The sequence below is a fragment of the Taudactylus pleione genome, unplaced genomic scaffold, assembly GCF_031769625.1.
Source record: "Taudactylus pleione unplaced genomic scaffold, aTauple2 ptg000064l, whole genome shotgun sequence".
In the NCBI taxonomy this organism is placed as follows: Eukaryota; Metazoa; Chordata; class Amphibia; order Anura; family Myobatrachidae; genus Taudactylus; species Taudactylus pleione.
Genome location: NW_028284466.1, coordinates 4667501 through 4782530, shown reverse-complemented (window position 1 = coordinate 4782530; position 115030 = coordinate 4667501). Strand labels below are relative to the sequence as shown.

Sequence of the window (115030 nt, the reverse complement as noted above, 5' to 3'; positions counted from 1 at the left end):
GACCCTGATTTGCAATGAGTCTTAGACTCACAGGTCCAATTTAGCTGGCGTAGAGCCAGAAGTTTGAAGGACATGTGTGTTCGAAGCCACTTCTCACTGGAGTCCAAAAAAAAGCCTGTTATAACGGGTTCATTTGCCTGTGGACAATGCAAGGCCTGTCCCAACATGATCAGCAACAAGACGGACATAACAGACAGATTTGGAAGGAAACATCTGTTCCAACATTACATTAACTGCAATACAACTGCTGTGATTTACTATCTAGAATGTCCATGTGACAAGAGATATGGTATGACGACTAGACCTCTGAAACAACGTATTCTTGTGCATATTGGAAGTATCAGGAATGCTAACGAGGACTTGCGGAAGTTGAAAAAGATTACATCCGTGGCGAGACACTTTCTCTTTTGTCATCATGGCTCTTGGAGAGATCTACGAGCCTTTGGCCTTGACAAAGTGTCAACAGGCCCTAGACAAGGTGATCTTACTAAAGAACTTTTAAAGAAAGAATGCGAGTGGACTTTCCGACTGGATTCGGTTAGTCCACGAGGCATGAACGAGATGATTAATTACAGTCCTTTTTTGAATGTTTAATAACATCTTTAATTTGGGGTCTCTTCTCTATCAGGTATGGCCTGTCTCTTTGATCGACTATACCACAAATTACTGGAATGGATAGGATTGTTTACTCTTATACATTTATTTTGGTGGTCAGTAGTGGACTACTATTAGATAAACCTTTATTAGTGTCCTTCTGCTTACAGTCTAAATGGGGACACCAATTTATTTGGATATCCTCATTGATGTCCTTTATGTCTACTTGACTAGTACAATTATTGTTATGTTTATACTAGTATGTATAGAGAGATGACATCACTATTCTGGAGTGAGAGTATTATCATGAATTTCTGACATCCATTCTCTTGTCTCTTTGACACACGGTATAGTTTTTCTATTTCTGATTTTTCATATATATTTATCATGTTGTCTTATGTTCTCATAAAAGATGTCTCAGAATATTGACCAGTGTTTGTTTACTTGTAATATATTGATGGATTATAGTTGAATTTATCCTCTATAGTACTACTGTGTGCTACCATGTCTTTTGTTTTCATAAAAGATTTTTCAGAGTATTGACCAGTGTTCTCTTTTTATATGGTATATTTTTTAGATCATAGTTTAACTTATCCTTTGTAGCATTACTGTGTGTTATCATGTCTGTTTAGTGGTAACTATATCATGTGATTGCACTTATAATAATTACCCTCTTCAAGAGTTATGGTACCCATATTTACAGTGGCATATCACGTCTTTGATAATTGCTAAAAGGATCATATGTGTCACGTTTATAAATTCTAACATCGATTGAACCTATAGAAATATCGATTGTACACTACAACTTAAAATATGGTGATCGGCAATATCGATATGCGACCTATGCGTGAGACATAGGTCTCTATTTTTTTATTATTTTTCATGAATGTATGTTTTGGCGATGGTGTGTTCCTCGGACTTGCGTCCGTGGCTCACGCCATTGTCAACCTGTCTTTAAACTATCATTTTCTTTTATATCATATTGGCTGATTATTATCTTATTTGCTCAGCTGGGAGCATTACTGGTCTCTGTCCATCTTATAACTCTCTGTGTGGCCTTGTAGGAATACTAATAGCACCTGTCACGATGCGAAACATGCTTACTGATAATGTGCATATGCCTATTGAGATATCTCCTACTATTCAGCTCTACAGTGACGTGTTTCTGGCATACACGTTACTATGGGAACGCCTTTTGTCTCCGCCCACCATAGTCCTCATTGGTCCTCTAGCAATGTCAGTTTTCTAACACTACCAATTACATGAGGGCCGGTACTATTTATGTCCGGCCTGTAGACAGCATGGAGACAGCGTCCTTGATAAAGCCCGCCTCCGGCGAAACGCACGTCGGCCTGTCAGCTGGGGGATCCCGGTGCGCACTGGGGATCCCTTTACCTAACATCCGTCTGAGAGCATACTCTATACAGGTACAACCCTTTACTCTCTTTCTCTGCTCTCATTAGATGCCTGTGCGGTGGGTCTCTGCGCTGCATGTAGCAACAGAGATACTACCTATACGGTGGCACTAAAAGCAGAGGCAGTCTGCACTGTTTCTTTGTATGCCTGGTGACAGTGAAACTCATTCCACATCCTCTGATTTCATCGATGTGGAACAGCAGTATCTGACCCTTAAGCGCATACGCTCTGCATTCCAATCTATAAATACACTGTAAGCTCTCATATATTTAATAGAGGGACGCCTCTATATATACTATACAGTAATCATTGACGATACGGGGTTAATTATTGATTGCGGTATACAGCTTTTTAATTATGTTATTGTTGATTAGTACATGTCATTTGTGTTATGTCATGTTATATTTTCGCCGTACTTTATGAGGGATATATCCCTTGATTTAGAGGATTAAGATACGTGCTGCGACATTTAGATTAAGAGCCAACTTTAGTAATAGTTCACTTTATAATTAAACTATTACATATACATGTTTTGTATTTACATGCAGGACTGTAATACATTATATTATTTGGGATCATCAACCGCTTCCATTGATTGTAGGAGGAGTACCTCCAATCCAATGATTTCCTAAAAGTCTCGGTGACCTCTCAATAGTTTAATTGATAAATTGGCCATTTATAAAGACCACTATCTGTCTCATTGTGCAACACAACTCTGAGATATTTATGTTTTGTTACTGTCTTCATTGTTCTGTCATTTGTTTAATGTCATTTGTGTGACTCTTGCCCAGAACACCCAGTACAGGTTTTAATTATACTAATAAAGTTGAAACTTTTTAAGATTTCTCCTATATAGCTTTCTTCATGATTTAATTTTGTGATTTTCTTTGAGTTTGGGGTGTGCCTCAGTTATTGGGGTCCTATTTTTCAGTTTTTTCTTACAATATTGCTATTACCCCAGGGAGCACCCCCTGACTGTCCCTTATCCATATCAAATCATACATTATATATCCAACCTGGAACTTTTTACACTTCTGTGCGACTGCTCTTTTCTCTTCCGCCCTTTGTCTCCCCCATTTTTCCTTTTCTTTTCTTTTCCAAAGATCAAAATTAAACAGAAAAAATGTGGCACAAATCAAAGTAGCACAGACCAAAATTGCATAGATCAAAAATGCGCAGCTCCCATATGGCAATAAAACGATGTCTGTTCTAGGGTGTTTAAAAGAAATGACAATGCATATCTAAACAATAACACAGAATACAAGAGAAATCCACCTATGAATGGTTTAAAGGAAACAAAATTAAGAATTTGGAGTGACACTTATTCGAGAGCTGCAACTATTATTGGTGTATCAGATGATACTATTTGGCTACACTAATTCATTTCAAGAGACTGAAACATTACAGTCAATAACAGTGTACTTCTAAATTTTTTACTATTCTGTTTGGTGCAATACCTTATCTATTTTACATGTCTGGTGTGTAAACATTATTTTTTTTCATCAAACATATGTTGATTACTACACTGCCGGGAGTATTTACTCTGTTTATTTTATTATAAGTACATATATTTATTTGCATAGTATATGTTTTTCAATATATATATAGTTTTGTCGTGTGCCCTGTGACTTTGTGCCCCGTGACGAAGGTGCTGTTGCGCACCGAAACGGCCGTCGGGCCATCTCCGCACCACCATGGCTTCATCATACCAGTTTTTGTAATGTATTACCATTTCTAATGCACTACATGCACTTTCAAATATGTGACCCAAGGTACTTATAGAAGCCATTGTATATGCCTAATACAATTTTATCTACTTTCATATTATACATTGCGTGCTGGTTTTTCCTTTTTTGGATACACTGTTATATTACATACCATTACCAGGCACCTTTCTTTAAAATCACTCATATATAAAGTGTGCTATCCTTGTATTTTTTCTATATATATATATATATATATATATATATATATATACACACACACACACACACACACCGAGACGAATCACCCTGTTGCGATGAGACAATGCACGGCACTGCAGCTTGGTCAAAAGTTTATCCTTTTGACCAAACTGCTATATAGCAGCACCACCTGTGTGTTTTGTTCTTCCACGTTGATTGTATTGAAAATTGGCACCCCACTCTTCAGGTAGGCAACTGCTTGATTTATGTGTGTTTAATACCACCCACCTAGCGCCAGGATTATATTTTTTTATTCTGGCAGTAACCAAGCCTGATTGGGTATAATCTAATTGAACCCAATTATCAATTCAGTTTGGTTCATTGTTTGACTGAGGAACTAAGGGGGGGGAGGGGATTACTATTTCACATAGGATCAGTTTGTGTTGGAAAACATTTTTTTTTCAATACATTAAATGATCATTTAAAAACAATCGTCTATTTACTCAATTGTTTCAGACCTTCAAACAGAATAGAATATAAAACAGACTGAAGAGGGAACTCAATTAGCCGCAGTGAATTACCACGCACTAATTAATCACCCAGGGCTATCTAATTTCGCCCCAAAGTGCGGTCACAACATGCATTTTTTTTATGGGGTGGGACCTCAGCAGGATCCGGGAATAAAAAATCCCAGATAATTTGTCTGTTTTAGGGAAGCCGCCAGCGAAAACATAAAGGTCAGTGAACTTATCACAGATTCTGTGTGTTTTCGCCCAAAAACATAATTTTTCATGGAAAGAACTGTCCAATTGAATTGCCCGAAGCTTAAATGTGGAAAAAAGTAAATTTTTTTCACTCATGAAAAATTATCGGGGCTAATTGAATCCCCCCTTTGTGTGACAACTATGCAAAAATATCTGGAAGTTGACAAAAACAATTTTACATCCACCCCGTTTAAATAGCATGTTAACAAAAAAAAAAAAAAAAAAAATCATGCATCTAATCAATTTTCTTTACTGTCCTCCTACTAATATCCTTTACAAAATCTCCCTGGTGGGAAAACAAGATTGGCATCTACTCACACTGTCAGCTGGAACGCATTTGTGTATCAGTAAATCAAACTCTGGGTAAAACAGATCAGTAAGTGGCAGTACACAATCCCTGGCAAGTTCTACTAACATTTTTCAGATTGTTTATAATTGTTCTGTATTCTCTTGGTTATATAGCGCACACTAAAAACAATACATGCTCTGTGCATCGGCATAGGGTTTAAAAGAAACTGGATAAGATTTGTGATTTATTAGAAAGGAATTAAGTGTCCTAAGGGAACTTCGTTGATATTTTTCAAATATTTGTGTGTATATGTAATTATGTATAGGTCGAAAGATATAGATGTAATGTGTATAAACAGTAACAGTCAAAAGTTTGGTCACCGTTATCCGTACAAGGGTTTTTCTTTATTTTTACTATCCACATTTTAGGGTAATAGTAAAGTAATCAAAACGGAAACCACATAAATGGATTTATGCAGTGACTAAAAAGACTATCATATATTTTAGGTTGTTCATAAAAGCGTGTTATGGTCAATGTCCCGGCGCTAAGAATACCGGCGCCAGAATCCCTACACCTGTCAGAATCCAACCACCAGCAGCCTGAAGGTAAGTAGTGGGGTTAGGGTTAGGTACTAGAAGGGGAGGAGGACTTTAGGTTTAGACACTAGGGGGGAGGTTAGGTTTAGGCCCCGGGTAAGGGTAAGAGAAGGGTTAGGATACCTCCCGACAGGTGTCTGTATCCTAACCCTGTCAGGATGCTGGCGTCTGGATTTTGACCGCTGGGATCCCGTACCCAACCCATAATGGCCAACTTTGCATTAAAAAGAACTTTACACACTCTTGGTATTCCCTCAACTCCTTGCCTGTACGACATTATGGACACTTGGTGGCATCATATAAAATATGACTTTTGATAATAACCAACTTCATTGTGTAGCCCCCTGGGATGCTTTCCAAGGTCATCCTGAACATTCTGTATTGTATTGTATTTGGTTCAGGTGACTGTGGTGCTAAGGCATCTGAAGCAGCACTTCTATCACTCTTTTCTTTGTGAAATATTGTTCTTACACAACCTGGAGATGTGTTTTGGGACATTATCCTAATGGGAAATAAATGACGACTAAACAAAGCAGAAACCATATAGGATAGCGTGTCAATGTAGAATGCGTTGGTAGCCATGCTGGTTAAGTCTGCCTCACCAGCAGATCACCCCCACACCATCACATCTTATACTCCAATAGGAACCATATATCATGTGCTCGCCATCTCTGTGTCTCACAAAGATATGGTACTAAAATCTGGGTTCATTAACCACTTGCCTGGTGTGGTCATATCAGATACGACTATACTGGGCTTTCCCTGACATGGCGGCATCTGATGCAACCAATCAGAAATGCCCACTGGACGGCTCGATGAAGATAATCTTCCAGCAGCCTCCAATCCCAGAGTGATCTCCAGGCCTCCCTGCACCCTTAGCTCCACCCCCAGTGTGTCCTGATCTTTGCTGGCCACAGTGATCAAGTAGCCTGACTGCACCTCCACCCGGTGATTACAGAACAACCGCAGCTTCTTTCTCGCTGTGTCCTAATCACTTGGACAGCAGTCATTGGGCAGCCCAACGACAACCACCTCCTGCCAGCTACAGTGTAACTGAGTTTTCCCCCCACTGTGTCCTGATCACTGTGGCCAGCAGTGATCGGGCATCCCAGGACGACCCCTCCTGCTGGTTTCACTGCAGCTAAGTCTGCACTAGAAGCACATCAGCTGCCACTCTGCCCCCACTGTATCCTGAACATTGCTGGCCACAGTGATTTGGCAGTGAGGTGTCATCCACACAGCAACCCCCCAGGCATTACCGCAGAAGTGATGGGAAATCCTCAGGAACGCCCACTCACTGCTGCTTGCTACTCTTTCAGGTCTGTGAAGTCCAGCAAGTAGTAGTTTTACAGTTAAAAAAAAGAAATGCACACTACACAAACAATGTCGTGGCAATGGCAACTCCCACCCCTCGCGGCTAATTAGATTGACCCCTTAATGTCCACTGTCTGTTTCTTGGTCTCAACCAAGTCTCGCTTAATTTCTGTCCTGTATTAGTGGTTTAATGCAGCAAGTCTCCCACAAAGACCTGAGTAAGTTTCCTTTAAAAAGCTGAGGTCTAGATTTGAATAAGCTGCTTCCCTATACAATGCCTCCTTTACTTCTGCTCTTGACTCTGTTGCTCCAGCAATCACTACTCACCCTCGCTGATCCACACCTCAACCCTGGCGCTCCAAATGCACCAGATACCTTGAAAAAGTGTTCACGAACTGCCGAGCGACAATGGAGAAAATCACATGCTAAGACAGACTTCCTCCATTTCAAATGTATGCTCTTATCCTACATTGCTGCCCTTTCCCTCTAAACAGTCATATTTCAAGAATCTCCCAGTCCTCAAACCCCCAGCATCTCTTCACCACTTTCAACTCCCTCCTCTGCCCACCCTCTCCTCTCATCCTCACTCTCTGCCCTTGGCTTTGCCACCTAATCTAAAATAGACTCCATATGTCGGGACATCGTAACCCACCACACCATCAGCACTCCACCCACTCCTTTCCCTGACCACCCCTCCCCATCCATCTTAACAACTCTGACATCTTTCTCCCCTGTATTTGGAATGGAAGTCATGGTCCTCATCCGGTCCTCTTCCACCTCTCCCATTGACCCTATGCTCTCCTGCCTCCTCTGCTTCCTGACTGTATCCATCTTGCTTGTCTCCTCAATCTCCTTATCTGGCACTTTCCCTTCTGCATTCAACCATGCCCCTTTCTCCCCCCATTCTTAAAAAACCTAACATCCTAAAACTCTATCCAACTACCAAACCCATCTCTCCTCCTTTTTGCCTCCAAACTCCTTGAACGACAACTCCCTTACCTCCTTTATTTCCTCCCACTCCCTGCTTGACCTACAGTCAGGTGCATAAATATTGGGACATTGACAGAATTTTCATATTTTGGCCTCTATTCCCCACCACAATGGCTTTGAAATGAAACAAACAAGATGTGATTTAACTGCAGACTTTCAGATTTAATTTGAGGGTAATTACATCCAAATCAGGTGAACGGTGTAGGAATTACAATGGTTTCTATATGTGCCTCCCACTTTTTAAGGGGCCAAAAGTAATGGGACAAACTAAACAATCCTAAACCTAACTTTCACTTTTTAATACTTTGTTGCAAATCCTTTGCAGGCAATTACAGCCTGAAGTCTGGAACGCATAGACATCACCAGATGCTGGGTTTCATCCCTGGTGATGCTCTGCCAGGCCTCTACTGCAAATGTCTTCAGTTCCTGCTTGTTCTTGGGGCATTTTCCCTTCAGTTTTGTCTTCATCAAGTGAAATGCATGCTCAATCAGATTCACGTCAGGGGATTGACTTGGCCATTGCATAACATTCCACTTTTTAGCCTTAAAAAACTCTTTGGTTGCTTTTGCAGTATGCTTCGGGTCATTGTCCATCTGCACTGTGAAGCGCCGTCCAATGAGTTCTGAAGCATTTGACTGAATATGAGCATATAATATTGCCCGAAACACTTCAGAATTCATTCTGCTGCTTTTGTCAGCAGTCACATCATCAATAAATACAAGGGAACCAGTTCCATTGGCAGCTATACATGCCCACATCATGACACTACCACCACCATGCTTCACTGATGAGGTGGTATGTTTTGGATCATGAGCAGTTCCTTTCCTTCTCCATACTCTTCTCTTCCCATCACTCTGGTACAAGTTGATCTTTGTCTCATCTGTCCATAGGATGTTGTTCCAGAACTGTAATGGCTTTTGTAGATGTTGTTTGGCAAACTCTAATCTGGTCTTCCTGTTTTTGTGGCTCACCAATGGTTTACATCTTGTGGTGAACCCTCTATATTCACTCTTGTGAAGTCTTCTCTTGATTGTTGACTTTGACACACATACATCTACTTCCTGGAGAGTGTTCTTGATTTGGCCAACTGTTGTGAAGGGGTTTTTCTTCACCAGGGAAATAATTCTTCTGTCAACCACCACAGTTGTTTTCCGTGGTCTTCCGGGTCTTTTGGTGTTGCTGAGCTCTCCGGTGCGTTCTTTCTTTTTAAGAATGTTCCAAACAGTTGATTTGGCCACACCTAATGTTTTTGCTACTCTCTGATGGGTTTGTTTTGATTTTTCAGCCTAATGATGGCTTGCTTCACTGATAGTGACAGCTCTTTGGATCTCATATTGAGAGTCGACAGCAACTGATTCTAAATGCAAATGTCACACCTAGAATCAACTCCAGACCTTTTACCTGCTTAATTGATAAGGAAATAACGAGTCAATAGCCCACACCTGTCCATGAAATAGCTTTTGAGTTGATAGTCCCATTACTTTTGGCCCCTTAAAAAGTGGGAGGCACATATAGAAACCGTTGTAATTCCTACACCGTTCACCTGATTTGGATGTAATTACCCTCAAATTAAATCTGAAAGTCTGCAGTTAAAGCACATCTTGTTTGTTTCATTTCAAAGCCATTGTGGTGGTGAATAGAGGCCAAAATATGAAAATTCTGTCAATGTCCCAATATTTATGCACCTGGGTGTATTTTGAGTCTGCCTTCCATTCTCTCCACCCCACCGTTTCTTATATTTACACCTGCAATGCACTTATATTTATGCTAATAGTGTATACCGTTTCTTATATTTATACTAATCTTGTATACCGTTTCTTATATTTATACTAATAGTGTATACCGTTTCTTATATTTACACCTGCAATGCACTTATATTTATACTAATAGTGTATACCGTTTCTTATATTTACACCTGCAATGCACTTATATTTATGCTAATAGTGTATACCGTTTCTTATATTTATACTAATAGTGTATACCGTTTCTTATATTTATACTAATAGTGTATACCGTTTCTTATATTTATACTAATAGTGTATACCGTTTCTTATATTTACACCTGCAATGCACTTATATTTATGCTAATAGTGTATACCGTTTCTTATAATTATACTAATAGTGTATACCGTTTCTTATATTTATACTAATAGTGTATACCGTTTCTTATATTTACACCTGCAATGCACTTATATTTATACTAATAGTGTATACCGTTTCTTATATTTATACTAATAGTGTATACCGTTTCTTATATTTACACCTGCAATGCACTTATATTTATACTAATAGTGTATACCGTTTCTTATATTTATACTAATCTTGTATACCGTTTCTTATATTTATACTAATAGTGTATACCGTTTCTTATATTTACACCTGCAATGCACTTATATTTATACTAATAGTGTATACCGTTTCTTATATTTACACCTGCAATGCACTTATATTTATGCTAATAGTGTATACCGTTTCTTATATTTATACTAATAGTGTATACCGTTTCTTATATTTATACTAATAGTGTATACCGTTTCTTATATTTATACTAATAGTGTATACCGTTTCTTATATTTATACTAATAGTGTATACCGTTTCTTATATTTACACCTGCAATGCACTTATATTTATGCTAATAGTGTATACCGTTTCTTATAATTATACTAATAGTGTATACCGTTTCTTATATTTATACTAATAGTGTATACCGTTTCTTATATTTACACCTGCAATGCACTTATATTTATACTAATAGTGTATACCGTTTCTTATATTTATACTAATAGTGTATACCGTTTCTTATATTTATACTAATAGTGTATACCGTTTCTTATATTTATACTAATAGTGTATACCGTTTCTTATATTTATACTAATACAGGTTGAGTCTCCCATATCCAAAATGCTTGCGACCAAGGGTATTTTGGATATCGGAATATTCTGTATTTTGGAATAATTGCATAAGATATTTATATTTCTTAGGAATAGGGCCTAAATCTAAACAGAATGCATTTATGATTCATGTACAGCTTATACACACAGCCTGAAGGTAATTTTAGACAATATTTTCAATAATTTTGTAGCTCAAACAAAGTTTGTGTAAATACATGAAATTAATTTATCTGTCTTATACACCTTATACACACAGCCTATAGGTCATTTTATACTTTATTTTTAATAATTTTGTGCCTTAAACAAAGTTTGTGTACATTAAACCATCAAAAATCAAAGGTTTCACTATCTCAGTCATGCTAAAAATATTCTGTATTTCGGAATATTCCGTATTTGGATATGGGAGACTCAACCTGTAGTGTATACCGTTTCTTATATTTACACCTGCAATGCACTTATATTTATACTAATAGTGTATACCGTTTCTTATATTTACACCTGCAATGCACTTATATTTATACTAATAGTGTATATCGTTTCTTATATTTACACCTGCAATGCACTTATATTTATACTAAGTGTATACCGTTTGTTTGAATCAAGGCGCCCTAGAGTATCAGCATTGTTTTCACGGCACCCCAAAGCCAAAAGTTTATTATGGAGTCATTCAGATAGAAATGTAGTAAAGTGAAGTAAATTGTGCTTACCTATCATTCCTAGGCTCAGTTATGTGGTGGGGGACAGGATTGCGCTTCTGTTGTCCACATATTTACATTGCATTGACCATAAAGAATTTGATTTGGTGGTGGACCAACAACCCGAGGCACCCCTGCAAGTGTCTCAAGGCACCCCAGGGTGCCGCGGCACACAGTTTGAGAACCACTTGCCTAACTCGTAACCGCAATACTTACAATCGGAATGCCAGCGTTGAGGATGCTGGCGCCAGGCTTTTGACTGGTGTCTGGATTACGGCGCCGGCATCCCGACAGCCGGGATATCAACTACATCTCTGTATACCATTTCCTACACTTATACTTGTAGTTCACTGTTATATATACTAATAGTGTATTCTGGTTCCTATATTTACACACCTGCATTCACCTCTTAGTCATACTAATAGTGTATTCAGAGGGGAAAGATTGTGTAGTGCCCAAAAGCAGACTGAACTCTGAGGGCATTCCAAAGCCCCTCTGCTCACTACATTATGTGACTGGTTGCCATGGTAGTCACATGACACTGCATATTGTTCTGAACTTGCTAATAGTAGCCTAAAGAAACCAGCCAAGGAAAATGCTTATTATAAAATTTCTTATATCTTGCTACAATGATTTATGTAAAGAAAAGAAAAATTCAATTCATGGGATTTTTAGTGCAAAAAAGTTTATCACCGCTTTCGATGTTGTGTGGTTTGCAAACCACAACATGATGAGGGGTTTTTTTTGTGACTGGTCAGCAAAACAAACTTAAAGCAAGGAGACAGAGGAAACCGTTGAATAGACCTTTAATAACTAATTTGTCTTTGTTAAACTAAGGATATCAGCAAATTGCGGGGTCGCTAGCAAGGCAGGGGGGGGAGGAGGGAGAGATGGTAACTACAGGCACATTTTAAGCGTCTATTGCGCAACAGCGCAGATGCCATATTTTCTCCATGACAGCCACTTGCCAGATGTATTTTTTCATGTGGGTGGTAGAGGGTTCTTCCTCAAAGGTAAGTCTTATACTTAAGCTTTTGGGGAGGGGGAAATAGCGCAGAGGGAGAATCCACTGGTCTTTTATAATAGGAGCTTCTGCCACAGAGTTGAGGATATTGTGAACCATGTCTTAGTGCGGAGCAATCACAGGACAGGATCACCAAACATGGAGCAGGCTACCCGTGGACACAATTTTGCCAACATCTTGGATTGTTCTGTGAGTACATCCTTATCAGTCTGTTCCATCCATAATAGACTTTGTAAAAAGTTTAATTAATTTTATTTGAGATTAAGCTTTTTGCTCTTTATTTACTCATTTCAACCCAGGCCTCATTTTTGGAGGAGGTCTTATGTATCCTTCCCATTGAAGTTTGTAGTTCATGGTATAAGTTGGCATATCATGCGGATAATTGAAGCAAAGCAGTTCAAAAGTGGAAAGAGCACTAGGAGCTTGAGCCTGAAGAAAAGAGGTTGAGGTGCCCCCTCTATATCCACCCATATAGAATGTAAGATCTTATGAGCAGGGCCTTAATCCCACTGTGGTCTCTACATAATGATGTAATCTGTACATTATAACTATGTGAACTTGAAAAGCTGGTAACTTTTCTGTAACTCTTGTGTGATCACCCATGTACTATGCAAGTTTGTATGTTCCATCTGCTATGTAAGGTGCTATAGAGAGCATTGAGCTTGTTTAGCAAAGTCCACTGGCTACCTGAATCTTCCGGAGACTTTTAGTAGATATTACGCGGGTATGGAAGTTGAGGGTGGCAAGGCTTCACAATTGCATACAGATTCCATAGTATGACGGTAAACTTGACCTTTGGTGGCAGGCCTGTGAGATATGCTTAGTCGCCAAAGATGGGTTCTATTTACTCACAAGGCAGCTCCTGTTTATAGCTGACTTTGTATTGTTAGTCTGTGACTATTGAGAAGGTGTTTAGTCTTAGGAGTTTGGGCTCAGTGTGTACCTCTTTTGGGAGTACAGCCCCCTAGTCTGTTTGTTAGACTTAATTTCCTGCTCGGGCATTCCAGTGTTGAGGGTTGCTCTTTTTGAGGTTTTGCTTCAAAAGTCTTTGAACTCTTAAATATAATCCAAATTGTATAAATGTGCTAGTGTTTGAAGCATTTAAAGCTCTTATTATTTTTCCCCGAGTCTTAAGTGTATGTATGTACCTGCTCTGATTTTCTTTTGTGAATCTGTGTTTTGTAGTGGTACAGTACAATAAACTATTGAGTTATATTTAAAGAGTCCCTGCTACATTTTAGATAATGCTTATATTTGTTTTACACTGTGCCAAGGGTACATAATATGCACTCTTTCCCATTATATAATATGCAGACTCGGTAGCATAGCGGCTGAGAGTAGGACAAGAGAGTTCCTGTATTTGCATATATTTTATCCCTATACTTTCTCCCAGGCACAAGTACAGATGTGTCCTCTTAAATCTTTACCGATCGCCCTACAAACGTGCGAACGCATCATGCCATGCCGCGCGCTGAGTTCGTACCATGCAATTCTATAGAGTTGTGGTGTGTTATAAATTGATGGTGCGATATAAATTCATACTAATATGAGGTGATTCTTGCGATAGATGTACTACAAGTTGAGCAAATCTTTGCATTATAAATGTATACATATCTCCACCTACTGGCAGAAATAGGATCTGTTACATAGATTCATAGGGCAAAATTTACTAAGCGGCAGGTTCTAAACCCTGGATTTACTAAGGCCAAAACCGCCGTCACAACACATTTTAGAATAGGGCTAAAATTACTGGTCAGCATTTGTTTTTAAATTTAGAAACTGCCACAAAACCGCCGGGGTTTAGAACCTGCCACTTAATAAATTTTGCCCATAGTTACATCTTGCTGATCTGTAAAGTTCCCTGTTACTTGTCATTCCTTCAACTATAAAACAGATGTAGCTGAGACATGTGATGCCACAGCAGCTGGAGGTTTTAAAACACCTCCTATGGGCTCATGTATGTTGAGGGGTGCAATATTGCACTGCAGAGTTAGGAGGGGATTGTGCTAAGTATTATATCTGTACAGTAGTTGTGAGCTGCATACAAAATCAGGCAGTATATTCTGTGCATTACATTTGTACCCCGTGCCTCACAGCAGGATGGACTTGCCCCTTATACGGAATGAGGCCCTTAATGTAAAGCTTATGGTTAGTGGTGTATACATGGAACACAGTAAGATGTCCTCTTCTGTACCTCTTACAGGCTATACTGTTGCCTCCTGCAATGTATATCATACATGTAAAGAGCCTGTATAATAAGGATTCTTAGCACTAAGGGACACAGACATGAATAATCGTTACTGTACTTTATTCCATATAAGCATCTGTTACAAGCATGCAAGTAAATGTTGCAATCATGTTGTATAACTTTGTATCAATGTGTATAATCATTCATAAGGTTTGAGTTCAAAATGGAATATATTGCTCAGTCTTAATTAGCTGTTTGTGAATAACAGTATTAATAGCCTTCAATATCTCCATCATGCAGTTATGTATTACATAGTACTTTGTTACCATTATTTTTTATTTTTTTTTAGATCTAGTATTTAAAATGAAGCTTGAACAGACGTTAGCATGCATAAGGACTGGATATGTATGTATAGGTAATAGGGGACTAGAGCAGTACGTGCGTACAGATACCATTTCTTATAGATAGTATAATAGGTCACATGCATATGTTATAGCTGTTGACTATGACTTATGTAATCGGCGTATAGGCGCTTGCGCTGAGCCGCGTTACACCTTCTTGGCACAGTCAGGACAGTAAATCTGCTCATTATGGCGGACAAAGCGCTTGTTAGCCAGGGACAGGGAGCACTTCTTGCAAGTGAAACAGTACTCGTGCCAGGAATGCCCTTCATAGTTCACCACGTTGGATCCCTTTCCAAACCCTGTAGAAAGAAGAGAATAAGGTGGGTACAATTCATTTCTAACAACCATTGAACTAGTTCTTATAGACAGTGCAGGGACCCTGGCACCAGATAAATACAGGTTTTCTTCTAGTGTGGCTTCCGTCTTGTATAGACCGATGTATAGGTATATGGGGTTTGTGACTCATAAAAACACAGAACAGGCACATAAGTAATATGTGTGCTGGGGTCTGTGGCTGGTCGTGCCCTGATATGGTCATGATGTGTTATCTGCTGCACTATATTAGATAGATGGAGGGGAAAACGTATACGGAACATCTTGAGCAATCCTAGATAATAGATCCTGTAACCGTATCCAACAAAATGAATGCACTAATGAGGGACATCATTTCATAGTGTGAAAGTTTAGTCCCTCAACTTCTGGAACCTCAGGCTATTCTATGTACTGGATGGAGATAGCAATACGGTTTAAAGGAAGTTTTCTAGACATAGTACAAGCTACTAAGCATTTTCAAAATACACTTACACGCATGAGTAACAATGAAGCATGAGATAGATATATACAACACAAACCCCATGAGCCCAAAACATAGAATGTTTTGATGATATTGAGTTCTCCTCATTGTAACTGTTACCGCATACAGGAAAACGGAAGGTGCTGATATTGTAACTTATTTTGGCCATAAATCTACGGGCCCGATTCCCCGTTCTGCCGATCGTATCGGCAGCCATCGATGATTGATGATCTGTTGACAGATCGGGGAAATTCAATATGTTAAAATTCCCTATCTCCAACCATCTTCGGGTCGGCATTGGGGAATCCGATTATTGCGTCGGCAAAACGGGGAATTGGGGCAATCCATCTCAGATGTATGGGTCTCATTAGCTGGCAAGCAATTGTTCAATTTAAGAAAAATCTGTCCTAGCACATTATTGACCTTTAAATTAAAAAAAATAAAAAAAAATTGAGGACTGTGCTTGTTACATGGATAACAATTGTTAACTTAATTCATATTAAGGATATTTTCATATTTGGCAACATTGGCTCCGTAACTATCGGAGCTCTGCGATGTGTCACTCATTTCTACTTGCGGCCCATGGAGGTTCTGTTATGTGCGCAGGACATATGTCGCAAAGCATCGCCTCATGTGGAAATGAATCACTAATTATTTTAACTTAAGTGGTTCACTATCCATGCACATAAAAAAATAATGTAAAATCCCAAATTGTTGGACAATCAGTGACTATACGGACATTGCATTAAATAAGCTGTACCTGTTATTGGGTTGTTACAGCCAGAGCACTTCTTTGCTACAAAAGTTTTGTAGCAATCCACACAGTAATAATGATCCTCCACAGCAGTGAAGCGCTGGCCAGATAGCTTCTTCTGGCATGTTTCACACACAAAGCAGTCCCCGTGCCAGGGCTGATCTTGGTAAGTTATTCCTCCAGAAGTTATGGGCTATAAAACAACCATATTGTTAACACACTGATGGAAATGTCTCAGCAAGAGACGATGAAGCTCCTGTCCTCTTATTGTGGAGGCCCATGGACTGAGACACTATTTACTACACCAGGAGCAAGCTTTTGCATGAAAGCTGCACCACCACCACCTGCTAAAAAATGTTTTACCAACTTGTGCCTCCCTTTAGCTCAATCCCTGGGGCTACTCCATGCACCTTGCAGCCATGGACCAAAACAGGAGGACTTAGGGCGGAATTCAATTGTTTGAGCCCCCCTTTGCGCCCAAAGAAGCTATTCAATTGTTGTGCCTGTCGGGTACGATCAGCTGCCGGCTCTGGGATTCCGTTCGCACCCCCCGGGTGGGTGCGAGCTGAAATGTGCGAAAAGTGGCCCGTTTGGGCGCCCAAATGCCACTTTACTCAATCGCGCCCATCATTTTGGTTGGGTGTAGCTGCTTTACGCGGCTAAACCCGACATCTTTGGGCACGATCATCGGCATCAATTGAATAGTACCCCGCGATATCCTGTCACTTTAGACGGGAGATCTGGCGCACTAAAAAAATTGAATACCGCCCTTTAATAGGAGGACCTTATCACATATTGCAATCAAACTCCAACATCAGGCCCAGCACTTGTTCATATCATATTGCTAGTATTATCATTCTGAATAACTCATCAGAGATGAGGCGCAGGAGCTTCATGGCAAAGGCAGTGAATACTTATGTACATGTGATTTCTTAGGCTGGGTACACACGTAAAGATTTTCTGTCCACCCATGCAACTAGTTGATTGGTTGGAATGAAAATCTGGTGAGGTATGAAAGCAAATGACAATCAGCAATTTGCTCCCAAACGCCGGAAAATGTACAAAAACTGTTGTTTGAACAAATTGTTTAGATCAAACATTTAACAAACTTGTCTGAACGACCATTTTCATCTGTTTTCTGGCATTTAGGAGCAAATTGCTGATTGTCATTTACTCCCATACGTTACCAGATTTTCATTCCAACCACTCAACTAGTTGGATGGTTGGCCAGAAAATCTTTACGTGTGTATGCAGCATTAGTGGGTTTATTTTATTAAATTTGCAAAAATCTCAAAAAAACTTTATACATTGTCATTATGGGGTATTGTGTGTAGAATTTTGAGGACAAAAATTAATTTATTCCATTTTGGAATTAGGCTGTAACATAACAAAATGTGGAAAAAGTGAAGCGTTGTGAATACTTTCCGGATGCACTGTATATGTGTGTGTGTACACTGTATGTATGTATGTATGTATGTATGTATATATATATATATATATATATATATATACACACACACTATATATATATATATGTGTGTGTGTGTGTGTGTGTGTGTGTGTGTGTATATAATTATATTATTTTTTCTACAAATTGTGTTTTCCTACTCTCCCCTGTTCGGACATTGACCATGTTTGGATACCAGAATAAATACTTACATTCTTGCATTTTACACAGTGTTTAGCAAATTTCTGCTCATGGCAGTTGACACAAAAGACATCCGTTCCCTTTGGAAAGAAACTTCCCGTCCCTATAGATTGCTTGCAGTTGCTGCATGTAAAGCATTCCTCATGCCAGGCACTACCCTTATATTCAACGTTCTGTCCACCTGCAACAAGGAAGAAGAATCAGAATTTAAAAGTAAAACTACTAAATTGGACTAGATAGAGGTATTTGGGCCCAACAGTCCAATTTGCTCTGTTGTCACTGGCCCGTGTTTGTGTGGTCTGAAGATAACGGCACACACAAGCTGGGGAATCCGTTCCGCTGCATTTACCAACATGTCCGATCATCTGCTTATTGGGATGTTGGACCACACATAGCTATTGGCCGATATTGCAATGGACACTGCCCTTGTGGTTGGCAATAATTGTTCATTGTGCATAATTATCTACAGGGGTAACATGATCAACCTACATCAATACAGCATTTATCTACTTCAATAGCGATTGCACATTTTGTGTTGTTTGTAAAGGGAATACAAAGTAGATTTGGAGAAATGACTCAGGATGAGATGGCATAAATACGTATAACCAGCCATATTGTCACCGTGACATTCTGCGATGTACTGTCTGTGTCACATAAAGGACAAGTGCACCGAGCTCCCTATACTGCAAAGTGGATATAAAGACTACACACTTATTGAAATTGCAGGTTTGGGATATAAAACCTGACAGTAAGATAAATCATAACAGACTTGATAGGGTAATGTAGGTTTTTTTTTTTATTTCACTGACTGCCTGAGCTTGCACAACTCTGAGCTAATACTTTTGAGGAATCACCTTTTGCTGTTATTAAGGGACTGAGGGCTATACTGTATTTACAAGCGGCGGCTTACATCTCAGCGGTTTGGAGATGAAAATTTAAAGCGGCATTCGCATTCAGTGTAAAGCACACCAGGCTTTATTATGAATGTTAATGCTGCTTTAAATTTTCATCTCCAACCCATTGAGAAGCAGCAACTTCGTAAATATAGCCCAGATTGTTTTTGCATAATTCTCAATCAACTTTGTCTTTTTTTTTTTTTTTTTACATGTAACAGAGAAATAAAATTACAAGGTTCATCAAATTGTTAGTGGATCACCTGTACACAGTCTATTAGGCTATTCCACAGGTTTTCAATGGGATTGAGGTCTGGGCTTTGACTGGGATATTCAAAGACTGATCTTCCTTCTCTGAAGCCATCTCTTGGATGACTGGGATATCTGCTTTGGATCGTTATCGCATTGGTGATTCCCCTTCAGCTTTCTGATAGAGGACAACAACCTTCATACCATAGTCTCTTGTATTGGTGCAATTTATTATGTTCTCTAGCCTTACCAGAGCACTTCTCCCAGCTGAAGTCAGAGACCCCCAAAACATGATGCTGCAACCACCAAGCGTTGTGGTCATTGCGCCAAACAAATATTTTAGAATTCAGAGCAAAAATTCAGACTTGGTTCTCATCAGACCAAAGGACCTTTTCCCACATGGTTTGTGGTGATGAAAAGTTTTTTGTTTTGCGAAATTTAGATGGTCTCTTGGCTATTCTTTATTAAATAAATGGCTTCTATCTTGCCACCCTGCTCCATAGCCCATACATGCAGAGTACAGGAGACTTGTCACATGCAGTAAGTGATCAGTCCCTGTCAGAAACTCCTGCAACTCCCTTAATGTTAACGTAAGCCTTACAGCTGAGTTTTCTCCTGGTCTTGTCATCGACTCAGAAGGCCGTCCTGATCTTGGCTCACATTTTCTCCACTTAGTGATGAAGTGGCCTATGCTACTTGTAGACCCCTCTCCTGATTGGTACCTTCCAGCAATGAGATTCCATTGATGTTTTCAAAGCTCCTGACTGACCATGGCTATCCCAATAGGATGCAACCAAGAGAGCTTCAAGGACACTCTACAGAAGCTTCTGATCCTTATTCAGGGTTAATAATGATCACACTGTTGGCAGTTGTATACTAATTCCCTTTGAACATTTTGAATGTGATTAGTTAAATTCTAATCTTGTTAGTCTCATTATAAAAGGGTGCACACATTTATGTAACCAGGGCATTGTATATTTTGTATTTCTTTTACCTAAAAATAGTCTGTTTTTCACTTGCATTTTATTGGCTGCAAGGTCCCATTAAAAGGTGGAGAAAAGATCTAACATGATTTATCTTGATTTTAGACTTCACAACACAAAACACTGCAATCATTACACACATAATTAGCAGAGCGCTAATGTCTTGCCTGGCTACTATTAATTGTAATGCTGGCTTATTTAGCACTCTAATAGATTAAGCCAGAGGTTCTCAAACTCAGTCCTCATGACCCCACACAGGTCACATTTTCAAGGTCGCCCAGCAGGTGCACAGGTGTATTCATTACTTATTGACATATAGTTAGTGCCACCTGTGGAGCTTTTAAAATATCACTTGTGATTCTGTGAGGAGAGCTGGAAAACATGCACTGTTTGGAGTCCTGAGGACTGAGTTTGAGAACCAGTCGATTAAGCCATTTAGACCACAGGTTCTCAAACTCGGTCCTCAGGACCCCAAACAGTGCATGTTTTCCATGTCTCCTCACAGAATCACAAGTGAAATAATTAGCTCCACCTGTGGATCTTTTAAAATGTGTCAGTGAGTAATGAATACACATGTGCACCTGCTGGGTGACCTAGAAAAAGTGACCTGTGTGGGGTCCTGAGGACCGAGTTTGAGAACCACTGATTTAGACCATTGGTAAGCAAGCTGTGGTAGTCTAGCTGCTGTGGAACTATACATGCCAGCATGCCCTACCACAGTTTTAGCATGCTCTAAAAACAAAACTGTAGCAGGGCATGCTGAAGTGTGTAGTGCCACAGCTAATGCCTACACCTGATTTAGACTATGCTGCACAGGGCACGTGAGGTCAATGTGCAAAGATAAAGTGTTCCTGGTGGGAAGTCATATTGTTTTACCTGGCTGGATCAGCTTGTGGCATCCATTGCAACGCAGGGAATCCTCTCTGGTTGTACACCTGGAGCACAGGATTTTATTGTCCTTGGCAACAAATTGTTCATTGGCCAGAGGATGATAACATTTGGCACAGCGGAAGCAGCTATCGTGCCAGTAACGACTCTTATAATGCAGTTCCTAAACATTGACAGAAGTCACTTATTACGTGGAAATGTGGAAATGTGCATAGACGCAAACAGCACAGTAGACATGCAGTGGTGCTACATATTTCCTCATCAAGTGGGACAAGGTTACTTATACCCCTATCAGACATACCGAGAATCCCGCCTGCCTCAGCCAAATTCCCGGGTTGCTGCGTATGTCTGAACGACCAGGGAATTTCTCGGGACTTAAGTCCCAGGAAATTACCCTGCTTATGTCTGAATGGTGCTACCTGGAAAATGTACTATTCCCAGGCTGCACCAAGCAGCTTTTACATTGAGTTGGCAAAGCTGAGCATCCTATAGGACGCTTAGTGCTGCTGCTTTGAGTTGGCAGCGCAGACGTTCAGCCCTGCTGCCACTCACCACCACCCGCGCCGGTGGCTGTGTCGCTGTAGATCGCATCACAGAGGACCCCAGCCAGACGTTGGGAACACCCGCCAGCGCTGGAGACCACAGACAGGTCTCTGCCCGCACTCCCGCTGGACCACCAGGGCAGTACATTAACGGAAGGGGTTCTATACCTTCCCCATTGGGGGGGGGGGAGGGGCGCATGGCAAATAGGGGATAAAACAAATAATTTATTAATAAAGTAAAAAAAAAAAAATGGCTGGATTGGGATTGGCCGGCTGCATTTTGATGACCTCATCAGATGCAGCCAGAGAGGGGGATAGGCTAGGAGGGACAGACGGCAGAGGAGAGGCAGGTAGGTAATCTAAAAAACCCTGCTCTTGTCTGAAAGGGGTCTACCTGGGAATTTCCCGGGTAGACGCTGTAGTGTGAAAGGGGGGTCTCGACCAAATGCCCGGGATTTTGCACAGGATAAATTCCCAGGTCTGAGCAGGGAATTTCCCGGGTCGTTTGTCTGAAAGGGGTATAATAGATTAATATATTTATGTTTCAGCAAAAGTCATTATTCTGATTGCTAAAAGAAAATCAACCATGGCTCTTGTTTCTTTTGTCACGTTAACATTACTACAGTTAATTGTAATAATGTGGTATGGTCTGACATGAATGATTACATTTCACTGTAAAGCTAATCAACACTTAAAAATAATGAATCCAGTGACTTTTTAGGGTGTTACCACTGGATGGCAGTATTGCACATCACATGGACAAATAAATGTGTACCTAGAACTCAAAAGCTCTGCCTTACTGCTCTGTGGACTGGTCCTGCCTTCTGTGCAGCATGGTGTCATATCATATGTAAGTTTTTAAAAGATACTGTCAACTGCCAGGGTTGCTTTTCTTGAAAGATAATTTTAACAGGTTGAATTAAATAGAAAGTGTGTGTAGGATAATTTGTGAAGGTGTGAAAAGATTAGCCTGTAATTCTCTGTTATTTACACTTTGCTACATTACTATATAGTCACAAGACACATACCACAAAAGGGAAAATCTGACAGATAATTGTTGGTTACAAAATCGTTACATGTGTATGCACCTTTAGTGCTTTAAACATACAAAACATCCTCCAAAGTCAGTGCCTGTTGATTGGGTGATGTAGACCACTTAGTCAGAACCAGAGGTGACACAGGCAATCCGTAGGTTACAGTGTTACCCCTATAACAGACAGGCCACAGTAGGGAAATACCTGGCTAAATGTGATTGGTATATGTGCCCCTAAGAAGCCCATAACACAGAGGTTCTCAAACTCTGCCATTACAGTCCACATTTTAAGCATATCTATGCTTGAGCACAGATGACTTAATTAGTACCTCAGTCAATTTGAGTTAACCATCCAGACTCAAGCTTGGATATCCTTAAAACCTGGACTGTAATAGCGGAGCTTGGGAACCTCTGCCATAACAGAGAGCCTGTGTAGCAACAGGCCTGCTTCCAATCCTGCTACTCCACATTAGAGGAAGTAAAGCATTTATTGCTGCAGCCAGAACAAGCCCATACTCATCAGTATTCTCTTCTACCAGAGTAGGCGTCAGATATAAGTGAGTTTATTTCTGGTTAGTCTCCGGGTGACTGGCAATGTAACTGTACATTATCTGTATGCTCCTATGCCCGCCTCCTTCTCTCACCTTGGAATCCACCCCAATGGGCTTCCTGCACTCGGCACAGGTGTTGGCACAGATTTTCTCAAAGCATTTTACACAGCAGTTGTGTCCGTCCTTCTCCACATACTTCTTCCCTTGGAGAGGGGCTCTACAGTAATGGCAGTCAAAGCGCTCGGACATTGTGCCCGTGGTATAGTGGCGTGGACCTGTAAAGATAATTGAAGTAGGGGGGATTAGCAAGTATAAACATTGGATGCTGGGAAATCATTCCAATCTGCCAGACAGTCAATTGTATAGAAACCTGTGGCTGTATCAGAATACGGTGATTTGTCAGTTAACTCTGTAAAAAAATGCATCACATGCTACCATGGATCGTTAGTGGCAGAGTTATTTTGGAAGCTTTGGTGCGTTCACAATTACTATCGAACTTGTATCTACAACTTCTTTTCTGATTTATGGGTGTGTTTGATTTTAGTGTGTGGTTCCAGCTTTTTCAGTATACTTTGTATAGATCCAGCTTTTACCCACACCCGTACCGAAGGTAGGTATGCAACATCCTATTTTATAATTAAGTTTAAAGATCAGGACTATTGTCTGTCCCTCGTGAGCACTTGGATAAATCAGGAACTAGAGGCAGTAAAACGGTCTGTTGTCTGTAAATGTGATGTGGATTAATAGATTGCACTAGTTCCAAAATCAGCTATTTTAGTCCAGCATCCAGTTCCTTACAGCAATGGGATTAATCCTTCACTATAAAGCTAAACAGATACAATGATGGAATGTGCATTGGGTCAGTAAGAGGGATGAGCATGTGGGCTGCTCCGTCTGTTATGAAGTGTTTATCAACAGATATTCATCTGCTATGTACTTCTATTGGGAAGGAGCATTCTCATGCACTAAGGCAAGGCAAAACTTAGCCATTTGTGTCCAGGACAAACTACACAAAACACAATCTCATTTGCTTTTTACCTTAAAAAGGCTTCCTGCCATTTAAGACATATTTGCTAATAAACTAAAGGAGCAAATGATTTCCACAATCCCACTTTCAAATCTGTTGCTGTAAAACACAATATTCAGCCTTCAGGGATGTGGGAAATATAATCTGTCATCTATATACAATGCCATAACTAGGGTGGTGCAACATGTGCCATGGCACCGCAGGGCACTGCTGTTCAGAGGTGCCTGTGTTTATAATCAGTCTCACCAGCGCTGTAACTAGCACTCCTGGTGCAGGCCACGCCCCCTCCGTGTGATGCCATGCTGAGGGGGCGGGGCCAGAATTGCTGGTGATTACAGCAAAGCCCAGAGCATCAGCAGTGTGCACGTCTGAAGCGTACTAAGGATGCACCAGGCGGCAGTGCTGCAGAGATTTTGGCTGCCGGTCCCCATTCCAGGCACCCTGCTATCCAGATGCAGAGGCCGTGGTTGAGCGATGGTGTCGCCCCCAGAGCTCTTTGCGGCCGCACCGCCGCACACCCCTAGTTAAGGCCCTGATTCTCACTTGGAGCTTCCTCTTCTTAGAGGCGGCCAGGAGATGCCGTGGATATGAATCTCCTCTCTGATACACCCTCCCCATGCATCTTCTGTCACATCCTCCTTTATTTAATGCACATAGGACTGGAACCCATCACCTCTTACATGGCAGTCAGACACCTTACACATTGAGATATCTGCTCCTGCGAGGAAGCCTGCAAACAAATAACTTCATGTGTAAGGTGTCTGACTGCCATGTATGAGGTGATAGATGCAAGTCCAGAGTATGACAGTATTGAGAAATGTTTGTATTAAATAAAGGAGTTTGTAACTGAAAGTGCACATATGCCTACAGGAGCCTTCCTCCTTGTCAGTGTATAAAGGTGTTCTATATATATGTGAGATGTGGCAAGGGGCATCATAGCATGTGCTTTTTCTCCAACAGGACAGGGGGGCTTCTGGGAGGAGAGGGGGGGGGTTGTCCTGTCTGTTACATGTATAGTGGGTAACATCATTTCTGATAGCCCTGAACACGGCCACCGATTCCCGGCAAAGGTGTTACCAGCAAACCTCCAGTACATTTACCGGTGAGTTCAGCTGCCATACAGGGTACATACCCGGACCTCCCTGCCGCTAATAGTTGCTGCATATACACTACAGCACTCTTTCTATACCTCAGTCGGTGACCTACACTACCAGCTCCAGCTTCACCAGTGCTCTGCTACATCTACAGTTGGTGAGTTATACTGCATAATTATTGTGTATCATCACTACAGCCATTGGATGCACACTGTATTGGGAGTGACACTGGGATAACATTGGTACAAAGGGATCGCTACCCAATCACCATCATACGGGACAAATCAGATGTGTCACATCCCTTCCCCATGAAGGCACGCACCTTTTTCGGATGAGTGCCTTAAATTCCACTTTGAAAAATGAAGGGGGGTGGGGGGGGTGGGACCAATGCTCTTTCTGTCCCAGGGCACCAAAAAGTCTAGTTACGGCTTTGCCTATATACATAGGGTCTGGATCCCTTATCTCCTGCAACCAATGATACTAGTGTGCATCTAATGTACTGTAACACAATGCTCTCACAATTAAACCATGGAATCACACTGAAGGGACCTATCCACTAGCAGATAAATTTGAACGATGAACGATTTATCGTTCAGTCGTTCAATTTATCTGCTAATGGATAGGCTCTGAACGATGAAAATGCGCACTCCCGCGGCCGACAAATTTTGTCTTTTATCTCTCCAACATGTTGGTCAATTATCGCTGACAGCTATTAGAAATATCTGTCGCGGTGAACGATGAACGATATTTTTAATGAAAATGAATAGAAACATTAAAAAAAATCCACCCGCTGAATGATGTCATGCAATATCGTTCGTCGTTTGCAAAAATCTGTCATGTACATGATAGATATCTGTCACCGCAGCCCCAGGAATTTTCAAGGGATAATCTTTTGTTTTTCATCTTTTGAAAAAGATCTGCTAATGGATCGGCCCCTTTAGTTGATGCAATAAAAATGATTTGCCACAAAACAAAATAAATATCAATGTACACTACTTTTTACTTTACTCTGTAATATACATGCACAAAGTGCTATGTTAAATGGTGAAACACAAATGTGATGTACTGTAAGTAATATAACATAATACATACCGCAAGCTACACACACTGGTCATTATATGATGAATAAGAATGTATATCATGGTAAGGTGCCTGTACAGAGCAGATGCAGGATGCCTGCTGAACATTTTTTAAAGCAGCTGACAACTGTGCATAGAAAGTCTCTCAGCGCTAATATCCATACAATAGCCAATAACAGGCTGTAACCTAACACCATAGGAAAGTTAGTTGGCCTTGTTCCTCAAGTGTTCAAAATAACTGCCTGTCACCGACTACTAAATAAAGTGAGGGGAAGCGCCATGAAATGCTGGCAGCTCCATTACAGAAGGGGTTAAAAGATAAAAGGCTAGAAACAGAGCGCTACTGTGACCTTTATTAATGTCACCAGCAGCCAAACTGCACATCACAGTCCTGGCGACCTTCTGATGTGCAGCACAACTACAGTCATCATCTACTTATACCACATTTGTTGTCTTATAGAGACGTGATGCGCTGGTGACTGGGGGGGGGGGGGGGGGGTCATATACATTACAAAGCACACACACCGACTCTCCATTCTGGGGAGAGACCTCCGCATGCTGGAAGTAGTGCGCTTTATGGGTGGTAGAATGGAAAAGAACATCTCCAGAGGTGCACTGCGCAAATATCACATCAAAGTCCAATCCCCTACTACTAGCATCACCCCCGTCACTGATATACACTTTCTTGTTCTACTGGTGAAATGCTGCTCCGTCCAGCATCATCTCTGTGCAGGCGATTTACACGGACAGTCCTAGTGTATGCTCTGCCAAGTGTTTCCTGTTTGTTGTACATGTGCATAAGTGAAGCTGCATTGCAGGACAGGGCCATAGGCAGCGGTTACCCAGCAGACAGTTTGAACTTTGAAAAATGACCTACAGCGTGTCTGTCCTCTCCTCCCTGGATCCAGCACTATCAATGCTGGGCCCTGAATACTAACAGAAGATTGGGCAGATGTAATCTGTGATCATGGACAGATCCTAAGATGTATTATTAACTTCACCAATGACATGAATAATAATAAGCTATATGTCCTAAATAACACCCACTATATGCAAACACAGGTTTGGTGCATCCCACTGCCAAATAGCATGTAAGGAATAGAGGGCCTGATTCAGAGCCGCTCGTTCGCTCTGAGCGATGTTCGCACAACTGCGCATGCGCATGGGTTGTAATACGCATGTGCGAACCAGTCATTGCGGTCGGAAATTGTGTGCTCGCAAAATAGCGAATGCCTGCTAATTTGAGTGACAGAATGAGGCGTTTGTGGGTGGTAACAGGGGAAGGTGCTTGAAAACGGGGAGTGGAGATCCGAACGCAGGCGTGCCAAAAGGTCAAAACGGGCGTTTTAATGGTGTGCATAATTACAAAGCAGCGTCATCGGCCACGTCACTTGGTTGTCTCTTAGCCTGAACTGTTCGCATGATTGCGGTAGGAAAATCCAACCACAAGCACTGTGAGCAGTTCAGACGCCTTTCGATGTACTCGATTAATCAAATAGCGGAGATGACGTAGGATGCGAGCGGCCAGGGGCGTCTTTACCAAATAGCGAGCGCATATTTCGTTCACTCGCTCAGACAAAGAGTGAGCGCTCAATTTAAATAGCCGGCCCCTTTTTCTGAACGACCGTTCGCAAATAGCGTCCGGCTCTGAATCAGGCCCAGAATCAGCTGTACAAATGAGGTGTCCTTGTGACATGTTTCACATTGGAGGGGTAGATGTACTAAGCCTTGAAGAGAGATAAAGCACAAACCAATCAGCTCCTAACTGCCATTTTTCAAACATAGCCTGTACAGTGACAGGTAGGAGCTGATTGGTTGGTACATTCTATCTCCCCCGAATGTTGTGTTGCATATGATACACAGAAAAGCTGATGTACACAGGCAGAAGGGAGCTAAATTATTGTAAATAATGTCTGCTCTATGTTTCCTATACACATACTTTATGGCATACCAGCAAATGTCCTGTAGTTTTATGGACACGCAATAGGAGCGGAATGTGGAGAGCTGGAGACACATGCACAGATGTTATAGAGTTATTACGCTGCACAGTCTGGTCACGTCAGGTTACCTATAGCAAGTGAGCCAGATATGTATTTGTGTTTTGCCTTCAATACTGTATAATCTCAGTATAAGTGATGAGTGGCCTGGGCCTGTGTGGTAAGTACAGTAAGATGAATGACAAAGAAGTGCAATAGGTGCTTTAATTAAAACATTATGGGCATTATGCCTTCTGTCTATATAGTTACATTACCCATCCTCACATATTCCGTACATATAGTATTGTGCACAGTTCCTACAGAATTATCCATGTTTATATCCACCTAAGGTGCAGGCGGGGAGCCATCAGAAACTTTAGGCCTTAATAAACAACATTTGCGCACCCCATGGCAAGTTTTGGTACAGGCTATGACAGGAAAGGCGGCCCTCCCCAGTTATGTAACCTAAAAGCAGCTACATCCTCTGCACCTATGGAGTTATACAGTGACCAGTACCTCATGAATGAGGGATGCCTGTCACTGGTTCCTAGCAAACATGCTATAAACTGGTTCAGCTCAGAAAACTGATGTGTAGGTGACAGATCCACTTTCAAGTAATAGATTTTACTGCAACATTTATTTCATACTTGCCAACTGTCCCTGGTTGTCAGGGAAACTCCCTGAAATAGTAGCAATCTCCCGGACGAGTCTAAAGGTGCCCACACACATAGCGATATTTTACCCAATCTGGCCGATTCCGATGCATTGGAAGGACTGATCGTGTAAAATATGGCCAAATCGTGAAGAAATCGTGAGTCCCCACTCATGATCACGATGCGATGCGCATACCCGCATCTTCAGATCTGCCGTGCTGTAGGGCAGATCTGACAATCTCAAGTCAGGATGCACTGGAGTAGTTAGGAGGCACGATAGATCGTGTGTCACATTGGCAGCTTTTCATACCAAATCGTGTGCAGGACTGCCGGGGAGCTCCCGGGGAGAGTTCAGGGGGAAATTGTGTAAATCGGCTGATCGGGAACACATCGCTATGTGTGTGGGCACCTTAATAATCTCCCTGATTGCACCTTACCCCCATTATGAAGCTGGTATATAATAAGATAACATTCAACTGAGATCATTATAACCAATGCAGGGAAATGATACTAAGGCACAATGATCCCTATGGCTACATGCATTTTCTGAAAAGTATCAGTGTGTTTTCATCAACAAGTAGATTTACTAAGTGCTTTGGGGCTCATTTACATCTGGATGTAGCAGTACACGCCCACTTTACCGCTGAGCTCATAGGTGTTGCGTTCACAATCTCCCTGAAATGCTTTTTCAAAAGTAGGCAAGTATGATTTATTTGTTTGTTTTCAAATGATAGTTATGCCCAATATTAAGCTACTATATACAGGATCATTTGGAATATACTACCGTATATAGCTGCACTTACTCGCATTGAATTGAGCCCTATGTTGGATATGAAAATGAATTACTAAAATGTTATTTTATTCTGTGGCGTATGCCTGAGGACAGTTCATTTATGTATTGTTTTTATCAAAGATTCTGATTCTGAGTTGGGAGTAAAGCAAGAAAACAGAAGTAACTTTACACCTTGGTAAAACCATGGAGCACTGCAGGTGGGGTGAATGCACAATGTGCAGAGAGTTTGATTTGGGAGGGGTGTGCCCTAGCTCAAATCTAAATTGCAGTGTAAGAATAAAGCTGCCCAGCATTTGTGGGCTACATGCAACAACAGCCAGTATTTACCATGCATGCAAAAAAATAATTATATATTTGCACCCCTTGTATTACAACATGGTTTGTCCAGATGCAGTTACTCCTTTTTTTTTTTTGTTGCTCTAAACCAAACTCTGTCCTCAGGACCCCACACCGTTCATGTTTTCCAAGTCACCCAGCAGGTGCACAGGTGTGTTCATTACTCGCTGACACATTTTAAAAGTTACACTGGTGGAGCTAATTATTTCACTTCCGGTACTGTGAGGAGACCTGGAAAACATGCACTGTTTGGGGTCCTGAGGACCGAGATTGAGAACCTGTGCTCTAAACTCATAATCAGCCCCACTGTTTTTTCCATTCAATGTGATATATATACAAAAGTAACTTGCATGTGTAATGTATTTTATTAAAGCATTATAAACTCAGGAAACAATTGTATACAATGAAGGCGAATAAGGAGAAACATGAAGACAATACTTTTCTGGGGGACAGAGGTCACCTAATTTATCCTCATCAACATACATCCTATCTCCTCTATACAGAGCTCCCTGCTGGATTGGTCGGCTTTCTGTTCTCAGAGGAATGGGAGTCTGTAAGCTCCCATACATAGCATTAGATAGCCGGGTGATGTTACCCATATGCAATTAACCGGTAACAAATGTTTTATTGACAAATGAATTAACCCCCTTAAAAAAACATTTGTTATAGTCTGAAAAAATGACAAAAATTTTACCAAAACTTATCAGCTTGAATTCTTGATTAAATTGTTAAAATTCTGTGATAGTAATTACTGAGCCAGCAAACAGTATAACATTTATCCCAAACTGTATCGGAAAGGACCATAAAGGATGATGAAGAGTACAACACTGGTAGAGGCAGATCCTGTATTCCTCAGTCATTCACTGCATCCTACTAAAGGACAATGACTGTATGGGGAAGCAGGCTTGGGAATGGGATACATAACTAGCACATTAACACATAAGGAAACGCTACTGCTCTGCAGCGTATTCAGATCTTTGTGGCAGCAGAGTTGACAATAAAATAAAGCATTGCCTTCACCTAACCATCCTGCCTTAAAGACATACTCGTACTATGCGTTTAGAAAGCCTACATACCAGACCCTGTATACTATAAAGATAAAAGTGATGACATTTCCACAGCTAATTTGTAGACTAATCGTATATATAAAATATAAACAAAATAAATGTCAGCCATTTAATTACGATAGCCACCGTCTAGGTTATAATCTTTGAGACATTATAACGATAAACATCTGATAACTAGTTAGCACATATCTTATCTATATGTCACTAAATCCTAAGGAATATTTATTTACCTGAGTGTCTTTCAAAAGCCATTGTAACAAGAAGCTCACTCAGACAATTGTTGTGTCCTTACAAAAGTCCTGTCTGATACCATACATTTGCTGGCAGCTATTAATAAGGAGCCAGAGGGAAACGTTCACACCCCTCTCTGGAGAGATTTCGTGTTTAATCCTGCTTGAAAAGCCAGACCATTTTAGGTTATCTTTTGGGAGAAGAATAAGGTCCCAAAAAAAGTGAACACAAAATGCCCACTCAATTACTGCAATTTCTAAATTAGATCCAAAGCAGATGCAGATGCACAGAAGCCCACCCCCTGCTGAAATCCAACACCCCACTCATGGATCAAAGAAACAATGTGGTGTCTGGCTTATCAATGGAAAGTAGGTGCCAAAACACAGGATTACCCTGCTCCCCTCCCCTGCAGATATCATCAGATATAAACTGGCTGGTTAGGGGCCAAAAGGAGCCACAGGCAAAACAAATGAAAACCACACGGCTAGCATTATGTATGTGATATATGCTCCACTACCATTATCGCTTTGTCATGTATGCCAAACCCTCTAGCTCTCCTCACCTGGGCACCACAGCAGGTAAGAAGTCTTGGAACTTCTGTGGAATGCCCTGCACTCCGGGGTACCAAACTTGTATTGGGAAAAATACATGGATATATAGAGCCAATATACCAAAATTAAGTGATATCATTGCTCTTTGGCCAGCTTTAGTACAGAGGCATAAAACATGCAGTAGTGATATGGATGGGGCAGAATGAGTGGATGCAACTTTGGACCATTTGTCTTCTCTTATATCTCTTTCAATCTCAGCTTATAACTCTGCTAATACTGCACTGCATATGCCAACATCTATTTCACCTCTGCACAGCTGGTGGGTAACAGTTTGTCCAATAACATTGACTCTTAGCACATTCTGGAGCTCATTCGGAGTCGGTCGAGAACTCGATGTTGCCCCACAGTGCATGCGCACGACGGAGCCGGCTCTGTCGGGCGCATGCGCGAGACCCGGCTAACGACGGGTGATCCGTCATTAGGGGTCTCGTCGTAGACGGGGCGAGATGTCGATGTTGAGTGACAGCTCGCCCCGTTTTCTGGGCGGGCCGGGGGCGTGCCTGGCCAAACGGAGGCGTTCCAGTAGGAACGCTTGCTGTTTGGGGGCGGCCCCACTGACATCATCAGTGATGTCAGTGGGGAGCTTCCTGCTCGATCAGAGCAGGAAGCTCCCTGGGGCTTAAGGTTGAAGAGACCCTACCTTAGGGTCTCGTCGTAAGCCCCGATGGTCGCGATGGTCTTGACCATCGCGACCATCACCCTTGTCGGTCGTTAGAGCTGTGGGTGTTAACCCACAGCCTAACGACCGTCATGGAGGCGGCCGTTCAGGATGCAAGCGGCCGCCCTGTTTCAGAACGACCGCTTGCATCCTACGACCGCCTCTGAATGAGGCCCTCAGTCTTTCTATATGGGGCACAGACTTTTCCATGCACTTTCGTTTGAACTTTCGCACTAAGGGGTCTATTTATCATAGGCAAAAAGCCCTAAATCCTTCAAATAGCAGGATTTACACCGATCAGCCCATAACATTAAAACCAACTGTCTAATATTGTGCAAGACCCCTCGTGCCACCAAAAATGCTCTGAGGCATGGACTCCACAAGACCTCTGAACAGGGACGGACTGGGGATGTGTTTCAGTCTCAGGATCCCACTGTGCACACACGCCGTAGACGCATAAAAGGGTCTCATGGGGCATGCCACAAGGCCATGCCCCGTCTGTGCATGCTGGCTGAGCAGAGCACTGGGAGGTGGAGCTGCTCAACCAGGCTTTCAGGTCGGTTCAGGCCATCAGCCTTTCTAGCAGCAAGATGGCCGGTCCCGACCCTGTCTCTGAAGGTGCTCTGCAGTATCCGACACCAAGACATTAGCAGCAGATCCGTTTGCACATCCCACAGATGCTCTGTTGGATAGAGATCTGGGGATTTTGGAGGCCAAGTCAACACCATGTACTCTGTGAGAGGTTCCTCAAACCATTCCTGAACTATTTTAGCATTGTGGCAAGGCGCATTATCCTGCAGAAAGAGGCCACTGCCGCAGGAAATACCGTTGCCGTGATGGGGTGTATTTAGTCTGCAACAATGTTTAAGTCGGTGGTGTGTGTCAAAGTAACATCCACATGAAAGGCATCCAAAGTTTCCTAGCAGAACATTGCCCAGAGTCTTACACTGCTTCTGCCACATTGCCTTCTTCCCATAGTGCATCCTGGTGCCATCTCTTCACCAGGTAAACGACACACATGCACTTGGCCCATCCACATGATGTAGAAGATGTGAATCATCAGACCAGGCCACTTTTTTCTATTGCTCCATGGTCCAGTTCTGATGCTCACGTGCTCATTGTAGGCACTTTCGGTGGTGGACAGGGGTCAGCATGGGCAATCTGACCAATCTGTGGCTACGCAGCAAGCTGCTATGCACTGTGTGATCTGACACCTTTCTATCATAGTCAGCATTAACTTTTTCACCAATTTGTGCTACAGTAGCTCTTCTGTGAGACAAGTGCCATTGTAATGGAATGGGATTGAAATACCAATCCCGACAGCGGATGCCCGACAGGATGAAGATCCCGAACTGGGGCAGATTATCGGGTTTTAAACTCAATGATTAGAATTCATCACCGAATTCCATGAAAATAAGAAATTCTGTACTGCCCAGATGTATTAAAAAAATCACATAAAAGGGACAGGAGCTCTGATAGGAACCTGTGCCTGCAATGTGTAAAGTCAAGTGATCACTTTATGCTGCTGGTCCTACTGCACATGTGTGCAGGTATCAGACAGCGATATATAACCTATATGCTACTATGGGGGCTGCTATTGCGATCTCTAATATCTGCTGCAGAACTTCTGTAATACATCCAGGGGATGCTAACACTTCATGGATTTCATAACTATGCCCCTATACGGCATGGGCAGCTCCGATACACGTACCACTGCTGTACTCCGATTTCCAATGCCATCTCAGTAAGCCGCAGTTTCCCACAGGAAGACATTATTATTAAAATAAAAATAAAATAAAGCAATTTCTTAACTGAATCTGGAGCTGAAAGCTGGAGTCGGGTCTCCAGTTCCATTGTGTGTACAGGAGCCGCTAATCCAGGTCACTCATGTGCTAACAGACAATTTACTGACCTTCTACCACTGCCGGGCCAGTCGACTCAAGTGTAGCTCAGCTGCTACGATGACTTTATTTGATTAATAGTCGTAAAGAAGATTTTCTATCACATAATTTCAAATGGGTCTTAGTAAATAGAAACCTAAATGTTCACAAATTTGTACAACAATGTTTCAGAAGGATTGAAGTGCTATATACAGTACGAAAACTGTTGTAAGAAAATAAAGGTTACATTTTAGTCTCTACTGGGCAAATATATTTTTCCATCCATGAGAGACCCAAGGAGGAGCAAATCAGTGGGGCGAGATAGGCACCCTGGTACAGTACAGCCTGTCAGACAACCATTGGCACCCCATTAACAATGACCTAGGTACACCTAGCTGGAAATGGACCTGCACCCAATACTAACTGCTAAAGCTTGGGGTGCATAGACTGAAATCTATTTACATGGGGCAATCACACAAACTGATTGTCAGTTGGTTTCATCTAGTTAGGTCACCCAGGGAATCCGATATTTAGTATAGTGACAGAGCACAAAAAGGAAAAGCTTGTCGTAAAATCACTTCTGCCACTGTCTGACCTCTGGCCTGGAACAGACACTTTATACATTAAGCATATTTAAACAGGCTTCACTAAAAATGGAAACGAGATCATATCCAGTGAAATGTGTATAAGACATGATCTATGAACAATTTACACTGGGAACACTGGCTGGGTTTTGGATAATATATTTTATTTTCCCTTCCACAAAACATACACCTGGAGTTCATAATTCTATTCACTTGGCAGGACATACTGCAGTATAAATAGCGTATGTGTAGCCCGTAGCCAATGTACAGTATAAAGAGCATGCAGTGTGGAGAGACAGAAATTCAGGATGGGAGCTTTAAGTTGGGACAGAGTTTAGCAATAAAATGCCAGTTCTATTGAAGAGCTATGAGTCAGCATCCTGACATTAAGCTTTGGTGCCTGGGAGATAACACAGGCTGAAGCCATGCACTGGGGATGTAAAGAGCAGCTAGGAAACAAACCAGAATGAGCTTTCCCGTTGCACCCCTCACTCAGTGAAAGGGATTGCTGAGCTACTGCTTTCTATAGACAGGCACAGGAAATTCTTACTGACGACTGGACTGGTTAAATTTACTTATTTGAAAGGCTGGGTGTCCAAAACCCCAATGATGTTGGGTTAATGCCATTACTGTGCTTTTCTCTGCAATACAGATGGTTGCTATTGGAATCTGTCAGCAGTAAGGAGACGCACTCCAATACAGATTTTCTGAATTCTGTAGAGTGCAAGAACTGAAGCTGAAGCCAGACACCTAACAGATCATAGTATAATTACAGCCTGCTTGGGACTCCCTTGTAACATTAGACAGGAACCAGGATCCCTGGTTCCTGGTTCCCAGTTATATTACTGTAACTGTCCAGTGAAATACCTAACACGTGAATACGGTTTACACACAATCTTTATTCCTTTAAAGGCTAATATATTTCTATTTTACTCAATACATTTTTATTGAAAAAAAAGCATGGTACAACATACTGTACTTGCCAACTCTCCCTCATTGTCAGGGAGACTCCCTGAAATAGTAGCAAACTCCCTGAAGAGTCTAGCAATCTCCCTGATTTCCCCATTATGTAGCTGTTATATACTTGGAAAAAGAGAAACAACATATATACACTACTGTTCAAAAGTTTGGGGTCACCCAGACAATTTTGTGTTTTACATGAAAACTGACTTTTATTTATCAAATGAGTTGCAAAATGAATAGAACATATAGTCAAGACATTGGCAAGGTTAGAAAAAATGATTTTTATTTGAAATAACTATTTTGTCCTGCAAAGTTTGCTTTCGTCAAAGAATGCTCCTTTTGTAGCAATTACAGCATTGCACACCTTTGGCATTCTAGCTGTTAATTTGTTGAGGTAATCTGAAGAAACTTCACCCCACACTTCCTGAAGCACCTCCCACAAGTTGGATTGGCTTGATGGGCACTTCTTGTGTACCATACGGTCAAGCTGCTCCCACAACAGCTCAATGGAGTTGAGATCTGGTGACTGCGCTGGCCACTCCATTACAGACAGAATACCAGCTGCCTGCTTCTTCCCTAAATACTTCTTGCATAATTTGGAGATGTGCTTTGGGTCATTGTCCTGTTGGAGTAAATTGGCTCCAATCAAGCGCTGTCCACAGGGTATGGCATGGCGTTGCAAAATGGAGTGATAGCCTTCCTTATTCAAAATCCCTTTTACCTTGTACAAATATCCCACTTTACCAGCATCAAAGCAGCCCCAGACCATCACATTACCTCCACCATGCTTGACAGATAGCGTCAGGCACTCTTCCAGCATCTTTTCACTTGTTCTGCGTCTCACAAATGTTCTTCTGTGTGATCCAAACACCTCAAACTTCGATTCATGTGTCCATAACACTTTTTTCCAATCTTCCTCTGTCCAATGTCTGTGTTCTTTTGCCCATATTAATCTTTTCCTTTTATTGGCCAGTCTCAGATATGGCTTTTTCTTGGCCACTCTGCCTAGAAGGCCAGCATCCCAGAGTCACCTCTTCACTGTAGACGGTAACACTGGCGTTTTGTGGGTACCATTTAATGAAGCTGCCAGTTGAGGACCTGTGAGGCATCTATTTCTCAACCTAGAGACTCTAATGCACTTGTCTTCTTGCACAGTTGTTCCCCCGGGGCCTCCCACTTCTCTTTCTACTCTGGTTAGAGCCTGTTTGTGCTGTTCTCTGAAGGGAAATGTTCAGTTTCTTGGCAATTTCTTACATGGAATAGCCTTCATTTCTAAGAACAAGAATAGACTGTCGAGTTTCACATGAAAGTTCTCTTTTTCATTTGGAGAGTATAATCGAACCCACAAATGTGATGCTCCAGATACTAAACAAGCTCAAAGGAAGGCCAGTTTTATAACTTCTCTAACGAGCAAACCCGTTTTCAGCTGTGCTAACATAATTGCACAAGGGTTTTCAAGGGTTTTCTAATCATCAATTAGTCTTCTAACGTGCTTAGCAAACACAATGTACCATTAGAACACTGGAGTGATGGTTGCTGGAAATGGGCCTCTATACACTTATGTAGATATTCCTTTAAAAACCAGATGTTTTCAACTAGTATAGTCATTTACCACATTAACAATGTATTGAGTGTATTTCAGATTCATTTAATGTTATCTTCATTGAAAAAAAACAGTGCTTTTCTTTAAAAAATAAGGAAATTTCTAAGTGACCCCAAACTTTTGAACAGTAGTGTATACATTCAAATGGGATCATCAGTGCCATTTCCCTGCATTGGTTATAAGGCAAAATGGAATAGTTATGAAATACCGATGGACGGTATTTCAAGACAACATGCTCCTAGAAATGAAAGTAGAGACCACCCGTCAGGATACTACACCCCCAGAGAAAGGCCTAAGGGCCGAAATGAGTTTGGATCACATACTGAAAACTTGTGCCTAACACTGTATGGTTACCCTCCGTCAACTGATCACGTGACCGCACCTGACACTAGGGCGTGCTCCATCCGGAAGTTCACAGAAGCCGGACGAACAGCGCTGCAACCATCGGAGACCACCTGACAGCTGCCGACCCCAAGGAGAGGAAGGTGCAGCCACCACACGGCTTACCCCTGTCGGGAACACCGCCAACCCTGCTGCACTGACCACGGACCCACGCTTCAGGTAGACGCCCAGCGGACCACCAGGACTAGGTGAGCCATGTACTACGTTCCCTGGCAAGAAGCCCAAACTACTCCAAATGGCCAGCAAGCAGAAGTCCCCACAAACTAGGTACTCTGCACTTGTGGCCCACATTACTAAGTGCTAGCATCCACTGTAAAAGACGCCACCTGTCACTTCCTATCAGTGTTTGAACTCTTTCGTACTACCATCTCATACATTGTTACTATTTCCCACTGTGTGTAACCATCCATAGTGTTTGTGTTGTTAATACCACATTGCAGCATATCATTGTATGTATTGAACAGATGGTATACTCCTATGTTTTATACCCCTTATTAAATATATGCCATATCGCTCAGTGGAGCTCCATTTATATAGCGCCTATTATTCAGCTTATGGCAAGATTATATCTGTACACCACTAGGGGTTATATATCCAATAACTACTAGACACTATTAGTATACCACAAGGGAAAGTGCATTAGATACCACACTATTACTATTATCCCCCAAGAGGGCTGGCACCCTCTTATCTAAGTGCTGCATACCCCGGCCACTAAACTCCAGTGCGCAGGAATACCCAACTTTTGTCTATTTACCCCCTAACTCTCCTTTCCTGTACCCTAATACTAACCCTTCCTACCCCGCACCCTAACCCTCCCGGTAAGTGCCTAAACCTAACCCCTTCCCCTTAGTGCCTAACCCTAAAACACTGGTGCCTGAACCTAACCCTCCCTGCCCGAAGCCTAACTCTAACCTTCCCCCTGCCCGGAGCCTAACGCTAACTACCCTCGGGGCGCCTAAACCTAAGTACCTGGATGAATCTGGACAGATTTTATGTAGCTTGTCTTGCGTATAGTACAGTCTGTGGATAACTTTATACAACATCTCTGAGTGATTGATACATTTAGACATACGAAATACATTGGTAAATAGAGGGGTCTAATCTTCCTCCGTCAATCCATACCTAAGGTCTGCTTCCCAATAGGTTTGAATAGGTAATTTAGTATCATCTACAGAGAACATTACTTAAATAATGCGGAAACGAGTGTTATTAAGGTATCACTATTCAGCAAGGGGTTAATGGAGAAGATAACGCAATAATCCTCTCAGTTAATACCCATCACGCAGAGTATCACATTGTAATATGCTTTAACATTTTTGTGCTATTCAGCAAGCAAAAAAAAGTTAAAATACTCCATAAATCTTTACTTTATTTAATTTATAGAAATAACTTTATAGAACGTCATCTCAGAATGGCGTTATATGCAAAAACTCATAAATGATCACAAAAACTGCAGGAACTTGAAACTCCGCCCCAGTCTCCTTCCCTGCAGGGAATCAGTATGATTTACCGCCAGAAGCATGTCCAGCGGTTCAAATCCCGACAGCGGCAGCCCGATAGGAGTGAAAATCCCGATCGTCTAAAGGTAAGTGCTAACTAACCTAATTCTACCCCCTAACCCTCCCTTAAAGGTGCCTAACCCTAACCTCCCTCCCCCAAGTGCCTAACCCTAATCTCCCCTTCCCCGCTGTCTAAACCTAAATCCCCGGGGGTGCCTAATCTTAACCTCCACCCGGGGGTGCCTAACCCTTCCCGTAGCCTAACCCTAAGTCCCTCCCGGGAATCGTAAAACTAAAACCTCCCCCCCCGGCGGCTGTCTGCGCCCGGCTTACCTTCGATCGGTAAGCCGGGTGTCGGGCTCCCAGCGTAGTTCTAATCACAGGCGTCGGGATATCAACGCCTGTCATTAGACACTTGCTGGGATTAGACAGTCGGGAAGCTGGCGGTCGGGTTTGTGTCCGTCAGCTTCCCGACTGCTACCCCCCTGCACTGTGCTTAGCGGAAAGTGTGTGTCCAGCTCCTGCCTCTCAAAAGTGTTTAAACTGATTAAAATGTTTGCTTATGCTTATATTATATGCTGCATAGTGGGGGAAAAATTATAAAATAAAAATGATTGTGTCGATGTTGCCCGAAAACATTTGAGACAACATCAACACTAGTGCTGAATAGAGCCCTAAGGGGACGGTTTATAAATGGGTAAAATGCTTAAGTCCAGCATTTTAGCCAGAGCAAAGCCAAAAGGTTGTTTCTCATTTTCCACATGCACCAACTTTTTCAAAGCGTTTCAGATCCTGCTGCAGCTCCCATAAGTCACAGTGGGGACTAATCCAAGACGCAATTTATCGAGTAGAGTAAACCTTCACTTATCTAATATTGAAGTAAAAATATAACGCCACCTCTGGATGGTGTTCTGGCTATGCACAAGGCAGCCGGACAGCAGGGAAGCAGTGATGAGACAGATCTCTTCCCGCTCTCTTCCACAGTGCACCCATCCCTCGGCTCGCCCTTCATGCAAACGTCCGTAGGCATAGATGTATTGGGATTCAGTGACTTTTGGACATCTTTCGTCTTGTGGTGTGGACTTTCCTCTTCACGTGGACAGGTATATTTTTCTTGCTCTATCATGGCAGTTATGGTTTGTTTTTGTATTTTTCGTTTATATTTCTCAACCTGTTGTAATATTCAGAAAATGTAGCCATAAAGTAGTATAATTACAAAAGAGTGATAATAACCCTTTTTTTTCGACAAAGAGAAGGGTTATCACTTGTTTAGTTAATTTACAAAATGGGTTTCTGCATAGAAATTGATTTCTCATGAGGTCCCGTCAGTAGCACCAGGGTCAAACAGGATCAGAAGCACTGGGTGTTACAATCCAACGCCTCCTAAATAAACCCCAAAGCCTATTTGCCTCAGGTACGCGAGTCCCATTTCATCAGCTGCATGATGCTTGCTGTTCCTTCTTCACAGAGCGTTTTGGTCGGGCACGTGCAGCTGTGTATACTAAGGCTGTGAGAAGACAGGGTTACTTCAGGGTTTCAGGCTTGGCGGTAATTGGCTTCTTATGGGTTTGTTTCTCTTTCCAGGAAACAGGCTCCAATAATAGCTCATGCTGGTGAAAGCTGGAACAGCGGTTATACTGCTTCCTGATTCGTGTCCCTCCGGCCATTCTCGGGCGTACGCGTCACCGGGGCCTACATCTACTAAGCAATTGGTTTGATGGCAGTTTTAATGTCTACTTGCTAGCATTCACTAAATGTCAGTTTTGATGTCTAAATATGATCTGCCAGTGCTCCTCGTCAGGATTACAAAAATGACAGCACGCCGTGGTGTGTTCTGTATGGCACCGGTATCTATTGCAACCACTGGAGATTCAAAGCAATTCACCTCATATTCATTCAATGGCTACCTCCTATTTCACACTGAAAGCACCATTCAATTGAAGTCTTATAAAGCTGGCCACTCTCTCTTTTTGGGGCATGTTTATCACAATCCACATCTCAGATGCGGATGAGATGTGATAATATCTCCCAAATTCGCAAAGCGATAATTGAATACATTGCAAGGATGTATGAAATATAGCATATAGGGGCAGAGCTTGTGAGAAAGCTCTTTCCCTGCACTTCTCAGGACTGTGCCGCTGGCTAGAAGTATACCTCCCCACGCAATCCCCCCACTTAGCTAACACCTGCACAATGCTCTGCGATATCCTCTGTGACTCTGGTCAGCTGAATGCCGGGCTCCTGCCCCGTGATTCCAGTCAGCTGTGGTCACGGAGTAGGAGACCAGCGATCAATTGACTGGAGTCACAGATCGGAATGGACAACGGAAGCCCAGCATCAAATGATGGCGGGGCTTCCATCATTGAAACTTTTGATGCGATGGTAACTAACCATTGCATCATAAGAATTTGATGGTGAAAACTATTTATTTGGTGTGAAAATGAGCAAAAACCCCATTCAGAGCTGTTGGCAAGGGGAGGGATTGGGGGTGCGATTATGGGTGGGATTGGGGATGGGGCCCAGAGCCAGAGCAACAGCAAACAAACATACATCATACTGTCACTGTACTCTGTATGTAGCAGCGCTGCTGCCACGCTGTGCTGCGGGGACTGGACGGCGGGTACACTATTACCTATACATAGTAACATGTACAGTGACAGTCCGGCTCCAGTCCAGCATGCCCCGGTACAGGTAATGGGGAGGCTGCTCGCTGCTGAAGTAAATCCAGTCAGTGTGTTACAGGCAGCTAAGCCAGGAAGTGAGGAGGAGAGAGAGACTCTGCTACTGCTGCAAGGTGAAGGCTACACACTGATTGGCTCTCTGAGACAGAGAGAGCCAATCAGAGCTAATAATATTCCCTGTTGCCTAGCAGCAACCTAGAGATGGGAGGGACTGAGGGTCACGTATCTGAGGCAGTCAGAGACAGCCTCCAACGAACCCAGCATGAAGATTATCTGATGCAGACACAGCACACAAGCAGCCAGGATGGAGCAAGGGGAAGCATAGCTATTAGTAATGAAAGAAAACAAGTCACCATTGGAAAACCATTGAATGATTACCATTCGATGGTGGCTACCATCAGAAGGCCACCATTGAATGGTAAAACACTATCATCGGAACAAAAACATCGATGGTTAGTAACAGAGAAGCTCACCGATCACCAGCCCCTGGTGCAGGTAACTTTTTTTTTTTATTATTATTATTATTATTATTCCAATTTTTTTTTTCTTGAGTAATCAGCCTGTGGTCTATCAGACACACAGATTAATCACAGAAGCTGGCTCCGGGCTCTGCTTTCCTTGTCAGCAGGCAGGGTAGGCTGAGCAGGAGCAAGGAAAATGGGGAAGGGTGGGTGGGCAGAACGACTGTATAATGCCATCTTCAGATAGCGTTATTATCGCAGGGCTCTCTCCTGGTATTTTTTCACTATTTTTTTTACTAAATCTGAAACCGATCGCATTTCACATTACAAGAATGGGAAATGTGATCTGATTACTAAAATAATGCACATTTAAGGGCTTGGAGTAGTTTTTGTTACATAAACTGCTGCAATTGCCGATTAACACCCGTTTTCACATTATTTTAGTAAAAATAATATTGATAAATACGCCTGTAAGTGAGGAGTGTAGGTGGAGAAGGAGAAAGTTGTAGGAAAGTATCAGTAGGAAGATATACAAGTTATTGCTGATTGTTTTTAATGTGATTTTTTTTTTTTTTTAAAGCATACTTTCCAACTCTCCCTGAAGAGTCTGATAATCTCCCTGATTTTCCCTACCCAAATTATGAAGCTGTTACTGTACACATAAAAACAGATATATACATTCCAGTGGGATCATTAGTATTTCCCTGCATTGGTTATAAGGCACAATGATCCCTATGGCTACATGCATTTTCTGACAAGTATCAGTGTGTTTTCATCAACAAGTAGATCTAAGTGTTTTGGGGCTCATTTACAATAGGATGTAAGTCAGTTCATGGCACGCCTCTGAGATGTAGCAGTACACGCCCACTTTACCACCGCGCTCATAGGTGCTGCTTTCACAATCTCCCTGAAATTCTTTTTCAAAAGTAGGCAAGTATGCTTTAAAGTTGTCTTTGTTTCTTGTTCTATTTAATGTCTGTATGTGTTTTCCTTTTATAGTCTATTGTGGAATTTTTTTGAGCATGGTGTGTTTGTTTTCAGTGTGAATGAGGGTGGTGTGATTGTGTTTTATTTTTCAGTGTTTGATATTTTTCTTTGTGTATTTCTGTTAAAGACCAGTCATGTCTGCTGAGGGGCTTCATAATCCTCCATAGCCCAATTGGATGTTATTCCTGTCAATCTATCTTGCCTGTAAAAATCTATTCATTTACCTGCTGTTTTTGAGCGGGTTTTACAGTGCTTTTAAATCAGGGTTTTTTTCTATTCTATTCTTTGCTTGGTCTAAAACATTGATGGTGCTGCGATATTTTATTATATAGTGCGATTTCTAGGCAGTTTTGTAAAACCGACAGAAAACCAAATCCGCCATTTTGTAAATGTAGCCCCTTAAAGTGAGAGTCTCAGAAACCATGTATTACAATGTATTACAGAGCTGCCATTTAGAAAAACCTAACTCTGGGCCTGATGCAGTGATGGAGGTAATGCCGATGTTTACGCATGTCGCTCTCAGTAAGGATTTATTAGCAAAGTGATTGACAGGCAAAGACTGCGGGCAGCACCTAGGGTGGCGACTCAAACACAGGCGTGTTGCAACCGTTTTCAGGGGTGTGTCTCAACATGTGGCAGTGATCCAGAACGCAGTGAAAAATGGCTCTGGTGTCTCAGTTCCCACAGCCATTCTGCGCGACCATAGGCTTACTCAGAACTTCTATAATTGACTGATTTGCGACCACTTGGATTTGCGAAGCTGCCGATGGGTATCGCAATACAAATCCCGGTGGATGCATACAATTTCGCAGCTACAGTGGCATCCATTTCTGAATCAGGCCCTCTGAATCTCTCTTATACCCCTTTTCCACCAAAAACCCAGCTCCAACTCGGGACACTGCACACGAAAGGAGCACGGATCAGAGCCGGGTTTTACCCCTTTCACACCGGCGGCTGGACCCAGGTTATTCCCGGCTCCATCCCTTCACCCCGGACCAGAGTCTTCTGCTGTGACCCGGGTCTTCCAGTGGACGCTTGAAGATTACGTCCTCTCTAACGCTACTGAACCCAATCCGCTGGTTTGAGGCATGACCCGGGTCACGGTGACCCAGGTTGTGCCATTTACACTACACCGTAGCCCGAGTACTTGCTGGGTTCGACCCTGGTCGTGACCTGGGTTGGATTCCCAGGTCACTCGACCCGGGGTTATTTTTCTCAGACCCTTTTACAACGAGCCACGACCCAGGTATACCCGGCAATAACCTAGGACCTAGGTTATTTGGGCAGTGGAAAAGGGGTATTAGTAAAGAAAATCCTCTAATTGGCAGCATTTAGTGTTTAAAAAACATTAGCTTTACTTGATTTACAACTTTAGACATGTGTCTCCATTACCACCGCTAGCATGCATGTCAGAAACCCCAATCCATTATAAAAATAATATTTGGATACTGTAAGGTCTACTTACAATATAAACATATTAGATGGGATTTTAAAATGTTAGGCTAACATTTGGCAAGAATATGACTTAACATATAAAACAAGCAACAAAGAAATAACAGAGTTTGGTTTGTGGATGTAGAGCTGGTAACTATAGGAGACCCACGGCAGTGCAATCCATATCTACTGCTTGTAATATGATTGTATGCACTGACCTAATGCTGCTCTGTTCACTCTTATTACCTGCGATGTCTCAGGTTCATGTCTGATCTAGTCTCAGGAAGGAGGCTGAGGTACTTTATTACCGCTGTCACTGGTGTAGGTAAGCAGTAATTGCCCTCTCCTGAGTAAGAGGGTGATAATGACCGGAAGCTGAGGGGGGAAGGTAAGTGATCGCATAAGAAACTGAAGTAAAACCATTTTTTATAACCCATTCTAATTCTGCCGGTCTGTGGGATGGGGCGGCAGATAACAGACAGTCTCAGAGGGCCCAGCAGCTAAGTGTGACCCTGCTCATCATACTTCCTTATGTAAGCACATGTTTTATTGTTTACTTTTAATAGGGCAATGTGGTGTATGGATAACATGGATACAATAATCCAGTATGACATTTTATTAAGTTGTGTCACAAAAACCTCCCTGCCTCATTAAGTTTAAGAAAGTTTCTCATCACGTCCAGGACAAGTAAAACTCAGTATTTATGACCAAATACGGATTTTATACTTGTCTTCCAATACTGCTCTCCAACAATGAATCAAGCCCTGTTTAGTTTCTATCTCTGTAATTTTATTCCTGCTTGCCATCATCAAACAATCCTACTGTACAAGACATTTTGCTTCCAGATTTTACACGATTATATCATTAGTATAAGAAATAAATGTGAAATATTTTGGCTGTATATTTATTGTTCTATCCTTTAACTTTCTGAAAAACTAATGCTGGGTACACACTGGCCGATATATCGGCCGTTCGATTGAACACCGATATATCGTGTGTCTGTTGACCAGTGTGTACAGACAATATGTCTGTGAACTATGTCATTCACAGACATATCGCGTCGGCTGTGAAGCACAGCCAATGACAGATATACTGTATCTGCACATCGTGCTGTGTGTAGACGGTCAGATGACCGCCCATACACGTGCTGCAGAGGCCGCATGGAAGGGGGTGTGACACAGCCCAGTAGCGCACGCAGTGAGGGTTTCTGAGTACTCAGAAATCCCCCGACAGCCTCGAGAGCAGACACCATGTTATTAAGCCACCCCCCCCGGCAAAATGCTGCAATACGCAGGTTAATAAGGAGGCGGCGGTTGCCAACATGACACATTTCTATTACAATTGCGTCTTTTGGCTCCACCCCCTCCCTATTGACCCGTGAATCGAGCCAATTTGCCGCTAGGGGGAGAAGCCTAATGACATGGTGCTAGGCTACCAGGTCCCATCCCCGCAGCTGCTGCAAGGTAAGGAATGTGTGACATATCTATGTGTGTACGTGTGTGTGTAAACCCCTCTGGAAAAATCCTGCGTCCCCCGGGGGGACTTAGGGTTAGGCACTAGGGCGGGGAGGTTAGGGTTAGACATACCCAGGGCCGGTTCTCCCGTTATGCATGGTACGCAGCTGCGTACCATGTGGCCCGCGGGCAGACTGAGTTCGGTCAGCGCTACACAGCACAAACACACAGCCGCTGGCGCCGGCAGCTGTGTGTTTGCTTTAGCAGCTGATGAGAGTCAGACAGACACTCATCGGCTGCTGCTGCTCCCACTGCCAGAGCTGGACATCTTCCGGCTCCCACAGTGGGTAATGGGATTGACGTCATGACGTGACGTCACTCCCATAATGCAAAGCGGCGGACGGAGGAGCTGATATCGACAGCGGGACCAGGAGCAGGAGCAGGAGCGGGTTTCAGGTAAGTGTTTTGTTTTTTATTTTTATTACGTCTCTACTGCGGGGGGCGGGGGAAGGTGGAATACTACTGGGGGCACCACAAGGGGGGGATTACTAGGGGGGGAATACTACTGGGGACACTACAGGGGGTAATACTACTGGAGGCACTACAGGGGGGGGAAATACTACTGGGGCACTACATGGGGGGATTACTAGGGGGGAATACTACTGGGGACACTAGAGGGGGAAATACTACTGGGGGCACTACAAGGGGGGGATTACTACTGGGGACACTACAGGGGGTAATACTACTGGAGGCAATACAGGGGGGGAATACTACTGGGGGCACTACAAGGGGGGGGGAAATACTACTGGAGGCACTACATGGGGGGGGGAAATACTACTGGGAGCACTACATGGGGGATTTACTAGGAGGGGGGAATACTACTGGGGACACTAGAGGGGGAAATACTACTGGGGGCACTACAAGGGGGGGATTACTAGGGGGGGAATACTACTGGAGGCACTACAGGGGGGAATACTACTGGGGGCACTACAAGGGGAGGATTACTACTGGGGGGCACTACAAGGGGTGGATTACCACTGGGGACACTACAAGAGGGGGGACTACTACTAGGGGCACTACAAGGGGGGGGGGGCCACTACTGGGGGCACTATATAAAGGGCACTGCATAGGGGGACTACTACTAGGGGCACTATATAAGAGGAATACTACTGGGGGCACAAGGGGCCCTGCACAGGGGGGGGACCACTACCGGTGGCACTGTAAAAGGAGCATTGCACAGGGGGGCGCCAAAAAATATACTTGCTTACCAAAAAATTTGGGCTAGGGCCGGCCCTGGGCATACCACCTGGGTGGGTTAGGCTTAGGGTGCGGGGAGGGGGGGTTAGGTTTAGGCACCCATGGGGGGGGAGGTTAGGGTTAGGCACTAGGGGGGGGGGTTAGGCACCACCCCGGGAGGGTTAGGTTTAGGGTGCGGGAAGGCGGGGGTTAGGTTTACGCACCCATGGGGGGTTAGGCATTAGGGGGGGAGGTTAGGCACCCCTAAGGGAGGGTTAGGGTTAAGGGGGGGGGAGAGGGGAGGGTTAGGGTACTTACCTCGAGGTGTCAGGATTTCGACCTGCCTGCAGCAGGCGGGTTTTGAAGAAGACAGAAAAAAGGGTATAGATATGTCCCTGTCTAACGCTGAAGACACACACACACACACTATATATTTTATATATATATATATATATATATATATATAAATATATATATATATAGCCATGGCCAAAAGTTTTGAGAAAGACACAAGTATTGGTTTTCACAAAGTTTGCTGCTTCAGTGTTTTTAGACCTCTTTGTTAGATGTTACTATGGTATACTGGAAGTCAAATTACAAGCATTTCATAAGTGTCAAAGGCTTCTATTGACAATTACATTGTTTATGCAGAGAGTCAATATTTGCAGTGTTGAGCCTTCTTTTTCAAGACATCTGCTATTCGCCCTGGCATGCTATCAACTTTTCGGCCACATACTGACTGATGGCCGCCCATTCTTGTCTAATTAATGCTTGGAGTTTGTCAGAATTTGTGGGTTTTTGTTTGTCCACCCGCCTCTTGAGGACTGACCACAAGTTCTTAATGGGATTAACGTCTGGGGAGTTTCCTGGCCATGGACCCAAAATTTCAATTTTTTTGATCCCCAAGCCACATATTTATCACTTTTGCCTTATGGCAAGGTGCTCCATCATGCTGGAAAAGGCATTGTTCATCACCAAACTGTTCTTGGATGGTTGGGGGAAGTTGCTCTTGGAGGATGTTTTGGTACCATTATTTATTCACAGCTGTGTTCTTAGGCAAAATTGTGAGTGATCCCACTCCCTTGGCTGAGGAAGCAACCCCACACATGAATGGGCTCAGGATGCTTTACTGTTGGCATGACACAGGACTGATGCTAGCGCTCACCTTTCCTTCTCCGGACAAGCGTTTTTCCAGATGCCCCAAACAATCTGAAAGGGGACTCATCAGAGAAAATAACTTTACCCCAATCAACAGCAGTCCAATCCCTGTACCTTTTGTAGAATATCAGTCTGTCCCTGATGTTTGTCCTGGAGAGAAGTGGCTTCTTTGCTGCTCTTCGTGACATCAGGCCATCCTCCAAAAGTCTACGTCCTGTGTCATGCCAACAGTAAAGCATCCTGAGACCATTCGTGTGGGGGGTTGTTTCTCAGCCAAGGGAGTGGGATTACTCACAATTTTACCTAAGAACACAGTCATGAATAAACAATGGTACCAAAACATCCTCCAAGAGCAACTTCTCCCAACCAAGAACAGTTTGGTAATGAGCAATGCCTTTTTCAGCATGATGGAGCACCTTGCCATAAGGAAAAAGTGATAACTAAGTGGCTCGGGGAACAGAACATCGAAATTTTGGGTCCATAGCCAGGAAACGCCCCAGACCTTAATCCCATTGAGAACTTGTGGTCAATCCTTAAGAGGCGGGTGGACAAACAAAAACCCACAAATTTTGACAAACTCCAAGATAAGAATGGACGGCTATCAGTCAGTATGTGGCCCAGAATTTGATTGACAGCATGCCATGGCGAATTGCAGAGGTCTTGAAAAAGAAGGGTCAACACTGCAAATATTGACTCTTTGCATAAACTTAATGTAATTGTCAATAAAAGCCTTTGACACTTATGAAATTATTTACTGTTATGCTGGTTATTTTTAATAATTTTTTTTTACGATTTTTTGCACAATTTTATTGCTATATTGAATAAAGGGATTATATTTAATTTTCAAACCTTCAGCATTGTGTTATAATTGATACTTTCTACTATTTGCACAATCGTAATCAGATGAAGTTACTGAGAGTTTGGAAGAAGCACTGCGCAGATTACTATGATCTGTGCAGGCTTTGCTCTTTTTAACCACTTGAATAGCTAATATTTATTGCAAAAATGTCCGCAAAATTATGTAAATAGCAGCTTTATAAACCTGACTTAAGATCAATTTTTTTTTTACAGAAATGCAAAAACAAGTTTAAATAGCTATTATTCTATAATGTGATAATTAAGAATAAATCTACAATCTTGTAGACATTTAAAAAAAAAAATTATAGTTGGAAAAAAAAAAACAACAACACTCAACTATCAAATCTCTGCTCTCTATAACAATAGCTGTCAGTCCTCTAATTCTCCTCACAAACCTCAGAGTGAAAGAGGAAGTGGATAGCCTACAGTATTTATGCATTTTGTGCTAATGTCAATTGACAGGCGTTTACACACCAATTGAAGCCCCAGGAAATGAATCAGCTGAATGCCTTCTAAAACACAGTGGTTTCAATAGAAACCGCCGTCAAATAGAACACGCCATGGCGGATTGTCATTTAGAAACCGCCGGGGTTCAGTTTAGACATCAAAACAGACTTTTAGTAAATGCTATCAATCTGAAATTGAATTACGGCGGTTTCTAAATTACATCAAAACCGCCTATTAGTAAATTTAGCCCTAAGCCTCTTATTCATATAATACATAAGCAGACGCTCATCATTACGAGTGTTCAAAAACAAAAAAAAAGCACATTAAAGTTTTTTTTTAATTTTCATTTGTGTTTGAAAATCTGCTGTGTTGTGTGCATGTCCATGCAAAACCGTTCAGCAAGTTCCATCATTCAGATTTTGGCCTGTTTGGAGGACGCACACTAATTTGTGGACAGTGATGCAAGCAGTTCCCTCTGAGTGATCATCAACAAACATACAACATTCCAGCGACACTTTTGGAACCTAATCAGCCCTGCTCTAACAGCTACGCCTTTGTACAATATTAACAAAGCACAAACTTATGGGAGCTCACATCCACATCTGTGTTGGATGTCAATGTTTCAACAGATTATTAAATGCTGAAGGATCCTGTACCTATCTAACGCTCGGATGGTGGTATCCCGCCCGTCATTATTCCTTACCATACAGCCATCACATGCAGTCCTGTCCTCAATTAAATAATAATACAAATGGTCACACCGAAAATACTTTGTGCTATTGGAAGATTGTCTTCTGTCCTTACCTAATATGGGCTATACTTCTACGGCTCGATTCCCCGTTATGCTGACACCGATCAAAACGAACCATGATCAGCGATCCACTGGGGAAATTCAACATGTTAAAAATCCCTGACTCAACATTCAGAATTCGGGAATTGAGATTGTCCAATATGTTGGATTTCTCTGATCCCCCGAACCCGGCTTTGGCAGAACGGGGAATTGCCCCGATAGCAGGTAGATGAATAGGCCCCATAATGCTCAATTTGTGGCCTTCTGCTCTCCTCCCATGAGCTTAACTCTATTTCTTTCTCTATTTTCCAACCAGGAGATAAATGGACATTAGAACAATCTAATGAGTCTTTTCTGTGTCTTTAATTGTTACCACAGAAGGCGATATGTCGGTGATAAGTCACAGGGAATGGAAGAAAATACTAGAGATGTGCGCCGACCCCCGTGTTTTGGTTTTGGATCTGGATCTCCCCTGGTTTTGGATCTGAATCTGGTTTTGGATTTTTTTCCTCCGTGTTTTGTTTTCGTGTTTTGTTTTTGGATCTGGATGTTTTTCAAAAAATCATAAAAACAGCTAAAACCACATAATTTGGGCCTGTTTTTGTTCCTATAGTATTATTAACCTTAATAACAATGATTTTCAGGCATTTATAGGCATATTTAACCACCTCACAGCTCACAATATTGATTTCACTATTTTTCACCAATACAGGCCAAAGGCTGCAGCGAGCTGGCTGGCTAAAGTAAGCAACAGAGCAGCGGCACAAACACATGGCAGTTTAAAAAAATATCAGACATCTATGAAACGTTGCCACACAGCAGTGGCAGACAGGATGGCAGTTTAATAAACTATAATAATGTCAGTCGGCAATGACCCAAATTGTGCCAAATGTAAAGGAAAGAGGTGCAAGATGGAATTATCCCTCCCACCCACTCTTATGTGGGATATTAAAAAGGACATGCACAGTTTAACAAACCAATCACTTTAGCGACTAGGTCTGACACTTTCGTGGCTGAACTGCTTGGTTTGTTTGGGCCCCCACAAAACATTTTTTGGAGGAGGTTGATGATGAGGGTGTTGGTGGTGGAGATTGCATGTTATGGTCCAAACTGCTGGTAGCTGATACTGGACAAGGTCTGTTTAATAGTCAATTGTTTTTTTAAATTACTTTCGATCACGAATGAGGATGTAGATGATGATGCAGGTGTTGGTGTTGGAGATCGAAGGTGCTTGGATCTCACAGAGAGGGAGCAGGTAGGTGACACTGGACTTGTTACGTTTTGAGTTTAGGAACTGGGCAACGTACACTTTGATATTTGATGAATGCGCTCCAAGTGACGTAACAAGGAGGAGGTTCCTAGGTGGTTTAGGTCCCTCCCTCTACTCACTCTTGCATGGCAACGGGCACATATGGCTTGACAACTGTTGTCCGGATCGGGATGGAAATAATTCCACACGTGAGAAGTAGATTTTTTTGTCTTTTGTCCCTGCATGACAACAATGGGCTTTGGCTTTTTCAAACCATGGGCAACAGCTGTTGCCTCACTTACACAAAGGACATCCTCAGCATCAACATCCTCATCACCAACACCAACGTCTTCATCATCAACATCCTCATCATAATTAGCGCCTTCATCCACCAAATATCCTCCTCCTCCATGTGCAATTCCACAGAAGCATCCTCAATGACTACGTGTGCAAGATGTTGACTGCCCTTCCCCACATTTACAGAGGGCACACAAATGTTGGAACTTGGAGGATCCTCCAGTACACTAATATTTAGGTCGGGCTCACACATGGCAACCGCAGACACACTTGCACTCTCCTCAGGGATTTGTGATTTCGATTTCTCAGGGCACACAGTTGGTTTTTCCAGAGCTGTCTTAACAACTTTCACATTTTTAATTGGACCACCACCACTACTACTACAAGCAGAAGGGCTATCAGAAGAATCAGCATTCTTCTTCATAAAGTAAGAAGTCCAAGGCCTTATCCTTTCCTTGCCACTTCGTGTAGTGAATGGCATATTGCCAATTTTTTGTTTATCTAAAGTCAAATATTCTTTCAATTTTTTTTTCTTAATTTCAGTAAAACCTGCTTTACTATTACTACCATATTGATGGCGTGACTTAAGCCCTGGGGCAGAGGAAGTTGACAGCCTTGCACTGCTGCCGGCAGCTACAACATGTGGTTCTTGGCCTTGCTCTCCTGTCATGTGACAGCCCTCCATAATTTTTCTGCAGTCTAGAAGCAGTGTCACAATCACCAATAGTGTAGCCAAGGTGCGGTTACAAAATTAACACACATGCAGTCGTGAGCACACACAAAATATTAGAAAAAACGACAAATGATTTATATTTTTTGTCAGCTCCAGAAGACCTTGGCCCCAGAGTAACGATTGATCACGACTGGAGTCTGTCAGCACAAGGTTGCAACTTGCGTTGCTGGCTGGATCTTGTCCACTAATGGGGTTAAGCCGAAAACCCACCCACACAAACAAGATAAAAATATGACACTTTAATTGTATTATTTTTTTTTAAGAACAATTGGAGTCTGTCAGCACAAGGTTGCAACTTGCATTACTTTCCGGATCTTGTCCACTACTACGGTTAAGCCAAAAACCCACCCACACAAACAAGAAAAAAATATGACACTTTAATTGTTTTTTTTTTTGGATTGAACACAACTGTAGTCGCTGGATCTTGTGCGCTAATGTGGTTAAGCCTAACACCCACGCACACACAGAAGAAAAATATATAAGACAGTGACACTTGTATTGTTTCTTTTTTGATTGAACACGACTGTAGTCGCTGGATCTTGTGCACTACTGTGGTAACACCCACGCACACACAGAAGAAAAATATATAAGACAGTGACACTTTAATTGTTTTTTTTTGGATTTAACATGACTGTAGTCGCTTGATCTTGTGCGCTAATGTGGTTAAGCCTAACACCCACGCACACACAGAAGAAAAAAATCTATAAGACAGTGACACTTTTATTGTTTTTTTTTTTATTGAACAACTGGAGTCGGGCAGCACAAGGTTGGCTCTTGTGCACTACTGTGGTTAAGCCTAACACGCATGCACACACAGAAAAATATAAAAATACACTTTTTTTTTTTGGAGTCCAGAGATGGACACAGCACAAGCCCAGGACACAGCAGACAGCCCAGATGGATCACCAGACAGCACAGTGACAGCACCGTGACCAAAGACCAGAATGGATCAGCACAGACAGCACAGTGATAGTGACAGCACCGTGACCAGAGAGACCAGAATGGTTCAGCAGACAGCACAATGACAGTGACAGCACTGTGACCAAAGACCAGAATGGATCAGCAGTCACCAGTCCAGGACAGAGTAGATAGCACCAGCACCTCTCCCAGCCCTACACTACCCACCCTCCCTGTTCACTTTACACAGCCGGAGTGGAAATGTCTGTCGCGTGGTCCCTTATATACTAAGTTGATCATAGAGACGAAAGCTCGTGAACCGCGAGATTTCCATCTCTATGGTTTTGCCTCAGTTTCGAGAACCGAGTAAGGCGGGAACCTCCGTGCCTGCTTGGATTCGACTTGGTTATGCTAAATTCGGGTGGCCTCGGTTCTCTGAGAACCAAACCCGCTCATCTCTAGAAAATACACTCTTAACCAGTTAACTGGCAGCATCGCATGTGATGCGTCCACAGCTAACAGTGTTTCAGCTGGCAAGGTCGCATCACATGCGACCACGTCGCCCCGCTGCTTCCCCCGGTTTTTCCGGAGGAGATCCGTTCTGACACCCTGGACCCTCTAGGAGTGATGCGATAGTCTGTTTAATATATTATTAAAAATAATTTTTAAACTTAATTAAAAAATCAACAATTTCTGAGCAGTTTACTGGGAAAAACAATTGTCAGTTAAGTGTTTAAGGGCAAGTGCAAGTCATCAGCCATTTATGACTGATTACACTTGGCTGAGATAAAAAGAGTCTACTTGCTTTTTGATGACATAAGCCCTACCGCATGTACTGTATGCACATGGCTACTCTTGCTGCAAAGAACATATAAAAAAAAGGCAGGTCTGTGTTATCTAAAGGTGCCTATATACGTGCATATCAACCTATCTCCTGAACTTATCAGATCTGGCCACACAGAAAGATCCAACTGTTTGTCACCCAGGACCAGTGGCGTAACTAGGACGGGGTGAGCAGGGCATGTGCCCTAGGCACCGTGGCAGGCCCAGCAGGGCAACGTATCAGGAAGCTGCCGTTAGAAGAAGCGTTCCTCGGAAATTTAGCCTCCTGCTCTGCGAGTCCTGGCATCTCCTCTCTGCGTCTGATCACATCTCCCCTTCAGTCATATTCACATTTCAAAATACAGTCATAGTTGGGACTCGAACCTGTCACTTCACGCTTTGCAGTCAAACAGCTTACCAATGGTGCCATCAGTTATTACAAAGGAAGACTATTAATCTAAAATCCAGTCATACCTAGGATTCGAACTTAGCACCTCATGCTTTGCAGCCAGTCACCTTACCAATGGAGCTATCTGCTACTACAACGATATCCAGTGAATTCTGACTATATCAAGCTACTACATTCTCCTTAATTTAAAATACCTGGGATCCAAACTGGAATGGAAAGGAATGTTCCCAAAGTGACCAGAAACGGTGGCGCTTCATGTTGACATGCCCCCATTTTCCAGTGGTCACGCCCATTTTGGCACACGCAGCACCGGCGTGCGCACACAGTGAGGGGGAGCCATTTTTGTAATCTTGCCCCGGACACCAAAGGCCCTAGTTAAGCCTCTGCCCAGGACCAGAGATCACTCAGATCCCACAATGATTGTCCAACCAATATGCAGTCAGCAAGTCGACAATGACTATATAGACAGCCATAATGTTGACACTGGTTAGAGGATCCAATTCCCTATACAAATGCACGACTGGACAATTGTTATCTTAGTGCATTCGCTCCTTTGCCATCGCTGGGACTGGTTGCCATATACTTTTTATTGTTGTTGCAGTCCACTTGGGGAATCCTCCATACCATCTGGAATATAGAGGCTACTGGTGTCCACTTCCAGCATCAGCATCTGTGGTCCAGGCAGACTCCCGCAGGTGGATACACGGGCGGCGTGCAATTGCAGCCGTTGCTCCTCTCTTTACAGCACGGGGGATGTACAGGACTGCCTATTCCCGCACAGCATATTGAGTGCTGACTACTAACCTTAATGGAGAGTGGCGAGTATACTGTACAAGTTTTCATTTTTCCATTTGTATTTTCAAATGTGACTTAAAACCAGGAGCGATATATTATGAATATATGGACTGAATCCTTTTAAAAGCACAGTGTTATTCACGTATTAGACTTGGAGATCTCCATAGAGTTATTGTGATCATTATAGTTGTTTTATTGGTTGTATGTATTTTTTTATATGCGGCATTTGTTGGTATTTATGTACCGTATATACTCGAGTATAAGCCGAGTTTTTCAGCACAAAAAATATGCTGAAAAAGTACCCCCTCGGCTTATACTCGAGTCAAGTGTAGCGCTGGCAGCTGCGTGTTTGGTGTAATCAGCAGCCGCTGACAGTCTGTCAGACTCTCAGCGGCTGCTGCTGCTCCCACTGCGGGAGCCATCTTCCGGCTCCCGCAGTGGGTGATGGGAGACACGTCGTCATGACGACGTCTCTCCCATGCAAAGCTGCCGGAGGAGCGGACAGCGGCGGGACCAGGAGCGGGAGTTTAAGGTAAGTGTTTTGTTTTTTTTCATTCTTTTCACGTCTCTCTCTACTAGGGGGGGGGACTACAGGGGGATCTACCAGGGGGCGATGACTACAGGGGGCACTACCAGGGGGCATTATCAGGGGGCACTACCAAGGGGCATTATCAGGGGACGATTACTACAGGGGGCACTAAAAGGGGGGATTACCACTGGGGGAACTACAAGGGGGGGATTACTACAGGGGGCACTACCAGGGGGGGATTACTACAGAGGGGGATTACTACAGGGGGCACTAAAAGGGGGGATTACTACAGGGGGCACTAAAAGGGGGGATTACTACAGGGGGCACTAAAAGGGGGGGATTACCACTGGGGGAACTACCAGGGGAGGATTACTACAGGGGGCACTACCAGTGGGGGATTACTACAGGGGGCACTAAAAAGGGGGATTACTACTGGGGGTACTACCAGGGGGGGATTACTACTGGAGGCACTGAAAAGGGGGATTACCACTGGGGGCACTACCAGGAGGGATTACTACTGGGGGCACAACCAGCTGCTGCCATTTCCCACACTAGGCTTATACTCGAGTCAGTAAGTTTTCCCAGTTTTTTTGGGTAAAAGTAGGTACCTCGGCTTATATTCGGGTCGACTTATACTCGAGTATATACGGTATGTGTTATATGTCTTAATATTAATGTTTACAATATGGCTAGTCATATTCTAGTCTGAATAAATATACATTGCATATAAAATTATACTAATAAATTTATATATATTTTTTAGTGAACATCAGACCCCCTGATTATTCTATTTTTATTTAATAATAAATGGTGTCTTATTAGCGCAAATAGACCTCTCTTTTTGTATGGTTATAATGTTGACATTCTTTATGTCAAGCTCAGAATGGTACATGTAGACATAATGAACATGTCAACATGCCGTTCCTGTCAACATAATGTAGTTGACAGTATGATTGTTAACATTTTGAACGTTGACAAATCATACTCAACCCATCCAACCACATTTTCCAGCTGCCTTCATCAACATCAGAAAGATGTAAATCTGAACCCATGGTCTTTTTGGGCCCATACCAGCTGCGATTTATGGTTAAATAAGTTTTAAATGATCTAACAAGCAGCAGAATTGCAACAATTTTCAGGATTGTCAGCCAGTTTGTACCCGAGAGCTGCTATTACCGCACATCTACATACATATATGATATGGTTCTCCTTTCTATACTCTATCACTTAGTGGGATAAAAACCAGTGAACATAATAACGTATAGAAATATCTGCAGAGAGGGCCTCTAGTTTCAGATGGAACCCAAGAACCATTATTTGCCCAATTCCAATAAATTTTCTATATTTCTTATTGGCCCCAAAATAACAAGAGAATGTAAAAATAAATGGAACATATTTATAAAGGCAGGCTCTAAATGACATGCCGTGTATATACATTTAGCGTTGTACGAGTATATAATCATTGATAGGCAGGTGCGTGGGTGGGATCGGTATGAAATACTGCCGGAGGCATGGTTCAAGTCCCGACGCCGGAAGACCAGCACCAGTGAAGATCCCAACAGCAGCTAAGGTAAGTACTAACTAACCTAATCCTAACCCTCCCTTAGGGGTGCCTAACACTAACCTCCCCCCAAGTGCCTAACCCTATCCAGGCCCCCTGTAATTGCCTAAACCTAAGCCCCCCTTCCCCGCAGCCTAAACCTAAGTCTCCTGGTGGGGAGGTGCCTAACCCTAACCTCCCCCAGGGGGTGCCTAACCCTAATTTCCCCCTTCCCCTACCTTAACCCTCCCGGGGTGGTGCCTAACCCCAAGTCCCCCCCGGGAGCCGCTAACCCCCCCCCCCCCCGCGTGCGGCTGTCCGTGCCCGGCTTACCTTCGATCGGGCTGCCGGGCATCAGGCTCCCGGTGTAGGTAAAATGACAGGCATCGGGATTTCTACACCTGTCATTAAACCCTTGCCAGGATTAGACAGTAGGCATGCTGACGGTCGGCATTTAGACCGTCGGCATCGCGACTGCATACCGCGTGGGTGCATTAGGCTCCCAGTGGTAGGAAAGGTATAATATAAGAAATATTGTAAAATATGCACAACAATATTAAACATACGACTTACCTACTCTCCTGGAAAGTGCAGGAGACTCAATTTTTTGCGTAGTCATCAGCATCCCAGAAAAGTGAACGGATCTCCCACATCCCGCAGACTTTCTAGTGAAGTGGGCAGGATGGGGAGATAATACCGGGAATCTATGATCCATACAAGGGGTGTAACCTAATGATGTTAAGAGCCCAGCCCCGTCCCCAAAGTGGTCATTTGCATCTCCTCTCTGGGTCCAGGCTTCTCGAAGGGAGAAAAATTAAAAGTAGGCAAATGTGACATACTATTGTGAAATAAGTGAAAGCCAGTAAATCCATATTTATCACATCTCCGGTATATTATCACATAATATAACTAGATGACAAGGTCCGGTTCCCTGAGAACCCGACCCACCCGAACTTCGCGATCTGGACCGGGATCAGAGTCCGGCTCAGGTTTTCCCGCCTGACTCAGATCCGAAGACGAGGCAAAACGCCATCCTCCCGCTGTTGGATTCACGCGGGTTTTGGATATTATAAAAGGTACCAGGTCATCGGCGCCATTTCACTCCGGCTTTGGAGAGTGTAGTGAGCAGAGGGGTGCTGTGTCCATCCAGGGGGTGCTGTGTCTGTCCAGGGCAGGGGCTGCTGTGTCCATCAGGGGTTGCTGTGTCCATCCAGGGGCAGGGGCTGCTGTGTCCATCCAGGGGCTGCTGTCTCCATCCAGGGGCAGGGGCTGCTGTGTCCATCCAGGGGCAGGGGCTATTTTGTCCATCCAGGAGGGGTGCTTTGTCTGTCCAAGGGTGCCCAGTGTAAAAAAAAAAAAAAAATCTAATCATATATTTAAAAAAAAAAAATAGCATTTTTTTTTTGTGCGGTTCCCCAGTGTCCTATATTATTATTATTTTTTTTTTTACTGTGACGCTGCCGGTCAGACAGCAGTGTAATATTCATACACGTATTGTGATACTGTCAGGGGCTGCTGGGCCAATCTACAGGCAGTGGGGCTGCTGTGTCCATCCAAGGCAGGGGCTGCTGTGTCCATCCAGGGCAGGGGCTGCTGTGTCCATCCAGGGCAGGGGCTGCTGTGTCCATCCAGGGCAGGGGCTGCTGTGTCCATCCAGGGCAGGGGCTGCTGTGTCCATTCAAGGGTGCCCAGTGTAAAAAAAATAAATAAAAGCTAATAATACAATTTAAAAAAATATATACATTTTTTTATTGTGCTGTACCCCAGTGTACTATATATTTTTTAATTTTCTTTACTGTGCGGCTTCCGCTCAGACCGCAATGTAATATTCATACACGTATTGTGACACTATAAGTGGTAGCGCAGTGTATTCATAAAATATATTGTAACACTGTCAGTGGAAATGCAGTGGAATATTCAACACATATTGTGACACTGTAAGTGGAAACGCAGTGTATTCATAAAAAATATTGTGACACTAAGTGGAAACACAATAATACTGTAGGAATGAAAAAAAAAAATTATGTGATTTTAGCAGTTTTATCTATTTAAAAAAAAAAAAAAAAAAATACAGACCCAAAACCAAAACACACAATGGCGAAGGAGATACAGATCCAAAACCAAAACACGGGGATCGGGGCACATCCCTAAATATTACTGTGCCACCACATTAGGCCGTACTACACAATATAAAAGTCAGGGTCCCAGTCTATCCATTATTTTTCTTTTATTAAGTAGATTCATGCAGAGGCGTCACTAGGGTTGGTGTCACCCCCGGTGCTGTGCTGCACGGTGACACCCCCCCCCATCCAAAATAAAAATTCGGGACCAAGGTGATGATGCCACGCTCGATATTCTGTGTAGCAGTGCTTAAAGTGGACCAGGAGATGTGGTGGAACAACCCCCCATTCCTCAGCGATTTATCAATAAAAGGACAGCATGCGCCTTAGGCGTGTGGTGCAAAAAAGGGGCGTGTTCTCGAAAGAACGGGGCATTGTCATACAATACTATCCCAAATTCAAATTACTCCACACAGTAGCACAATCTTATCCACATTACACCGCACATAGTGCCCCTGATTCACATTACACCATAAAGTAGTGTCCCTTATTTATGTTCTGGCACACAGTAGTGCCCATTTTACACAATGACCACATTATTGAACCTTATACACAATGCCCACAGTAGTGCCCCTTATACAATGCCCACAGTAGTAGTGCTCCTTATTCAATGCCACCTGTGGTAGTGCCCCTTATGCAATGCCCCCTGTAGCTGTGCCCATTATGCAGTTACCCCTTTAGTAGTGCCCCTTTGTGCACTGCCCCCTGTATTATACCCCTTTATGCAATGCCCCTGTATTATAGCCCTTTATGAAATGCCTCCTGTATTAAAGTCCCTTACGCTGTGCTCCTTATGCAGTGCCCCCAGTAGTGCTCCAATACCCCCAGGAGCTCCTCTTATGCAGTGCCCCCAGTAGTGCCTCCAGACAGTAGTGCCCTTATACTGTACCCCCAGTAGAGCTCTTATGCAGTGCCACTTTTACAATACCCCCAGGAGCTCCCCTTATGCAGTGTCCCCAGTAGTGCCCTTATACAGTACCCCCAGTAGTGCTCTTATGCAATGCCCCCAGTAGTGACCCTTATACAATGCCCGGCCCCAGGAGCTCCTCTTATGCAGTGCCCCCAGACAGTAGTGCCCTTATACTGTGTCTTCATACAGTACCCCCAGTGGTGCCCCTATGCAGAGTCCTTATACTGTGGTCCCATACAGTGCCCCCAGACAGTAGTGCCCTTATACTGTGCCCCCAGTAACGCCCCTTATGCTGTGCCCCCTCCCCTGTGCAATAGTACTTACCTCTCTTCACAATGTCCGGGCGCGCATCTTCCTCTCCTTCTCCGGTGTGCCGCATGTGTGATGAAGTCACCGCAGCCGGCAGGGCTGCCATCAGGAATTGTGGGGCCCAGTACAGATGAAACAGGCAGGGCCCCCGGCTTCCGAATCGTTTGACTCAGATATTTAATGGAGTGCAGGCACCTGGAGCAAGAACATGCACCTCATAGCAGGGTTATAGACAACCCTTTAAAGGGGGAGAAAAAGCCTGTAATTTATGTGGCGATGATCATGGTCATGCTTCCATTTGTCTGGGCTACTTCTGATCGCAGCCACCAGTCTTGGGGAGGGGGGGGGGGGGGGAGTACTTTTTGGGATGAGGGTGTCAGCAAGGTCAGAAAAAGGGAGGTGGTGATAGAAGTACCTGGGGAAGGGTGGAGCAGAGACCCACTTGGTGTGGGGTTGGGGAGGGGGCAGAGGCTCACTTGGGGTGGGGTGGGGGCGGAGGCACACTTGGGGTGGGGAGGGGGCAGAGGCTCACTTGGTGTGGGGTGGGGGCAGAGGCACACTTGGGGAAGGAAGCAAAGAGCACACTGTGTAGAAGCCCCATGTCACGTAGTGGGGAGCTGTATAGAGGCACTAACTATGTAGAATCACCTCATTACAATACTCAATAGGAACATAGCATTTAAGGGCCCCCCTATGTATCACTAGTAAGGGTAATTAGGGCCTCATTTCTCAGTAAGTCTGTGGTTATATCCAGGTGCCCATTTATTACAGGGTTTACAGTTTGAGTAGCTGCACAATTACTGATGCTGCTATTACACAGAGCCTCAACCCCTCCATGTACAGCGCTGTGTAATAGTAGTATATAGTAATATATAGTCCCCCCTTCCTGACATGTTATAATAATGAACTGCGTAAACAGGCTCAGTCAGTGGTGACCCGGTATGGAGGGACTGGTACCCGATAGCAGCAGTCCGTCTCAGGTATCCCTCTTCCCTCCATGTTCCCGGCTGGGAGGAGCTGCAGAAATGAAAAGCTGCTCCTTCCACATTGATTGGGGAGAAGGCGGTGTGAGGATGAGAGATGAGAGGAGCAGGTAACACTGACACCGTGTGCGGAGTTTCCCCTAGAGCAGGGGAGGAGGAGTTGGGGGCGGGCAACAGGACGAGCCTGGCAGTCAGCCGAGATAACAATATCCTATTGGTGGTTACCTAGGGTGTCCCGGGGCATGCAACTACCGTGCTCCTAGTCCCTTCTGCCCTGAGTGTATGAGTGACAAGGGGCCCGCAGCGCTGCTAATTCAAACAGGAAACTGCTTCCTACTCAATGTATGTGCGGTGCGGGCCCCCACCTAGCCCGGTACATCAGCACTGGTTTTCCCCCCCTGATGGCGGCCGGCGTCCAGAGCCACACACAGGCCACACCCGCGGGTGTGTGCGCGCTGCTCTTTGGTGTCACCCCCTTGAAGGGTGACACCCGATGCGGGCCGCACCCCCTTGTGACGCCACTGGATTCATGAGCTATTAAGGGGCTCATTCCCAACTCGCATTCAAGATCATTGGTAGATACAGCAACAAGAACGAAGATGAAAATGATGCTGCCATTTTTTTTTAGTTTCCTGCAGCTAAGCAGCAACATAGCACCGTACAGTAATCTTCTGATCTGCAGGCAGCACAGACACCACTTTCCACACGCTCAAGGGATCCAATGAGATAATGTTCCCTTGAACATCAGTGGAACATAGTGGATCCCTTAAGCCACATATATTGCTGTTTTCAGCGCAGTGATTTGGGCGAATGAGCCTTACTCTGGTACATAGCCTTTCTAATATTGTGAGCAATTTCTATTAATATCCTATTGAAGTCTATGTTATAGATGTGGTTTACTCATGTAAAGTTGCCATTATAAAATCAGAAGATTAAAAAAAAAAAAAAAAAAAGGTATAATACAGCCACTTAATGGCTAATATATTAAGATGTTCCATTAATGGGTAGTAAAGAAAACAACCTGATCTTTCCCTATAACATAAAATGAGCCCCTTAATAGCTCTATATAAAAGTATAATGTAGACTTGATCTAGTTTCCAATACAAACTGTAAAGATGCATACACATGTAACGATTTTGTAACCAACGAGTTTCTGTCAGATTTTCCCTTGATAAAGTGAACGATTTTTTGAAGTGTAATGAACGATATTTACAATGATGAACGAAAAATGTTCCTTCCCTTAATGAAAATCGTTATGTTGGACAGTCTCAAATGGACGATAAACTACAAACGGGAGCGCGCTTGAATGATTATCGTTCATCGTTATAACTCAGAAACTGAACGATTTTTTGAACGATTACGACGTCGTTAACGACAAATCGTTCAAAAAATCGTTACGTGTGTATGCACCTTAAGCTGTAGGAATACTATAAGGAATAGGAAACCATTTTGTGACAATACACTCTGCAGCTTCTGACTGTAATGTTAAATAATCATCAATACATGTGCAGGTCACAAAGCTCTTCCCTCTGCCTGTTTATCACAAGCATTGCAGCTATCACACAGTGACCTTCTCATTATCTTGCAGGAAGGATTAAGACAAGAACTCTGCATTGCTGGAGTAGTGAGATCACTGCTTATTTCTGCTCCTGCATTAATATTAGTGAGTGACATTCAGCCACACTGCCACTGAATCATAATCTAAACTCTACTAATGCACAAACACAGAATCTTTAACTAAGTAGTGATTAGTAAAACTAATTATTCCATATGCACCAATATTGTAACTGGAATATAGATATTAGCTTTTATCAAATTCAACAGTACTGGACGACGATCAATGAAAAACGGTCATGATTTAAAGCATCCTGGCGTGCGGGATGCCAACTGTCAAAATACCGGCTCCAGTGTCCCGACAACCAACATTCCGAAGGTAAGTATCAGGGGATAGGGTTAAGCACTAGGGGGAGGGATAGGGTTAGGCACTAAAGGGGGGAGGTTAGGTTCAGTCACTAGGGGGGTAGGTTAGGGTTAGGCACCACAGAGGAAAGTTTAGGTGTAGGGGTTAGCGTTATAAACCTTACCTTGTAGTGTCGGGATTCAGACTGTCCGGATGCTGTTGTCGGTATTCTGACCGGCAGCATCCCGACCGCCGGGATACCCAACCAGTTTTTTTTAAATATAGGCAAGGTGCTGTCTGCCATGGCCCAAAGGACACTAAGGAAATTATTTAGGGGCATATTTATCACAATCCACATCACGGATGGGATGTGATAATATCGCTGAAATTCGCATTGCGATATTTGAATACATCGCAAAGATGTGTCACTATAGCACGCAGGGACAGAGCTTGCGAAAAAGCTCTGTCCCAGCGAGTCCTCTCCGCACAATTCTCACAAAATAAATACCCTGAGATTGTGCCTGCGCCAATCCAAGCTACCGCTACCCCCTGTATCCCTCTGCTGCTACTTAGCTCGGTGATCGTGATACGGTGAGCTCCTCTGTAACCCAGATCAGCTGATGTGTACTGTAAATTGAGATACCGGTTTACAGCACACATCAGATGGCAGGGTCACAGAGCATGAGCCCAGCGATCAGCTGACCGGAGTCACAGCGGAGCTCACCGGATCACCGATCCCTGGGTGCCGGTAGTTCTTTTTTTTTTTTTTTTCTTTCAATATTTATTTTACTGTGATCATCTTGTGATATATTTAGGCACACAAGGCTGATCACAAGCGCCCGCTCCCAACTCTGCTCTGCCTATCAGGAGTCGGTGAAACAGGGGAAAGCCCTAATGACGCCATCTCCAAGTGGCGTTATCGCAGGGTTTCCCCAGGTATTTTCTTTACAATTCAAATTTAGTAAATCTGAGCAGATCGCATTTCCCATTACAATTTTTGGAAATGTGATCTAAAAAAATTTGATAATTAGGGTTTGGGGGAGAATTTTGCGAATTTTCCTACAATTGCCCTTTAGTACCTTTAGGTAAAAAAAAAATAATAATAATGTAAAAAGGGTGTGAAAACACCCATTTTCACAATATTTTAGTAAATATAATATTGATAAATATGCCCATTAGAGTAGATCAATAGAGTGTTGAGATATATGAACGCACCCATTTTACCATTTCTATGATAAAATCAATGTACAATTATCATGGACATGTACAGTATTATTCTTATATTCATATTATGTCTGAATTTCATTTCAACTTCTCTTGCATTACTCAGAGACCATAAGGGCCTGATTCAGAGGCAGACACAATAATAGCCGCGACTGCGAATTTCGGCTAATGCCACGGTCGATGGGCTTCCTACTGAGACGCATACCCTCTGCATCTCTAATCCGCCACAGTGCATATAAAGCCGCACCTTCAAGCGCACATCGGTCGCACCATTGAACATTAGAGGTTGCTGAGAATGTCCATTGGAACACGGTCGCCTGTCCCTTTGTTGGCTGCGACACACCCACGTCGGACTAGCTACTCCTGTTACCTCCCAGGAATGGCCACGGAAATTGTCTCTCTCTTCATCCAAATTTGTTCTGCGACTATTGGCGGTAGCCATTGACCACAAGTGCAGTGCGTCTCAGATGTATGGGAGGTACAAGAAACATAGGACAACTGCACAAACATCGGCACTATGCCCACCTCTGAATCAGGCCTTAAATCACAGCTCATGGCTCTGTTATGTACAGTACAGCTGGATCCAGAAGCTGACCACACGTATTTTAGCAGTAACTGGTCCCAAAATAAAACGGATGCCTAATCCAATTGAATCACCGGCTCACCCTGTACTGAGCAGTATGATCTTTAACAACCTACATGTGTGGGCAGATTGGACACTGATTCTATTGATCATTACTTGGCCCAAGTGGCAAGGTCAGCTGGTGTATGGCTGGAGTATAACAACACCCTAATTAACTACAACAAAAATTCACAAATAGGATTATTATACCCACTAATATCCCTTTCAGACTTAAGATACGAGTATTTGACGTGTCAATCAATCCAGGAATTTCCCGGGCCACGGCCCGACCCTGGTGGGGAGCAGGGTCGGGGACCCAGGACACAGTCCCGGGTTGTTTGTGTTCACACTTAGGAAAAACCCTGGTCGATGCACCTTCACTTGCAAAACCCCTGTTTTTTGTTGTGTGTGTGAAAGGGACATTAGTTATAACTGAGAAATAGGTGCGTAAATGCACTAATTAAATTGTAATATATATAGCTGAGTGCAATCGTCTTGTGCACCTCTGGTAAATACAGTGTCCCCAATAGCGGCACCCCATACAGTGCCCCTAGTAGTGGCCACCCCCCCCATACAGTGCCACCAGCGGCGCCCCCCCTATGCAGTGCCAGTGTCAGTGCCCCTTAAACACACACACACAAAAAAAAAAAACACAACTTACCTGAATCCCCATTCCTGCCGCGACCGCCGCTGTCCGCTTCTCCTGGCCCGTTCTGCACTATGGGAGAGACGGACGTCACTCCCATCACCCGGTACGGGGGGAACCGGAAGGCAGAGCTCATGAGTGAGCTCCAGCCGGCTCCCTCCGTAGACTCAGCAGCCAATGAGAGTGTGTCTGTCGCTCATTGGCTGCTATTACAAACACACAGCCGACGCTGGTGACGGTGTGTTTGTTATTGTGTAGTGCGGACCGCTCTCACTGCTTAAATACTGTGGGGCCCAAGGGACACTGGCGGCGGGTGCAGCGGCTATGGGCCCCTGCAACACAGCGGGCCCCAGTACACGCCACCGGCTGCACCGCCGCTAGCTCCGCCACTGTTGCAGATCATGTTTGTGTAAGCAACGCTCTGCTGTAGACCTGTGGACCATTACACTCGTGTTTTCTACACCTTTCAGCAGGCCTTTAACAGTGATATCAGAGACCTGCTTTCTATACCTGATCAAGCTTTAAAGGAAAAAATAGGAGTGCTAACCACATATAATAAGTATAACCACAATTTAATTATTCACATTAGTAGAGACAATAATATGACACCACATCTAAAGTGACATATGGCTATGATAAAAAATCATCATGAGAAAATAAAAACAAAGAAATATTACTTGAATATCGGAACCAGTTGTACTGTATGCAATAGAAGAGCAGATACCCAATAATCACAAAGCATGTGTACAAACTACTTGTTAGTATATCTCAATGAACATAAAATAAAGTACACCCACTCCTAGGGTTATAAAGCTGTGTTCTTAGCAGCATATGCAAATTCTCAACACTCGTTCTTTGAAAACGTTAGTAAATGTTAGTAGAAATGTCCGATCATCAATACAAAGCTGATTTATATCAGGAAAACTGTCGCTGTTATATAAAAAAATAAAAATATGGTATCTTTGCGCTGTCTAAGTAGTAATCAAAAAAAAAAAATCCTGTTTCACAATCAGAAATGACTAAAAAAGCTTATCCACAATCCAGCAGCATATATTGAATGGTTATCAGTAATTAGTATTGCCGTGCACAGCCGTTATTTATACAGACCTTTAACTTTCCATTCATTTGCGTGACACTGGAGTAGTTACATGTGCGGGTATACTGGGGCCCCGTATTTATGTACCTGCTCCCAAAAATGCTGCATATAATGGCACTTAGCTTTATTTCTTCGGTCACCGCCTGAGCGTTATGTGAGGACACCTAACCCAATCAGAAAATCAACACTTGCCAAGATCTCTGCATCATGTGTCTACAGACCGACGCTAGTGTGCGAGACGGGAGGAAGCTGCAAGTGCCGGTCCGGTTATCTGCATTATCTGGCGGTCACTGCAACGCTCTCTGCATAATCTGGTGGTCACTGTTATGCTCTCTGCATTATCTGGTGGTCACTGTGACACTCTGCATTTTCTGACGGTCACTGTTGTGCTCTCTGCATTATCTGGTGGTCACTACGATGCTCTCTGCATTATTTGGCGGTTTCTGTTACCATTTATGCATTATCTGATGGTCATTGATACGCTCTCTGCATTATCTGGCGGTCGCTGCGATGTTGCCTGCATTATCTGGCGGTCACTGGGATGTTCCCTGCATTATCTGGCAGCTAATGCGATGTTCCCTGCATTATCTGGCAGTCACTGCGATGTTCCCTGCATTATGTAACGGTCACTGCAACGCTCTCTGCATTATCTGGTGATCGCTTTCTATATTATCTGGGGGTCACTACAACACTATCTGCATTATCTAGCAGTCACCTTTACTTTAAAATTAACTCCACCCAAGCTAAACAGTGCTGCAATCTGCTTTCGTACTAAGTGCCTGATTCAGCGCAGATCACAACTGCGATTACGCACGCAGTGAAGCTGCGAAAATATGCTAATGCTTACAAAAGCTCAGCCGCTATAAAGACACCCACTTCTGCTTTCTCACATCCGCCCTACTTCGTGATCCGCCGTAAAAATCGGTAACATCAACTGACATCAACGCACAATTACAGAAGGTCAGACCCTTCACAGAAGCTGCAAGCCTCGTCGCACGCAGTGAGTACTCAATCGGCATTCGCCCTGACCCTTTCTAAAAGCTGGGAGAGAGGGCACAAATTTATAGTTCGCAGGGGGGCGCCGAACACCCTAGCACCGGCCTTGGTCACAACATCCTAGAATGAATGGTCAAAGTCCAGAATTGTATCACCGATTTAAGGCCCAATGAGTTAATCAACTTTTTTTTATAATTCTTTATTTTAAATGGTCAATCAGAATACAATTTAGCACAAAAAGGAGAACAAATAAAGGGTCACAAAAACCCAAATACAGACCATAATTTTAAACAATAGACAAACAAAACTATTCAAAAATACTTGGTAGAAAAGAGGGGGGGTAAACAGAGGGCAGGAGGAAGGGAGATGGGGAGGGGGGAGTACATGACATATCATCTAGACAATCAGTACATATCAGACATCTTCTGGAGGGTAAACCTCAATCGTTGCCCATGGGTGCGGAAGGAGGAGGGGGACTGTGCTCAGCAAGCAGCCAGGGAGCCCAAACTTGAGAAAAAACATGCCCTCGGTCATGGAGGTATAAGTTATCTCCTCCATGGTCACAATATACCAAATCTGACTCTTAAGTACAGAGAGGAGTGGTGGGGAGGTCTTTTTCCAATTTAGAGCAATAAGAGATTTTGCCGCTGCTAAGATATGTGCAGCTAATTTTTTAGAAAATTTGGGTAGCACAATAAAAATATCCAAGGATCTTTTAAGATCGGAGCTTCCAGAAGGGAATTTAGTAGGTTATGGACCGTGGCCCTGATTCAGAGCCGCTCGTAAGCGGCCACTCGTTCATTCTGACCGATGTTCGCACATCTGCGCATGCGTACGGATTTTAATACGCATGCGCGAACCAGTCAGTGCGGCCGAAAATCGTTTGTTCGCTATATAGCGAATGCCTGCTATTTTGAGTGACAGAGGGAGGCGTATGTGGGTGGTAACAGGGGAAGGTGCTTGAAAACGGGGTGTGGAATTAGATCGCAGGCGTGCTTAAAGGTCAAAACGGGCGTTTTAAGGGAGTGCATAATTAATACAGCAGCGTCATTGACCACGTCACTTGGTTTTTTTTTACTCCGTACTGCTCACAAAATAGCGGTTGAAAAAACCAGCCACAAGAATAGCGAGCAGTTCATATGCTGTTCGATGTACTCGATTAATCTAATAAATAGCGGACATGACGTAGGATGCGAGCGGCCAGGGGGCGTATTTTTCAAAATTACAACCGCAAGTTTTGCTCGCTCGTTCAGACTTAGAGGCGTGAACAGACCGCAATTAGCGAACGGTTAATTTGAATAGCCACCCCTTGTATTAGAACGAACGACCGCAAATAGCGAGCGGCTCTGAATGAGGGCCCGATGCCCAGAAGGGGCCAATAATTGGGCAGGTCCACCAGATATGGACCATAGTACCTCTGCAGCCACAGCCTCGCCAACAATCGGGTGAAGAGGATGGGAACATTTTATGAAGTCTCTAAGTAGTATAGTACCACCTATAATAAATTTCATATGAGTTAATCAACTTTTGAGCCCTTAAACATGGCTAATGAGTAAATTAGAAGGGTGGTTACATTTTCGTACATGCTACATTCACCGTATTCAATTTTTCAACTGCTAAATAAAGCAAATACACAGTTATTGTGCAGTAACATAATTACGTTTACACCTTACAGAGGTTCATTTAATTTTTTAATTTAGACATTCACTGAAACATGCAATTTGACGGGGTGAACAAATTGATGCAGATAATTGGATATCACAGAAGCAGAAATATGGACTTTCATAAAAACATATCTATAACTAGCAAGTGATGGGCCCAGGTGCAAATACATGCTTTAGCCCCCCACCACCACAAAAACACCCCCCCCACTGAAAAACAAAATGCGGGTAGTAACTTGTGCACAAATTATGCATTGCTTTAAAAAATATATATTTTAGTCATTCACATCGATCCCTGCCCCAGTGGAGTTTGCAATCTATGGAGCTCATTCAGACCCGCTCGCTAAGATGCATATTCTCGCTGCTGCCGATGGTATGTAGTGTGTATGCATCGCAGTGCGCATGTGCATACCTTAGCGAAAATTCACAATGCATTCGCTCGTGTTGCATAGACAGCCCAGCAGAGTGAGGGACAGGGGAAGCCGTTTGTAGATGATAACGTGGGTTGGCCATTAAAAACGGGGGGAGTGGAGGTGCAAACGCAGGTATGTCTCAGCATCTCAACGGCGTTTTAGAGGTGTGCATAATTATAAGACAGCATCATAGTACACGTCACCTGGCTTGTTTTTACACTGAAGTGCTCGCAGTGCTTGCAGCAGGGTATAGTCAACCTCAAGCGCTGCGATAGCATCCAATGTATAGATGGTTGCATACACTTCCTGGACGTGACGTGCACAAGTGGGCGTCTTAAGACATGCTGGTGGGTGTCTGCATACACTATGTGATCGCTCTCTAAGAAATACTGGGCATGCTAATGCATTGCTGTGCGATAGAACTGCCTATGCAATTTGCATACACATCATGCAAGCAATCGCATCTAGCGAGCGGCTCTGAATCAGGCCCTATACGCCCTATAACAAAGACACATGCACACTACATGTCATTTTTTTTTATCGGAAGCTTATTAACATACCAGTATATATTTGGAATGTGGGAGGAACTTTGGTGCATTGTGATGCATGCTGGAGAGACTGCTGGGGGTGCTAGAGAAGGGGAGCTGACAGATGCTTGGGGGTGTCAGAGAAGGGGCGCTAAGAGACAGCCGGGGATGTCAGAGAAGAGGTGCTGAGAGACACCTGGGGGTGTCAGAAAAGGGGTGCTGAGACATGGCTGGGGTGCAAGAGAAGGTGTGCTGAGAGATGCCTGGGGGTGTCAGAGAAGGGGTGCTGAGAGATGCCTGGGGGTGCTATGAGGAAATTTATAATCAGACTAAGGTCTCTATTTATCAAATGGAGAAAAGCCTGAACTATGAGAAGGGTCACTACTGGTAGCTCCCACTAGAGAAACTATTATCCAGGTTTAAGAAGGATGGTGCTAACAAAAGATGACAATAATAAAAAAAAGTTTTATTTAAATAAAGCATTTTGTTCACATGGGAATAGTATTAAAACATATATTTTTATTTGATAACTAGTTGTTGCCTGCGGCTTTGCTCACAATTAAATAGCTTCTTCCAACATTTTTTTATTTGAGGTCTTCTAGTTGTATTGCTTTGCATAGCGGCCCTGTCGCAAAGTGGCCCACGTTACCAGCTACACTATAATGACCGGTGACAGCAAAGCCTTCACCCACCAATGTCACTGTGTACCCTGTGCACAGACTACTACATAGCCTATCCTATTCACCCACCTCTCACACCAATGTCACTGTGTGCCCTGTGCACATACTGCTATGTAGCCTATCCTATTCAGGGGCGCCGAGAGGGGTGGGGAGCGGGTACAGATTACCTGGGCCCGGGCTTCCTGAGGGGCCCAGTGGGGGCCCGGGTCCGGCGCCACTCCCCCCCCCCTCACAGCAGAGCTGCAGTTGGAGACTGCTCGTGGCTGCTGAGCAGCAGCCACAGCAGTCTCCTATGCCTGTGCGGGGGAGCGATCACACTGATCGCGCCCTCCCTGGCTTTGCGCCGGGCTGAGGGGGCTCAGAGCGCCCCCTCTTCCCAGCGCGCAGCGCCGCTGCAAATCTTTTTCTTTTTTTTCTCGACAAGGGGGCGTGGCCACGCCTCCCGTGATTAGGCCACACCCCCTATTACCGGGGCCCGCCACGGCTCTTGGCGGGCCTGATCCTATTCACCCACCACACACACCAATGTCACTGTGTGCCCTGTGCACATACTGCTATGTAGCCTCTCCTATTCACCCACCACTCACACCAATGTCACTGTGTGCCCTGTGCACATACTGCTATGTAGCCTATCCCATTCACCCACCTCACACACCAATGTCACTGTGTGCCCTGTGCACATACTGCTATGTAGCCTATCCTATTCACCCACCAGACACACCAATGTCACTGTGTGCCCTGTGCACAGACTGCTATGTAGCCTATCCTATTCACCCACCACACACACCAATGTCACTGTGTGCCCTGTGCACATACTGCTATGTAGCCTATCCTATTCACCCACCACACACACCAATGTCACTGTGTGCCCTGTGCACATACTGCTATGTAGCCTATCCTATTCACCCACCTCACACACCAATGTCACTGTGTGCCCTGTGCACAGACTACTATGTAGCCTATCCTATTCACCCACCACACACACCAATGTCACTGTGTGCCCTGTGCACAGACTGCTACATAGCCTATCCTATTCACCCACCACTCACACCAATGTCACTGTGTGCCCTGTGCACAGACTGCTACATAGTCTATCCTATTCACCTACCACAAACACCAATGTCTCTGTGTGCCCTGTGCACAGATTGCTACATAGCCTATCCTATTCACCCACCACACACAACAATGTAACTGTGTGCCCTGTGCACAGACTGCTACATAGCCTATCCTATTCAAGTGACGCAGGCCCAAAGCACTTCTCCCCCCACCCCTTACCAGCCGCAAGCATGCATTGACGATGACAATAAATTTTGTTTTTGTAATTGTTAATCTTTAACTTGACAGAACGAGACAAAATAATGTACAGGTTATTTCTAGGAGTTTCCACTACAAAATGATGCAGTTTTCATGAAAAACGGTTCAGTAGTTTTTGTGCCAACTTGGAACAGACAGACAGACACAACATTATTATTATATTAGTACAGATTTGTTTTTTCCAGCTAGTGGAGCTGGAAGCCCAAGGGGTAAATAATAGCCTGTGAATTGCAGGCATCGGTGACTTCCCGGCAAGTCTGGATGATGTTTTAAAGTAGCAATCATTTATAAAGAAAAAAACAAGTTCGTTTTATCATTTAAATAATTGCTACTTTAAAACAATGACCAGACTCGCCAGGAAGTCACCGATGCCTGCAATTCGCAGGCTATTACATTTACCTCCAAGTGTGTATGTGCGAGATACACTAGGGGCTGGGTATACAAAACCGAGGGAAAGTTCTTAAGGTATTTGTACTATTTTGTGATGGGATTTGTAATGCATGTACAGGATGTAGCAGTTAGAACAAGAGGTTATATTGGAGGCTTTGGGTCAAACCCAGCAAGGTCTGGAGATGGGGCACATCTCCCTGTCTGAACATTCTATTCCAGACACCAGCAACTCTATCAGCCCACATAAGCCAGTGACTTAGTTAGGCTCAATAAAATCCAATGTTCTAGTTCTCTTTACTTTGCAGCTGATTCAGAGTCCAAAATGTTAAATGTCACCACTGTTACTTTACCAGCACCATATCGTCCTACAGAGGAAGCTAAAATGAGTTCTGTCCATGCAGTGTATTACCATGGGTCTGTAATACTATTTCCCAGCTTAACCTATACTATTGGAAATTAGTGGCGAAGCGGTCATACTGGCCTTCATATGGAACTTCACAAGTGCCATACTGAAAAAATAAAATAAAATTGCAACCGTGCAGCATTCACAACACACTGTGTCTGGCGACAAAACCTAAATTAATTTTTTAAGGATAATGACGTACCAGTGGTCCCAATTTTACCAGGACAATACTTGTTTGAAGCAGTCAGATTATGAAAGTGTAGTTTCAGTGGAAAAGAGTAGGGTTTAGGAAAATATCGGTGTGGTTTGTCCTGAATTTTCAAATGCAAATGTTGGCTGATATATAGAACTGTTTGATGTATCAAGCAGTGAAAAGAATGGAGAAATTACCCATAGCAACCAATCAGCTTCTGTCTATTATTTTATACAATGTACTGATAAATGCTACCTCGAATCGGATTGGTTGCTATGGGTAACTTCTCCATTCTTGTCACTGCTGGATAAATCAACCCACAGATTGTCAAAGAAATTAATTAATTATTTAAAATATTACCACTGGGAACAACTTTAATGGAGATCACACAGTTGGTGGTCAGATCAGCTTTATCATATCTGGAGATCATTGGGGAAAATAAGCATATTCAATGTTATTACACATGCGCAGTGCGACTTTTACATATGTGCAGTACAAAAAATGGTCGACAGTTAACAGGTCGCCATGAACTAAGGTTAACAGGGTCAAACGGTCGATGCACAAAAAGTAGACTCAGAAAGGGCAGACCTTTTTTTCCATCATTTTCCATGGTTTTTAAGGGTAAGGTTAGTCACTTGACGGAGAGTTAGGGTTAGTCACATGGCGCGGAGTTAGGGTTAGGCACTTGACGGAGAGTTAGGGTTAGTCACTTGATGGAGAGTTAGGATGGCACTTGGCGAAGAATTAGGGTTAGTCACTTGACGGAGAGTTAGGGTTAGGCACTTGGCGGAGAGTTAGGGTTAGTCACTTGGCGGAGAGTTAGGGTTAGTCACTTGGAGAGTTAGGGATAGGCACTTGGCGGAGAGTTAGGGTTAGGCACTTAGCGGAGAGTTAGGGTTAGTCACTTGGAGAGTTAGGGATAGGCACTTGACGGAGAGTTAGGGTTAGGCACTTGGTGGAGAGTTAGGGTTAGTCACTTGGCGCAGAGTTAGGGTTAGTCACTTGGCGCAGAGTTAGGGTTAGTCACTTGGCGCAGAGTTAGGGTTAGTCACTTGGCGCAGAGTTAGGGTTAGTCACTTGACGGAGAGTTAGGGTTAGTCACTTGACGGAGAGTTAGGGATAGGCACTTGGCGGAGAGTTAGGGATAGGCACTTGGCGTAGAGTTAGGGATAGGCACTTGGCGTAGAGTTAGGGATAGGCACTTGGCGGAGAGTTAGGGATAGGCACTTGGCGGAGAGTTAGGGATAGGCACTTGGCGGAGAGTTAGGGATAGGCACTTGGCGGAGAGTTAGGGTTAGTCACTTGGCGCAGAGTTAGGGTTAGTCACTTGGCGCAGAGTTAGGGTTAGTCACTTGGCGGAGAGTTAGGGTTAGTCACTTGACGGAGAGTTAGGGTTAGTCACTTGGCGGAGAGTTAGGGATAGGCACTTGGCGGAGAGTTAGGGATAGGCACTTGGCGGAGAGTTAGGGATAGGCACTTGGCGGAGAGTTAGGGATAGGCACTTGGCGGAGAGTTAGGGATAGGCACTTGGCGGAGAATTAGGGATAGGCACTTGGCGGAGAGTCAGGGTTAGGCACTTGGCGGAGAGTCAGGGTTAGGCACTTGACGGAGAGTTAGGGTTAGGCACTTGACGGAGAGTTAGGGTTAGGCACTTGACGGAGAGTTAGGGTTAGGCACTTGACGGAGAATTAGGGTTAGGCACTTGACGGAGAATTAGGGATAGGCACTTGGCGGAGAATTAGGGATAGGCACATGGCAGAGAGTTAGGGTTAGGAGAGTTAGGGTTCCGCACTTGGCGGAGAGTTAGGGTTAGGCTGCGGAAGGGGATGGTTAGGGTTAGGACACAGGGGGAGGGTTAGGATTAGGGTTAAGCTGCAGAAACAGATGGCAGCACTTTCTGTCAGTGGCCACAATGTTGCTCGCAGTCACACTCATGTCACCCCTTATGCCAATTTCACTTCACCTTTCTCAATATTTTAAAGGCCACTTTAAACTCCCAATCAGCCCATGGATTCATATTAAAGTCCAATTACATACTGGTGGCAGGGAAATTACATTGTAGTGAGGCAGGGACGGATGTGAATGATAATTCATTATCTGTACAAAATTGCGCAATACATACATACTGGATGTTTGTTAATGTATTTTCAAAGTCATAATACTTAGGGAAAGTAAATACAAGAGGACCATAATACTGTCAAACAAACTAAAAAAATGTTTAAAGATGAAAAAGTGTGAATATCAATTCAGACATTTCCCCAAATATAAAAATTCTAACCAATCACTTCAATGACAATGAAAGGACACAGCTAGGCCGCATGCTGTTATATTAGTATGCTCCTTTCAGGTCTCTTTATTCACCACCACCCCCTGCTGGACATGTTGTGTATCAATGAAAAGAATGAACAAAGCATACAAGAAGAAAGGAAAAAGTGATGATGATGATGCCCTTAAATGATTAACAGAATCTGGACCCATTTACAGCGCAGATGGAGTCACACAAATACCTCAATTGATAGGAATTGTAGCTGCATTTTTCGCCCATATAATATCTGATGCAACAACACTTTAAAGGCTCTATTATGTGAATAATATTTGAGGCCCCTATTGTAGGGACATCTCACACCGATCAGCTGTGGCAGCCAGCAGACCTTCTTTATTGATGCTGTGACACACCTAATAATACCACGGCCATATTATTTAGGTTTCTTTTTGTGATGCCCACCAATGTTAATACCTTGCAAAAAAAATAAAACATTTTTAATAAGAAATATGATTACTTATTTAAAACCTAAGCCAAATCTAGCAAAATCAATGAATTTACAATTAAATATAGCATACAATATTTCTCAAGATATTTCCTTATTTTACCCATAAATTATTTTAACATAAACACATCTGCATACAGGTTGTTTTAAGACGTAAAGCCGGCCATACACGATGCGATTTCCTAACGTTTATATTTCTTATACGTTTTCCCTTGAGATTCTTCCATTGAAATGCTCTATACGATTTGTCAAATGGTGTACACGATTGTACATACGAGCATACGATACCGATGCATCGTATCCGATTGCTAATTGTTAAGGATGGATCGTTTGCAGCAGGGTCGGCCAAAAGGTCGATCGCGATCCACCAGTAGATCGCAGAGCTCCCGCCAGTAGATCACAACCAACCTGCTGCAGCTCCTGGGAATGCTGGTCTTTGAAGTGAAGCCTCTGATCGCTTCAGAGGCCAGCGTTCCCAGTGATGCAGTGCGCAGGTGACGTCATGACATCACCCGCGATGTGAAGAGCCTGCGCGCCTGCTGGATCCAATTAGATCCAGCCAGCGTCAGGTAGCGGATGACTACACGGGAGCGCTGGCCAGGTAAGTAATGCACAGAGGAGGGGGCACCAGTGCTGGGGACACAGCATAAGGGGCACTACTAGGGGCATTACTGGGGGCATTGCATAAAAGGCACTGAGGGCACTAATGGGGCACTGCATAAAGGGCACAACTGGGGGTACTGCATAAAGGGCACTACTGGGGGCACTGCATAAAGGGCACTACTGGGGGCACTGCATAAAGGGCACTACTGGGGGCACTGCATAAAGGGCTCTAATACAGGGGGCATTGCATAATGTTCACAACTAGAGGGGCATTGCTTAAGGGGCTCTAATACAGAGGGAATTGTATAATGGGCACAACTACAGGAAAATTGCATAATGGGCACAACCACTGGGGCATTGCATAAAGGGCACTACTACTGGGGGCATTGCATAAGGGGCACTACTACTGGGGGCATTGAATGAGGGGCACTACTACAGTGGGCATTGCATAAGGGGCACTACTACAGTGGGCATTGCATAAGGGGCACTACTACAGTGGGCATTGTGTATAAGGGGCACTATTGTGTGTCGTAACGTGAATAAGGGACTCTATTATGTGGTGTAATGTGAATAAGATTGTGGTGTTATGTGGAGTAACTTGAACTGTGGATACTATGTGTGATTTTGCCAGGACAGACCCCCACGTCCCTTGCTGTGATGTCACGCCCCATATTTTTTGTATACCACGGACTAATTTTTGACTCGGTAGATCACGAAAGGTTTTAAGTTTTAACAGTAGATCACCGAGTCCAAAAGTCTGGCCCCCTCTGGTTCACAGCCAAAAACCTCACATTGGATCTTACGCCAGCAAAACAGCATACAATGTGTTTCACATCGTACATGATAGGTTGAAATCTTACCGCTTTTCCATAAGACAGGCTTGCCTACCGTCCCGATTTGGCCGGTAGCCTCCCGATTTTCGTTGCCACTCCCGGCCCCGCGGAAAGGCAGGCAAGCCTCCCTACATTTACCAACCCTCCCGACCTCCCCCCAGAATCCACTAGAAATCCCCATAGAGGGGGGGGGGGGGCGTTGAATCGCGTCATCGTGGCCCCGCCCCCTGCTTCACAGTGCCGAAAATAATAGCATCGAGAAGAGGGGGCGGGGACACGATGACGCAATCGCGCGGCCCCGCCCCCAGCGTGTCACATCTGGCCAGAAACTTCCCCAGCTGTTATCCGACAATCATCTCTCTCCCGGAAGGAGGGGACTGACTGTCGGCAAGTATGCCATAAGCTCTACGATGCAGAATTATGATGCCGGGGATGCGCATCATCATCGTAATTGTACAAATACCGCACACGATTGGTCAATATAATTGATCTAAATTGGCCATATCATGCAAAAAAATCGCACCGTGTTTGGGCCACTTAAGGCCTAGACCCAAAGGTGAAAAAAAAAATAAAAAAATAAAATGGATACAGATAAGACAAAACTATCTGCTCACCTGAGCCCCAGCCACACTAATCTCCCCATGGGTGGTTCTTTCCCTGCCCATTTTATGCCAGTTGCTTCACTTTACAATTTATAACCTGCAATTTTAGCAAAATTGTCTATTTGCGTTGCCCTTGTATACAACACAGTGCTGCTGTCTGGAAACAACTGCATCCATCTACTGTAAACAGTACAGCAGAGCTGCGTGGTATCCAATGGCAAACAAATCTAATAAATATACCCAATAACATAAATACAATTTTTGAATAACAAAGATGACAGCTGAAAAGAAAGCAGAATATAATTAAAATAAAACTTGCACATAATGTACAAGCCAATAAAGTCTTCTAAGAGTTACAAATTAAATCATTAATTTGGGATATAATGGGATATGTTTGAATTGTACATCAGTCACCTGTTCATGAAACATTACATTCATTGTTCAGGGTATTGTTGAACATATCACGCCTGCTTGGAAAATAAACATTACATCACATCAAATGGCCCATTTCCGGCAGCCGATATCACGCAGATCTTTTGGAAAGGGTGTGTGCGAATGAAAACATGCATTTTCCCGAAATAGCAGAGAGCCTCAGGAGTGCGGGGCTCGGGCAGCCATCTGGTTAAAATTCCTTCCCGAGTGAGTGTAATCTATACGGAGCATGAGGTGCCTTTTCCTGCCACAACTTTTCTGCCAAAATAAATTGTCCACTTTCAGCAGTTTTATTCTCCCCCTTATGTTTAACCAAGTCAGAATTGTAACAAGTAGTTAACCTTGAGTAAACATCACCCAATCCAAACAGGCAATACCTAATTTGGTAAAAATAAAGTATTAAGGAACAAAGAGACTTTTTCCTGTTCGTTCTTAGCAAAAATGTCCCCTGCATTCTGATGAAACATAAACTTTCGAGATCATGCATGAAGCCATTCTGTCCCTGTGCCTATAACATCTGCAGGTTACAGTACATTCAAAACATTTCTATAAAGTATTGGCTGCTTTAATACTATTCAACAGCATTACTGGTTCCTAGGAAAATGCTGGTGGCCTGCAACGCATTACGTGATAGAAACTATTTATAATACTAGATAAACACACTCCACCTACATTCCTAACAACAATTAGGCTATTATATGTCAGAACATAAAAATTGTTATTGTTTTAGCAAACATCTGTAGCTTACAATTAGGATATCACACATGATGAATATTGGCTAAACTCACATACCTTATACCAACCCCCCTAAAATACTGCTCAGCCGCCACCAGACCTATGTCTCCTTTCTGTCGCTCAAAAAAACTTTGTATGGTGGGAGTCACAATGAAGTAGATTTCCTGATTATTCAACTAAATACACAGATCTCAGAATGACGTTGCACAGGAATGCAAAGACGTTTTCATGAATCACAGGGAATTTTAGGATGATTTAGTTGAAAGTCTTAAAATCCATATTTGGTTACAGTTCAACCTCAGGTATGATCATATTATAGGGACTTTCAGTGCGGCTGCTGAAAGGCTTGACCAGGTGCCAGCGGTAGGCCAGTTTCACTTCAAAAATACATAACCCCCTCCGCTTCCCATGTGTTTCCTCTTCAATTGTGCACAGCCAATTACAAAGATGGAGACATGCGGTTAAATTCAGTTTACAGTAGCTGCTCCTGGTTTCCAAGGATGAGATCCTGCAGAAAATAAAGCAACATGGATCTGCCAGGAAGTAGTGAGAAATGGCAATGCCTTCAGATGTATATATGTGTTTGTACCCTAAAACCCTGATAATTACCAGGGCAAAACAAGGATATGCTCAGCAAAGTAGGAATTATTAGGGTGAGGAGAGTTTATAGCTCAGAGCTTTCAAGAAAAAGACGAAAAAATAAAAAGATCTTCTACCACCCCTGCTAATGCATTAAAGAGGAAGGAACCTCCAGCCAGCATCTGTATGTATACAAATATTACCCCAGACCACACATTACCAGACAATCCTATTGATGGAGTTCAGGATCACTGCTGAAGCAGGTCTTCCACATAAAACTTCTCTGTATAATGTGATATTTCCCACTCAAAATAACCCTCCCACAACAGGGTACAGAATTTTTTTATTTTATTCCGTGCAGGGATTTAGGCACATTTATTTAATTCAGGGGAAATATAGATGGGCTGATGGGCCTCCGATAATTTTCAGAGATCTGCTGCATTAGCTTATGTGAGCCAAAGGACTGAATCCACCCATTTTACTTGTTCCTCATTGGCTGGTGACAGGACCTATGGCATGAAATTTTATTTCCCATAGACCAATCACAGACATCAGGGTCTATGGCATCTAAACCCTCAAATTGGAACTGTCCCATCAAAATCAGGACAATTAGGAGCTATGAAAATGTGGGGTTACTGCCACCACAGCTAAAACTCAGCTTGTATGAGTAAGTCGCAGTTGTAAACAACCAATAAAAACCGCAAGACGTGCGCAATATAAAGCAGTGGAGCTGCAGGTGGGGGGTTCTGAGTACCAAGAAACCCCCCGACAGACGCGAGAGTGGGTAATATGTTAAGACTCGCCCGCTTGTGGCAAAATGTCATGATTCGCTGGTCAATGGGGAGGAGGTGGACCAATATGCCGTGATTCCATTAGAATTGCGTCATTTTGGCCCTGTACCCTAAAAATTTACCTGCAAATCATGGCATTCTGCAGCTAGGGGGAGGGACCTAATGACATGGTGCGTGGTCCCCTCCCCATCTACAACCCGACCGTAGATGCTGCAAGGTAAGTGTGTGTGTTTTTTTCTGTGTGTAATGTATGCCAAATGTGTTTCACCCTGTTATCCCCTTGATGAAGTCCAACAGGCCATCCTTTCTACCTCCATTAAAAGATAAGACATTTTATTGGTGCTACTTCATGTGCATTTTTATTTTTGTATTACTTTCATATTTTAATAAATTGGTGTTACCAGTTTTACATCCATAATTCAGTCTAGTGTGACTTTCACAAGTGTGGACACTAGTGGTCGCTCAATACCTGTCTCTCTTTCTCTCTCTACATATAATATATACAGTCAGGTGCATAAATATTGGGACATTGACAGAATTTTCATATTTTGGCCTCTATTCACCACCACAATGGCTTTGAAATGAAACAAACACGATGTGCTTTAACTGCAGACTTTCAGATTTAATTTGAGGGTAATTACATCCAAATCAGGTGAACGGTGTAGGAATTACAACGGTTTCTATATGTGCCTCCCACTTTTTAAGGGGCCAAAAGTAATGGGACTGTCAACTCAAAAGCTATTTCATGGACAGGTGTGGGCTATTCCCTCGTTATTTCATTATCAATTAAGCAGGTAAAAGGTCTGGAGTTGATTCTAAATGTGACATTTGCATTTGGAATCAGTTGCTGTCGACTCTCAATATGAGATCCAAAGAGCTGTCACTATCAGTGAAGCAAGCCATCATTAGGCTGAAAAATCAAAACAAACCCATCAGAGAGATAGCAAAAAGATTAGGTGTGGCCAAATCAACTGTTTGGAACATTCTTAAAAAGAAAGAACGCACCGGAGAGCTCAGCAACACCAAAAGGCCCGGAAGACCACGGAAAACAACTGTATTTATGCACCTGACTGTGTGTATATATATATATATATATATATATATATATACACATATATACACACACACACACATATATATATATATATATATATATACATACATACACACACACACACATGGTGGTTGAAGTGGGAGGTTTGAGGTGGGGGTATGGAAAATCTAGTGTAGTTTACCACATCGTACTTCCCCTTAGACACATTATGCCACACAACAGTAGTGCCCTTCATACAATGCTCACAGTATTAGTGCCCCCTGTACAATGCCCACTGTAGTAGTGCCCATTGTAGAAGGGTTGCAGATAGATCCCCTTCAGTAGATGTACCCTGACGTCATCAGTTACTATCCACATGGACATAGAGTGGGAATAGTAACCTGTGTCAAGCAAAGCGAGCCCACGAGAGTACAAATTTCTACTATTGGTGGGCAGATATTACAGTGGACACAAACTAATGTCAGGGCATGGAACCGTACCATCACTCCACGTCACATCAGTGCATTCACTGAAGGGGATCTATACACAACCCTTGTAGTAGTGCTCCCTATACAATGCCCACAGTAGTAGTTCCCCTTGTAGTACTGCCCCTTACACATAATGACATACAGACACACACACATAAACAGTATTTACCTGAAGCCCCACTCCTGTGCCTGTCACTGTGGGAGAGACATCATGACATCTCCCCCAACAACCACTGCAGGAGCCGGAAGGCGAAGCTCAGAAGTGAGCTCCAGCCTCTGGCTGCAGGGGGGAGCCACCAGACACCCGCTGGTAACAAAATCCCCCTCATAAAAATTCTGTGCTTGCCCCTGTACTGCCCAGGGACTGACACATTTTAGGGACTTCTTCCAGACTTGCGAGAAAGAGAGGCATCCTCTCAGATCCCAAAATTGAATTGCCTAGCCCACTTGACCCTCTCTTCTGGGATCTCTGGGAGGGTACGTTCCATAAGTCAGAGAGTACGATTACTTTTTTAAAATGATATATTAAGATAAATTAGGCCACACCATTGATCCATTTTGTTAAAACACCCTTTTTCCCCTGTAGATCATATTACATAATTACAGTAGTGTAAAACTAGAGATGTGCTCAGATCACCATGCTTTGGTTTTGGCAAAACCACCCTCAAGTGTTATGGTTCAGTTTCTGTTTTGGATTTCTTTTAAATTGATCAGAACAGCTAAAATCATGTAATTTGGACCTGATTACTGTACATGCAATCCAAAACCCAAGATACAGTTTTTACACAGAGTGTCAGACTTACGGAACAGAGGATCCGCTCTACTTGGAACCCTAACGTTCAGGTGTGTTTGCTTTTCAGCAAACCTGAACAGCTCATCTCTATGTAAATCCTCGTTGCACATGCTGCAAAGCAAAGGAAGGATGTCTGCACAGGACTGATTACTTCTTTTTGTCTTATTTTTTTTAATTAGCAGGATTAGAAAGTTTTTCGTTTTGGACTAGCACACACCATCCCACAGTGCAAAGAATAAAAAGCCACGAAGGGGAGAATGGATGTACTGGGGAATGGAATGGAGGGTGGCAGTCTCGGAACAGAGCGTTTTATTTCCCTGTGACAGCTTCGCCCCACAAACATGTGATGTCACAATGTCACGCTGAGGGAGTGGGTCCACCGCCACCAGGAAAAAGAGCACTGTCTGGAGTGTCATAAGGATACTCCGGTTGGCTCTACACAGGCTGCAGGATGCGTGCATAGGACGTTCCGAGTAGCTCAGCCACAGCTCCACTGGCTGCAGGGTGCCGTTGTAGGCCCTCTGCTAGCCAAATGTCGCTGCCCCATGGCAACTGCAATGCCCTGGTCGGCGGAAAAATCCATACACCTAGTTATGGGTTTTACATAACTAGGTGTTACAGCTCTGGAATGTGGCCTAATGCTGGTAAAGGGCATACCAGCCCTCTATTAGCTATATGCCCTCCATCAAAGCAGCTTGCCATAGCACCTGTTACCACTCTCACCACGTTGGACAGGTGCAGTGTTCTTTCACCCAGTGTACTAACATGCCTAGTTACAGCTCTGATTGAAGTCATTTAAGTTATAATATAACATGTCAGTAAACATTGCTGTTAGTATATCATTATAAATCTGTCAAAATATTTTTAAAGGTTGACTGCTCTGTCCAGTATGGGTGTCCGAGCAACAAAGAAAAGTTATATATCTATGTCGCAGCGGTAGTAATATCTGATATGTACTTTATTAGACCGCCTGCCCGTATAGCCGGACAATAGTGAAGTTGTTGATGCTAATTTAGGTGAGACTCCGTGTAGCCATTTTAAATGTTGGCCAGAGTGCAATACTTCTACAGTTAAATCATAACCTGTAACGCTATGTAATAAAAAAGCAATTACCTCTACCAGAAATGTTTATCCTTAGTTTTATTTAGTCATACCAACACATAATATTTAGTTATGTGAATCTATTAAAAGCCATTTCCACCTTTATAGCAGACATTTGGAAAAGTTACTCACCAGGGCGGGCAGTGATATTAGGCATATTCTAGGACACCACATTTTTCGGAATGGTAAAAACACTAAGGAGTGACAGTGACCAAATATTAATTGTTCAGTATTTATCTTTCTTGTGGCATCCCAGTACTGAGCGCAGGCCTCTGATATGGAGGGTGATAGTTTGTGGAGAGGGGTGGGGCCAAATGACGCTATTCGCATAATTTTAGCCTCGCCTCTCCATACGGACCCATCCTAGTAGCGGTCAGGCATTCAGTGCATTCTATTGATACAAGACTCAGCACAGACTACAGTTTCCAGCAATCATCCCTATTGGCTGGATATCTAATAACAGAAAGGTATGGGTTACGGGATGCCAGCGGTCAGAATCCCGATGCTGGCATCCTGACAGGCAGGGCCGGATTATAGGAGGGGCGGACAGGGCGGTTGTCCAGGGGCCCCCACACCTTTGGGGCCCCCACACTGCCGCAGATATTGACCGGAAGCTTGCCACTCACCCTGGCCGGCTCCCGGCAGAATCACACAGACAAACAGCACACTGACAGTCAGCGTCAGGACACTGCTTGATGGACCTCTAGAAGCTCCGCCCCCTTGTTGACATATTCCCGCGATTCGCGGGTGCATGTGTAGGGGGCGGGGCCTAATGTAGTGAAGTGCCCGCCCCCTTAAGAAAGCTGATGGCTCCTGCAGCTGCAACAGGTATGTGTCCCCTCTCTCTCCTGCTCCTTCCTTCACTCGCTCTCCCCCTCTGTCCATTCCTTCCACTCTCACCCACCATTCCCTTACTCCCCTCTCTGTCTCTCTCCTCCATCCCTCCCTTTCTCTCTCTCTCTCTCTCTCTCTTCCCTGTCCCTCTGTCTCTCTTCCTCCCTCCCTGTCCTTCCTCTCCTCAACCCCTCTCTCTGTCTATACTGTGTGTGTATATGTACAGTATATATATATATATATATATATATATAAATTAAATAGAAAGCTTGTCCTTGCCACACTTCAGAAGGGATGGCTGACAGTTTTTCACATGTGGAAGGCAGGATCCATTTCCCCACAATGAAGTCTGCACCACTAATTTAATTTATATATATATAGCTGTCTATATCTTAAATGATGTGTACCCAGCGCAATGTCTCGTACGGTGGGTCCTGGCATTGGCAAGTGCATACACACTTGCCCATGTCGGGAGTGACGGTGTAACAGCAGGGGTATGCTGCATTCAGCAGCATGGCCCCGCTGATGATATTGCTCTTTGGACCTGCTTGCAGGTCCGACGGGCGATGTCAGCGACATAGTGGGTACACACTTGCCGATGTGGACGATATGTTGTCCAATCCGCCGGATCGGACATCATATTGTCTAGCGTGTACCCGGCTTAAGGGGAATAGTAGTCGCTGCGTGTTCTTGATGGGGCCCCCACAACTCAGTTGCCCCGGAGCCCCCACAAACCTTAATCCGGCCCTGCTGACAGGGATAGGATACCGACACCTGTCAATTGGTATCCTAACCCTCCCCCTCTCCCTACCCTAACCCTCCCCGGTGCCTGACCCTAACCTCCTCCCCCTAGTGCCTAAATCTAACCTCCCCCTCCCCGCACCCCAATCGCATACCAAGCTTGTAACAGGCATATGTACACAATGCTGCATCATTATAGTCTCAGACTGTACAATCTCTTATATTGGGGGACATATAAACAGGTGCACTTCACACTCAACTACAGAAAAAAACAAACCACAAATAGATTTGATTGTTGGTTTTCTTATCTGAGAACAAATAAACTGACGGGTTCCGTCTTCTCTGGTAAAACCATTTTTGCCTCGCCTATTTAAAAGTTCACCTAGATGGCAAATAAAACAAAATCAATAGAAAACACCCAATTATCAAACATAACATCAACCTTTATTCACACCCCAGAGAATTGTGAGCAAAAAAATAAGCAATGTTTTACCTGCACATCACACGAGTTCCCAACAATTTGTAACCTAAAGAAATGTCCCATGAAAGCTTAGAATAGAATATTACAATCCCTCAGAAACTCATTCTACCTGGATTGTATGGCCGGAAGTCATCCCCTGAAGCAATAGCAAGCTCAGCAATCGTCCTACTGCAGTGCACCATGATAGGTGACTATTATACTGACATGGAACAAAGACATCCAGCGACAAGCAGAAACTAGAATCCATAATTAGTGATACAAATTGGTTGTTGCAATTATTTAATTTATAAGCAGAACCCTCTTGAGATATGTTGATCTGAATGGTCAGAGTGTCATATACTGTATGGTGTACAAAACTGCAGCATTGCCCAGCAAAATCTTCTTTGGTAAAATCACACACCTCGATTTCCACTTAGGTGTCGGAAGCTGGGTACATGCTTGGCCGGCACACTTGCCAATCGTCCGGTCAATATGTGTGGCCAGCAGACCCATTTGAAGAGGGACACCCACTAATGACATCATATTCAATGGCTCGGGCAGGCGACATATTGGGCGGTTGGCGGGTCGGCCATACAGACAACCAGATGAAATGATATATCTGCTAGATATATCGTCGCCGGCTGTGCTTTAGGGCCAAATCAGATAAATCTGTGAATGAAGTCGTTTGCAGACATATCGGGTGTACACACACGCCAATGCACTAGAACGATATATTGTGCAGATCCGTACCCATAAATTACTTTCTACAAACATTTTGTGGGGAAAGTATTATGCAGTGGAAGTGTGTGTCCCAGAGAGGAAAGTTGGTGCACTATATTTATAGGTCCAGGTGCTATATAGACTGTAAGATCTCAAGGCAAGGCCCTCTCTACCCTCTCTCTCATGTCTGCACCTTCTACATCAACCTCATGAATACTGGTTACATCTTTATGTATGATGTGTTTAGGTGTTATGTTTTATGTAGGATTTATTACACCCACTGACGCACTGGAGAGTTTTGTAAAACCTAACAAATAAACAATGACGATAGAGAGGGTAACACTTTGCCTACTATGATTTGGAACGAAAACAAGACAAGGAAAAGCATAATTTGACAATCTAAATGACACACGTAGGAAAGTAATACTAAGGGGCCCGTGAAGGGATCCCTTCTACCTGCAGTCAAAATGACCTTTCCTGAAGAGGTAACAACCAGTGCTGCAAACACATGGTGTCTGTTATAGAATACTTCTTAATGTTAAACTGGATTATATGCCTCTTTAAAAAGTGGTACATCCAGCTTAATGAGACATCAGAGAGAAGCAGCTACACATTTGCAGGAGCTATAAATTATAAAATAAAAATTGTTGGCGTTGTTAATAAAAAAAATTTTTTTTAAAAAGTTACCAATCTAAGACATTTCTAAAACTTTTCAATTTATACTAGCCTGCTCATTCATGCTTCCCGAATCTTCCTGTTACTTTCAGGGGTGCCAACTGTGAGTGGATACTGATTACCAGGGCCCGGACTTGTCTGGGGGGCCCAAGCGAGCCATGAAAGAAGAGCAACGACCACCAGCCACATTATACAGCCTGTGAATGTTTTTCCCAGCGGGTATGGTCATGTCAGTACTTGGCCATGCCCCCTCTCTAGTACCGTGGCCCACAAGATGCCTCTGTGGCCCTGGTTACTATATTTGCCTTTTCTCTCTCCTCTCCATTTTACCTGTGTCACATGAATGTAACCCACCAAGTTAATAAGCAACTGCTGTACCATTATTATTTGTCCTTGGTCACCCTACCCCTTTTCTCTACCCCTACACTAAAGCTGTGACTCCAGCTCACTACTAAGTGCATATTGACTGCGTTTCTTTACCAGTGTTCTGCTTGCCTACCTATTCACAAGGCAATATTTGTAAAAACACCAGAATTGTCAATCATGATGGCATGGGAATATGACAATGCCAAGGGGTGGCCATTAAAGTTGGAAACCAGGAGAGGCAGCACAAGACACCAGCATGTAAGTCAAACTGTATTAAAGAGGAGGTCTCATTAGAAACACTACATACAGCAAGTGGGGCAGGGCCAAAAAAAAGGGCAAATCTCTACATAAATATAGGCCCATCCATACATATTTGCAGAGGCCTGGAGATGTAGTTCCATCCACCTCATTGTTTATCTGGCCCTGAACTTGGCCTTAAGGGCATGTGAGGGAATTGTGGAGCACGGATGGGTGTGAGTGTCATGTGACAGTTCTGAGAGGAATATTAGGATGAATAATGTATTGGGCAGCCAGGTCGGCTCAGCAGGGCGGTTGGGGGGAGTTGCTTCAAAGTGGACAGGTCAGTGGGCGTGCTGATGTGACTGCATCATCGAGTTCCAACCCCCCTCCCTGATACACAGTGCTGCGATTAACAGCATTGTAAAGCAGGTAGCGGGGCCACGATGACAAGAATCAGCGCAAATTGCGTCATCGGCTGCCCGGAACACCCACTTTACTTGGTAGGTTGGTGGCTGCGGGCAAGTAGCAACTGGCTCTGTAAGTCTTGCCCCCTCTTCCGGGCAATCAGGAGTAGGCAAATAGGTAAGATCATTTTGGGGCTGATTTTATTTCTGATATTAGTGTCAGGTAACTCATCACTGATCTGCAATCAACTTAGCAGCTAATATCTTCTACAAGAATAATGTCTACATTTGGTTACAACAGTCTATCGCAAACAAATCGCATCAACATGAAAGCCTGATGCCCTCAGTTCATGTAATGAGATGTAATAAATGAGGCAACAATCCTTTGTAGCCTGCTGCTATAAAAAATAATATTTTATAATTGCTGCTGTGTATATTTCTGGGTCTGGCAGATTGCGTTCTTATATAAATGTAAAACATTAATTTCCTATCACAGTGCTCCCTTGTCTTCATGTTGAATTTTGGAAATCATTAGCCATTACCCATCTGCTGAATTACAGGTATGTTGTAGCAAAACTCCTGATTGGATAGAAGTGCCCCTTACACTAAGCTGTGTAACTGGGCAGGTGGTGGCTACACTGGACTTCTAGCACATCCACTTGTTGATAGTGGCCGTCATGGAGACAGATATAGCACAGTTTATGATTTTATCAACAGTTAGTTAAACATTATCTGATGACGTTATGTGCTGGCAAGGACTGTCAATATAACTGTGGCTGGCGCTCATGGATTTCTTGTGTCCTTATTTGGGTGAGTCTGGCTGGGTGTAGTTTGTATTTTTCCATTAAACTTATTGTATTCTTGTTTCATTTACTGTTGTCCAGGCACAATTTCTCTGCTGTGATATGTGCTGCCACGATGTCATGTTTAATAATCAATGTCTTAGAATTTAGGCTTTTATATAAAAGATGATGATTAAGGGGCCTATTCATCATCGGGGCCGGAGTAATTCATGATTGCTCCGGTGCAGTGACAGCTGCTCCAAAAAGCAGCTGTCCCAGCGATTAGTAGCACTGCTTCTTCAGCCTTACTTACCTCCCCCTTGGCAGGCTTCTGTGCATGTGTGACCTGAGGTCATGCATATGCAAAGCCATTGGGGAGGCGACGGAGGGATCCACTTAGATCAATCTTCGTAACCCTGGACCTCGTTCCCATAAGAAGGAGCGGGGCACCGAGAACAAGCGTCACCTGAAGAATGCATTTGATGTTACAAGCAAACTCAGAAAACTTTACGTTTTTGGAGTTTCCTGAATATTAGACGGTCCTATCGGACCCCTAATAATGAATGACCTGTTACATAAAATATGCAGAAACTAGCGTTTCCGCATGTGTAACGGGCCATTTAAATGATGATGAATAGGCCCTTAATGTTACAAAACATAAAAAATGGGATTTCATTGTAATTAAATCCCAAAGATAAAAATCAGTCCTATAGGAGTATTAAAAAATAATAAAATAGAAAAAAATAAGATGTTTGTTATTTTCTGAAGCCAATAGGTTGTTTTTTTTTAAGTTTAGGAAGTTATAAAAGGCATACATTTCAATAAATGTTTTATTTATTTATATATTGACAGCCAAGAGCTTCCATGTGAGAAAAGGAATGGTAAAATAGACCTATTGCTCATCAGTCAATATATCTTGTGTGCGTCGGCCAGTGTGTACCGGCGTTATGTCTGTGAACGAAGTAGTTCACAGACATATCGCGTCGGCTGTGCTGCACAGCCGATTCCCAATATATCTGCAGATATATTGGGACATCATACAGTGGGTCAGCTGACCACCCGTACACTTGCAGCGGATGCCACGGAGAGGGGAGTGCGACATGCCCCCGGCCAGCGGGACCCGCAGCCAGATGACAGATGATGGTTGTTCAGGGTGTATGAACAACCATCATACACTCTAGGGTTAATTTTTGTTGGGAGCCAATTACCATACCAGTATATTTGTGGAGTGTGGGAGGAAACCGGAGCACCCGGAGGAAACCCATGCAAGCACAGGGAGAATATACAAACTCCACACAGTTAGGGCCGTAGTGGGAATCTAATCCATGACCTCAGTGCTGTAAGGCTGTATGCTAATTATTACACCGTCTGTGATGCCCAATATATGTGTTAGGTGTGTAACCAGCTTAAGTTTAGACCCACAATTAAGAAGATTACATACATTGAAGCATTTATATATATTTTTAAAACATATTTGTGTAAGTCAAATATTTCTATCAAAATTTCTGCAAACCAGTTTGTTATAACTATAGTCACTGAGAATACCATATACATTTAGAAACCCATACCATGACTGGAGATGTTTTATTTACATTTGCTGTAAATTAGTGTAATGTATGTAAGGTATGGGGACTGCGGCCAATACCCCGGCACCGGCATCCCGATCGCTGGAATCCCGAAGGAAAGTAGCAGGGTTGGGTTAGGGTCAGCATTAGGGATTAGAGTTAGGCACTAGGGGGTGGGTTAGGTTCAGGCACTGAGGGTGGGGGGGGGGGGGGCAGGCAAGGTTAGGTTCAGGCACCGGGGAGGGAGGGTTAGGGTAGGGAGAGGGTTGGGATACTTACCGACAGGTGTCGGTATCCTAACCCTGTTGGGATGCCGGCATCAGGATTCTGACTGCGGGGATCCCGAGCGCCAGCATCCTGTACCCATCCCGGTTTGAGGTTATCAGCCAGTCATATTAGGGTGATCAGATGTTTCTGTGTTGACCAATTTACCCTTGGATGCATCTTTATTTCTCATAGAACAAACTACAAAAGTAATGTTCTCAAAACCATTGCTCTGTGCTCTCGCTGCCTTGTGCTATAATTGGTGATAGTGAGTAACCCTTTTTAGTGATAGTGGTTGCTACTTTTGCAGCCAATGGAGTACATTGAGGAGTTCTATCACCAATAATAGTGCAGGAACAAAACAAAGAAGAGCGGAGAAACAGAACACAGAAAAAAACAGGGTCTGGATTGGGGAGTGCCTTGTACACTAGCCACAAGGATTGGGGTGTGCTTTGGCTACTAACTATCCCACTTATAAATTTTGACAAATGTTTAACATTAAAGACTAGTGGTTCCCAAACTTTTTTGAATCACGGTGTCCAGCATTGTTTTCATGGCACCCCTAAGCCAAACGTTTGTTATTGAGAGGACAGGTATGCGCTTTTGTTTGTCCACATATTTACATTACATTGACCATAAATAATTTGATTTGATGCTGGGCCATCAACCTGATGCACCCCTGCAAGTGTTCCAACGCACCCCAGGATGCCATGGCACACAGTTTGGGAACCACTGCTATAGACTATTTGCCGAAATTTTTTTTCTAAGCACTTTTTGAAATAATCATGATTTAAAATTTCATTTTGAATTTGGAAAAAGTTTTTCCTCACAAAAGCCTATTGTGCTGTACATCATAGGAAAGGGCATAAAAACACGGTAAAATGACACCACGCCCACCTCTCTAGCTTATTAGGAGAGCTGCTACGGCCATTTGAAAATATGCTGGTTGTGCGTTTTTGACAGATTTTTTTTATACTTTACATATTTTGGAAACGGCATGATAGATTTAAATAATATTTTGTATTTTTCTTAGACTACATATATACTCTCCATATACCAAATTTTAACAAAATCTGAGCTGGTGAGGTAAAATCAGTGTGTTGATTTGACACGGAATGCATTACCCTGCATGCTCTGCTCCAGAGCTGCTCAGACAGGAAGCCAGGAAATATCAACTTCCTCTCTAAGCGGCATTCTGCTGAAGTGGAACTAACAAAATATGACCTGTTGGTGGTACTTGAGGATTGGGGTTGAGAACTGGTTTAATGCATTATTATAAGGTGACAGGCCCGGGATTTTTAACCTCTCTTGAACTTGCCAAATAAGATTTCAATTTACAAAAATACTGCTATTTCAGTCTCCAATAAAATTATACAACAGAGGTGCCCATCTGGTACTAACATAATTGTAAAAGGCAACAACACAATTTGGTTCTTCACATAGTGACCATGAATTAAAATTACATTCTATATAAAATATATATGAAATAAGCATTGAAATATTCCAATTAAGCGCGGTATCCAATTAGCCCCTATATTTTGGGGGGGATGAAAAAAGGGAATTTTTTTTGCCAATAATCCCCATTTATCAACGATTTTTTTTCACCCTATCCTATTTGTTTGGACAAACACATAGGATAATTCGCCTAAAAACACATAGGATCCGTGATAAGTTCATTGCCATTGCGCTGACGTAAAAACTGCGCATTTCGGGGATAATTTTTTGGGACACATCAGGTCGGGATGGACTTCGGGGGGCTAATTGGATAGCCCCGGGGGATCCATTAGCGCCCAAACAATGTTCGGGGCTAATTGGATATTACCCTAATTGTTAATAATGCATTTGTGGATTGTTAAGCTGCATATCAAGCATATATTTGATATTGCAAAACTGTATTACCTCCTCACCCACCACCTGTACAAGGAAGTCAGCAGCACACCCGCTCAACACAGTGGCCCTGTGCACACAAGTGTGACCCCATATATGGAACTGAGCTGCCATGTACAGGTTAGGATTGTAGATAAGACAGGGCTGGAACCATTTCATACATTTCCTGGTCTCACAAAGACAGCTGCACACAGATGCAGGAGGACAGACACCTTGTAGGCTGCAGGATGTCGGTCACTGTGACCCCAGTGATGATGTCACCCCTGGAATAGTGAGTGCCGCTACACCTGTAAAGTTCCACATTTCCTTTGATTGTTTATAAAACTAGACCAGCAATGAGACAGTTATAACCTGAGTTATTGCCAGGTTGACCTGGGTCACGGCTAGGTGTGAAAAGGTCCCTGGAAAATAACCCGGGTTTAAAGACCCGGGAATCCAACCCAGGTAGCAAGCAGGGTTGGACACAGGAACAACCGGGTCACTGCAGTGGTGTCACAAGGGGGGTGCGGTCCGCACTCGGACATCACCCTCACTCCTCAGTGACAGGAGCCGGGTGCTGCACTGTAGCATAAAGTGCAGCACTCGGCTCCTGACACAATGAGGAAGCTGGCACTGCAAACAGACTGGTCCCCAGGGGCAGTCCGCATCTCCGGACCTCCCCCGAAGTGATTACAACGGGGGTTTGGGCCGCGAGGCCATGCCCCTTTTGCCAGCACTACGCCACTGGGTGTCACTGCGGGGAGGGACGCCACTGGGTCACAGTGCAGTGTGAACAGTCCAACCCGGGTTAATCAAGCCCTAATATGAGCTGATTGGCGGCTGTGGCCCAGTCACCACCCACTTTTAATGACTTCACAAGTTTAGCAGGGCAGACCCGGGTTCAGTGTAGGGCCTACCTGGGAATAACCCAGGTCGAAGGTGCAGTGTAAACGGCGTCTGACCCGGGTCTTGCCCAGGACTAACCTGTGTTCAAAATCCCGGGTTGAACCCGGGATTTTGGTGTGAAAGGGGCAACTGAAATGCCTTCAGCTTTGAACCATAGTTAGGTACCATTAGGACATTGTCACAAAGTTATGTGAGGAGCTTCTGCTACCTTTAGTGGAGTAAGGAGATGACATGTTAATGTTTAGAGTTGCATTGAAATGTCAGAATAACAGAGAACAAAGTATTTTACCATCAGGGTTCCCATTTTTAATTTACATTTAGAAGTATAGTGGTAATTTTCTTTGATCGTACTGCATATAATAAATAATTGATATTGTATATTTCTACAGGTTGCACTATTTGTCAAAAATATTTATGGTAAGAATCATAATAAAAATATTTCCTCCTCCTACTATTTTATTCAATATGATCCAAATAAATTGAAAATTATTTTTATTTACATTTTCCAAAGAAAAAAAGAAAGCCATGTCTAGCACAAAAACATTCATATGGATAACCTATGGCTATAGTCAGGCAGACGTTTTTACTGGGCATCAGTAAAGCGCAAATGACTGACGCAAAGTAAAGCGAATAACCGTGTTTATTACACTCTCTTGCTCCACTGCAGTCAACGCACTGGAGAAAGCCTAACAAATAAAAAAAACTTATCCATAGGTTAATTGCCACATTAAAAAAAAATGTAGGAACTTGTCTGGTTAAATAGAAACACAAAAGTTCAAACTAATTAAGTATTAAGTACCTCTAATCCTGTAGGATTCACACCTGTGGGAAAAATTAGATAATAGTATGTAAGTAGGCAGTAGTAGTCACCATCAGTATGCAGAAAAAAAAAAATGACTGCAAATAATGGACTAAAATAATGAAGAAAAACATTAAAAAAACACACAAAAATTTTCATAAAGAAAAGCGTTGCTGACGGTAAAGCTGTTGGTTAATCTTATTACTTGATCCGTTTGCACAGTCATGTCGGACCGCGTTAGCAGTAGGAAAATACACATGAAAAGCCTGATAAAGTGGATGAGTTGCGTTTGATAACGATGCTGACTTCTGTATGCAACAATCTAAAGCAAAGTAAAGACACTTATGGAGAGTTAAACATATTTGAAACTGCTAGGAGACCAGTGCAGCTAAAGTACAGACAAACTTACTGTGCTGCTGTCTGCTCCACGGATAAGGATGAATTGCTGGCTGATTAGTGTATGACAGACAGCAGCATTACATTCACTCCGCCCCCTGCTGGACTGTGTCGGACCTGAATCAATGATTTTGCAACCTCTTGTGCTAGCGGAAATGTTATTCATTTCTTCCAAGCCATTTACTTTTATCAATGTCGATTTAATCTGGGAAAAGTTGTTTATCTAACTTGTTTGCGTGTAGCTGGTATTTCTGCATTGTGTCACAGCCAATGTAATTATGGGAAGCTACAGAGCATCACATGATCAATTCATTGGAAAAAGATTTATTGCATACCAAATATAGGAAATGACAGATATGACTAGCTGGTGAACAACTGACAATGTATACTGGGACTTATTTAAAGCGTGGTAGGTCCATCTATTGTCTTACCTTTACCAACCCTACCATATGTATTCTTTAATTCACCTATCCACATTGCACGTTTTTCATAACATGTAGCTAAATGAACTGTAACCAGTAGTGACCAATCAGATGCCAAATTACCATAGTAGAAAAAAAAAACATTGTGTAAATTACTATTTTTAATTATGCCTTCTTATTCATAGTACTGTATCATTTGGTGTATCCTAAATAGCATCAAGCTTTGGAATAGGAGGAGCAGGGAGGCTAGGACTGTGGAACCGCCCGCCGGGCACGCAGCACATTCCCGGTCTGTCCCAGCGGATTTTTATGGGGGTAAGTGAAATCCATGACAGACAGTTTATTTTAATTTATTAAGATTGATACAGTGTCACAGTTCCTTATTATACATATAGGCAGCTCCAGTTTTCTTTATAGATAGAGATAGAGGGGTCTATTTACTAAGCAGTATTAGGACTTTAGACAGAGTGAAAAGTGATATGGTGCCAGCCAATCAGCTCCTAACTGCCATCTCACAGGCTGTGTTTGAAAAATGACAGTTGAGAGCTGATTGGCTGGCACCTTTTCACTACCTTATCACTTTTCACTCTGTCTCCTAACACTGTTTAGTAAATAGACCCCAGAAAGATAGATGTATATATAGATGTGCATGCACAGTATGTATATATCGATGCGTGTGTATATATATATATATATATATATATATATATTATATATATATATATATTTATTTATTAGGGATGTGCAGGCTCGGATTTACTCGGATCTCAAAACGGCATTTTATTGACTATCGCCTATCATTGGATAGCCAATATAATAAATCCGAATTTGCGGTAAAGTGGCGATAAGAACCGAGTAAATCCGAGCCTGCACATCCCTAATATATGTACTGTATATATCACATACACACAAAAACATGAAGGAAGACAGCAGCACAGAGTTTTAGTGAAGTTCATATATTTGTTCCAACCATAGCAACGTTTCATGGCCTGCAAGCCCTTTTGTCAAGGTAACCTCATATATCTTGACTCCCAAATTGTATGGTTTCCTGTATCTGCACAATTACAGTGTCTTATATTTGATGATGCATGTATTGGGAGCATAGGCGTCTTTATAATGGGTGTGCAGTGCACACGGGCCCCTGGGTCCAGGGGGCCCCACACCGCACACCCTGCACCTATAGTTAATAATACTCACCTTTCCGCTGATCCTGGTGTGCTGCTCCACAGTGACAAACCGGCGCAGCAGAGCAGCAAAAAGATCACTGGGAAAATGGGGCAGCGGCCATTTTCCCGATGACCTGCGCATCAGCAGAAAAGATGTTCCCAGGAAAATGGCGCCCGTGCATGCGCAGTAGATTCTGGCATGAAGCCAGAATCTACTGCACTGAGTGTGCTGACAGAGTGAAGGGGGCCCAAAGGGAGGTTGCACCCGGGCCCCCTCCTCTCTTTAAACGCCCCTGATTGGGAGGGATGTGTGCGTTGTGTGGAGGAGGGGTCGACCGGGGTTGATGGGGGAGACAGAGATATCTGTGTAACGGGCCCCAAGATTTCACTTGCTAGCCCTGTCAATACAACGGCAATGAATACCACGTGCACATACGCACACTGCTTCTCACCTAATTCTGCTTCCACTAACACAAGCTGCTTTCTATGTGTGACTCTATTTGCACTAACCTACTGGCTGTTTTTTATTGACCGAGGTGCTTCAAAACTAATATTTCAGCATTAATTGGTCTGATTGGTCTTTGATTTATCGTTTTTATATTTATTGTAGTATATTACACTGTATATTTATATTCTATGTTTTTTTGTAAGTGACATTAAATATTATATATTTGTCCAGTGCTCTCCCTATGTTTCTTTCTTATTCCCCTATTCTGGGATACAGCATCCCCAGATCTTTCCAGGGGGGGGAGGCAGGACAAAGGTGATTATAACGTTATTTCGGGATATAGATGAGCTTCTGAATTGGACACTTGTACTCTTTAGCGCTTGGTTTGATTGTTCTCCCCCTTTTTTGTCTTCTTGGTGAAGTTTTTTTGCTGGAACTAAGCGACTTTAGGCAGGATGCCAGGTTTGAAATGCCTAGCAGAACGCCTAGAAAGGCGGAACAACTATTTAGAGGATGCTGAGAATGTTGTTATGATTACTATGGATGATACGAAAGACGATATGCATCAGCTTTTTAATAAAAACAAATCCTTATTTCTGTCAAAAACTCGCCATTGGTGGGATATAATTATGCTTCAATAATATATTGACAAGGGACTAATTTCGAGGGGATTAAGAATATTTAAATCCTGACCATTCAGGGATGACACCACTTTTATTGAACAATGGGATGCTGCTTTAGATCTGTGTTCCATGAATTTGATGCAACTTTTAATTGAATATAGGGAATAAAATTGTAAACATCCAATCAGAACTAGACTACAAACAAACCTGAAAGAACACGAGAAACATCCAAATTTTGATAACAGAGATATGCAAGTGAATAGAAAGATTGAATACTTTGTCAAGAGACCATACTGACTATAATAAGGGACAAGTCAGAACTTATAATAGACTTCAGAAAAATCCCTATAGCGTTAGATCAGACCCTAGACCCATCCACACACCACCACGCCCAGATCAGATACATTCGTTTAAATCTCTTGGGTCTGATAGTGATAGGAATGCATACAACAAATCGAGTTCTAGACGGTCATCGAGATCTGACATCTTACTGACTAGAAGAAAGAGCTCCTGGTCAAAATTTGAGCATCCAAATAGTTTGGAGAATCTAACTGAAGAACTAGATACTCTGACCCATAGGAATAGGATTCCCGTAACTAAGAAGAAAGTATCTATCAAGTCTCGTTCCCTCACTGCCCCACGTTTTTAGAGAAGGACCACCGGACACATCATTACACCCCTCTGTATGTTTCTTTCTAATGCTTTAGGAATTTGATATTGTAAAATTAATTTTAGATGCTTTTTTAATATTCCTGCCACCAACTGAGACTCAAATGTGAGTGCACTTAGAAAAATACCTATTTTCTTTTATTAGTCTTTTGTCCTTTGATAGTTGAGAGCCAATTGGCTGGAGCACAATTATCATACACAACAAGTTTTATCACCCATTGTGAGTGCTAAAACCCGTTGATAAATGAGGCCCTTAATATGCACGGAGGTGATTAAACACCCGAACCTGGGGTTGCTCATATATGGCCAGGATAGGGTTACTTGTGATTGATCTGAGATTGTGGGTGGAGTCAGGAGTTTAGCTTTTAGTCTGTTGGGGGTGGAGTTGAGGACCCATTTCAGTATTGCTGCTTGGCAGACATTTTAGGCAGCCTTCCTGGATTCGTTCCCACCCTCCCTCCCTTTATTGTGGTGTCAGCTCTTCAGTGGCGGGAAAGAACGGTTGCAGTTGCTTTCTGCCTTTGCAGCTTGATGTGCTCTCCCTTTCAATACATGACTTAGGGGTCTATTTACTAAGCAGCATTAGGTGCCAGACAATCAGCTCCTAACTGCCATGTCACAGGCTGTGTATGAACAATGACAGTTAGGAGCTGATTGGCTGGCACCTTATCTCATTTCACTTTGTCTCCTAACGCTGCTTAGTAAATAGACTGCTTAGACTGATTATACCCTACTGGGGTCAGCAGCACCACTGATCCAGGGGGCCTCACGTTGTGTTATTGGGCGGGAGGTGGACACCTAAGGCAGGATAATAGCCTGGCGGATCGCCTCTCATTTGGAAGAGTGGTGTGAGTGTGCAGTTGGTGATATTGCATTGTGGAGTTGTTCTCTCTGCGCCACCATACTGGGTCTGTCTCTTTTCTTTCTCTAGTTAGATAGTTCAATTAAGGTTCAATTTATAGTTAAAGTAGTTTATTAGCTAAAATTTTAATAAAGCTGACTTACGCAAGTCTCAGTGTCGCTATTTCAAGGTATAATATTGTTGGTTTTCCCTGTACTGTCAGGAGAAGGACACCCATCAGGTGATGGGGAGTTTAGAGGTATGGGCAAAGCACTGGATGGGGGAGGGGTTGTTTGCCCAGGGATGTAGTCATTTGGTCAACAATAAGAATGCAGGCTTTCATAATATCAAGACCACAATGTCGACAGCTATGATGTCAACATTGTTAAAATGTCCACAGGCAACATGTTGATATACTCAGAACATCAACATTAGGGTTAGGCTGTGGGACAGGAGGGTTAAGGGGAGATGTACTAAGCTCTGGAAAGTTATAAATTGGAGAATAATAAACTACCAGCCACTGAGCTCCTAACTGTCATGTTGCAGGCTGTTTGAAAAATGACAGTTAGCTGATTGGTTGGTAGTTTATCACTGTCCAATTTATCACTTTCAGAGCTTAGTACATCTGCCCCTATGCACTAGGGGAAGGTTAGTGTTAGCCACTAGAGTAGGGCTGCTATATTTAAAAAAAAAAAAAAAAAAACACACACTGGGGGAATGACCATATCAGGGAGGCGTGGCCATGTCCGTCCCACAAAAAGTAAAAAAAATATATAAAATGCAGCGCTGCAAGCTCAGCACAGAAGTGGATTCGGGGCCCCTATGCAATCCTTCAGAGCAACAGCACAATAGTAGTGCCATCTATACACAGTATGTCACAAGATAGTAGTGCCCATTATACACAGTTTGCCACACAGTAGTGCCCATTATACACAGAATGCCACACAGTAATGCCCATTATATACAGTATGCCACACAGTAGTGCCCATTATACACAGTATGCCATACAGTAGTAGTACCCAGTACCCATTAAACACTGTATGTCACACAGTGTGGCTCCTTATTCACATTAAAGTGCAGATAGGTAAGGGGGGGCCATACTGTGTGGCATAATGTGATTAAGGAGCTTTATACCGCACAGTAGAGATCCCCTTTTCCTATCTGCCATTAAAGAGCGGACTGGGCCTAATGCCCAGCCACTCACCAGGGGTTCAGGCAATTGCCTGCATAGCATAGGGCCTAATGCCCAGAGTCACTTATACTTGTGGCACAGGCCCTCTGCCCATCTAACCCATCAAACCTGCCCCCACAGGCCTAATGCCCAACACCTGGTAGTTTAGAGGGGGGTAAATTACTGGTGGCCAAGGCCACCTTCCTGTAAGCTGGGAGAGGCTGCAGTGGGGAGCTTCATTTAGTGCTTTTCTTCCCGCCACCTGCAGAACTCTCCAGTCCTCATCTTTTCTCTTCATCAGCCATCTTCTTTGCTTGACCAGCAAGAGTGGGCGGAGCTATCCTAAAGCGAGCCGTGATTGGCCGCTCACGTCTGCTTCTTATTGGTTTCTGGGTCTCATCCGGCGCAAAATTTAATTGACACCGCCACTGTTACCACCACTGCCGCCACCAGCTGCCCTCCAGAGTCTGGTTCCTTGCGAACCGGGACAATTGGGCATAACGAAGAATGTCTTAGGGTTGCCAGGACAGACGATTGAATTCTGGTACGTTCCTGGGAAAACCGGGATGTATATCAACCCTACATTAGAGGGTGGATTAGGGCAGCTATACTCACCGGAACCAACGCTCAGTCAGATAACTCTGCTGGAAGTGACAGTTACATTACCCAGAAGATGCCACTGGGGGCGCTTCAGCCGCCGTAAACAGGTAAGTCACCACTGGGCCAACAGGGACGATATGTCGATTTTCTAAAATGGCGACATTTAATCTGTCTACATTATGAATGTCGACATTATGACCATGTCGATATTATAAATGTTGACATATACAAAGCCCGTATGTGCCAACAGCAATATTGAATTTGAGAACTGCGAAGCTGCAGCAGGTGGCTCCGCCCCTGTTAACAGATTGTGCTAGGTATATCCTCCCATCATTCATTACTATAACTGATCTCTGTTAGTATTCATCTTGATTGCCCAGACAGCATGGGGTGTCCTAAGGTAGAAGCCAATCACATGATGCTCACATCCAACCCTCAGACACTCATTAGCCAGGTGTGCATTACTGCAGCCAACCTTACTGACTAATTGCAATAAATATTATATTATGATTTAGCCAATTGTTTCCAATCTGTTCGAAAATGTTACAGGCACCGGCTTAGTGGTTCTTCATCATTCAATATAACTGCAATTAGGTTAGGTCAGTAGGTAAGTAGAATGCCCAGTGATGGAATTTTTTTTGTTGTTGTTCTATCAAGCCAACAAGCGTTGTAATCTTTGCATGGGCAGACAGTCCGTCTTCACTGAGCTGGCAGGCATACATTGTGCTCCTTTGGCTCTCAGCCCGTGTGTTCATCCTGTAACTTGCCACACACAAGCATTGATTTCTGTGCAGAAGCAGAACATGGCCTACCAGCAAAACATAGGGAGACAAGAGAGGAGTATAGACTGATGGTAAGGAAAGGGTGGAAACGTAGAAACGGGAAAAGAAGGTTTATATCCTACTGACTAAAGATATTAATAAAAGCCATTCTAGCACAATGTTTGAGAAGACTTGCACAAGGGTTTAATTTAGGTTTTAAATCTGTCAGGTGGTAAAAAGTTTGCAACAAATTGCTCAAAAATAGTTTTCTTCAAAATATTTTTAGCGCTGCTTAATACAGTAAACAATAAAACGTAGACAATAGTTCAGTACATAGAGAGGTACTCTAATGGGAATCGGTATGTAATGTATCAAATACCGACAGCGGCAGCCCGACGGATCGAAATCCTGATTGCAGCAGGTAAGTACCCTGACCCTCTCCTCTCCCTACAATAATCCTCCCTTAGTGGTGCCTAACCCTACCATCCCCCTGTTAGTGCCTAAACCTAACCTCCCTCCGCACCCTAAACCTAACCCTCCCGGGGGTGCCTGACCCTAACCACCCCTAGTGGTGCCTAACTCTAACCCTCCCAGGGGGGGATGCCTAATCCTAAGTCCCCCCGGAGCTCCCTAAACCTAACACTCTCCCGCCCCCCCCCCCACGGCTAAACGCTAAGACACCCGGCTTACCTTCATTCTAGTTGCCGGTTGGCGGGATTTTGTAGTGGGGCTAATGATTGGCGTCGGGATTTCGACGCCTATCTTTAGTCCCATGTCGGGATATTGTCGGGTGGGATAGGCCCGCCGGTATCCTGACTGCATCCCTTCTAATGTCCTATGCGATAACAGAGAATAAAACATAACAGTCCTATATATCGCATGCTTCCGATCAAATGAAGTTCTGTAAAGAAGATAATATTTATGTCTATATAAATAAGTGCTTGTTTTAATGCGGATAGTATAAAAGCTAATTCTGGAATTATGCCACAACAAAACGTGCTATATTTTATTTACATAATACCTTTGTTGAGTACTTTCAGAATGACATCCTGCTCCTGTGGCTATAATGAGATTCTGTCGCTGCTGTTTCAGATTACTATGCCTAACAAAACTAACACTACATTTATTTCCTGTCCCTGTTTATACAGAGAGGAAGCAAGTAACAATGTATTGGACAGTATTTGATAAATGAGAATGTGCCTGAAACACACATATCATCAGGAAAATAAAAAATCCAGGGAAAAGGACTAAATGCAAAGGTTACAGTAGTTTTTAGGCCCTAAATACACTTGTATCACAGAAGGGGGCATCACTGTGCTGTGCACCCTTCCACCATGGTGCTGTACTCACATTCCATGCACCTACCCTCCAACATGACCCCTTCCACCCGATACAAAATGCTCTGCTCCTGGATTTCTCTTGCAGAGTCCATCCTTTGCAGTGCCCCCAGTTGTAGTCCCCATATACAGTGCCCCCAGTGGTAGTCCCCCTATACAGTGCCCCCAGTAGTAGTCCCCCTTATGCATTGCCCCCAGTAGTAGTCCCCCCTATACAGTGCCCAGAGTAGCGGCCACCCCCCATACAGTGCCTCCAGTAGCCCAGTAGCAGCCCCCACAATACAGTGCCCCCAGTAGCGGCCATCCCCCATAACGTGCCCCCAGTAGCGGCCACCCCTATACAGTGCCTCCTAGTAGCCACACCACCCCCCTGTGCTGTGCAAAACAAAACAAAAAAAAAGAAGCGACTACCGCTGTCCACCCCTCCGGGCCCGCTCTCGCTCTGCACTATGGGATGGGAGAGACGTCATGACGTCTCTCCCATCACCGGCTGCGGAGGGAGCCAGAAGACGGAGCTCGTGAGTGAGCTCCAGCCGGCTCCTTCCGTGGACGATGCAGCAGCCAATGGGAGTCTGTCTGACTCTCATTGGCTGGCTGCTATAACAAACAGACAGCCGCCGCTGGCGGCTGTGTGTTTGTAACTGTGTAGGGCAGATCGCTGTCACTGCGGTCTGCCCTACACTTGGTTCCCGGGGGACTAGTTCAAGCCCCTGGGGTAGTCCACCCATTCCCATTGGCTGCTGGTGGCACTGCCAGACGGCACCCCCCCTTTGGCCAGCACCCCTGGCGAGTGCCATCCTGGCCAATGGGTAGATATGCCCCTGCATGTCAGCACCCCATACCCAGCACCCCTCTCATAGCACAGCACTCCTCTCCCATCACAGCAACCCATACCCAGCACCCCTCTCATAAATAAAATTATGTAGGTGAAAAGGAATGGTGATAATGCCTCAAATGGATAAAGAATGTGTATGTATCGAGGGGCGTGGCCTGACAAGAGTGGAGAGTGGACGAACTTTAGAACAGCTCCTGTCGGACGATTAATAAATAACCCCTTTCTGACCTCCTGAAGGCTTGTTGCCGCTCCTGAGTTGCACTCCTGACACTACACTACTGGTGCCCCACACGGCTTCCCTCCCTCCAGTGATACCTGGGCTGTTGGCAGGTCCACACCCAGTGTCCCTCACTACATTACTACAGCCTCTTGCCGACTTGAGGCTGCGGCTGTCTCCCCCATCGCCTGGGCTGATCTCTGCATCGAACCAGCGGCCAAATTGACGCCCCGTTATCAGGGCCAAAAAAGCTCCAGAAGCCGCGGACTAAAGTTGTGGCTGGACGAAGGGTGCGGCCACTTCCGGTTTGCATGCGGCTGCAGCACAGGTCCACCGCTGCCTACCCGTGGTCCTCGCCACCCAGCATACACCTGATTTACCCCCGGCTGAGGCACGCGGACTTCCCTGCCCCTGAAAGAGCTCTCTCCCCACTGAGGTCGCGGGCCTGATCTGTGGCCGCAGCAGCCACAAATGTATGATTGAAGGTCTGAAAGGGCACCCAGCTTCTCCCCTAAATTGCCCATAGGCTACATTCCACCTGAGAAGCGGAGGGGCAACGTTTAGCTTCTAGACCCTCCACCTTAACTGTGATCGATCATGGAGCCTTCTACACAGGCGTTGGACAAAGCTGCAGGGCAGGTTTTCAGGAAAACCCCTGCCGTAATGGTTCCAAATTCTACAACTCTACATCTCTTGCACGTACCTCCTGGTGATCATTACCAACCTTTCAAAATATTGTGGAAATGGCTAGCCTCCTATTTGATACCTATCAGTGTCAGAAATGTGATTCTACCTGATTAAAGAATTATGTCTCTCTCAGGGTAATGCTTGCCCCACCTATGCAGTGACCCCTACCCCTTGAGTCGATATCCCCACAAATAGTCGTGACATGTGTCTCTGGCTCAATTTGGTGTTCCATGACTATGCCGTCCAGGAAAACAAGACAACACAAACTGCCAACACCAATTTGCTTTCCAGCTACGCCTCAATCCAAAGCGGGACAGATGCCATCCCCAGCAGTGGGTTCGTCCTCTATGTCTGCCGTACGAGAGACAGTTTCCCCGGCTGACTTGGGTCTAGACCTGGATGTAAACGCACCCCTTACCACCTAAGTTATGTTCCAAGTTTTTGCATTCCGTGCTGATGTGCTGAAGGGTGTGGACACCTCTATACAATCTATCCAAGCTGCTCTTATGGGGTTGGGAAATCAAACTGACCATCTAGAGGTGAAAATGCAGGAACTGGTATCGTCTCATAACGATCTTCTCACAGCCCATGCTGACCTCCACACCGAAGTATCATCCATGAGAGATAAAATGGCAGATATGGAAGATCGATCACGAAGAAACAATTTGAAGATTCGTGGCATCCCAGATTAGGTGTCAAACGCAGAATTGCCTGATTATGTTTCAAATTTGTTCCTCAAGTTGGTCCCTACGGCATCTCAACAAGACCTGATAATCGATAGGGTCCACCGCCTTCCCAAAACGGGAACAAGTCCAGGCAATTTTCTGCGAGACACATTAATGCGGGTCCATTTTTTTCACTTCAAAGAGCAAATTCTACGTGCTGCACGCCAAGCTGAAGGCACTGACGTTCTGGGGGGTCTTTAAATCTTTCCAGACCTGTCTGCTGCTACCCTATCAAAAAGGCGCTCATTCCACTCCATTACCACAGCTCTAACAGACAATGACATCACATATAGCTCGGGGTTTCCCCGTGAAGCTCCTGGTTAGTTACGAGTCCTCCTCATATATTATTTCCAACGTAGAGGCTGGAGTTAAGCTTTTGGCGGAATGGGATATTACAGTGTCTACTCGTGACGCCGGTTCTAGCGGTCAAGTATCCTAGGACTGGTCTAAAGCCACGTGAGAATACTTCACTCTCACAGTTATTGTGTTGATTATGTTGAATACATTTCAGTGATATTTCTTTATATAATCAGAGATTTTGCATAAGATAGTTATCTCTTGTGTCTGTTCTGCATTGATATTTTGTGTTTCTTTACGCTATAATGAGCAGTAAAAAGGTGACTATATGTATACCATGTTAGTTTAAGGAACTCATTCACTACTAATAAAGGGGGAGAGGGACTATACATGCGTTATTCTACTACCTTTGCAAAGTTATAATCTAGGGTTCCTCTTCAGTGTATCTTCATTCGACTAACTTCGTTTAATGTTTATTAGTTATGTGCATACTTTAAAGTTTCGGGTACTATTATTCATATTGTAGTTTTGTGGGTTTAGCGACTCCACGTTTATTTTGTTTTTTTGAGTGTATGATGTTGTGATAGTGTATAACTGGTAATGGCTATGGTGCGATTTTAACCCCTAATGAGGTTCTGAATGGTTACTACGCACTACGTCTCAATGGATATTATGATATCGTTTATCTTATATACCTATGTCGTTCACTTATTTTGTTTTTAGTTATTGACACACTGCATGGGTGGTCTATGACACGGGCCACGTTCCACCATGTTTTTGGTTTTGCCATTTTTCTTTTTTATCTTTACGGCAAACACTGTAGCCCCATCCTTTTGGGCTATCTCAGTTTTCCTAATGTTTTCCCCTTTTTATTATTTATAGTCTTATTGTTTTCCTTGATGTCTCTTATTTTTTGTTTTATTTTCATTATGGGTGCCATTGTACACTCCACTAGTTTTTTGCTAGATACTCTGGGTATTTATGCCAAATTTAATGTACTTTTGTATATAAGATATGGTTGATTTTTTTTTCCTTAAATGTTCATGGACTAAATTGATGCTTCTATTTCTTCGTTTCTACATAACCTTAATCTTCCTCAGTTAGGAGAGGAGGCCTTGGACACTTTAAACGCTCCTTGGACTGAACAAGAAACTTTGACTGTTATTAATACGTTGCCAGCGGGGAAGTCCCCTGGTCCAGATGGGTTTACCAATTTATTCTATAAGTATTTTGCGAGCTCTATCTCCCCCTTACTTCTTTATTTAATTTTTCTTCGGTTCAGGGTAGCTTTCCAGCAGAGATGCTGGAAGCTCATATTATTACTTTACCTAAACCAGGAAAACCTCCCACTAATTGCCCGAACTTCTACCCAATAGCCTTACTCGATTCCGATATTAAAATTTATGCCAAAATGTTAGCCATACATTTATCCCCTTTAATTCCCCATTTGATCCATCCGAACCAGGTGGGTTTCATCAGTGGCAGACAGGCATCAGACAATACACGCAGAGTCTTTGATCTGGCAGAACTGAAGTTGAGGCGATGCAAGGAGTTCATTCTTCTATCTCTAGACGATGAGAAGGCGTTTGATCGCCTTCATTGGCAGTTTCTATATGAATCACTACTGCGTTTTGGTTTTTGGGGGGTTGTGTTGCAGTCTGTTAAGGCTCTATACAGCAACCCTACAGCTAGGGTTTATAGCAATATAATCAGCTAGGGTTTATAGCAATATCATCCCCGTTCAACATTAGGAATGGTACAAGACATGGATCCCCCCTTTCCCCACTGATGTACGTATTAGCTATCGAACCACTTGCTTCAGCAATTAGAAAATCCCCATAATTTCCTGGAGTGGAAGTAGGCTGTTTGCAGACAATGGCCCTCATTCAGAGCCGTACGCTCTGAGCAGAGCGCACGCTCTGAATGAGGGCCGGGCTCCATTTTCATGGAGCGTCCTCCTGGACGCTCGTATAGCTGTGGGTCACCACCCACAGACTATACGAGCGTGCATTGTGATGGTCGCGATGGTCGAGACCATCGTGACCATCGAATTTGCGAGCCGGAGCCTGCGGTTGAGGTTTTCAACCGCAAGCTCCGGAGTGATTTTGGCTCTATCAGAGCCAAAATCACTCCCACTGACATCACTAGTGATGTCAGTGGGCCGGCTTCTGACGGGAGGCGTTCCCGTGGGAACGCCCCCGTCAGGGAGGCACGCCCCCGGCACGCCCACCAAAGGGGGCGTGCTGTCAATCAACATTGACAGCACGCCCCCTTTGATCGGACACAACGAGCGAAGGACTTTCCTTCGCTCGTCGCGTCTGGCGCATGCGCACGACGGAGCTCCCTCCGTCGTGCGCATGCTCAGTCCATAACATCGACCCACTTGCGAGCGGACAGCCGCTCACGAGTGGGTCTGAATCAGGCCCAATATTCTTTTGTTTGTAACCAGCCCTGTTTCTTCGTTGCCTACCCTTCATGAACTACTAGACAAATATAGTGCAGCTCCTCTGTATAAGCTCAACACCACCAAGACCGAGGCTCTGCCTTTTAACATCTCTGATATGGTTTTGTCTCGTCTACAAGCCCAATATAGATATAAATAGAAATCAGACTACCTCCTCTATCTAGGTATTAATATACCAAATCGTCTAGATGATTTTGATAAAATAAATTTGGATCCAAGCCTTAAACATATAGCGGAACTGTTACACAATTGGTTAGGCTTTGAGGTCTCCTGGTTGGTTCGCCTTGATTCTGCCAAAGCTAAATGTATTTATTCCGCACTATTCCTTTTTTGGTTCCAAAGCAATATCTAATCAAGGCCCGTAAATTAATAGTGTCATATCTGGAAGGGTAAAACACCATGGTTAGCCTACCAGCGCTTGACTAAACCTAAGAATCAGGGTGGGTTATAAATTCCAGACCTAGTTATGTATCAGTCAGCATGCTTAGTTTCCCAAATTAGTGACTGGTTCCTCCCCCCCAACATTAAACCATGGGTTGACCTAGAAAGGGGATTATTAGATGAATACCCCCTGGTAGATCTAATTTGGACACCCAAACAAAAGCGTCCCTTACTAAAACATACCCCTAGAGCAATTATTGACTCCCTTAAATTGTGGGATGAAATGGTACTTAAGTCCAAATGTATTAAACTACCGGCTACAACATCTTTAGCCGCTATTTCCAGCTTGATCCCTGATTTATCGATAAAGCTCTGGCGTTCCCGAGGGATAGAATTTCTTGCAGACATCTCGAGTCCTTCCTCACTCATTCCGTTACCATCTGGAGAATTATTTACTTATCTCCGTATTCAACATTGTGTGGTTAGTGCTATTAAAATGAGCGGTTCTCTGGAACTACTCGCACCAGATTTTTTTGGCTAAATTGAAAAAAGGTAACTCCAAGGGCTCTATAGGTTTTTGGTTTACTATGTGCCTTGAGGCTAGCCTCCAGTCAAATCCAAGTCTCAAGATCAGTGGGAGTCAGACCTTCAGGAGTCATATACTCTCTAGCAATGGGAATCTATTTACACCACTGCCCACAAACTGTCAAGGTGCTATAATCATTTGGAATTACAATATAAAATACTTCATAGGTTATACCAGTGTTGGCTAACCTTGACACTCCAGCTGTTGTGGAACTATATATCCCAGCATGCCCTGCCACAGTTTTAGCATGCCCTAATAGCAAAACTGTAGCAGTGCATGCTGGGTTATGTAGTTCCATAACAGCTGGAGTGTCAAGGTTAGCCAACACTGGGTTATACTTTACTCCAACCAAACTGCATGTAATATGGCCAACGCAATAAAAATATTGCTGGAGATGCAATGTGAATGTAGGAGATAGATTTCATATTTTCTGGAGTTGTTCTTATCTTCTGGCTTTGTGGCAAGCTATATTTGACTTGATCTCCAAGGTCTTGAAAGTGAGTGTACCAGCCATCCCCATCTTTAGCACTTCTACACATTTACCCTTCAAGTTTGTCCAAAAGTGACTGCTATATAATCGGACATACTTTAATAGCAGCTAAAACAGCAATAGCACAATTATATAAAATCATCTACCCTACCTACTATCTATAAGATTATACATAAGATACAATTTTAATTTCTGATGGAAACAGCAGAAGTTGCCTATTCTACGTCCACCTCGGCACCAATGTTGCTATGGTCTAAGTGGCATGAATATGTAACGGACGGTGAGGGTGTGGACCTTCTACTTAGGGATATGTCCTGATTATAAAAAAAAGATATAGTATTAGATTTTATTCTAATTTTGGTACTTTCCCAAATAATATTATCTGTCTGATTTCTATATTAACAAATTTATGTTTGTTTTTGGTTGCGACAACTAAATATTGTAAGGTATAGCTCTGTGTATTATGGCACTTTATTTCTCTCCCTTCCGTTTTTGTTTTTTTTGTTCACCCTTGCCCCCTGATTTTTTGTAGTTTATTTTATTTTATTTCTATTCTATTGTGATTTATTGTATATGTGTTTTCTTTTTGAAAAATTCAATAAAAACATTGGATTAAAAAAAAAAGAATATATATGTATCCCTATCAAGGATAAAGGAGAGAACAAAATGTATTTAAAACATATATACAGTATATTCCATAAAATCAAGATAACATAAATATTGGGGGTAACCAGAAAACAGCTTCTCACCATTAGACAAGGCTGCAGTGGGCTTGATGCAAACAAAGCAAAATCAAAGAGGTCTCGGGCAATGAAGCTCGGCATCACCGCAGAGAATGTAAAATGTCCTGGCTTGCTGGTAGTCAAAGGTTCCCTTGTAGCATGTAGTCTATAACGCGTTTCGAATTTTGATAAATTCTTCTTCAGATGTGGATAACATGCTGTTCAGATTGTGGTGATATTTATACCCCCAGAAGTGATCTAATTGGGTACTCACAATTAACATTCAAAATCATTCAAAATCAATTTTCACGGTCACCTAGAACGGAAGTGACGTTTGCAGTCTACGCCTATAATTCCAGCCACCGGAACCAGAAGTGACACGGGCGCTATACCCAAACATCACATACAATTACAACAAAAACCGGGAGCGGCGTAGAAAGCACCAAATCTCCCTAAGATCACTGGCGGGAGTGACATTGGAAATACACTGCCTCTGGTCACAGTTTGTTTTGGGAGCGGCGTCAAACACATTAAAGACGCTCACTTCCTTTTACTGCGGCCATATTACCGTAAGTGACGCATGCGTGTCACCGCATGTCCACTTCCGGAAATGACGTCTGCGGTTCACCATCAGTCACTTTCGGTCTATATATAGAAATTATGCATAATAAAATTATAATAAAGTGCAGGTGCATCATATTTATACATTATATTCAATCTTTCATATAATATGCAATAAAAATACATAATTTAAAATGATATAAATAGATATAAAATACAGGAGATAAAATAGTTCCCATGTATCGTTCAGGTGCATAATTATACTGAATCCAGTGCGTTTCTTCCTAGTATCAACAAAGCTATACAATACTTTGTATTCCGGTAAAGTCAATCCCTCAAATTTGATAGTACTCCCCAATCGATAAATTCCAATCCTCATTATTGAAATGCGATAACCCCTCTCATAGCACAGCATGTCAGCACCCCTCACCCAGCACAGCATGTCAGCACCCCTCACCCAGCACAGCATGTCAGCACCCCTCACCCAGCACAGCATGTCAGCACCCCTCACCCAGCACAGCATGTCAGCACCCCTCACCCAGAACTCCACTCCTAGCATGTCAGCCACCCCTCACCTAGCACTGCATGTCAGCACCCATCACCTCTCTCCAAGCACAGCACCCCTCAACCAACACCCTTCTCCCAGCACCCCATACCCAGGGGTTCAAATCCCGACAGCGGCTGGCCGACAGAGGAGGAAATCCCGATCGTTCCTAGGCAAGTATAAACTAACCTATTCTCCCCCTAACCCTCCTTTAGGGTGCCTAACCCTAACCCCCCTCTAAGTGCCTAAACCTAACCCCCCCTTCCCCGCTGCCTACACCTAAGTCCCCCGGGGGGGTGCCTAACCCTAACCTCCCCCCCGGGGGTGCCTAACCCTAAGTCCCCCCCCGGGAGCCCTAATCCTAACCCTCCCCCCCCCGCCCGCGGCTGTGCGCTGCGGCGCCCGGCATCCGCTCGATCAGGATACCGGACGTCGGTCAAATGACAGGCCTGTCATTCGTCCCTAGTTAGGATTACAATGTCCGGAAGCCGGCAGTCGGCATTTAGACCGTCGGCTTCCGGACTACATCCCTACCCAGGACCCATCTCCCAGCACAGCATGTCAGCACCCCATACCAAGGACCCATCTCCCAGCACAGCATGTCAGCACCCCTCACCCAGTACCCCACTCCCAGACCAGCATGTCAGCACCCCACCGCCCAGCACCCCACTCCCAGACCAGCATGTCAACACCCCTCACCCAGCAGTCATCGCACAGCACAGAACCCCTCACCCAGCAGCACAGATCACAGCAGCAGCTGAGCCAGAAACACCCATCACCCCTCACCCAGCCAGCACACATAGCACTCCTCACAGCGTTCAGCTCAGCACCCCTCACACATACACGCTGAGTGGACTTATTTTTTACTCTGCCAGGCTGACTGCGAAGCGGAAGATGAGAACGCAGCTGTGCCCACAGTCCACCCCTGCAATTTTCAGTCAGTGCAGCCTGCTGGTCCTGGACTCTGCAAGGGACCATGGGAGGAGGAGCTTCTGCGGCTGGGTATGCGCAGCAGCCCTCCGGCGGCCATTTTATTTGCCGCCCACTCTCTGCTCCCTGCTGCATGCTGAGCTGCCCAATCAGAGCTGAGCTCTGATCGCGACAGCCAGAGGCACGCTGCCATCTGCCAAGTGCCCCAAACACTGCAGCCAGCCCTAGACTAGTTTGCCTATGCCTAGGGCCGGCTCTGGGTGCATCTTCACGAACGCACAACTCTGTATAGCCTGCAAGTCCGTCGTTATTCCCTCACCAAACTTAGTCTATGTGCCAATACCCCATTACAACAGCAAGTGGAGATGGGAATGAGTTGCATTGTCCATAGTTGCATGCACTGAGCTCCAGAGCATACACAGAGCAAACCTACACTAGATAAATCTGCAAACTTGCATTCAGTGCCTTTATGTTGCAGGATCAGTAATTACCGGCAATTGTGTCCCCGCCCCCGTGTGACATCACACGGAGGAGGTGTGGCCTCACCTGGTCCGTGAATAATGTTATATATATATCGGAATGGCCCTTGGCAGAAAAAAGGTTCCCCACCTGATTTACATAATCTGATAATAGCAATTTAAAACCGTTTCAGTATAATTTTATTAACATATATGTAGATTTGTTACTAAAATGACACCGAATAAGGGATAAATCGCTATTTTTAACATCATTTTACCATTTAAAAAAG

The 115030-nt window shown here is 43.6% G+C and overlaps 1 protein-coding gene and 1 long non-coding RNA gene across 5 annotated transcripts; one reads left to right on the top strand and one right to left on the bottom strand.

Moving 5' to 3' along the window:
* Nucleotides 1-14771: 14771 nt before the first annotated feature.
* FHL1 (four and a half LIM domains 1) lies at nt 14772-96881 on the bottom strand. 4 transcript variants are annotated; one of them, XM_088465762.1, is made up of 7 exons: nt 96819-96881; nt 96410-96432; nt 23500-23681; nt 21269-21443; nt 18279-18448; nt 16626-16812; nt 14772-15371 (listed from the first exon to the last, which is right to left on the bottom strand). In XM_088465762.1, the coding sequence occupies exons 3-7, from the start codon at nt 23653-23655 to the stop codon at nt 15217-15219; spliced, it is 843 nt and encodes a 280-aa protein (XP_088321888.1). In that variant the 5' UTR covers nt 23656-23681; nt 96410-96432; nt 96819-96881; the 3' UTR covers nt 14772-15216. The 4 variants fall into 4 exon arrangements, with proteins under 4 accessions (XP_088321888.1, XP_088321886.1, XP_088321889.1 ...); XM_088465760.1 differs by lacking the exons at nt 96410-96432; nt 96819-96881 and adding an exon at nt 85920-86072; XM_088465763.1 differs by lacking the exons at nt 96410-96432; nt 96819-96881 and adding an exon at nt 49391-49483.
* LOC148534756 (uncharacterized) lies at nt 86580-91098 on the top strand. Its single transcript, XR_015876713.1, has 2 exons — nt 86580-86615; nt 89310-91098. It is a non-coding gene; the product is annotated as an uncharacterized LOC148534756 (long non-coding RNA).
* Nucleotides 96882-115030: the final 18149 nt, after the last annotated feature.

Bases quoted from the DNA above. Each gene is read 5' to 3' on its own strand.
- FHL1 (XM_088465760.1), bottom strand. From the start codon at position 85,944: ATGCCTAATATCACTGCCCGCCCTG. The intron at 21,444-23,499 runs GTGAGAGAAGGA...GTCAATGTTTAG, and splicing joins CCATTGGGGTGGATTCCAAG to GAACTGCATTATAAGAGTCG. The intron at 16,813-18,278 runs GTAAGTATTTAT...GTTGTTTTATAG, and splicing joins ACTGTGTAAAATGCAAGAAT to CCCATAACTTCTGGAGGAAT.